Source organism: Bufo bufo, chromosome 1 (genome assembly GCF_905171765.1).
Source record: "Bufo bufo chromosome 1, aBufBuf1.1, whole genome shotgun sequence".
Lineage (NCBI taxonomy): Eukaryota > Metazoa > Chordata > Amphibia > Anura > Bufonidae > Bufo > Bufo bufo.
This window is the reverse complement of record NC_053389.1, coordinates 9,601,040-9,708,848: the sequence shown is the minus strand read 5'-3', so window position 1 is coordinate 9,708,848 and position 107,809 is coordinate 9,601,040. Positions and strand designations below refer to the sequence as shown.

General features: G+C 46.0%; 1 protein-coding gene across 4 annotated transcripts; it reads right to left on the bottom strand.

Moving 5' to 3' along the window:
* Positions 1–7,598: 7,598 nt before the first annotated feature.
* Positions 7,599–68,034, bottom strand: PHLDB3 (pleckstrin homology like domain family B member 3). Of its 4 annotated transcripts, XM_040420212.1 has the most exons (17): positions 67,892–68,034; positions 54,451–54,541; positions 50,238–50,488; positions 46,028–46,159; positions 37,077–37,214; positions 36,173–36,301; positions 35,390–35,545; positions 34,714–34,824; positions 25,520–25,603; positions 24,564–24,626; positions 23,748–23,838; positions 21,811–21,997; positions 21,648–21,726; positions 13,133–13,261; positions 12,579–12,762; positions 11,615–11,700; positions 7,599–9,956 (listed from the first exon to the last, which is right to left on the bottom strand). In XM_040420212.1, exons 3-17 carry the CDS (start codon positions 50,466–50,468, stop codon positions 9,822–9,824), a joined length of 1,935 nt encoding a protein of 644 aa, XP_040276146.1. In that variant the 5' UTR covers positions 50,469–50,488; positions 54,451–54,541; positions 67,892–68,034; the 3' UTR covers positions 7,599–9,821. The 4 variants fall into 4 exon arrangements, with proteins under 4 accessions (XP_040276146.1, XP_040276140.1, XP_040276153.1 ...); XM_040420206.1 differs by lacking the exon at positions 54,451–54,541; XM_040420219.1 differs by lacking the exons at positions 54,451–54,541; positions 67,892–68,034 and adding an exon at positions 54,666–54,788.
* Positions 68,035–107,809: the final 39,775 nt, after the last annotated feature.

The window sequence follows — 107,809 nt, the reverse complement described above, 5'->3', positions numbered from 1 at the left end:
CACTAAGAAGGGGCATTTATACTAGCACATTCTGGGGGACACTATGGGGGAATCTTATACTGGCACATTATGGGGTCACTATGGGGAAGAGGAGAGGAGCACTATGTGAGCATTTACCAGGCGCATTATATAGGGGTGTTTTATACTATGGGGACATTAGCTCAACTGGGGGGCACTGAAGGAATTCTTTGTACTGGCACACAGAACGGGAGCGTTTTTGAACTAGTGCACATTATTATTATTATTATTGAAGGTGGCAGGTGAGTTGTTAAGAAGGTAGGAGGATGATGGAAAAGTAGTAACCTAAGATGTCTTTGGTCAAACTGCAGAGACAAGAGACGGGTGAAAAATCATCATGGCGGTCTGGTCTCAAAGGAGAAGAAGAAGAAAGAGAAGGTCTGCATCAGAGGAGAAGTCACTTGATATAAGAGATAAGAGGTATGTGGTGCTGTATTCTGGATAGCACAGAATATAATATGTCTGCAAATATGTCTTTAGTGCTCGGTACAAATGTGTATAAAATGTATATGGTGTAGGTAAACCTACTGTAAGTGTAGCCTAGGGGTGATTTATATACTGTATGGTGTATGTTGTATATGTGATTATGTGAGTGTAGTGTCTATATAGTCTGTTTATGTATGCATACCTCCCAACCATCCCAGATCTGGCATAACTACTGTCTGGGGGGCACAATGGAGACTAAGCAGGGCTGGGACATGTACAGATAGACATTGGGAGCAGTTAGAGGTCTGGGCGCTGGGGAAAAAACTTCAACATTGATAGTTTAGCTCCTTAGGCTTTTTAAAAGTTTTCTGGTATGTGTGTGTAGTGTATACATGGGGTATTTATGTGTATATGTGCTGCATATATATGGTGTATGTATATGTAAACATGTGTCGTGACGCCGCGTATTTGCCGTTGAGTAGGGAACCTGTTCTTAAAAATTTGAATCCCACCCCTGCCTAAAACTTCACCAAAAGTGAAGCTACGGGGTATTCTCCATTTTTTCTACTGTTCGGGATATCTCCAAGATTACCAATAGACAGCATGTTTGACACCCCAGTCACGGAAAAATATAAGGCCCCTTTCACACGAGCGAGTATTCCGCGCGGATGCGATGCGGGAGGTGAACGCATTGCACCCACACTGAATACTGACCCATTCATTTCTATGGGGCTGTGCACACGAGCGGTGATTTTCATGCATCACTTTTGCGTTGCGTGAAAATCGCAGCATGCTCCTCTTTGTGCGTTTTTCACGTAACGCAGGCCCCATAGAAATGAATGGGGTTGCGTGAAAATCGCAAGCATCCGCAAGCAAGTGCGGATGCGGTGCGATTTTCACGCACGGTTGCTAGGAGACGATCGGGATGGAGACCCGAACCTTATTATTTTCCCTTATAACATGGTTATAAGGGAAAATAATAGCATTCTGAATACAGAATGCTAAGTAAAACAGGGCTGGAGGGGGTTAAAAAAAATAAAAAATCATTTAACTCACCTTAATCCACTTGCTCGCGATGCCGGGCATCTCCGTCTGACTCTTTTACTGTCTAGGACCTGTGGAGAGCATTAACTATAGTTTAAGGACCTGGGATGACGTCACTCCGGTCATCACATGGTACGTCACATGATCTTTTACCATGGTGATTCATCCCTGTAACCCAGAGAGATCACACAAGGAAAGACATAGAACTGAATCCTGAAGCAGCGGAGTTCTATCCTTGCCAGTTGGAAAAGAGTGAGGAAAGTACAGAGGAAGCTATAGAGGAAAGTATAGAGGAAGTTACAGAGGAAATTACAGAGGACGAAGCTGTGATTCAACCTGAACACACTACATGTTCATCAGGAAACACAGAAGAAGAAAACTCTTCACCAGAAAAACCAACAGAGACAGCTGACAGCGACGAAGGCGAGTTCGGGGACGCTTCGGATGCCTTTCCGCTACGCAGGATACAGCCCGGCAGGAACAGGAGACAGCCGAAAGTTCTGACTTACGACACTTTGGGTCCACCCAGGAGTGCTGCCAGGAATGCAGCAGTACAGGTCATAGACTGTTGTTACACCACCGGTTTGCTCTAGCTGGTACATAAGTCCAGACTGTTTTGCTGAGGACTCTAAAAGTTGGTAACCGTATCCATGCCTATAATGCTATGGTTTACTAATGTCTACTTATGTTGAAAATGTTAGATGTTATGTTCTGTGGTTAACAAAAGGAAATTTCTTGCGCTCTTACTGCAGACATTCCAGATAAAATAGCTTCAAGTGATGGAACTAGGTAGAAGGGAGCGTCGGCCGACAGCAACAAAAAGTAGAGAATAATAGGTGGTTATGCTGTACAGTATTGGTACCGTACCCTGGGTATGGACAGGACACAGTGGCGTAGGGATCGCCATAGCAACGGCTATGGGGCCCTACGCCACTGGGGGCCCGTCCGGACCGCAATCTTTTTTTTTTTTTTTAACACACTACACACAGGCAGCCAGGCAGTGGCGTAACTACGGGGGAAGCAGCTGCGCCCCGGCAGCGTGTGTGACAGTTTATTTTCAAGTTAGTTAAATATCGATTCTTGTCTTAATGTTCAGGGCCCCTTCACAGCAGCGGCGGCTGACCAGGCCCCCTCGCTAATGTGATCTAAATCTTACTGTCTCCTAAAGTCTCCTGATGTGTCTGGGATTCGAACCCACAACCTCCAATGTATCAGTGGCAAAGCATTTACCCACACAGCCATAAAGGAAGCATTGCAACTGATTGAAAAAAAGCATTGCAACTGATTGAAAAAATATGAGACTTCTACTGTTATAGCTGGCTAAGTGTACATCTATACACACCCAGCACTGCTATATCTCTATATGACAGCTGTCCCAGCACACTGAGCTCTGCTATATCTCTATATATGAGCAGCTGTCATGTGTATAGATGTACACTTAGCCAGCTATAACAGTAGAAGTCTCATATTTTTTTAGCAGCAAGGCAGCTCTTATGGTCTTGTGGTTACGTGCTTTGCCTCTGATACAGAAGGTCGTGGGTTCGAATCCCAGCAGAAACTTTTCTGAAATACAAGCACTGACTCCATATATGGACATACAGGGCGGGACACAGGAAGAGGCTGCATCGCATCGCATTGCTGACATGGAGGTAAGTAGAAGTGTTTATTATTTTTTTTTAATATCCAACTGTTACTGCCATGGGGGGAGCGGGGGGCACTTGATACTGGCACATGGGGGGAGGGGGATTGGCACCTGATACTGGCACCTGGGGGGGGTTGGCACCTGATACTGGCACATGGGGGGGGAGAGGCACCTGATACTGGCACATGGGGGGGAGGGAGAGAGGCACTTGATACTGGCACTTTTTTTGTGGGGGGGGGAGGATGGCACTATGATACTGGGACATGGGGGGGAGGAGAGAGGCACTTGATACTGACACCTGGGGGGGGAGGGGGGGTTGGCACCTGATACTGGCACATGGGGGGGGGGAGGCACCTGATACTGGCACCTGGGGGGGGAGGGGGGTTGGCACCTGATACTGGCACCTGGGGGGGGGAGAGGCACATGATACTGGCACATGGGGGGGAGAGAGGTTGGCACCTGATACTGGCACATGGGGGGGGGAGGAGAGAGGCACTTGATACTGGCACTTTTTTTGTGGGGGGGGGAGATGGCACTATGATACTGGGACATGGGGGGGAGGAGAGAGGCACTTGATACTGGCATGTGGGGGGGGGTTGGCACTTGATACTGGCACATGGGTGGGTTTGGAACTATGATACTGGCACATGGGGGGAGAGGCACTTGATACTGGCACTTTTTTTGGGGGGGGAGATGGCACTATGATACTGGCACATGGGGGGGGAAGAGAGAGGCACTTGATACTGGCACATGGGGGGTGGGAAGGAGAGAGGCACTTGATACTGGCACATTGGGGGGGAGATGGCACTATGATACTGGGACATGTGGGGGGGGGGAGAGAGGCACTTGATACTGGCACATGATGGGGGGGCATCTATGGGGACACTTACTGGCACATTATTGGGGGGCATTATGGGGGACACTAGGCCGGCAGCCTATCAGAGGCCGGACACTGAGGGGCATCTACTGGGGCACTATATATGGGGCATTTTATACTGGTACATTATGGGGGGCACTAGCAGGAAGGGGGGGCACTATATAGGGGTATTTTATACTGGGACATTATGGGGGCACTATGGGGACATTAGCTCAACTGGGGGCATTACAAGGGGGTATTTTTGCACTGTCACATTATAAGGAGAATTATTACTACTGGGTGGGGGGGGGGCATTATGGTGGGCTTTATTACTCCCCCATGGTATGACCCCCTAGTAGCAGCACCAGCCTCTCCCTGCTCTGCTATCCCTCTGCCCCTTCTCCAAATCCTTATTATGAAATCTTTCTCATTAGGATAAAGCACAACATCAGCTCCACCGAGCCCCCGGCCAAAGTGTGGAAGTGGCGTCCGAGATCCCCAAGGGCCAAGTCAAGTAACTGTAAGTTTTCATATGAAATATGTTTATGTTATACACATATAGCATCCACTGTGCCCCACAATATACAGTATACCGCTACACTGTGCCACACAATATACAGTATACCGCTACACTGTGCCCGACAATATACAGTATACCGCTACACTGTGCCCGACAATATACAGTATACCTCTACACTGTGCCACACAATATACAGTATACCGCTACACTGTGCCCGACAATATACCGCTACACTGTGCCACACAATATACAGTATACCGCTACACTGTGCCACACAATATACAGTATACCTCTACACTGTGCCACACAATATACAGTATACCGCTACACTGTGCCCCACAATATACAGTATACCGCTACACTGTGCCAAAGGAGTGGGGTTTACACAGGAGAAGGGAGGTGCGAAGCGCGCTGGAGGGGCCCTTACAAATATTTGCTGTGGGGCCCAGTCACTTCTAGTTACGCCCCTGACAGGACAGAAGTAATAAGGTGTCCACTAGTTCTCCATCAACTCTTGTCTTCACAATGACTTACACAAACCTGTGTTAAAGGGGTTTCTTAATAGTTGGCTATATGCACCAATATTCCACCAGGCTTCATAGCGCTGTGAACCTGGTGGGAAGCTGTGACATAACTGGGAGTAGATGTCGCAGGGAGGACAGTTCCTCAAGTAATTGTATTACTAGTTAACCTTGGCTCCCAATGGTTGTTGGGAGATGAGTAAGAGAATAGTTCTTATACTAAAGTCTGTGTATGTCAGGGACGACATAACATTTTGTGGGGGAGAGTGTAAGGTATGTCAAAATCAGGTACCCCATAAAAAAATAAACTAATACATATTACATTCCCAGCTTCAGCAATCCAGGAGTATAGCTGCGGTAATAGAAAAGTCAAACTCAGGGCATTTCTATTAAATCACCAGTAGATGGCAGCAGAGTGTTTAAAGCCTGAATGATGAGCACAGTTCATATAACACTGATAAATGCAGGAGAAACTAAAAGACAGACCTTTTGTTCCTGGTGGGACAGAATACGCAGTTGCTCTTCTGCCTACCTGACTGAAGGTGATGCTGTCATTGCAGAACATGTTTCAATAAAAGCACTTACGCTTTCCCCCAGCCCGCTCCCTTCGCACATTGGAATTATTGACCATACTTTCAGCATATGTGCAACACATACAAAAGTAACAGTGTATTAAGCAAGCCTGTCAGTACAGCAGAGAGAGAGAAAGCAAGCAGAGTTATTGAAGAAGCCTGCCAGTTTAATGCTAAAGCCTGCTGGGACCAAGACAAAACGTTTATTCAAGTAAAGCTGCTGTTCAACTACATACAAGGTCTCGACTCAAGTTATTCTTTAATCCCTCAATTATTCCCCCTATTTATTGCTTCGAAGCCAAAGTGTGGGGTCCAGCCGTATCCAGGTAGGAGCACCGTGACACACATAAAGAGACATTTTAGGCTTCAACATACCACTCGCCATTTCCTACACCTTGGATGCGTTATAGGAGGCGCCCGTGGCATAAAGAAAATGGAAAATGCTGAATGGTTGTACTGGGAAGGATCTGACCAGAGGAGGGGAGGGATTTTTGCTGCTGCAGTGATATATAGTAGGTATCTCCCAGTGGAAGTGATAGGACACGGATTGCTTTTACTGGTAGGGAGGGTACAGGTAAGTATCTGGTACTGATCCTAGAGGTTGGTAGGTGACCATGGCTGGTCTCAGGCTGCATGTCTTCCTTTGTCAGATACAGGGGGCTGTGAGCCTGTAGTTCTGCTCTGTGACTAGAAAGATGCAGTGACCCCACTTCGCTGACGCAGGAATTTGGGAACGAGGTTGTGTCACAGCCAGACAGCTGAGAAGCGCTCACAGGAGCTTCTCAGATCCTCCTCCTTGAATTTCTTTGTTTTGGTTTAGTTTCTCATCTCGTTAGTCTATCTCAGCTGTCATGCAGTTGGACTGATTGCTACCCTTTAAGTTCCTCCCCATAATGCAGTAGTGTGCGGCTGATACAACTTCCTGGAGTGTGTGTGCATGCTGTTCCCAGTTCCCAGTCCTCAGTCGTCTGCAAGATAAGTGCTGTTTATGTATTTATGATTTTGTCTTTTCTGGATCCAGGTGACCCTGACTCCCTCCGTGTCAGTGTAGGGAGCCGGTGGTCGTGTCCCTTCACTATTGTAGGGTCTTCAGGTAATAGATAGCCGAGGAACGTGGATATGCGGCCATCCACCTTTGGGGTGTTCGCATAGGCTGAGCAGTGAGGGAGAGCGGCAGGTCTATTGCAGGGGTCTCCCTTTGTTCCTTAGTTGTGGATCCAGAGAGACATTGTTTATATGGTATTGTCTTGTTTCCTGTACACCATCCGTGACATGTTGTCAGACATGTCCATCCCTAAAAGAGGGTTTTTGTGAAGAAGAAAGGCCAACCAAATCCCCATGTGCCTGTGCGGGCAGAGAGGACAACCATTGTACCAGTGTAACGTTACATTTCCCTACCTCGTGAGATTTCCCTATCCTCATCACTTCCGGTCGCACCGGACATGACGTGAGGAGGTGTGCCGCGCCGCGCAGGCGCACAACGACGGGGTAGGGAAATTTCATAGCAGAGTGCGCATGCGTCGGGAGCCTCGCCAGCGGTTAGGGTAGGGAAAAATTACGGGCCAGTGCGCAGGCGCGGTGATTGGGTGGATGTTCTCAGCTGGACACCGGCCGACACTGCGCATGCGCTGGGAGCCTCCCCAGTGCTACGGGCCAGTGCTTTTTCCCTACCCTAACCGCTGGTGAGGCTCCCAGCGCATGCGCAGTGTCGGCCGGTGTCCAGCTGAGAACATCCAATCACCACGCCTGCGCACTGGCCCGTAATTTTTCCCTACCCTAACTGCTGGTGAGGATCCCGATGCATGCGCACTTGGCTATGAAATTTACCTACCCCGTCGTTGTGCGCCTGCGTGGCGCAGCACACTTCCTCGCGTCCGGAAGTGACGAGGGTAGGGAGATCTCATGAGGTAGGTAAATATAACGTTACACCGGCCAAGAAGTGTCTCTCTTCCAACACAGTCCACCCCCCTCCACAAGAATCACTCGGGTTTTCGTCACATAATCCGACATCTTTTATTCAGGAGTACAATAAATAAATGTAATAATGACCCGTAAACCAGAAAAATGTTCCCCAAATATACAAACTTTATACAAGTCTACAATCCTACCCGATGTGTGCCGGAAACTGGTGCGTAAAAAGGGAAAGAACTCCTAAGGAGGGCGTCTGACTGGTCACAAGAGCTGGTGTGGAGGGCATCGTCTATATGACACCGACATGGAGGAGGCCAGTCCTTCACTGCTACATGAGGAATGGAGGTGACCAGAGATCCTGCAATCTCCACCACCCACCTCTAGGAAATTCTACAATTTTTGTAGTAAAGTTGCAGTGTGGCGTAACCAATTTCCATTCATTCCTATGGAAGACGGACACAACAGTCGCGTGCTACTTTCATCTGTCAGACAAAAGGTTTGTGGATTTCTGAGAATTTTTGAAAGTAATATTTTTAATATATCACAAAGAAAAACACAAAAATATATACAACCTTGGCATGCTACTAATTTACATCTGTGTCCCATCATAAGATGTATCACAGAAGAGACCCGTTCTCGCACCAGTGGGACAGAATCAATGGGGTTTTCCGAGATTAGTGGGTGTCCGACACCCAAAACCCCTGCCGAACAGCTGTTTGAGAAAGCACCTGCACTCGAAGTAGTTAACAAAATCTCAGAAAACCCCTTTAAGAGCTCTTCCTCGAAACATAATGTGCCTCTTGCCGTTTTCGAGTGGCAGCCATTTTGTGGCTGCCTTTTGTCCCTAGGTTCACACTGCTCATTAGGCGGCCATATTGTCACCTGGGGCACAAAATGGCCGCTGTCACCGTATACAGGCAACAGGTAGACATGAAATAACACAGGGCAGATTTATCATAGCTGACTAAAAGTAGAACTGGCCATTCGCCATTAGCGACCAGTCACAGAAGAGCTTTTTTTCCTTACAAAACTGATTAAGAATGAAAGCTGAGCTCTGATTGGTTTCTATGGGCAGAAAGGCCAGCTTGTCTTTTAGACAATTAGTAATAAATCATTCAACCTCAAATATCAAAACTGTCTAAAAACCCTGTATTTGTTACCCCTAGAAACCAATCACAGCACAGCTTTCATTTTACCACAGCAGTTTAAGGAATGAAAGCTCAGCTCTGATTGGTTGCTATGGGCAACAAGGCCAGTCCTCCCTCATCTGCCCCACTATGTCACATTTTGGTGTCACACCAAATCAAATGGTGACCAGGTTCAAGCCCACTCACTGGCCCTTCTTGCCGCAGCAACCAATCACAATCTGTGTTTCATTTTTCCAGTGCAGTGTAGAAGAAGAAAGCTGAATTCTGATTGGTTGCTATGGGCAACAAGGCCCCTTGAGGCTTTATGTGAACTGTCCAACTTTATTTATAAATGTCTTCTAGCAGCAAAATTGATTTAAACACATTGCACAATATGGAAATTTCACTGCTTCTTGTTTTGGGGGCCCTTTCTACGTGGGCCCCTGCATGCTACATTATATTATTTATTTCCAACAAAGGCAGGCCTTCTAGAAACACGTACATAAACCCTATAACCGGTGACTGCTTCAATAGTATCCAACCACAATTCAGAACCATTGGGCGCTCAGTCACCACTTAGTTCTGCCATGCTCAAGATATTTTCTCCAAAATCTTCCATTCCTTGTGCCTTCGATTGGTTCTTGGCAACCCTCAAGGAGATCAGACACCGTCGTATTCCACCGTAATGCCAGGGCAGACATTTTTACCTCAGTTTCTTACAAATCTGCATTGTCACAAGTCTTCAAAATGGCCGTCCTATATCTTTTAACCCTTCCTGATCTTTGAAATTAGTCACAGGATTTTCAGAGATCCATAAAATAAAGTAGAACACAGTGGTATTCGCCATGTTTGATCATGAATGTATGTTCACTGGGCGTATACAGTATATAACATATATCATACGTAGATGCCCAGCGGGCCCCGGGAGCCTTTAGTACAATGGACATTACATCCAGAATGGTTCATGGGAAAAAGGAGCAGATGAATAAAGGGATGTATAGACACGACCAGGAGATGCCCTGGAGGACTTCCATAGTCCGGTCATATGTTTCCTAAGAGACATTTCTTTCTCTTCCTTCCGTGGCGTCAGTCATATTTCTCTCACAAGTTCCTTCTTTCTAGAACAAGTCTGAGCTTTATGGTCTTGTCTTCCCCTTCTCCTTTGGTACAAGTCCCAAAAGTTCTCAGTACCGGGAGTTCTCCTCAGCCGCCGTGACCATGACATCCATCCACATCCTCATGGCCTCAGGGGTCGGTGCCACCATACAAAACAGACGCTCGAAGGTCTTCAAACAAAATGTCAGCTTGGGGTGTGGGCTCTGGAAAAGTACAGAAATGAGTTTAGAAAGTCAATAAGATGGCGGATTTTATCAATGGAAATCTGGTCTGACACTTAGGTTTCTGCATGAACCATCTGCTTTAGCTGCTCGTGACTAATCCACATGCAGATACCCGCTGCAGAACATCGCCATGAAGAGCCATGTTCCTCCTTAACGCAGTTAGATGGATTCCCACTGACAACGAATTCCGTACAGTTATTATCCACGCACAAGATATGCTATTTGAATGAGCACTAATGGCAGGGACATATAACCCCGTACTATGGGGACACTCTGGCACTCTATGGTGGGGACACTGTGACTCTTGCTCTATGGTGGGGACATTGTGGCTGTCACTCTATGGTGGGGAAACTGTGGCTGTCACTCTGTGGTGGGGGACATTGTGGCTGTCACTCTATGGTGGGGAAACTGTGGCTGTCACTCTGTGGTGGGGGACATTGTGGCTGTCACTCTGTGGTGGGGGACATTGTGGCTGTCACTCTGTGGTGGGGGACATTGTGGCTGTCACTCTGTGGTGGGGGACACTGTGGCTGTCACTCTGTGGTGGGGGACATTGTGGCTGTCACTCTGTGGTGGGGGACATTGTGGCTGTCACTCTGTGGTGGGGGACATTGTGGCTGTCACTCTCTGGTGGGGAAACTGTGGCTGTCACTCTGTGGTGGGGGACATTGTGGCTGTCCCTCTGTGGTGGGGGACATTGTGGCTGTCACTCTGTGGTGGGGGACATTGTGGCTGTCACTCTGTGGTGGGGGACATTGTGGCTGTCACTCTGTGGTGGGGAAACTGTGGCTGTCACTCTGTGGTGGGGGACATTGTGGCTGTCACTCTGTGGTGGGGGACATTGTGGCTGTCACTCTGTGGTGGGGAAACTGTGGCTGTCACTCGGTGGTGGGGGACATTGTGGCTGTCACTCTGTGGTGGGGACACTGTGGCTGTCACTCTGTGGTGGGGGACATTGTGGCTGTCACTCTGTGGTGGGGGACATTGTGGCTGTCACTCTGTGGTGGGGAAACTGTGGCTGTCACTCGGTGGTGGGGGACATTGTGGCTGTCACTCTGTGGTGGGGACACTGTGGCTGTCACTCTGTGGTGGGGGACATTGTGGCTGTCACTCTGTGGTGGGGGACATTGTGGCTGTCACTCTGTGGTGGGGGACATTGTGGCTGTCACTCTATGGTGGGGACATTGTGGCTGTCACTCTATGGTGGGGACATTGTGGCTGTCACTCTATGGTGGGGACATTGTGGCTGTCACTCTATGGTGGGGACACTGTGGCTGTCACTCTATGGTGGGGACATTGTGGCTGTCACTCTGTGGTGGGGGACATTGTGGCTGTCACTCTATGGTGGGGACACTGTGGCTGTCACTCTATGGTGGGGACACTGTGGCTGTCACTCTATGGTGGGGACACTGTGGCTGTCACTCTATGGTGGGGACACTGTGGCTGTCACTATGGTGGGGACACTGTGGCTGTCACTCTATGGTGGGGACACTGTGGCTGTCACACTATGGTGGGGACACTGTGGCTGTCACTATGGTGGGGACACTGACTCGTCTTACATATGGACACTGAACTCTTCTTATAACGTTACAGTCGGGGACGCATCATTTCATGTACATTACATACAGGTCACTCACCTTGAAAGCGCTGCGTAAGTGATCATAATAAACCTCCTCTATGGCCTGGAAGTAGATGACCCCCTTCAGCTTCTGCTCTTCCTTGTCTGCAGAAACATCCACATGTCATTATATCCACCATACACCCCTGATATGTCCGCTAGGTACACACATATACATAATTATATAGCTTATATCCACAGATACATCCCTTATATACCCACTATGTATACATATACACCTCTTATATATCCACATATACATCCATAATATCTATATTATATATACCCCTTATATATCCACTAGGTACACACATATACATAATCATATAGCTTATATCCACATATCCACTCCTTATATATCCACATATACACCACTTATATATCCACACATACACCCCTATCCACATATACACCCCTTATATATCCACATATCCACCCCTTATATATCCACACATACACCCATTATATATCCACATATACACCCCTTATATATCCCTTATATCTACACATATACACCCCTTATATATCCACATATACACCCCTTATATATCTACACACATACACCCCTTATATATCCACATATACACCCATTATATATATATACTGTATATATATATATATATAGATATACACACATACACTCCTATCCACATATACACCCCTTATATCTACACATATACACCCCCATTATATATCCACCCCTTATATATCCACATATCCACCCCTTATATATCCACATATCCACCCCTTATATTTCCACATATCCACCCCTTATATACTCCTTATATATCCACATATCCACCCCCTATATATCCACATATCCACCCCTTATATATCCACATATCCACCCCTTATATTTCCACATATCCACCCCTTATATACTCCTTATATATCCACATATCCACCCCCTATATATCCACATATCCACCCCTTATATATCCACACATCCGCCCGGTGCACATGGTGGGGCGCCCCTCGCTCACCTGCATAGTACGCCAGCCTCCTCTTCTGCCGGTCAAACACAAACCACCGCTTCTTCCAGGTCTTTATGCGGCCGCCCATCTTCACCAGGTATCCCCTGCAGCACGTGGCGCTGACCCGCACATGCGGGCAGGTCTCCACACTGTGCCCTGATGCCTCCAGGTACGATCTGAGGTCAAGGGGGGCCTGAGAGGAAGGCAGAGATGTGACCTCCTGAAAGGTGGATCTGGAGAGTCCTGCCTGTCATGTCGTCACCGCGGAGCAGGACCCTTCCAGATATTTCTCTTCTGACATTCGGTCTTCCAGTTGCTCCTTAGCAGCCGAGTGCAGTTGCTTTACAGCTAAGGAGCCACTAAAAGCCGTCTGAGGGTCATACATCATATACAGTAACCGACTGCAGATCAACCACAGGCGGAAAACCTCAGAGTTCTGAACGCAGCTTTGGATGTGAATAGAGTATAAATATAAAGCAACTGCAATAATTACAGTAACATTTTCTGTGGACCTACAGAGGAGGAGACTCTCCAAGGCTGAGCCCCAGAGTGTGAGGACTTACCGGCTCGGCTGTGGTCTCCGGTATGGCCGCCTGCACTAAGGGGGGGCCGGGGACGGGAGCTTCCTCCTTCACATGGTTCTCTTCTGCTTCCAGACGTTTCGTCATTTCATTCGCTGCTCTCTTCTCCTCCTGGGATAAAGCAAAGGGACTATGAGCACGATTATAAGGCAGGAGCGTAGCGCCCCCAGCTGCCGGAGTAAAACGATGCCAGGGCCAGGACCTGAATCCAAGCAGCGTGCGGGGACAGGTGTCTGCACCGCGAGGACGGGCCACGCATTGGGAAACAGTGGAGCGTGTGAAATCCTTACCCAAACAATCCCACATCACGTCGCCAGCTCCACCCAATGCAAACAATGGCCCTGAGAGATAATACGCGCCATTGTTCTCCGAAATTCTGACCTCAGCAACATGGTTTCCTTGTCTCAGCGCTGTGTCGACCTAGCGTCATGTCACTGCATGCAGATGGAGCAGAGCTGAGCACGCGCTTTGTTCCTATTGTGTTTACAGACCTTAGAGATTCTTGCGAGCGCAGCAGAGCAGAGTTTGTCATTTCGCACGCTGCACAGTGACGTCACGACGAGTCGCCTCGGTTTTGGCCGTATGCACGAGCAAAGACATATGACAAATTCAGCTCTGCTGCATCTGTATACAAGTGAGACGTACATTTATGGTGATAGTGATTTAATCTGACATTTAATAATACAGAACGTCGTCACTTGTCGGTCGGATCCGGCAACATCGGCCATTACTGCTCATATATATTAACCCCTTCAGGGCTAGGAACGGAAAAACGTGGAGGTGCTGCCATATTTATTGTATACAGCCATATTGTCTATAGCGCCTGCAGAGCTTCTCACCCAGCTTTCTCAGCCCCCTATGACCAATATACCCCCCCCCCATAACTAGGCTGACAACCCCAGCGCTGGCTGCATTCGGTTGTCACGACAGCACGCACGGCAGCCTGATGGCGACAGCATCTGAGGGATTTCAATTTGCAGATTTTTTTTTTTTATCGTTTACGAGAAAAGCTCCTCGAATTTTCTGCTGCTTATCGGCTGTTTGCAAAGGCTCACAGCAAACATGAAAAACTTGTTTGTCAGCTCAGGTCGGGACACGGCTGGCGGGGAGCAGCTCTGAGGCCGAGCGGTACAACATGCAGAATAAGCGCTATATAACTAATATTATAGGAGGCTGATATCACGCACACACATACACAGAGCCCCCACACCACCATACCCGTGTCCTGTGCAGCTTCTCAGCCCGTCCTACGACTCACAGAAGAAGGAGCTGGTGCCCAAGGCTCGCCGCCTCCGAAAAGCAGAAGCACTTGTATGACAGTCATGTGACAGCGAGGTCAGTCAGCTGCACGAAAGCTCAGCCCTGCACACAGCCCAATGAATGGGAACCAGCATCAGGGCTGGCAGAGGGTTCCAACGGGACTGGAAGGGGTTTATTAAAGGGACAGGCTGTCATTATATGTAGTCTGCTCAGCTCCTCCTGCTCTATAACACGCTGCCTGCAGATTACATGGTGACAAGTCCTCTTTATATATAATCTGCTCAGCTCCTCCTGTTCTATAACACACTGCCTGCAGATTACATGGTGACAGGTTCTCTTTATATACAATCTGCTCAGCTCCTCCTGCTCTATAACACACTGCCTGCAGATTACACGGTGACAGGTTCTCTTTATATATAGTCTGCTCAGCTCCTCCTGCTCTATAACACGCTGCCTGCAGATTACACGGTGACAGGTTCTCTTTATATATAATCTGCTCAGCTCCTCCTGCTCTATAACACACTGCCTGCAGATTACATAGTGACAGGTTCTCTGTATATATAATCTGCTCAGTTCCTCCTGCTCTATAACACGCTGCCTGCAGATTACATGGTGACAGGTTCTCTTTATATATAATCTGCTCAGCTCCTCCTGCTCTATAACACGCTTACTCCAGATTACATGGTGACAGGTTCTCATTATATATAATCTGCTCAGCTCCTCCTGCTCTATAACACACTGCCTGCAGATTACATGGTGACATGTTCTCTTTATATATAATCTGCTCAGCTCCTCCTGCTCTGTAATACACTGCCTGCAGATTACATGGTGACAGGTTCTCTTTATATATAATCTGCTCAGCTCCTCCTGCTCTATAACACGCTGCCTGCAGATTACATGGTGACAGGTTCTTTATATATAATCTGCTCAGCTCCTCCTGCTCTATAACACGCTGCCTGCAGATTACACGGTGACAGGTTCTCTTTATATATAATATGCTCTGCTCCTCCTGCTCTATAACACACTGCCTGCAGATTACATGGTGACAGGGTCTCTTTATATATAATCTGCTCAGCTCCTTCTGCTCTATAACACACTGCCTGCAGATTACACGGTGACAGGTTCTCTTTATATATAATCTGCTCAGCTCCTCCTGCTCTATAACACGCTGCCTGCAGATTACATGGTGACAGGTTCTCTTTATATATAATCTGCTCAGCTCCTCCTGCTCTATAACACGCTGCCTGCAGATTACACGGTGACAGGTCCTCTTTATATATAATCTGCTCAGCTCCTCCTGCTCTATAACACGCTGCCTGCAGATTACATGGTGACAGGTCCTCTTTATATATAATCTGCTCAGCTCCTCCTGCTCTATAACACGCTGCCTGCAGATTACATGGTGACAGGTTCTCTTTATATATAATCTGCTCAGCTCCTCCTGCTCTATAACACGCTGCCTGCAGATTACACGGTGACAGGTCCTCTTTATATATAATCTGCTCAGCTCCTCCTGCTCTATAACACACTGCCTGCAGATTACACGGTGACGGGTTCTCTTTATATATAATCTGCTCAGCTCCTCCTGCTCTATAACACACTGCCTGCAGATTACACGGTGACAGGTCCTCTTTATATATAATCTGCTCAGCTCCTCCTGCTCTATAACACGGTGCCTGCACGGTGCCTGCAGATTACACAGGTCCTCTTTATATATAATCTGCTCAGCTCCTCCTGCTCTATAACATGCTGCCTGCAGATTACATGGTGACAGGTTCTCTTTATATATAATCTGCTCAGCTCCTCCTGCTCTATAACACACTGCCTGCAGATTACACGGTGACAGGTTCTCTTTATATATAATCTGCTCAGCTCCTCCTGCTCTATAACACACTGCCTGCAGATTACACGGTGACAGGTTCTCTTTATATATAATCTGCTCTAACAGTAAAGAATCTCCTTCTATGCCGAGGATAGGTCATCAATATTGATTCCTGGATAACCCCTTTAATTGCTTTGCACAGTTTAGTGTCATCTGCAAAATTCATATATTACTGTGCAAGATCATTAATAAATATACTGAAGAGAATAGGGCCCAGTACTGACCCCTGAGGTACCCCACTAGTGACAGTGACCCCTCCAATACTGACCCCTGAGGTACCCAACTAGTGACAGTGACCCCTCCAGTACTGACCCCTGAGGTACCCCACTAGTGACAGTGACCCCTCCAGTACTGACCCCTGAGGTACCCCACTAGTGACAGTGACCCCTCCAATACTGACCCCTGAGGTACCCAACTAGTGACAGTGACCCCTCCAGTACTGACCCCTGAGGTACCCCACTAGTGACAGTGACCCCTCCAGTACTGACCCCTGAGGTACCCCACTAGTGACAGTGACCCCTCCAATACTGACCCCTGAGGTACCCAACTAGTGACAGTGACCCCTCCAGTACTGACCCCTGAGGTACCCCACTAGTGACAGTGACCCCTCCAGTACTGACCCCTGAGGTACCCCACTAGTGACAGTGACCCAATCTGAGTGTGTACCGTTAATAACCACCCTCTGTTTTCTATCACTCAGCCAGTTACTTACCCACTTACAGATGTTTTCTCCCAGTCCGAGCATTCTCATTTTATATACTAACCTTTTATGTGGTACAGTGTCAGATGCTTTGGAGAAGTCCAGATATACGACAATCATTGATTCGCCGCTGTCAAGTCTAGAACTTACCTCCTCATAGAAACTGATTTAATTAATCTGACATGACCGATCCCTCACGAAGCCATGCTGATATGGCGTTATTTGCTTATTTTCAATGAGGTACTCCAATATAGCATCTCATAGAAAACCTTCAAACAGTTTACCCATGACGGATGTTAGATTTACTGGCCTATAGTTTCCGGCCTCTGTTTTTGACCCTTTTTTGAATATTGGCTACTACAATTGCTAAGCGCCAATCCTGTGGAACACTCCCTGTCAGTACAGAGTCCTTAAATATCAGAAATAAGGGTCTGGCTATGACATTACTTAATTCTCTTAGGATACGGTGGTGTGTGCCATCTGGTCCTGGCGATTTGTCTATTTCAATATTTTTAAGATGCTGCTGGACTCCTTCCTGGGAGAGACAGGGTACTTTTAATGAGAAATTTATTACATTAGCTTTAGCCCCATCACCCTCTACGATGACTCCCTAATCACTTTCTACTACTCCCTCATCACCCTCTACGACTCCTCTCTCATCACTCTCTACTACTCCCTCATCACTCTCTACGACTCCATCCTCATCACTCTCTACTACTCCCTCATCACTCTCTACTACTCCCTCATCACCCTCTACGACTCCTCCCTCATCACTCTCTACTACTCCCTCATCACTCTCTACTACTCCCTCATCACCCTTTACGACTCCTCCCTCATCACTCTCTACTACTCCCTCATCACTTTCTACTATTCCCTCATCACCCTCTATGACTCCTCTTCATCACTCTCTACTACTCCCTCATCACTTTCTACTATTCCCTCATCACCCTCTATGACTCCTCTTCATCACTCTCTACTACTCCCTCATCACTCTCTACTACTCCCTCATCACCCTCTATGACTCCTCCCTCATCACTCTCTACTACTCCCTCATCACCCTCTACGACTCCTCCCTCATCACTTTCTACTACTCCCTCATCACCCTCTACGACTCCTCCCTCATCACTCTCTACTACTCCCTCATCACCCTCTACGACTCCTCTCTCATCACTCTCTACTACTCCCTCATCACTCTCTACTACTCCCTCATCACCCTTTACGACTCCTCCCTCATCACTCTCTACTACTCCCTCATCACTTTCTACTATTCCCTCATCACCCTCTATGACTCCTCTTCATCACTCTCTACTACTCCATCATCACTTTCTACTACTCCCTCATCACCCTCTACGACTCCCTCATCACCCTCTACGACTGCTCTCTCATCACTCTCTACTACTCCTCCCTCATCACTCTCTACGACTCCCTCATCACCCTCTACGACTCCTCTCTCATCACTCTCTACTACTCCCTCATCACTCTCTACTACTCCCTCATCACCCTCTACGACTCCTCTCTCATCACTCTCTACGACTCCTCTCTCATCACTCTCTACTACTCCCTCATCACCCTCTACGACTCCTCCCTCATCACTCTCTACTACTCCCTCATCACTCTCTACTACTCCCTCATCACCCTCTACGACTCCTCTCTCATCACTCTCTACGACTCCTCTCTCATCACTCTCTACGACTCCTCTCTCATCACTCTCTACTACTCCCTCATCACCCTCTACGACTCCTCCCTCATCACTCTCTACTACTCCCTCATCACTCTCTACTACTCCCTCATCACCCTCTACGACTCCTCTCTCATCACTCTCTACGACTCCTCTCTCATCACTCTCTACTACTCCCTCATCACCCTCTACGACTCCTCTCTCATCACTCTCTACTACTCCCTCATCACCCTCTACGACTCCTCTTCATCACTCTCTACTACTCCCTCATCACCCTCTACGACTCCTCCCTCATCACTCTCTACTACTCCCTCATCAACCTCTACGACTCCTCTCTCATCACTCTCTACTACTCCCTCATCACCCTCTACGACTCCTCCCTCATCACTTTCTACTACTCCCTCATCACCCTCTACGACTCCTCTCTCATCACTCTCTACTACTCCCTCATCACCCTCTACGATTCCTCTCTCATCACTCTCTACTACTCCCTCATCACCCTCTACGACTCCTCTCTTATCACTCTCTACTACTCCCTCATCACCCTATACGACTCCTCTCTCATCACTCTCTACTACTCCCTCATCACCCTCTACAACTTTTCTCTCATCACTCTCTACTACTCCCTCATCACCCTCTACGACTCCTCTCTCACTCTCTACTACTCCCTCATCACCCTCTACGACTCCTCTCTCATCACTCTCTACTACTCCCTCATCACCCTCTACGACTCCTCTCTCATCACTCTCTACTACTCCCTCATCATCCTCTACGACTCCTCTCTCATCACTCTCTACTACTCCCTCATCACCCTCTACAACTTTTCTCTCATCACTCTCTACTACTCCCTCATCACCCTCTACAACTCCTCCCCATCACTCTCTACTACTCCCTCATCACCCTCTACGACTCCTCCCCCATCACTCTCTACTACTCCCTCATCACTCTCTACTACCCCCTCATCACCCTCTACGACTCCTCCTTCATCACCCTCTACGACTCCTCTCTCATCACTCTCTACGACTCCTCCCTCATCACTCTCTACTACTCCCTCATCACCCTCTACGACTCCTCCCTCATCACTCTCTACTACTCCCTCATCACTCTCTACTACTCCCTCATCACTCTCTACTGCCCCCTCATCACTCTCTACAACTTCTCCCCCATCACTCTCTACTACTCCCTCATCACTCTCTACTACCCCCTCATCACTCTCTACAACTTCTCCCCCATCACTCTCTACTACCCCCTCATCACTCTCTACAACTTCTCCCCCATCACTCTCTACTACCCCCTCATCACTCTCTACAACTTCTCCCCCATCACCCTTTACGACTCCTCCCTCATCACTCTCTACAACTTCTCCCCCATCACCTTCTACAGCTCCTCCCCCATCACCCTCTAGAACTCCTCCCTCACCACTCTTTAATAGGCCATTTTTTACCATTTACAGTTGTAAACATTCAGGGGGTTTGGTCATTAATGGCAAGTATGTATCACTGAGGCTTCTGGTCTCAGTGATGTAAGTCCCGGAAGTATTTTGTGACCAGTGATGCAAAGTCACCGAGTCTGTTGGTTAGAGCTGGATTTTGGGTCCGGGATTTAGGAGTGACTGAAGAGCTTGGGTGGAAAAGTCACTCCCATACTCCATCCCGGGTGTTTCCTGCCTCAACCTTGTGCCAAACTTATTAGAAAAGGCAAACTTCCACTGAGTAGAGTATACATGCTGGTCTGAGAGTAAGACCCACTGAGAAGACCACTGTGCCAAGTGGAAGCACCAGGTTAGCCTAAAGTGGATGAGAAACCTGTGTCACACCTTGTGGATACCTGAACGTAAGGACATTTATTTTTCATGAACTTTTACTTGTTGCTGATGCCAGCCCGTATAATAAGGAAACGGGATCTCTGCCAATCTGTGCCTGCATTGCCTGACTAAAAGACTATCTGAAAGGCTCCCGGTTCACGCAGTATATAATTAAAGACCATTTTAGGGTTAGTTTTACTCTCTCTGTCTCCAGCTTGGCTGCTTTTATCTGTCTTTTACATATTCTATTTTGTCCTTATAGTTTCTCAGTGCTTCCTCACTACCTTCCTGTTTTAGTGATATCAATGTTTTCTTTATGTCATTTATTGCTTTTTTTGTTCCTCCCGGAAGAAACGCTCTTCTGAATGATAATTGTAAGGTTATTACTTTCTGGTCACTATTTCCCAGGTGTCCCCCGACCTGCACATCTGTTGTTCTGTCAGGCCTATTGGTTAATACTAAGTCCAGTATGGCCGTCCCTCTAGTCCGGTCCTGACCAGTTGGGAAAGGTCATTGTCTTTGGTTATTGCCAAGAACCTGTTTCCTTTCTGAGATGTACAGCTCTCAGTTTCCCAGTCTATATCTGCGGAGTTTCCCCATAATAACCTCCTCATTATGATTTGCCGCCTCGTCTATCTCGTTTAGTAGTAGATTTTCTGTGGACTCTGGTATATTAGGTGGTTTATAGTAAACTCCTATTAGTAATTTATTACTGTTTTTGCCTCCATGTATCTCTACCCACAGTGTCCATGTCCCTCACTTATATCTTCTCGGACTGTGGGCTTTAGACAGGACTCTACATAAAGGAGAACCCCTCCCCCTCTCCGGTTTTGACGTTTCTAAACAAGTATAAGCCTCATATACCATGGACTCTTATACCCCCACCCTGGATGTGTCCCCATCCCCCATCCCAATTATTTCCCACTTGCTTTCGCGAAGCTAAAATGCATTTAGTCCTGCCAGTGAAGCTGATTTGCACTGGGGCCTAGAAGGTTCAATGAATACGGATTGTAGCTATATACTGGAGATATAGGAGCACTAGAAAGGGTTCTTTACAGTTAGCGTCACGCTGTGGGATGTCTCACGTGGCTTATCTTGTAGTAAATGGCAGCAAGGGTTACAATTAATCTTAGGATGTGTATAATTGATCTTCCCTGGACCTGTGTTACTCACCCTGGCCTTCAGGAGGCGCTCTTTTTCTGCCATGGCCTCTAGTAGCTGACGTTCCATCTCTGCTATTTTAGGAATGGGTCTGTGGAGAAGAGAATATAGTCAATTATATAACGACACGGATGATGAAGATGAGGAGGGGCGCCACGGGGGTGGGTACAGCTACCTGTATGTCAGCGGAAGCCTGGGCGCACCGTTCTGCAGTCTCCCCCCACAAGATCTCCTTTCTTCACCCATACGATTGCGGTTCCTTGTCATCTGAAGATTCGGGCTGATGGCTAAGGCAATCTTACCGCCAGAACTGCTGGAGGATACGGCGAGGTGCAGAGCCAGGCCGGCGCCCTCCAGACACGCTGCAAGATAACGGCGGACATCTATGAGAGTCATTCAGTTTCACACAGGGGAACACAAACCCTGCATTTCAGATGGCAGTGGGGTAGTTAAAGGGGTTACCCAATATCAAAAACTGCCCCCCCCCCCCCCCAATGTGCCGGACCGCTTACAGGGAATATACTTACCCCGCTCCCCGCACCACCGCTGCTGCTTCTCCCCGTGCACGGATAAAAACATCTGGTGTCGGGGGGGAGCAGCCAATGGCAGGCGGGGGACGAAGACGAGCCTCCCTAGCATTGTGGGTGACCTTAGGGAGGCTCGTCCCCGTCCACGCCTGCCATTGGCTGCTCCCCCCCGACATCAGGGACCAGGAGCGGCGCAGGGAGCCAGGTAAGTAAGTAGATTCAGTGCGAGGGGCCTGGGCATATGGGGGACATTTTTTTGTCTCTGCCTCCTTCCCTATTGTCTGAAAAATGGAGTAAGACATTACAGTATCAGACTACACCAGGTTTGTCTGTAGTCTGTAACCATGGAGACACATGAGGCTGGTCTTAATAATCCCTATAGCTGGCGAAGTAATAAAGAGGCGCCGGCGTATCCAGCGCCAGTCTAAATGTACATTTAGACCATTTTCTACGCCTAAAACGGGCGTAAAAAAACGATGAATGAGATGGGCCTGCCGGCGTGAGCAGGGAACAGAGGGCCTTTGCGCCGCAATCTGCGCCAGAAATACGCCTAATATAGGAGTATTTATTATCCTAAATGACCCCCTTTGGGTTTCAATTCTTGCACATTCACAAAATCTCTTCTTGATGTCGGTAAAATCGGAACAATCTGTATGAAACCCGCACAGGCCTAATACTTCTCACAGTTCAGGGTTTGCTACAATTGTAGCCAACATCTGTGAGCTCTGATACATTATATCTGCACTGATACATTGTAGCAAACAGGAGTGAGCCATTGTCAGGACTGGATACAACTGTAACAAACCCTCAGCTGTAAGAATCATTATGGGCCTGGATTGGTTTTCAACCTCTGGATGTGAACAGGAATGTTGCAGTTCATTAACAGCAAGGGTGCGGAATTGAAACCCTGTGGAGGTAGTTTATTAAGAATGGCATTTTCGGCGCATCTTGTGGCAGCCCGTGTGCCAGAAAACCTAATCCACACCGTGGTTTGAACTGTAGTGAGGGAGGTTAATGGTGTTTTGTGCACTTTTGGTGTTTAATTGGCGTTTTTTTTTTTTGGCGGTAGAAAATCCAGCTCCAGATGAAACGCAAGATGCACGTTTTTTAATGTCTTTTTCGTTAATCAGGTCTCTGACCTTTTTAAAAAAAAACTACTTGGCGAGTTGACACTTTTGGCGTTTTTGCTTTTTTGCATCTCTGTAGGTTAACGAAACGCGATTCACACAGGAAAAAATGTAGCTAAAAAAGGCCATAAAACCACATGCGGTGGGAAAATAAAAACTATTTCTTTAGTAAACAGAACAATTTGTGTTTGTAAGGGCCCAAAATCAGCAGATTTTTAAGAGGCCCCACCTCTTAATGTGGCAAGAGCGGCGGTATAAAATTTGGAAAAGTCACACGTTTTTATGCTAAACCGCTAAGCACTAAAAATGGAAGCTTCTTTTTTGCGCCACATTTATTAGGGATTTGCAGAACTTTTCACACGGATTAAATGTTATTTTACAAGAAATCAGAAACAATAAAGTAAGTTCTAAAAATTATAGTAAATGAGGAGGACAAATGTGAAAATCTCGCCACTTACTGCTGCCGTGGAGCGAAACTGGGCGGTCAGACTGACGGAAAAATGGAGCATTTCCTCTTCTCCTGGGCAGGCTGGAGGTTCTCTGGAGCCCCTAGTGGACAGTTGAAGTAAGTACAAAAATGAACTCTTTCTGGATGGAATTTAAAGGGGATGTCCAGGATTATAATAAAAAAAATCAAATAAAAAACATGGCTGTTTTCTTCCAAAAACAGCAGCACATCTGTCCATTTTTAGAAAACTTCAGCCATGTTTATATAATCGTGGACAATGTTTAGTAATCTGCCCAATTCAAATAGTGCCGATCTGCAAATTAAACAGCAATTCCCCAGCCAGTCCATACAATGACCGAGGGATTTGCTGAATGGATTTCAGTTTGAAAATCAATTTTTTGCCAAATGCAATAAAATAACAGATGAAACCGTCCTTCCATAGGATTCTGAAGATTGCCGGATCGGGTGAAACTGCAAAATGATTCGCTTATCTCTAATAAAAAATATTCCTAAAATGATTACATCACCATTCAGACCATTGGATATAAGATGATTATTGAGCGAAGAGAAGAAATTTACAGAGAAGGACAGAAGTCAGAGAAGTGGAAATGAATCATGTAATACTGCGCTCGGCCAGCAGGGGGCAGCGCTGCGCTGTGATTTTGCTTCCCATAACCAGCAGTAAGAAGAACAATGGCGGATTGTGGAAGAGATTGTTTGTTGTAAATTTCCGTGTCAATCCAACTCAATTATTGGAGGAGGGGGCGTTCACTGCACATCTATACACAAAACAGAAACTGGAGCGTGCTCCTTGGGGCGTACTCACTTTTATTTTGCGCATGGACATGTGAGGTTCATGCTTTGGAGCGAGCTCCGATATGTTAGAGTCCTACTTAAAACAAGAGAGTGGTCTGAAAAGTGCAGAAGTTCAAAGAGAGGTAGAAGGAGGCAAAGGGGACAGAGTGGGGGATGATGGGGAAGAGGGATCGGGGACCATTAGGGGGACAGAGTGGGGGATGATGGGACAGAGGGATCAGGGACCATGAGGGGGCAGAGTGGGGGGTGATAGGGCAGAGGGATCGGGACCATGGGGGGACAGAGTGGGGGGTGATGGGGCAGAGGGATCGGGGACCATGGGGGGACAGAGTGGGGGGTGATGGGGCAGAGGGATCGGGACCATGGGGGGACAGAGTGGGGGGTGATGGGGCAGAGGGATCGGGGACCATGGGGGGACAGAGTGGGGGGTGATGGGGAAGAGGGATCGGGGACCATGAGGGGGACAGAGTGGGGGGTGATGGGGCAGAGGGATCGGGACCATGGGGGGACAGAGTGGGGGGTGATGGGGCAGAGGGATCGGGGACCATGGGGGGACAGAGTGGGGGGTGATGGGGCAGAGGGATCGGGGACCATGAGGGGGACAGAGTGGGGGGTGATGGGACAGAGGGATCAGGGACCATGAGGGGGCAGAGTGGGGGGTGATGGGGCAGAGGGATCGGGACCATGGGGGGACAGAGTGGGGGGTGATGGGGCAGAGGGATCGGGGACCATGAGGGGGACAGAGTGGGGGGTGATGGGGCAGAGGGATCGGGGACCATGAGGGGGCAGAGTGGGGGATGATGGGGCAGAGGGATCGGGGACCATGAGGGGGCAGAGTGGGGGATGATGGGGGAGTGTACATCTGGTATTCGGAGATAATAGGGGATATGAAGGGAATGAGTGAAGGGGGTGAGAGGGTAGGTAAGTTTGGAAAAGACAGATATATAGATGAGGGCTACTACTCACTTTTTTGGGGGAACCCTCCTTCCCGTCCTCTTGGTCGGACGTCTTCCCACTCAATGCAGTAAGAGCCAACAAGCGATCCTTCTCCTGAAAAATAATCAACTCTATGAGGTCACAGATTGAAGGGGTTGTCAGGTTCGGAAAGATCACTATTAGAGTAATAATATGGGGACGGGTACCTTGAACACACATCAGCTACAAAGAGCGTTCCCCACTTTGGATGCCCCCGAATGTCCGTGCAATATACAGAGCACACAGTGATTTCATAAAGAATTGTGTAATACTTAATTAACCTGTGGGACGCTGCAGGACACCTCAACACTTGCCGCCAGGTTCCCCCACAGATTACAGCAGCAGGGCACCCTACGTTCAGCTTCCTTCTGGGGACCCTTCTAGAAGAAGGAGATTGCCGAAGCAGAGATCCCCCTTAAGATACGTCCAGACAGATCTGCCATAATCATTCACACCTGCTCTCCACAGGACACAAGTTTAGCTCTATATTTAGAGGAGGGTGTGAATGATCCCTTTCTACATACATATAATTACATCCGTCCTGTAATGAGGTCCTCAATAGCAGAAGCGCAACCTCGGAGAACGGCTGCTGACAGGGGACTCCATGATCTTTTATTATTGGGGGAGGAATGCATTAAAATAATTACTTATTGACATCCAAACTGATGTGGAAATATCTTCATAATATATCATCGGATACAGAGCTCCAAACCCCCTGCATAGACATAGAATGAAATGCTAAAATTCAGTCTGTCAGCAGCCACCAGTAGGAGGAGCTCAGGAGCTTACAACATACAGATATATACAGCCACCACTAGAGGGAGCTCAGGAGATTACTACATACAGATATATACAGCCACCACTAGAGGGAGCTCAGGAGATTACTACATACAGATATATACAGCCACCACAAGAGGGAGCTCAGGAGATTACTACATACAGATATATACAGCCACCACTAGAGGGAGCTCAGGAGATTACTACATACAGATATATACAGCCACCACTAGAGGGAGCTCAGGAGATTACTACATACAGATATATACAGCCACCACTAGAGGGAGCTCAGGAGATTACTACATACAGATATATACAGCCACCACTAGGGGGAGCTCAGGAGATTACTACATACAGATATATACAGCCACCACTAGATGGAGATCAGGAGATTACTACATACAGATATATACAGCCACCACTAGAGGGAGCTCAGGAGATTACTACATACAGATATATACAGCCACCACTAGAGGGAGCTCAGGAGATTACTACATACAGATATATACAGCCACCACTAGAGGGAGCTCAGGAGATTACTACATACAGATATATACAGCCACCACAAGAGGGAGCTCAGGAGATTACTACATACAGATATATACAGATACCACTAGAGGGAGCTCAGGAGATTACTACATACAGATATATACAGCCACCACTAGAGGAAGCTCAGGAGATTACTACATACAGATATATATATATAGCCACCACTAGAGGGAGCTCAGGAGATTACTACATACAGATATATACAGCCACCACTAGAGGGAGCTCAGGAGATTACTACATACAGATATATACAGCCACCACTAGAGGGAGCTCAGGAGATTACTACATACAGATATATACAGCCACCTCTAGAGGGAGCTCAGGAGATTACTACATACAGATATATACAGCCACCACTAGAGGGAGCTCAGGAGATTACTACATACAGATATATACAGCCACCACTAGAGGGAGCTCAGGAGATTACTACATACAGATATATACAGCCACCTCTAGAGGGAGCTCAGGAGATTACTACATACAGACATATACAACCACCACTAGAGGGAGCTCAGGAGATTACTACATACAGACATATACAACCACCACTAGGGGGAGCGCAGGAGATTACTACATACAGATATATACAGCCACCGCTAGGGGGAGCTCAGGAGATTACTACATACAGATATATACAACCACCACTAGAGGGAGCTCAGAATCTTACAACATACAGATATATACAGCCACCACTAGAGGGAGCTCAGGAGATTACTACATACAGATATATACAACCACCACTAGAGGGAGCTCAGGATCTTACAACATACAGATATATACAGCCACTACTAGAGGGAGCTCAGGACATTACTGTATACAGATATATATAGCCACCACTAGAGGGAGCTCAGGAGATTACTATATACAGATATATACAACCACCACTAGAGGGAGCTCAGGAGATTACTACATACAGATATATACAGCCACCACTAGAGGGAGCTCAGGAGATTACTACATACAGATATATACAGTCACCACTAGAGGGAGCTCATGAGATTATTACATACAGATATATACAGCCACCACTAGAGGGAGCTCAGGAGATTACTACATACAGATATATACAGCTACCACTAGAGGAAGCTCAGGAGATTACTACAGACAGATATATACAGCCACCACTAGAGGGAGCTCATGAGATTATTACATACAGATATATACAGCCACCACTAGAGGGAGCTCAGGAGATTACTACATACAGATATATACAGCCACCACTAGAGGGAGCTCAGGAGATTACTACATACAGATATATACAGCTACCACTAGAGGAAGCTCAGGAGATTACTACATACAGATATATACAGCCACCACTAGAGGGAACTAAGGAGATTACTACATACTGATATATACAGCCACCACTAGAGGGAGCTCAGGAGATTATTACATACAGATATATATAGCCACCACTAGAGGGAGCTCAGGAGATTACTACATACAGATATATACAGCCACCACTAGAGGGAGCCCAGGAGATTAATACATACAGATATATACAGCCACCACTAGAGGGAGCCCAGGAGATTACTACATACAGATATACACAGCCACCACTAGAGGGAGCCCATGAGATTACTACATACAGATATACACAGCCACCACTAGAGGGAGCCCATGAGATTACTACATACAGATATATACAGCTACCACTAGGGGGAGCTCAGGAGATTAATACATACAGATATATACAGCCACCACTAGAGGGAGCTCAGGAGATTACTACATACAGATATATACAGCTACCACTAGAGGAAGCTCAGGAGATTACTACATACAGATATATACAGCCACCACTAGAGGGAACTAAGGAGATTACTACATACTGATATATACAGCCACCACTAGAGGGAGCTCAGGAGATTATTACATACAGATATATATAGCCACCACTAGAGGGAGCTCAGGAGATTACTACATACAGATATATACAGCCACCACTAGAGGGAGCCCAGGAGATTAATACATACAGATATATACAGCCACCACTAGAGGGAGCTCAGGAGATTAATACATACAGATATATACAGCCACCACTAGAGGGAGCCCAGGAGATTACTACATACAGATATACACAGCCACCACTAGAGGGAGCCCATGAGATTACTACATACAGATATATACAGCTACCACTAGGGGGAGCTCAGGAGATTAATACATACAGATATATACAGCCACCACTAGGGGGAGCCTGGAGATTAATACATACAGATATATACAGCCACCACTAGAGGGAGATCAGGAGATTACTACATACAGATATATACAGCCTCCACTAGAGGGAGCTCAGCAGATTACTACATACAGATATATGCAGCCACCACTAGGGGGAGCTCAGGAGATTTCTACATACAGATATAGACAGCCACCACTAGAGGGGGCCCAGGAGATTACTACATACAGATATATACAGCCACCACTAGAGGGAGCTCAGCAGATTACTACATACAGATATATGCAGCCACCACTAGAGGGAGCTCAGGAGATTACTACATACAGATATATACAGCCACCAGTAGAGGGAGCTCAGGAGATTACTACATACAGATATATACAGCCACCACTAGAGGGAGATCAAGAGATTACTATATACAGATATATACAGCCACCACTAGAGAGAGCTCAGGAGATTACTACATACAGATATATACAGCCACCACTAGAGGGAGCTCAGGAGATTACTACATACAGATATATACAGTCACCACTAGAGGGAGCTCAGGAGATTACTACATACAGATATATACAGCCACCACTAGAGGGAGCCCAGGAGATTACTACATACAGATATATACAGCCACCACTAGATGGAGCTCAGGAGATTAATACATACAGATATATACAGCCACCACTAGAGGGAGCCCAGGAGATTACTACATACAGATATACACAGCCACCACTAGAGGGAGCCCATGAGATTACTACATACAGATATATACAGCTACCACTAGGGGGAGCTCAGGAGATTAATACATACAGATATATACAACCACCACTAGGGGGAGCCTGGAGATTAATACATACAGATATATACTGCCACCACTAGAGGGAGATCAGGAGATTACTACATACAGATATATACAGCCACCACTAGAGGGAGCTCAGCAGATTACTACATACAGATATATGCAGCCACCACTAGGGGGAGCTCAGGAGATTACTACATACAGATATACACAGCCACCACTAGAGGGGGCCCAGGAGATTACTACATACAGATATATACAGCCACCAGTAGAGGGAGCTCAGGAGATTACTACTTACAGATATATACAGCTACCACTAGAGGGAGCTCAGGAGGTTACTATATACATATATATACAGCCACCACTAGAGGGAGCTCAGGAGATTACTACATACATATATACACAGCCACCACTAGAGGGAGCTCAGGAGATTACAACATACAGATATATACAGCCACCACTACAGGGAGCTCAGGAGATTACTACATACAGATATACACAGCCACCACTAGAGGGAGCCCAGGAGATTACTACATACATATATATACAGCCACCACTAGGGGGAGCTCTGGAGATTACTACATACAGATATATACAGCCACCAGTAGGGGGAGCTCAGGAGATTAATGCATACAGATATATACAGCCACCACTAGAGGGAGCTCAGGAGAGATTACTACATACAGATATATACAGTCACCATTAGGGGGAGCTCAGGAGATTACTACATACAGATATATACAGCCACCACTAGAGGGAACTCATGAGATTACTGCATACAGATATATACAGCCACCACTAGAGGGAGCTCAGCAGATTACTACATACAGATATATGCAGCCACCACTAGAGGGAGCTCAGGAGATTACTACATACAGATATATACAGCCACCAGTAGAGGGAGCTCAGGAGATTACTACATACAGATATATACAGCCACCACTAGAGGGAGATCAAGAGATTACTATATACAGATATATACAGCCACCACTAGAGAGAGCTCAGGAGATTACTACATACAGATATATACAGCCACCACTAGAGGGAGCTCAGGAGATTACTACATACAGATATATACAGCCACCACTAGAGGGAGCTCAGGAGATTACTACATACAGATATATACAGTCACCACTAGAGAGAGCTCAGGAGATTACTACATACAGATATATAAAGCCACCACTAGAGGGAGCTCAGGAGATTACTACATACAGATATATACAGCCACCACTAGAGGGAGCTCAGGAGATTACTACACACAGATATATACAGCCACCACTAGAGGGACCTCAGGAGATTACTACATACAGATATATACAGCCACCACTAGAGGGCGCTCAGGAGATTACTACATACAGTTATATACAGCCACCACTAGAGGGAGCTCAGGAGATTACTACATACAGATATATACAGCCTGCACTAGAGGGAGCTCAGGAGATTACTACACACAGATATATACAGCCACCACTAGAGGGAGATCAGGAGATTACCACATACAGATATATACAGCCACCACTAGAGGGAGATCAGGAGATTACTACATACAGATATATACAGCCACCACTAGAGAGAACTCAGGAGATTACTACATACAGATATATACAGCCACCACTAGAGGGAGCTCAGGATATTACTACATACAGATATATACAGCCACCACTAGAGGGAGCTCAGGAGATTACTACATACAGATATATACAGCCACCACTAGAGGGAGCTCAGGAGATTACTACATACAGATATATGCAGCCACCACTAGAGGGAGCTCAGGAGATTACTACATACAGATATATACAGCCACCACTAGAGGGAGATTACTACATACAGATATATATGCTGTGAGCTCTTAAACTGCCCCCAATGTTGACTGAAGAGAATTGTAGCATTTTATTATTTGTCAGTGGAGAGGATCTGGAGCTTTGTATCAGAAAATATTATAAAATAAAACCAATAAGTTCTCCTAATATCCAGTAAGTGCTGAGAATCTGTGACTGTCGTTCTCTGTTGTCAGCCATGGGGCTGGAGAGGGGATCTGGGCCGTAGTTCCCTCTTTCTTTAGATACCTGTCCTCTCAGCTATCACTGCTCTGCTCTCCTGGTGTCCTGAATGGTGAATCCTGGTTATCCAGCAGTAGGTCCTCTACCCCATATCTGCTACATCTGGGTGATGCTGATGGACCCTACAGTCCTCCTGGGCAAATCCACCTGGTCACGCAGGACACCCTCTTCTAACGGCGGTGGTCACCCAGCTTTCCCAGGATATATGACAGAAGGAGGCAGAGTTATGTCAGATCCTCTGCTGGAGGACAGGGAAGAATTCTAGAGGAGAAGCTTTAAATTCCTGCAGTTCGTGGCACTGACGCCTCAGAGGAGCTGGCGCTGCCGCTGGGTGTGACGCCAGGCCCTGGATAATTCACTGCTCGTCGGATTAGGGTGAATCCTCTGCGTCCAGGAAGCCCACCTACAAAGAGGCTCCAACAAGACAGGGAAGGGGTTAATACCCGTATTGTTTCTGGGTTTTATAAGATGACGACTCCTCCTGTGATTCTCCTGCCCAGGGGCACAGCTATCGGGGGCAGAGGTAGAAGCCGCTTCCACAAAGACCCTTCTCAGACCTGAGGGGACACCAGTATTGTAAATGGCGCAGGGTAGGTGGGGCCCCGTTACATATTTGACTGGGGGCCACCAACCCTAATGTGTTGTTTATTGTACCGCTGTTCTTACAGGGCAGAGGAGCTTTTGTGCCCCCTCTGATACCAGGAGCCCGGTGTCGGTGGACAGGTGGCAGTATCGGCAGTATGGACAGGCTGATAGCACAGATTAGATACTATAACAATGTATTCCAGCTCACCCACAAGGATAGCCCGGACCAGGGAAACAATTGTAGAAGAAGAAGCAAAAATCCAGCACGCGGGCCATGGATAAATTCCAATTCTTTTATTGTAATCCTTTACAATTCCATAGGCTGACCGGGATATGTTGCGGTCCACGCGTTTCAACAATCTGTCTTAATCATAACCAAGGATTACAATAAAAGAATTGGATTTTATCCGTGGCCCGCGTGCTGGATTTTTGCTTCTTCTTCTACAGATTAGGTAGTTACCACCCTTGTTCATCGGAAAGCTATCTTCCCAATGGCTCCATACACATGCACTCCCTGCTCGGCCAAGCATGCATGTGTTCTCCATACGAAAAGTGGAGGAGTAAGTTGCTGTTAGACTGCTCTCTCCTCTCCAGACTCCTATGTCTCCCTTCTCTACACTCCAAACTTCTCGTTCCTCACCAGACACCTCTGTCTTCTTCAGACCCCCCATCTCCTCCAGACTCCTCTGTCCTCCTCCACACCCTCTATCTCCTCTAAGCTTGTCCTCACCAGACTCCTCTGTCTTCTTCAGACCCCCCATCTCCTCCAGACTCCTGTGTCCCCTTCCATACCCTCTATCTCCTCTAAGCTTGTCCTCACCAGACTCCTCTGTCTTCTTCAGACCCCCCATCTCCTCCAGACTCCTGTGTCCTCCTCCACACCCTCTATCTCCTCTAAGCTTGTCCTCACCAGACTCCTCTGTCTTCTTCAGACCCCCCATCTCCTCCAGACTCCTGTGTCCCCTTCCATACCCTCTATCTCCTCTAAGCTTGTCCTCACCAGACTCCTCTGTCTTCTTCAGACCCCCCATCTCCTCCAGACTCCTCTGTCCTCCTCCACACCCTCTATCTCCTCTAAGCTTGTCCTCACCAGACTCCTATGTCTTCTTCAGACCCCCCATCTCCTCCAGACTCCTGTGTCCCCCTCCATACCCTCTATCTCCTCTAAGCTTGTCCTCACCAGACTCCTATGTCTTCTTCAGACCCCCCATCTCCTCCAGACTCCTCTGTCCTCCTCCACACCCTCTATCTCCTCTAAGCTTGTCCTCACCAGACTCCTATGTCTTCTTCAGACCCCCTATCTCCTCCAGACTCCTGTGTCCCCCTCCATACCCTCTATCTCCTCTAAGCTTGTCCTCACCAGACTCCTATGTCTTCTTCAGACCCCCCATCTCTTCCAGACTCCTCTGTCCTCCTCCACACCCTCTATCTCCTCTAAGCTTGTCCTCACCAGACTCCTCTGTCTTCTTCAGACCCCCCATCTCCTCCAGACTCCTCTGTCCTCCTCCACACCCTCTATCTCCTCTAAGCTTGTCCTCACCAGACTCCTATGTCTTCTTCAGACCCCCCCATCTCCTCCAGACTCCTGTGTCCCCCTCCATACCCTCTATCTCCTCTAAGCTTGTCCTCACCAGACTCCTATGTCTACCTCCAGCTTCCTCTGACACCGCCCTCCTCTAAAACTCTCTTCCCCCTCTAGACTCCTCTGTCCTCCCCAGACTTCTCTGCCCTCCTCTAAAACTCTCTTCCCCTACAGACTCCTCTGCACTCTCGTGACTCCTCTTTCCTCTTCAGACTCCTCTGCCCTCCTCTAAATCTGTCTGCCGCTTCCAAATTTCTTGGGTTGCGGCGCCCTTACGGGTACCCCCCTTGAGGTCTAGGGGGGATGCGTGCGGCCATCTTGGTTCCACACACCCCTGCAAAACCCCTTGGGCTCTCCCTCCAGGGAGAGTGCAGCCTAGTTGTTGAAGCTCCGTGCCAACACCTGGGGTGGCAGCCTAGGTGGAAGCTGGAGCACAGACTTGGCATACCCTTGGCTTGGGCTAGGTTGACATACATCTAATGTGTACGGCTTTACACTGGGGCACCCCACGAGAATCCATGTCTTTGCGCCATCTTGTGGCTGTTGCATTGGTTTAACCCATGGACCTCATTCTGGTGCAAGATGTCAATGTCACGTCCCAAATTCAGATGAACGTCACCCTTGTGTAAGATCTGGACTCCATTCCTGGTGTCATCGTCTTTATACCTTATTCAGAGACTGGAAGACTCGAGTGTTCTCCTCGCTGATTCTCAGCCTCTCCGCCTGCGCTTGCTCCTCTGCGTTCCGCACTTGCTCCTCCAGGCGAAGGACTTTGTCCTGTAAGACAAGAAGTTATGGTTGAGGCCACTTTTCATCTACTCTCATTAAAAGACACCTAGGGCAGTTTTTTTTTTACAGATATGCGCATACAATGTGGCGTGTGATGTGCGCATACAATGTGGCGCCTGATATGCGCATACAATGTGGCGTGTGACGTACGCATACAATGTGGCGTGTAATGTGCGCATACAATGTGGCGCGTGATATGCGCATACAATGTGGCATGTGACGTGCGCATACAATGTGGCGCGTGATATGCGCATACAATGTGGCGCGTGTTGTACGCATACAATGTGGCGCGTGATGTAGGCATACAATGTGGTGGCGTGTGACGTGCGCATACAATGTGGCGCGTGATGTACGCATACAATGTGGAGTGTGACGTACACATATAATGTGGTGGCGTGTGACGTACGCATACAATGCGGTACGTAATGTGCGCATACAATGTGGCGTGAGGGCCGGACATCTACGTCTAGCTATGCACGCCTCTTCGCATCCCCAGATCCACTAGGGTCGATATAATCCATGGCAGGGGGTGAGAGCATCACGGGGTCCTCACCTTCCTCCTGTTCAGCTCGTTCTGCTTCTGGGATAGGCTCTGTGAGATCTGTCTGTACGAGGCTTCCCTCTCCTCTTCTCGGCTGCTCTCCTTCTCCAGCTGCTGGAACTCCAAGTCTTCAAAGGACTTGACTGCGCTCTCCATCATCTCCGTCATCTGTACACAAAGGTGCATCTATAAACCCGCCCTGCAATAACACGCAGGAAAACCAAACATTGCCACCCCGTCCCACACAGATCCTGCACCCGGCTGACGAGCACAAAGCCGGTTTATGGCCGTGAAGCCCACTCCTGTGTAAAGGCCGATGATCGGGCTGATCGTTGCTGCATGTAAACATGTCCAGCGATCAAATCAGCAAAGATCGGTGGATTACCATTTGTGAGCAGCAGAAATCCAACATGCCTGATCTTTCTTTCCTCTAAAATCATCGGAGGAGACTGCCCCATACACAGTATATACAATAGTTGGCCAATCCCACTAAAATCGGCAGGTTTGATTAATATTACTTTTAGGTATATGGGCTCCTTTAATAGAATGTGTTCAATTTCCCTGCACTGCCCCCACAGGTAAAATAAAGTATTACACAGTACTCAAAGAAATCAGTATGATATCCGAGTAATGTCCTCCAGAGACACAGATACTATTTGTAGTCTCTCCACTCTGGCTTATTGATGGGGGTCCAGAATAGGGACAGCCTCCCCTTTAACTGACTGAACCAGGCGCCCCTTTAACACATTGCCTACCCCCACCCCTGGCTCTCTGACATGCGGCCTTTCAGCTCACCTCTTGGATGTTCTTCCTGAGCTGCTCGTGTAAACTCTCGGGCTGGTTCTCCAGCTGTGCTTGACTCTCCGATATCTTCTGCTCCAGTTCTCTCACTTTCTTCTTCTCGTTCTGTAATTGCAGCTTATCCTGTGGGTGTGAGACAGAAATCTAGGCATGATGGCACTACCAAAGTCCATGGACACTGGACCACCCGGGGCATTGGACCTCCAAGGGCACTGGACCACTACCCATTGCACTGGACCACCCAGGGCATTGGACCACCAGGGTCATTAGACTACCTTGGGTACTGGACCACTAGAGGCACTAGACCCAGGACATTGAACCACCTGGGGCATTGGACCACCACCAGGGGCACTAGACCACCCAAAGCACTGGACCATCAAGGGCACTAGACCACCCAAAGCACTGGACCACCAAGGGGACTTGACCAGGTGCACTGGACCACCAGGGGGACTGGACCACCAAGAGAACTGGACCACCAGGGGCACTAGATAACCAGGTACACTAGACCACCCAGGGCACTGGGCCACCATTCTGCAATATTTATAGTGATCCATCTCTATATCATTAGATGGGTTGTACAGTTTTAGGTAGATCTCTGTTTGCTGTCATTGAATGGTAACTTTCTTGTTTAGGCTTAAAACTGATCAAAGCTTAGTCCTACTCACAGCAGATGATTTGTTTCAATGTATTGGTGCAGACAATTTTCTGTTATCTAAACACAAACCAGTAGCTCGGCCAACACCAATACATTATCACAAACCCTTAGGGTGGGTTATCAATCTCTGAATATAAATATGTTTTCTTCTGGTCACAGCAAGCAGAGATCTTGAAAATAGTGGGAAACCAAAGTATAAAACTTGATATAAAGTTGCCATTCTACAGACTATACGATGAGTACCTTCGCTTTCTCCTCCTGCCACCTCCCCTCCGCCTCCCGCAGTTGTTCTTGGAAGAGTCGTATGGTCTCCTGGTCCTTCTCCATCTCCTTCCTCTCCGTCCTCAGCTCCCCCTCCAGCAGAGCCAGCTCCATCTCCACCTGTAGGGACCACAGTAGGTGATATAATGGGGGCAGTATGGGGGGCAATGGTATTATATGGCAGTGTTTTACTGCCGCCATATGACACGATTATTTGAACACTGTATGGTGGAAATAATTTTGTCACTTTACAGGTTTTACAGCCTAAACACTATGTGGTGCCGGTATATGGGCACTATATGGCGGTATTATCTAGTCACCAGACAGTTTTCATTTGGACATACTCTTCCTTATTCAATATATGCATTGTTACCTGGGCGCTGTTTGTCGCTGTTATATGCGTACTATATTACACAACTATTTATATGCTATATGGCAGTATTATATGCGCACTGTATAGTATTTGTATTAGGATTTTTTCTGAAATATTATATTGCTTTCTTAGACAACATCTTGTCCAGGAGCTATTCTAGGCAGCGATATGGACAGCAGGATCGAATGCACAGGTGTCAACAGGATAAAATGCTCAGGTAACAATAGGATAAAATGCACAGGCGACAATAGGATAGAATGCACAGGTAACAATAGGATAAAATGCACAGGTAACAATAGGATAGAATGCACAGGCGACAATAGGATAGAATGCACAGGCGACAATAGGATAGAATGCACAGGCGACAATAGGATAAAATGCACAGGCGACAATAGGATAGAATGCACAGGCAACAATAGGATAGAATGCACAGGCGACAATAGGATAGAATGCACAGGTGACAATAGGATAGAATGTACAGGTGACAATAGTATAGAATGCACAGGTGACAATAGTATAGAATGCACAGGCAACAATAGGATAGAATGTACAGGTGACAATAGGATAGAATGCACAGGCGACAATAGGATAGAATGCACAGGTGACATTAGGATAGAATGTACAGGTGACAATAGTATAGAATGCACAGGTGACAATAGGATAGAATGTACAGGTGACAATAGGATAGAATGCACAGGCGACAATAGGATAGAATGCACAGGCGACAATAGGATAGAATGCACAGGCGACAATAGGATAGAATGCACAGGCAACAATAGGATAGAATGCACAGGCGACAATAGGATAGAATGCACAGGTAACAATAGTATAGAATGCACAGGTGACAATAGTATAGAATGTACAGGCGACAATAGGATAGAATGCACAGGCGACAATAGGATAGAATGCACAGGCGACAATAGGATAGAATGCACAGGCAACAATAGGATAGAATGCACAGGTGACAATAGGATAGAATGCACAGGTGACAATAGTATAGAATGCACAGGTGACAAAAGGATGAAATGCACAGGTGACAATAGGATAGAATGCACAGGTGACAATAGTATAGAATGCACAGGTGACAGTAGTGTAGAATGCACAGGTGACAATACGATAAAATCCACAGGTGACAAAAGTATTACATGCATAGATGACAACAATATAAGATGCATAGGTGACAATAGAATAGAATGTACAGGTGACAATAGGATAGAATGCACAGGTGACAATAGGATAGAATGCACAGGCAACAATAGGATAGAATGCACAGGCGACAATAGGATAGAATGCACAGGTGACAATAGTATAGAATGCACAGATGACAATAGTATAGAATGCACAGGTGACAATAGTATAGAATGCACAGGTGACAATAGTATAGAATGCACAGGTGACAATAGTATAGAATGCACAGGTGACAATAGTATAGAATGCACAGGTGACAATAGTATAGAATGCACAGGTGACAATAGTATAGAATGCACAGGCGACATGAGGATATAATACACAGTGACAAAGGTATTACATGCATAGATGACAAAAATATAAGATGCATAGGTGGCAATAGGATAGAATGCACAGGTGACAATAGGATAGAATGCACAGGTGACAATAGAATAGAATGCACAGGTGACAATAGGATAAAATGCACAGGTGACAAAAGTATAAAATGCACAGGTGGAAATAGTATAGAATGCACAGGTGACAATAGGATAGCATGCGCAGGTGACAAAAGAATTACATGCATAGATAACAAAAATATAAGATGCATCGGTGACAATAGGATAAAATGCACAGGTGGCAATAAGAGAAAATGCACAGGCGACAATAGTATAGAATGCACCGGTGACAATAGGATAAAATGCACAGGTGGCAATAGTATAGAATGCACCGGTGACAATAGGATGAAATGCACAGGTGGCAATAAGAGAAAATGCACAGGCGACAATAGTATAGAATGCACCGGTGACAATAGGATAAAATGCACAGGTGACAAAAGTATAAAATGCACAGGTGGAAATAGTATAGAATGCACAGGCGACAATAGGATAGAATGCACAGGTGACAATAGTATAGAATGTACAGGTGACAATAGTATAGAATGCACAGGTGACAATAGTATAGAATGCACAGGTGACAAAAGGATGAAATGCACAGGCGACAATAGGATAGAATGCACAGGTGACAATAGGATAGAATGTACAGGCGACAATAGGATAGAATGCACAGGTGACAATAGGATAGAATGCACAGGCAACAATAGGATAGAATGCACAGGTGACAATAGTATAGAATGCACAGGCGACAATAGGATAGAATGCACAGGTGACAATAGTATAGAATGCACAGGTGACAATAGTATAGAATGCACAGGTGACAATAGTATAGAATGCACAGGTGACAATAGGATAGAATGCACAGGCGACAATAGTATAGAATGCACAGGTGACAATAGTATAGAATGTACAGGTGACAATAGGATAGAATGTACAGGTGACAATAGGATAGAATGTACAGGTGACAATAGGATAGAATGCACAGGTGACATTAGGATAGAATGCACAGGTGCCATTAGGATAGAATGCACAGGTAACAATAGGATAGAATGCACAGGTGACAATAGTATAGAATGTACAGGTGACAATAGGATAGAATGCACAGGTGACAATAGGATAGAATGCACAGGCAACAATAGGATAGAATGCACAGGCGACAATAGGATAGAATGCACAGGTGACAATAGTATAGAATGCACAGATGACAATAGTATAGAATGCACAGGTGACAATAGTATAGAATGCACAGGTGACAATAGTATAGAATGCACAGGTGACAATAGGATAGAATGCACAGGCGACAATAGTATAGAATGTACAGGTGACAATAGGATAGAATGCACAGGTGACATTAGGATAGAATGCACAGGTGACAATAGGATAGAATGTACAGGTGACAATAGGATAGAATGTACAGGTGACAATAGGATAGAATGCACAGGTGACATTAGGATAGAATGTACAGGTGACAATAGGATAGAATGCACAGGTGACATTAGGATAGAATGTACAGGTGACAATAGTATAGAATGCACAGGTGACAATAGGATAAAATGCACAGGTGACAAAAGTATTACATGCATAGATGACAAAAGTATTACATGCATAGATGACAACAATATAAGATGCATAGGTGACAATAGAATAGAATGTACAGGTGACAATAGTATAGAATGCACAGGTGACAGTAGTGTAGAATGCACAGGCGACAATAGGATAAAATCCACAGGTGACAAAAGTATTACATGCATAGATGACAACAATATAAGATGCATAGGTGACAATAGTATAGAATGCACAGGTGACAATAGTATAGAATGCACAGGTGACAATAGTATAGAATGCACAGGTGACAATAGTATAGAATGCACAGGTGACAATAGTATAGAATGCACAGGTGACAATAGTATAGAATGCACAGGCGACATGAGGATATAATACACAGTGACAAAGGTATTACATGCATAGATGACAAAAATTTAAGATGCATAGGTGGCAATAGGATAGAATGCACAGGTGACAATAGGATAGAATGCACAGGTGACAATAGAATAGAATGCACAAGTGACAATAGGATAAAATGCACATGTGACAAAAGTATAAAATGCACAGGTGGAAATAGTATAGAATGCACAGGTGACAATAGGATAGAATGCGCAGGTGACAAAAGAATTACATGTATAGATGACAAAAATATAAGATGCATCGGTGACAATAGGATAAAATGCACAGGTGGCAATAAGAGAAAATGCACAGGTGACAATAGTATAGAATGCACAGGTGACAATAGGATGAAATGCACAGGTGACAATAGGATGAAATGCACAGGCGACAATAGTATAGAATGCACCGGTGACAATAGGATAAAATGCACAGGTGGCAATAGGATGAAATGCACAGGTGACAATAAGAGAAAATGCACAGGTGACACTAGTATAAAATGCACAGGTGGAAATAGTATAGAATGCACAGGCGACAATAGGATAGAATGCACAGGTGACAATAGTATAGAATGTACAGGTGACAATAGTATAGAATGCACAGGTGACAATAGTATAGAATGCACAGGTGACAAAAGGATGAAATGCACAGGCGACAATAGGATAGAATGCACAGGTGACAATAGGATAGAATGTACAGGCGACAATAGGATAGAATGCACAGGTGACAATAGGATAGAATGCACAGGCAACAATAGGATAGAATGCACAGGTGACAATAGTATAGAATGCACAGGCGACAATAGGATAGAATGCACAGGTGACAATAGTATAGAATGCACAGGTGACAATAGTATAGAATGCACAGGTGACAATAGTATAGAATGCACAGGTGACAATAGGATAGAATGCACAGGCGACAATAGTATAGAATGCACAGGTGACAATAGTATAGAATGTACAGGTGACAATAGGATAGAATGTACAGGTGACAATAGGATAGAATGTACAGGTGACAATAGGATAGAATGCACAGGTGACATTAGGATAGAATGCACAGGTGCCATTAGGATAGAATGCACAGGTAACAATAGGATAGAATGCACAGGTGACAATAGTATAGAATGTACAGGTGACAATAGGATAGAATGCACAGGTGACAATAGGATAGAATGCACAGGCAACAATAGGATAGAATGCACAGGCGACAATAGGATAGAATGCACAGGTGACAATAGTATAGAATGCACAGATGACAATAGTATAGAATGCACAGGTGACAATAGTATAGAATGCACAGGTGACAATAGTATAGAATGCACAGGTGACAATAGGATAGAATGCACAGGCGACAATAGTATAGAATGTACAGGTGACAATAGGATAGAATGCACAGGTGACATTAGGATAGAATGCACAGGTGACAATAGGATAGAATGTACAGGTGACAATAGGATAGAATGTACAGGTGACAATAGGATAGAATGCACAGGTGACATTAGGATAGAATGTACAGGTGACAATAGGATAGAATGCACAGGTGACATTAGGATAGAATGTACAGGTGACAATAGTATAGAATGCACAGGTGACAATAGGATAAAATGCACAGGTGACAAAAGTATTACATGCATAGATGACAAAAGTATTACATGCATAGATGACAACAATATAAGATGCATAGGTGACAATAGAATAGAATGTACAGGTGACAATAGTATAGAATGCACAGGTGACAGTAGTGTAGAATGCACAGGCGACAATAGGATAAAATCCACAGGTGACAAAAGTATTACATGCATAGATGACAACAATATAAGATGCATAGGTGACAATAGTATAGAATGCACAGGTGACAATAGTATAGAATGCACAGGTGACAATAGTATAGAATGCACAGGTGACAATAGTATAGAATGCACAGGTGACAATAGTATAGAATGCACAGGTGACAATAGTATAGAATGCACAGGCGACATGAGGATATAATACACAGTGACAAAGGTATTACATGCATAGATGACAAAAATTTAAGATGCATAGGTGGCAATAGGATAGAATGCACAGGTGACAATAGGATAGAATGCACAGGTGACAATAGAATAGAATGCACAAGTGACAATAGGATAAAATGCACATGTGACAAAAGTATAAAATGCACAGGTGGAAATAGTATAGAATGCACAGGTGACAATAGGATAGAATGCGCAGGTGACAAAAGAATTACATGTATAGATGACAAAAATATAAGATGCATCGGTGACAATAGGATAAAATGCACAGGTGGCAATAAGAGAAAATGCACAGGTGACAATAGTATAGAATGCACAGGTGACAATAGGATGAAATGCACAGGTGACAATAGGATGAAATGCACAGGCGACAATAGTATAGAATGCACCGGTGACAATAGGATAAAATGCACAGGTGGCAATAGGATGAAATGCACAGGTGACAATAAGAGAAAATGCACAGGTGACACATAAAGAATACAGATGCAGCACATATCAGCACGTTCTCCATGATCTATAACACGGCGCTCCATCTCGGCCACACGTTCACAGAGGAGCGGTAGCGCCCCTCCTCAATACTGCCTCTCCTTTTATGATCCACTCCAAACCTGACCGTGTGGCCGTACCCTAAATATCTGACAGTTCCCCTTAAACGCCCTCCAGTCACAAAGTGCTTCCTCCGATAACAAGAGACGCTTGTGATTGCCCAACGTTGCGCCCTCTGTGATTCATACGTCCTGTAGAAATGGACCCCACACACCTCCCCAGGCCTGAAGGTAGGTGCTCGGCTTCTGACGGTTTCCTCCTGTGCGGCACTCTACGTGTCCTATTACACAAAGGGGTCAGTGCATGGAGGTGATGTCCTACACTGTATGTAACGCCCCAGAGTGGCATTACCACTTCTGCACCCTGCTACTGTCTTTATTGGTTAACCTCATGTCATCATCTGTATTCATGTCAGGTCCTAAACACCGTGCACTTCTAATGTTGGTAACTGTTTTTGTTCATGTCATTTACCTAGTTCACCAGAAGGGGGCAGCAAGCATGGCAGAGCTACATTTATAGAGAGTGGAACCCTTCTTTCCATTCTAACCCCCCCCCCCCCCCACCCTCTGTGGTGTGGTCCCACTTGCTGCCGGGAGGGTGGAGTTCTAGTTAGAGTCAGTTCTAGTTTACCCCCTGCCAAGGGAGGGTGTGCAGCAGGTGCATGTCCCTGCTGGACGTGCCTTGCCCAAGCCAGCTAGAGCACCTTCAGCTCTGCTGGATGTGGAGGCCACAGTTTGGAGCCTCTGAAGCCAGGAGGAGTTTTCCCTGGAGTCAGACTACAGAGAGAAGTTGCAGCAGACAGCTAAAGCAAAGTTATTCAGTCAGCCTGTCAACACAGCAGTGCCAGAGAGCAACAGATGTAGCAGAGTTGAGTTTGTTTGCCTGCCAGAGTTAATGCTAAAGCCTGTTGGGAACCAAGACAATTCTGAAACTGTTTATGCAAAGTAAAGCTGTTATTGAACTTCATCACAAGGTCTGGACTCAATTTATTTCATCATCCTCTTCATCATCAACCGCCCTTCCATTGCTATGGGGCCAACGCATGGGGTCCAGTGTATCCAGGTAGGAGCACCGTGACACGTGCACCAACATTAAGGGACATTTAGGCCATTCTTACACCTGGGTACCATCCACTACATCACTAAAAGTGCTCATTGCAACTGGCGTCACGAAACAAGTACTAGTACTCTTAAAGGGCCCTGGGGGGAGGAGCCCGCTGCATGTACACACAGGAATGGCGGTAATATAGTACCGCATCACTAGTCCAATCTGCCATTCCAGGAAAGCCGCGTGACACCCCCTGTGAGTGCTGTAACAGCGGCCATATTGGTTGTCACCCAACGTTCCTAAGATTTGATAAAACTAATAAATGGAAATATTGAGTCAACTTACCTAATTATTATAGACACTTACTGCTCCGTGAACTGAAAGCCTGAGGGGAGACGCTTATACATTTCTCGCTCCCAGGGTAGATGTGGGTGAGTATGTGCTCAGCAGTCACAGGGGAACATTCACAAGACATGGAGAGAGGAGCAAGGAAGTGTCAGTGCAAGTAGGTGGGTGACCAGAAGGCTCCTTAAAGGGGTATTCCCAGGACCTACCATACATGTCTAATAGGAGAAGGTCCCACCTGGAGGAGCAGCTGCTGGTCACCCTATCCTGAGAAGATGCCATAAGTGGTTGGAATACCCCTTTAAGTCCAGAATATCTGACTATGATTGAAAATACAGTAGGATGAGAAGCTTTGGAGTACAAACTGCTGCTCTGCCAGGTGAAACGCTGTGCAGAATAAGTTGTAAATGCTTTACTTTTGAGTTGTCAGTGAATGGAAACATTTACCTTCACAGGCTGTAAAGCCATCCCGCTCACACAGCTGCAGCTTGTTACAATGTATCAGCGCAAATTGCCCAAATATCCGAGGTCTGGCCAAGATTACCGCTGGGGTTTTAACATTTGGATATTAAGAAGAATGTTTCCATTCACTGACAGCATGCTGATTTGTCAAAGGGTGTTGGAATGTTGTAGAACTAGAGATGGAGCTTTATGGACAATCCCTTTAAGGGTGTGAGAGCAGCAGGCGGCCATCTTTGTGCTTCAGGGAGTGGACTTTTCCACAGAGTCTCCCAGCGGGATGACTGTGAGATTCCCACACACCAGTGCCACCCCGTGCCTCCTCTGGTTTCGGTTCCTCCCCCCCTAGGGTACGCGGGCTGGTTATACTGGTTTGTCAGGATGCTGGAGTGACGCAGAAGGACTGGCGGTGAGAAGGACATGACTGATGGATCAGGAATTACACCGACTATTATAACGTATAACGACTCGCCGTCGCTAGATCTGTGCCCGGGAAAGCTGGGTGGCAACCAATATGGCCGTCTGCTTTCCCAGACTCCCAAATTGTAGAGGGAGGCAACGCTGGGAAAGCTGGGTGGCTGGGAGCTGTAATGGTGGTCCGCCCTGAGCACCCCCCGTGTCTGATATTGGGGTGCACGCTGCTGTAGGTTACCTCGATCCTCAGCTCTCGCCTCTGCAGCTGCAGCTCTCGGATCTCCTGCTCCAGCTGGGAGATTCTGTTCATCACCTTCATCTGCTCGGCCTCCAGTCGCCGCTGGACCGGATTTCCGGCTAACTCCTCGCGCTGCGGGGACACAGAGACGACCCAGTTATAAATGTTGGGGTGCTGGCGGCCATATTGGTCGACACTCAGCACAGACAGATTCATTGCTGAAATATTACAGTGACTTCCCGGAATCTGGGTCTCATCACTGTAAACAAGGCGGCACTAAAGGCGACTCGCGCTGCGGTGTTTACAGTAGAAGAGCAGACACTTCTACGGGACCCATCCTCCCCCCCCCCCCCCCCTCCTGCGTCACGATCCGGGAGATTCACACGACAGGCGGATGTTCGCAGAGCCGAGTATGTCATTTAGCGCCACAAGCAGTAGGCGTGCCACATGACAAACTCAGCACTGCTACATGTGTCCGCCGTACTGAATCCGGAGAGATGCCCCGTATAATCAGTCGATGGCCTGATGTGAAAAATAACCAAAAACAGCCCAAAAGGGGGTAAAAAGGTAAAACAAAAATAGAACAATCGGCATCATCTTGGGGAAGTGTAAAGGAAAACACAAAATAAAAAAAATATAAAATAAATAAAGTGAATTAATAAAAAGTATTAACATTTAAAAAAAGACAAAAAGACATAAAAAAAAAACAGATAAATAATAATAAATGACGGCGTTATGAGACACGAGATGACGATGTTATGTAATGTGTGTGGCAGGTTGGCCCGTGTCATGCCCTCTGCCCGCTGTCACCTGCGGCTGCAGATTGTACGTTGTCACCTCAGCTGGTGACTCACACAACGTGACAGACGATGTGGACGTTGTCACCATCAGGGCAGGAGTGAGGATCTGGGCATCACCCTCCAATACCGCCACCATCTAACACATCACCCAGATCCACGGCGGGTATCCTCATACCGACAGTCCGGGTACTAGTCGAGGCCACCCCTTTAAGACTTGCCGGCCAAAATCAGTTCTTGGCCACACATCACTGCACACACTTCTATTCAGAATTCCGGGAAAGCTGGGTGCCCGCCCTGTATGAGCTGTGCTGGTGACGGTGACGGCTATCTCTGCGCCGGGGTGACGTGTCGCCAGTTTTATGCTGACTTGATTGATGCGTTTTGTAACACCTGTAATTATTTTCACAGATTGTGACACCGGGCGCGGTTTTATGGTCGCTGTTTACATTGATCAACAGTACATGTCAGATTATACTGGAGGGGCGGCATGGTACACAGCAGATTATACTGGAGGGGCGGCATGGTACACAGCAGATTATACTGGAGGGGCGGCATGGTACATGTCAGATTATACTGGAGGGGCGGCATGGTACACAGCAGATTATACTGGAGGGGCGGCATGGTACATGTCAGATTATACTGGAGGGGCGGCATGGTACACAGCAGATTATACTGGAGGGGCGGCATGGTACATGTCAGATTATACTGGAGGGGCGGCATGGTACATGTCAGATTATACTGGAGGGGCGGCATGGTACATGTCAGATTATACTGGAGGGGCGGCATGGTACATGTCAGATTATACAGGAGGGGCGGCATGGTACACGTCAGATTATACTGGAGGGGCGGCATGGTACACAGCAGATTATACTGGAGGGGCGGCATGGTACATGTCAGATTATACTGGAGGGGCGGCATGGTACACAGCAGATTATACTGGAGGGGCGGCATGGTACATGTCAGATTATACTGGAGGGGCGGCATGGTACATGTCAGATTATACTGGAGGGGCGGCATGGTACATGTCAGATTATACTGGAGGGGCGGCATGGTACATGTCAGATTATACAGGAGGGGCGGCATGGTACACGTCAGATTATACTGGAGGGGCGGCATGGTACACGTCAGATTATACTGGAGGGGCGGCATGGTACATGTCAGATTATACTGGAGGGGCGGCATGGTACATGTCAGATTATACAGGAGGGGCGGCATGGTACACGTCAGATTATACTGGAGGGGCGGCATGGTACATGGCAGATTATACTGGAGGGGCGGCATGGTACACGTCAGATTATACTGGAGGGGCGGCATGGTACATGTCAGATTATACTGGAGGGGCGGCATGGTACACAGCAGATTATACTGGAGGGGCGGCATGGTACACAGCAGATTATACTGGAGGGGCGGCATGGTACATGTCAGATTATACTGGAGGGGCGGCATGGTACATGTCAGATTATACTGGAGGGGCGGCATGGTACACAGCAGATTATACTGGAGGGGCGGCATGGTACATGTCAGGTTATACTGGAGGGGCGGCATGGTACATGTCAGATTATACTGGAGGGGCGGCATGGTACACAGCAGATTATACTGGAGGGGCGGCATGGTACATGTCAGATTATACTGGAGGGGCGGCATGGTACATGTCAGGTTATACTGGAGGGGCGGCATGGTACACGTCAGATTATACTGGAGGGGCGGCATGGTACATGTCAGATTATACTGGAGGGGCGGCATGGTACATGGCAGGTTATACTGGAGGGGCGGCATGGTACATGTCAGATTATACTGGGGGGGCGGCATGGTTCATGTCAGATTATACTGGAGGGGCGGCATGGTACATGGCAGGTTATACTGGAGGGGCGGCATGGTACATGTCAGATTATACTGGAGGGGCGGCATATGGTACATGTCAGATTATACTGGAGGGGCGGCATATGGTACATGTCAGATTATACTGGAGGGGCGGCATGGTACATGTCAGATTATACTGGAGGGGCGGCATGGTACATGTCAGATTATACTGGAGGGGCGGCATGGTACACGTCAGATTATACTGGAGGGGCGGCATGGTACATGTCAGATTATACTGGAGGGGCGGCATGGTACACAGCAGATTATACTGGAGGGACGGCATGGTACATGTCAGGTTATACTAGAGGGGCGGCATGGTACATGTCAGATTATACTGGAGGGGCGGCATGGTACACGTCAGATTATACTGGAGGGGCGGCATGGTACATGTCAGATTATACTGGAGGGGCGGCATGGTACACGTCAGATTATACTGGAGGGGCGGCATGGTACACAGCAGATTATACTGGAGGGACGGCATGGTACATGTCAGATTATACTGGAGGGGCGGCATGGTACACGTCAGATTATACTGGAGGGGCGGCATGGTACACGTCAGATTATACTGGAGGGGCGGCATGGTACATGTCAGATTATACTGGAGGGGCGGCATGGTACATGTCAGATTATACTGGAGGGACGTCATGGTACACGTCAGATTATACTGAAGGGGCGGCATGGTACACAGCAGATTATACTGGAGGGACGGCATGGTACATGTCAGATTATACTGGAGGGGCGGCACCAAGTAAGTGAGCGCAGCACTGTCCATGCTCAGTAAATACAAAAATTCTAATAAAGTCCAAGAAGCTGAGACAGGGGGAGCTGTTTGATGAGCTTCTCGTCCAGCTTCCTGTGATATGTGGCACACTGTAGCCGCTGGCGATTGTCCTTCCCGACATGGCTCTGTTCACATTATAACCCTTTTTGGGGGCTCTGGTGAGGATTCCACCAAGAATAGCGCAGGATACAACCGTGAAAAATACCAGATCCTGTTAAAGACCCAAGGGGGATGTATGTCAGGTGGTGGCTGTCACCATGAGGACCCCGACAAACAGCTCCCTGTATCTCAGCCCCTTATATTTACATACCGTTTATAGATCACACTGACCCGCCCAGGAGGAGACCTTAAATCGCTGACTTCTTCCTCAGCTGCCCCGGACTTTACATAGGATATATGTGACACCCTACGGTACGACCAGAGCTTTATTACGTGCCGTCAGACACTTATGGACAAAATCCGGGTCTCAGGCCCTTTGGAAGAACCTACCGTAATTTGCTCTACCTTCATCATCCTTTCTTAAAGGGACAATACACAAAATTTTGAAAGTGTCCTTCAAAAATGTATCTCCTTCAGAATCACCAGATTTATGAATTCCTACCATTTAGCTCCTTCTAGTGATTGCAGCACCTCCTTACAACCCTGCATCTCATGGGTGGCTATGAACCTACAAGGTGTGCCTGAGGGGAGCACCTACCTATCCAGCACCGATAGCTCCTCCAGTATATCTACCTCTCTTGGTAGCTGGATGAGATTCTCCAGGCCTCACCTGAGTGTGTGAGCTTTCTGTACTGCTGGTCTCCTCATCATCCGTAGTACTGTCAGTCACCCTTCCTCCCTCCGAGGACATGGAGTCTCCTTCCAGCTCCTCCACGGGGGGCTCCCATCCACAATCCTCCTTCCGTTCAGGGGACATGGACTTGGCTTTGCGACTGGCTGACTCTAGGCAGATTTGAAGCTCTGGCTGCCCCAAGAGTGTCCCAGGACATCCGACAACCATGTGTGACCAAGACGTGAACCCTGTGGAGAGGACAAGTGTCAGATGGAACCTGATGATGTATAGAGACACATGTAGAGCTGAGAACCTCAGGACTGTGGATAGGACCTTCAGGCCCCTGCAAGGTCAAGACCACCCTACGACATTGCCACGGTCATTGCCATCATGCATCTCCAGCTCTCAAAGTGGAATGTAAGACCCGCTCTATAGACGACCTCCATTATCTCAGTACGGACCTCCTCCTCCTCCTCAGGACTTAGGCCAAAAAATGTGGCAACCATTGCATGGGACACTGTATGGAAATAATAGAAGGGGCATCTGAAGGCACCAAGACCCTAACCTCTCATTCCAAGGCACTTAAAGGGGTACTCCACTGTCCAGTATGTAGGGTTAACAGGAATACCCCTTTAAGAGTGTCATGTAGGGCCCCAGAGGTCACATCCCAGACCTTGGAGCCTGACCAGTTCTATATGTGATAGGTGGAGGAGACCCTTTATTTGACCTCCATTGGCAGCGCCCTGCTGGATCCTCTACACCTGTAAGGGAAGCAATCCCCATAGAAAGGGAATGGCTATTTCTGCAGTTCTCTAATCAAAGAATATTTGTTAATATGAGAAATGATCCCTTTAAGGATGGTCACGAGTGCTTTCACCCCCCTTTACGGGTGACTTCCCACGTTCTCCGCCAGTGTACGTTTCTCATGGTATTGACTGCAGCTTTTCACAGAGTCGCCCACAAGGACTCAGCGCCGTCTCCTGGGACTCCTTGGACATTTCATTCTGAAAGTAAGGGTTTGTATAGGAAACACGAGGCGCAGGGGTTAGAGGTCGTGTTGTGCAATGGGCCACAGACGAGCCGCCCTCACCAGCGCTACCTCATTTCTGCTTTCACAGCAGATGGAAGATCCAGGGACTTTCTAGACTTCTAACTGAGGACGTAGAGGATCTGCATGGAAACTCCCAGCGTCTGCGGCCACCGGGGACCAAAATATCTGGAAATCCTACTGGGGAAGCTGGGAAAGTCGGGGACTTCCATAAAAAAGCCCATAAAAGTGATAGATAGATAGATAGATAGATAGATAGATAGATAGATAGATAGATAGATAGATAGATAATAGATAATAGATAATAGATAGATAGATAATAGATAGATAGATAATAGATAATAGATAATAGATAATAGATAGATAGATAATAGATAGATAATAGATGGATAGATAGATAATAGATAGATAGATAATAGATGGATAGATAGATAATAGATAGATAATAGATAGATAGATAATAGATAGATAATAGATAGATAATAGATAGATAGATAGATAGATAATAGATAATAGATAATAGATAGATAGATAAATAGATAATAGATAGATAATAGATAGATAATAGATAGATAATAGATAATAGATAGATAATAGATAGATAGATATGAGATAGATAGATAGATAGATAGATAGATAGATAGATAGATAGATAATAGATAGATAATAGATAATAGATAGATAATAGATAATAGATAGATAATAGATAGATAATAGATAGATAATAGATAGATAATAGATAATAGATAGATAATAGATAGATAATAGATAGATAGATAATAGATAATAGATAGATAGATAATAGATAGATAGATAGATAGATAGATAGATAGATAGATAGATAATAGATAGATAATAGATAGATAGATAATAGATAGATAATAGATAATAGATAGATAGATAATAGATAGATAGATAATAGATAGATAATAGATAGATAGATAATAGATAGATAATAGATAGATAATAGATAATAGATAGATAGATAATAGATAGATAATAGATAGATAGATAGATAATAGATAGATAATAGATAGATAATAGATAGATAATAGATAGATAATAGATAATAGATAATAGATAGATAATAGATAATAGATAGATAGATAATAGATAGATAATAGATAATAGATAGATAGATAATAGATAGATAATAGATAGATAATAGATAGATAATAGATAGATAATAGATAGATAATAGATAGATAATAGATAGATAATAGATAATAGATAATAGATAGATAATAGATAATAGATAGATAGATAATAGATAGATAATAGATAGATAATAGATAGATAATAGATAGATAATAGATAGATAATAGATAATAGATATTAGATAATAGATAGATAATAGATAATAGATAATAGATAATAGATAGATAATAGATAGATAGATAGATAGATTATAGATAATAGATAGATAGATAATAGATAGATAATAGATAGATAATAGATAGATAATAGATAATAGATAGATAATAGATAGAACCAGTAGGGGGCGCTGTCTTGCATGACACACAGCAGACTAGGGTCACTTGCTACATTTCTCTTGTACCTGAGTCTTGCACATTAAATATTTAGTCCCCCCCGCCCCCCACACCTCATTGTGCTCACAGCTGCACATGGAAACCACCTCCCCGCCATCTCCTCTAGGAGTGACAAAGGGACAGAATATGGAGCCGCCTCAGGGGTGGAAAATGTTTTCGGAATGTTGCAAATAACAACCCGCACCATAATAAGGATATGGTCACATGACCAGCCTCGGGCAGATCAGCAGCTGCCTGACACCTTCAAAGCCGCTTATCTCCAGCGTAGCAATTGGACAGGTTAACACCCACTTTGTCGCGTCTATGCGTGGGCACACAGACCGCAGAGGCGGACCATGAGGAGAGGGTCACCAGCTTCTCCCCCTTTGCTCTGCGCTTTGCAAACCCACATGGGGGTCCCACTGTCCACGATCACAGCAAATCCACCAAGCACATGAGGGGCGCAGCAGTCATCACCCTAATCTCCTATAGAGGACCCCTGGGATAATTTGGACCCAATACAACAAGTGTTACTCTGATTTTTGGAGGGACTCATAGGGGACCGCAATGGGGTCTTGTATCACCCTACCATTAACCTCATAAAGATAAGATCAAAAAATAGACATTTCCATCTGACAATCTGCACTGGTACCTGGTGTGTACAGCGCAGAGTCTACCTACTGCCCCCCCCCCCCCCCCCCCCCCAAGCTTGTGAATAGGCTTCTAATGATGCATTAAGAAAACAGTGCGTCTGATCCCCGGATCCCTCCGGAAACACCTCTCTTTGTTAGCGGTTAATGAGAGCCTAATGAAGCATCGCCTCCATTCACAACCAGATTTTAATGCCTCGTTATTATTGTATTAAGCTAAGAAAGGGACGGCCATGGGGGCTTACCTCAGCCCTGCACACTCTGTTAACCTGTGCACTGCCTCTGTTCTCCACTAAATGCATACATCCGATGCAGCAGAGCTGAGGTTGACATTTCCTGGTCCCATATTGATGCCTACTGCCCCCCTCCCCCACACATGCTACTATATGGCGTCCCTAGGTTAGCGCTGAGGCTGTCCACAGCGCTAGGAGCGCTTGTCACAACTGTCATGGGTCGGCTTGTAATAAAACTCTGCTGCGCCCCGGCCTGGGAGTGGGAGCCGTGCTCCTTGGGTGTAACAGCTCTTCATTTTCCAGGTCAGACAATGCTATTACTTAATGTTCTGCCTGCCCCGACATGCGTGTGTGCATAGATACTTACATGCAGATGTAGCAGAGCTAAACCTGTCATTTAACCCTTTGGTGCTGCATTGTTAGTGCATCATGATGATTTGAGCATGACTCCACTCCAATCCTCAGCATTCGGGTGTGAGTGGAGCAGGGGCGCACCACCACTGAGGCCGGGTGAGGCAGCAGGGGCAAGAGGGGGGCAGCGGAAGGGCCATGGGCAAGGAGCGCTTTCATTCTGGCAAAGGGGTTAGGTTAAGAAATTTCAGTTTTCGCCTCAAGCAGCAGAAAGGCTAGGTGCACCCCTGGAGTGGAGTTATCCTCAGTATTATCTATCGCCCTCACAGGGCTCCAGGAAGCTGAGATATGTGGAGCTGTTTGGCACTAGAGCAGGTAGCCGCCCATTTCTTTCTTTAACTGATCAGATCTGCAGGGAATGGAAATCACCGGAGACCACTGGCTCAGCAGTATTAGGAACCCGTCAAACAGCGACCTGTATCTCAGCTTCCTGAGAGACACAGGAGGGTAACACACAGGATGTGAGTGAGGCACCTGACTGTCCTATTTAAAACAACAAGTAGCAAGACACATCAGAGGACAAACATAGCTCTGCTACATCTGTATGTACACACCTAGGGCTACAGGCACCGAGGACACCCGCTCCTCCCCAGAATATTCCCATCATCCCATGAGTTTCGTAAGAACAGGAACAATGATCCCCCGCCTGTACCCAGAGAGATTAGTGAATGCAAAGACACGGAGGATGAGAGTTATCTTCATTAAAGGCAAAGGTATCTGAACAGTCATAATAACCATAGAGTAAAGGATGATAGATAATAGATAGATAGATAGATAGATAGATAGATAGATAGATAGATAGATAGATAGATAGATAGATATGAGATAGATAATAGATAATAGATAGATAATAGATAGATAGATAATAGATAATAGATAGATAATAGATAGATAATAGATAATAGATAGATAATAGATAGATAGATAATAGATAGATAGATAGATATGAGATAGATAATAGATAATAGATAATAGATAGATAATAGATAGATAGATAATAGATAGATAATAGATAGATAGATAATAGATAATAGATAGATAATAGATAGATAATAGATAATAGATAGATAATAGATAGATAGATAATAGATAGATAATAGATAGATAGAGAGATAGATAGATAGATAATAGATAGATAATAGATAGATAATAGATAGATAGATAGATAGATAGATAGATAGATAGATAGATAGATAATAGATAGATAATAGATAATAGATAGATAATAGATAGATAATAGATAGATAATAGATAATAGATAGATAATAGATAGATAGATAGATAGATAATAGATAATAGATAATAGATAGATAGATAATAGATAGATAATAGATAATAGATAATAGATAATAGATAATAGATAGATAGATAATAGATAATAGATAGATAATAGATAATAGATAATAGATAGATAGATAGATAATAGATAATAGATAGATAATAGATGATAGATAGATAATAGATAGATAATAGATAGATAATAGATAGATAGATAGATAATAGATAATAGATAATAGATAATAGATAATAGATAGATAATAGATAGATAATAGATAATAGATAGATAATAGATAGATAATAGATAGATAGATAGATAATAGATAGATAATAGATAGATAATAGATAGATAATAGATAATAGATAGATAATAGATAATAGATAGATAATAGATAGATAATAGATAGATAATAGATAATAGATAGATAATAGATAATAGATAGATAATAGATAATAGATAATAGATAGATAATAGATAGATAATAGATAATAGATAATAGATAGATAATAGATAATAGATAGATAATAGATAATAGATAGATAATAGATAGATAATAGATAGATAATAGATAATAGATAGATAATAGATAATAGATAATAGATAGATAGATAATAGATAATAGATATATAATAGATAATAGATAGATAGATAATAGATAATAGATAGATAATAGATAATAGATAGATAATAGATAGATAGATATGAGATAGATAGATAGATAGATAGATAGATAATAGATAGATAATAGATATCTACAGTCAGGTCCATAAATATTGGGACATGGACACAATTCTAACATTTTTGGCTCTATACACCACCACAATGGATGTGAAATTAAACGGACAAGATGTGCTTTACCTGCAGACTGTCAGCTGTAATCTGAGGGGATTTACATCCAAATCAGGTGAACGGTGCAGGAATTACAGCAGTTTGCATATGTTCCTCCCACTTGTTAAGGGACCAGAAGTAATGGGACAATTGTCTTCTCAGCTGTTCCATGGCCAGGTGTGTGTTATTCCCTCATTATCCCAATTACAATGAGCAGATACAAGGTCCAGAGTTCATTTCCAGTCTGCTATTTGCATTTGGAATCTGTTGCTGTCAACTCTCAAGATGAGATCCAAAGAGCTGTCACTATCAGTGAAGCCATCATTAGGCTGAAAAAACACAACAAACCCATCAGAGAGATAGCAAAAACATTAGGCGCGGCCAAAACAACTGTTTGGAACATTCTTAAAAAGAAGGAACGCACCGGTGAGCTCAGCAACACCAAAAGAGCCGGAAGACCACGGAAAACAACTGTGGAGGATGACCGAAGAATTCTTTCCCTGGTGAAGAAAACGCCCTTCACAACAGTTGGCCAGATCAAGAACACTCTCCAGGAGGTAGGTGTATGTGTGTCAAAGTCAGCAGTCAGGAGAAGACTTCACCAGAGTGAATACAGAGGGTTCACCACAAGATGTAAACCATTGGTGAGCCTCAAAAACAGGAAGGCCAGATTAGAGTTTGCCAAACAACATCTAAAAAAGCCTTCACAGTTCTGGAACAACATCCTATGGACAGATGAGACCAAGACCAACTTGTACCAGAGTGATGGGAAGAGAAGAGTATGGAGAAGGAAAGGAGCTGCTCATGATCCTAAGCATACCACCTCATCAGTGAAGCATGGTGGTGGTAGTGTCATGGCGTGGGCATGTATGGCTGCCAATGGAACTGCTTCTCTTGTATTTATTGATGATGTGACTGCTGACAAAAGCAGCAGGATGGATTCTGAAGTGTTTCGGGCAATATTATCTGCTCATATTCAGCCAAATGCTTCAGAACTCATTGGACGGCGCTTCACAGTGCAGATGGACAATGACCCAAAGCATACTGCAAAAGCAACCAAAGAGATTTCTAAGGGAAAGAAGTGGAATGTTCTGCAATGGCCGAGTCAATCCCCGGACCTGAATCCGATTGAGCATTTCACTTGCTGAAGACAAAACTGAAGGGAAAATGCCCCAAGAACAAGCACGAACTGGAGACAGTTGCAGTAGAGGCCTGGCAGAGCATCACCAGGGATGAGACCAGCGTCTGGTGATGTCTATGCGTTCCAGACTTCAGGCTGTAATTGACTGCAAAGGATTTGCAACCAAGAATTAAAAAGTGAGAGTTTGATTTATGATTATTATTATGTCCCATTACTTTTGGTCCCTTAACAAGTGGGAGGCACATATGTAACTGCTGTAATTCCTGCACCGTTCACCTGATTTGGATGTAAATCCCCTCAGATTACAGCTGACAGTCTGCAGGTAAAGCACATCTTGTCAGTTACATCTCACATCCATTGTGGTGGTGTATAGAGCCAAAAATGTTAGAATTGTGTCCATGTCCCAATATTTATGGACCTGACTGTATATATTGGATAGATAGATAGTACTATAGATAGTTGGCCCCGGGGCCCCTGCCGCTTCCCCTTTGTCACATACACAGGTCAGGGGTGAGGGTCCTCGGTGTCCCTGACACTGACCTGACGCGTGTTTGCTTTACCTGTTTGCACGGCGCGCTCTTAGCTACGGCATCACGCCACAGGTGTTAACCCTATAGATGCCAATAGTGATGAGCACGGGTGTGCACCAATTGCACGAGACGTGAGTTATGGGCCCCTGACCAGCTGAAATCAATGGGCCCCAGGGTAATGCAGGGATAGCAGCCCTCAGTCTGGGTAATGGTGGGCTCCTGTGTGGGGGAGGGGGGTGATTTCCTCGGAAGTCCCGTACAAGCCTGTAACGTGGAGAGGCGACTGTATAGCGGAACTTCCTGCACAGGGAGCTACATGGGTTCACAGGGTAGTCATCCAGACAGGGAGTAAGAAAAAAAAAAAAAAAGAGCTAGGGCAGATTTTTCAAGGCCAACCGCCATCTTTCTTCCGCGGATTTGCACGCAATGGGGCCACAATCCGCAGTTTGAAATGGAATCCATGTGGCGTGACCCGAACCTGCAGGGGAACAATTCTGCCCTGTAGATTCCTCTGGGCTGTGGGTGGATTCCCTGCAGATTTTGGCGACACTTTTGTCCGTTCACACGGGGCGGATTCGCTATGGATTCTCTCTCCGGAATAATGAGATGGTACGGGCACCACGTGGTGATGGACTGCGCCCACATTATTCACACTGCTATTAATAATCTGACAGGCACACAGGGTGCCGCCCTCTGGTGACAGTAATAATGTCCCGTAAATGTGTACGGGAACATCATATTATATACACGAGTCCTCGCCAAACCCATCGTCAACCTGCAGCAATCTGAGGAATGTATGGCCTCCTCCCCAGAGAAGATGCAGAAGACTGCAATACCAGACACAACCTGCGCACAGGGTGGCGCTGTTATCAAAAGCCATGGAGTAGGGAAAAGACAACCCTCGAGGAAACCGTCATGGCAGCCATTCTGGAAATCACCCAACTTTTCCCCAAAACAGACGCCAACAGCTGGTGGAAGAAGGTATTACAGGCGGTTCTTTACAAATCAATAGGGATCTTTCCCAGTCCCTAAAGTTTGGCGATCTCGAAATTTTGGCACTCATGGCTCATCATCGGGGGTTGGGGCCCTCTGGGTCATAGGTTTATGGGCCCCTTGCTCTTCTGTTGCAGGTCTGCTGCACCTGTATGAGGGGCTGTGGACCCCCAGTTGTCCCACTGGGCACTACCCAGATGCCAGAATGGACAGTCCTGCTTGTTTACAGGCGGGCAGCACTGACCCCCCCTGACCCCCCCCCCCCCCCCCCCCCCCCAGGTTATCTGTATGGGGCAGAATGCTGCACTACATCCCCCTCCTCCTGCGCTGACCAAATACTGCAGGTTTCTGTAAATATTATTCATGGAAGGCTTCCCAGAAAGGGCAGCGACAGCACGACAGGGCAGCCTGGCAGTCAGGGCACCGCACCGACCAGGGAGACCTGTGTAACTGCCCCGGGGGCACATGTGCCACCCTGGGTATTACTGAATGCAGGTGTCAGGTCCTCTAGTGCATCCCTATAGACCGGCCCCACACCTAACACAGCTGCCAGGCAAAGGATACTGAAAGAAGCTGGGTCCACAGCGGCACAGAGCATTTCAGGAGAGGGGGTGCACTGCTTTTGAGAGGATGGTCCTGCCTCCAGGTTATTACTTAGTGATGCAGGAGATGTGTGGGATGATGTGAGGAGGGGACACGTGAGAGGCTACGGACTGTACATTAGGCAGAGGCAGGTTCGCAGCAGCACAGAGGATTTCAGGAGAGGGTGCACTGATCTTATGGGGATGGTCCTGCCTCCAGGTTATCACTTAGGGATGCAGGAGATGTGTGGGATGATGTGAGGAGGGGACACGTGAGAGGCTACAGACTGTACATTAGGCAGGGGCAGGTTTGCAGCAGCACAGAGGATTTCAGGAGAGGGGGTGCACTGTTCTTATGGGGATGGTCCTGCCTCCAGGTTATTACTTAGGGATGCAGGAGATGTGTGGGATGACGTGAGGAGGGGACACGTGAGAGGCTACAGACTGTACATTAGGCAGGGGCAGGTTTGCAGCAGCACAGAGGATTTCAGGAGAGGGTGCACTGATCTTATGGGGATGGTCCTGCCTCCAAGTTATTACTTAGTGATGCAGGAGATGTGTGGGATGACGTGAGGAGGGGACACGTGAGAGGCTACAGACTGTACATTAGGCAGAGGCAGGTTTGCAGCAGCACAGAGGATTTCAGGAGAGGGTGCACTGATCTTATGGGGATGGTCCTGCCTCCAGGTTATTGCTTAGGGATGCAGGAGATGTGTGGGATGATGTGAGGAGGGGACACGTGAGAGGCTACAGACTGTACATTAGGCAGAGGCAGGTTTGCAGCAGCACAGAGGATTTCAGGAGAGGGTGCACTGATCTTATGGGGATGGTCCTGCCTCCAGGTTATTACTTAGTGATGCAGGAGATGTGTGGGATGACGTGAGGAGGGGACACGTGAGAGGCTACAGACTGTACATTAGGCAGAGGCAGGTTTGCAGCAGCACAGAGGATTTCAGGAGATGGTGCACTGATCTTATGGGGATGGTGCTGCCTCCAGGTTATTACTTAGGGATGCAGGAGATGTGTGGGATGATGTGAGGAGGGGACACGTGAGAGGCTACGGACTGTGCATTAGGCAGAGGCAGGTTTGCAGCAGCACAGAGGATTTCAGGAGAGGGTGCACTGATCTTATGGGGATGGTCCTGCCTTCAGGTTATTGCTTAGGGATGCAGGAGATGTGTGGGATGATGTGAGGAGGGTACACGTGAGAGGCTACGGACTGTGCATTAGGCAGAGGCAGGTTTGCAGCAGCACAGAGGATTTCAGGAGATGGTGCACTGTCCTTATGGGGATGGTCCTGCCTCCAGGTTATTGCTTAGGGATGCAGGAGATGTGTGGGATGATGTGAGGAGGGGACACGTGAGAGGCTACAGACTGTACATTAGGCAGGGGCAGGTTCGCAGCAGCACAGAGGATTTCAGGAGAGGGTGCACTGATCTTACGGGGATGTACAGACTGTAGATTAGGCAGAGGCATGGTGAGTGGTGAAGGTGAGAAGCGGTAAGTCATGGACTGAGAGGAGCACAGCGGCGCAGAGTATTTCAGGAGATGAATGTGATGATGCTAGTGAGGACACGGCTGCATGTGACAGGAGGAGAGCCATGAGGGGAAGAGTTAGAGGGAAGAGAAGGCTCCCCAGCAGCACAGAGTATTTAAGGAGAGCACCATTCCTGTGATACTGTGAGGAGAGAGGCAGTGTCGTGATGTGACCGGGTGCAAGGACACAAGTGAGAGGTCACAGACTGAGAGAGCAGCACAGAGTGTTTCAGGAGAGTCACTTTCGTCCATGCTAATTGCCCTGTACAGAGCACAAAGTCACCACAAACCACACAGCGCAGAACGCCATCGGAGCGCAGAAGAGACGCAAAAGACGTCATCACGTACTCTCATCATGAACTGCGGATGTTCAGCATCCAGTCCACACAATCCACAAGCTAAATACGTCAGCAGCTCAGATCTCCCCTGTTCGTTACAATGTATCAGCGCCGCAGATCTGTATCATTATTACCTCACAGAGGATTGCATTGACTGGATACAACTGTAGCAAACTTTCAGCTGTGAGAAGTCTTAGGACCGTACAGGTTTTCAGCTTACTGACCGCAAGCAGAGATCTTAAAGATGGTGACAAAGAAAGCTGAATTATACAATAAAGACTCTGAGCTTACATAAAGCAGTCTGTATAAACCCAGCTGCTAGGGGTCCAGACTGTGCTTTGTGTGCTTGCTGTCAGTGAATGGAAATGTTGCTTTCCTCTAAAGGCTGAAAAACAACACAGACCTAGAACTGATCGTTTTCTACAATTGCAACCTAAACCCATCGTCCTGGGGTGCTGACGTCAGAGCTCAGGATTTTCTAGATGGATGCAGATGTAAAGTAACATTGGGGGTCATTTACAAAGACCGGCATTTGACTCCCCCTTGTGCTGCCAGGGGATGAGGCGCGTGCCCGTCATAAATTAACCTTAAGGAGTAGATAGGTTACGTAAACAACAGTGTTTCCATTCACTGACAGCAAGCACAGATTTCTGCTGATCCCCATGTTATAGCGGAGGTCATACATGTAGCTGTCTACGTACCGCTCTAGAACCGCTGGCACGTCACCCACTCCCCCCCACCCCGGTGTATCTTGAAATGACTTCCTGATTCCGCAGCTTATCTCATTTTTAGTTCCTAATCTCATTGTCCAATTTACACTCTGCAATCACATGCAGAGCTCCTGCCATTACTTCCCTGACCTCTCACAGCCCCAGGGACAGATAGCACTGTTCATCCTGAGCCTCCCGGTTCATTAACAGAATGCCAGCACAACAGTGCAGACTGACACGCGGGCGGCCGTCCCTGCTGTGCAGACTGGCAGGCACCTTTGGTCCCTGGGGTGTGTCATCACAGCATTTCTCATATCCAGGTGAATTCTGCCCTCTGCTTTATCTCAGACATAAAAGCTACAGAGTTACTCAGAAATTAAAGGGGAACTCCATCCCAAAAATGAAGATATAACGGACAGGGGTCTCTTCACTGTCCCAGCTGCTTGGGCACAAGGTCCTGACAGTCTAATCAGACAGCATGGTGTGAACATGGACCAGGCCATACAAGAGCAGCCATGTCACTGGCATCCTCAGCCCATGCTGTATTAAAGGGGTATCCCAGCACCCCTCCAGTAGCTATATCAGAACCTGATGATAATTTAAGGCTCCTTGAGGGTGCAGATGTAGTAATATTCCTGAAGTCAAAATGCCAGAAACTTGCCATTATATGTCGATGGCGGCCATTGCACAAGGCACCCGGCACAGCAACGCGGTGGAGGGGACCGGAAGCCATGACACCGGTGCGGACAGTCTAATGTGTATGAGGGCAACAGAAAGACTGCAGAGAAGTGGATGCTGGAGCCCCTGGGTAGTGGAGGCCCCTAGGAAAGTGCCTTGTTTGCCCTCCCTTGATTCAAAATGAGTGGAGGGAGAATGCCGCCATTGTCCGACCAACCAGGGCACCAGATATACAGGACAAGGAGATGACTCCACTAGATTGCCGATGTTGTCAGTTGTCAGGGGGTCACCATGATTAGAAGTGACGGTTGCACTTCTGCGATAAGAGCTCATGTGCCAGGAAGCATGTTTATATCATGAGAAGACGCGTCTCCAAACTGGTTCTGCGTGTATCATGACAGGACAGGGGCGGACGATTCCTGCCAGGGAATGGAACAGCGTCGCTCAGGGCGTCCTCATTTCCATCATTTTTTTGCATAGAGACCATGATGTCTGTCACCTCTGCTGTTATCCTGGAGGACACTGACAAGTCCCTTAAAGGGGCACTCCAGATAAAACTCACTGACTAGCGCAGGGCCTGCAAGGAACATCAATGAGAGAGAAAATCCCTGTGTCATGCTCCGCCCCCATCAGGCCAAGTACTGGCCCTATTAAACTGAAAGAAAAAATCTTTCTTTGTTGCCTATAGCAACCAATCACAGCGCAGCTTTCATTTTTCAAGAGCAGAGTGGGAAGTGAAAGCTGCGCTGTGATTGGTTGCTATGGGCAATGGAGACAGTGTCATAAATCCCTTCATCTTGAAGCATTCCTTAAAGGGACTGTCCATGCAGGAATCTCCTGTCCATATGTCCTATTTGTGCATATGGATATCATAGAGAGGGGGGTGTCCTACATGAACTATGATTTCCGCTCTGGAGGACTCTGTGTGACCATGGCTTCATGTAATAACTACATTTGCGGTACACTCTCAGCCATGTTTTAGGCCCAATCAAGTTTCTGTCACTGACAACAAGCAGAGATCTAGACTAGGGCGAGGAACCGGAAGACATTTTGGAGAGATATAGGAAACTGTCTAAAACAGAAACTGCCTCTGTTGCCCATAGCAACCAATCACAGCACAGCTTTCATTTCAAATTCTGCTCTGGGAAAATGAAAGCAGGGCTGTGATTGGTTGCTATAGGCAGCAGAAACAGTTGCATAAAACGCTTTGGGGGAGATTTATCAAAACTGGTGTAAAGTAGAACTATCCCCATAGCAACCAATCAGATTCCACCTTTCATTTTACAAAGCTCCTTTGGAAAATGAAAGGTGGAATCTGATTGGTTGCTATGGGCAACTAAGCCAGTTTTCCTTTACACCAGTTTGATAAATCTCCCCCTCATCCTGAAACGCTCCCTTAAAGGGGAGTTATTCTCAGTCCATGTGCCCATATGGACGTCATAGAGAGGGAGTGTCCTACATCTGGACTCCCCGGTTTTAAGCAGAGTTGCTGTGATGCGTGACTTCTGCTGTGTGACCATGGCTTCATGTAATAACTACAGTTGTATCACACTCTCAGCCATGTTTCAAGCCTAATCAAGTTCCTGTCACAGACAACAAGCAGAGATTTTGACTACGCAAGGAACTGGAAGACATTTTGGGGAGATATAGAAAGCTGTCAAACCAATCACAGCGCAGCTTTCATTTAAAATTCTGCTTTTGAAATATGCAAGCTGTGCTGATTGGTTGCTATGGGCAGCAAAGGCAGTTTTCGGTTGCTATGTGAATGAGGCCAAGGGCAGGCTGCCATTCCCTGTAGTGTGATACCCCCAGGTGTAACGTGAGGTGCCCGCCATTGTGCCACATGTCATAGGTGCCAGACAAAAGCAAAGGGGGGGGGGGGGTTTCCTGCCAAACTTTACAAGTCTGTGACTGAAAACGAAGCAGCAGGGCCGTATAGTGTCGCCATCCACCTCCTCTCTTCCCCCGAAAACCCTCCAGATGGTTCAACGCAAAAAAAAATAAAGTAAAATAAAATAAAAAGTGACTTTTATGGGAATGTTTTATGTCCTGGTAACGGCCGACAGCGAGGCCTCGTCACTTTGCCTTTTTTCACACAATTTCACAGTTGGACATTCATGTGTCTTGAGCTGAAAGCGTCCATTGTGATTTACTGCGGGGAGCGACTCCTTCATAAAAAGAGGGGAAACAACCCAGTAAAACCGGAACAAAAGAGGCCGAGGAGTCCTGGCGAGTAACCGGCGGAAGGAACCAAGAAAAACGTGCAGGCTCAGAGGTCAGGAATCTGCATCCAAGATGGCGGCATTCAAGATGGCAGCATAGCGACCACTAGTCTACCAGTAGAAATCAGTGGATAAAACCCTCGCAGTCGTCTTCCTCCGTCAGTGGCTCTATCTGTAACTGGGAAAGCTGGGTGACCGAGAATATAACAAGAATCGTACTTTGTTAGGGAGGGGAACGGCACGTTTTATTTCTAGTCTGTCACCATAGAGACGCATCGATCTGCACGGGAGCTGTGCACACAATACGATAGTAGATTTTTAATCCCGCCGAGTGGCGAAGCAGATTTGTTTTTTTGTTTTTTTCATCTTAAATTCATTTGTGCCGTAAAATGGTTGTAAAAGTATTCACACCCTTTAAGGAGGACTGCAGTAATTAGATAGGTCGGGGCAGACTGGGTTACAATGGCCTCCACTGTTTCAGGTTCAACGCCGACCGTCTGTGCATGGCGAGGAGCGGTGACATGTGACAACACCTGTGACCTGCTGTGTCCATAGGTGTCAGAGAGGCGGCATATGTTCCTGATAACAATTAAAGGTCACAACAGGTAACCGTATACAATGGGAGAAGGACGACCCCAAACATGTCCTCAGGGTGCTGCTTGGTCCACCATGCTTTACACTGCAGCTCCGGCTTGTCTGATTTCTAAAATCATTGTAGATGACCTGCAGATAAATGTTGGCTGACAAAGGGAAGTTTACCAGGTGGGGGGGGGGGGGTTCTGCTTTAAATCTCTCCGAACGCCCCCTTACATGGCAGACATTGTAGGTTCTCATTTCCGTTCCTAGACCGAGGAGTTAAGTCCCCGGGATAATGAATGCCAGACCCGCCGGAACATGGGTTCAAAGGTAAACAGCAGTGCGGCCATTACACAGGCAGAGCCGTCAGATGAATACCGCCATTCAGTACTTCACCTTGATTAAAGTCAATATGGCCGCCCCTGCCTCCCAGACATTTCACATTGGAATTTACCAGTAAACATATGAAAGATGCTTCTCATCAGCAGCAACAATACTGATTATAGCGGTGCAATTACAACCGCAACTCCGTGACCAGAAGGACACATCTGCACACATTGTGAGAAGAGGACTCCTTTTAGGAACAGTTTTAGGGAGTAGCAAACAGGCAATTTCCCAGAGCCCGCATTTCCTTAGGGACCCCCTTAAAAAATGAAAATCCCAGGAGCAAACTAAAATCGTCCAGCAGTGTATGGAGGTATTATGTGGGAACTCTATGGCAGTATTGTGTGAAGTGGTATTAGCGCTGCACAATGCTGGCAAAAGAAAATATCAATATTATACGGGCACTATATAGCGGCATTATGTCTGTTGTATATAGCAGCATTAATCTGGCACAATATGGTGATATTATGTGGGCTGTATATAGCAGTATTAATTTGATGCTATATGGCGTTATGGTGGCATTATGTGGGCTCTATATAGCAGTATTACCTTGATGCTCTGTGGCATTATGGTACTATGATGTGGGTTCTATACTGTAGTATTATCTTAGCACTCTATGGAGGTATTGTGGTATTATGTGGGCTGTATATAGCAATATTATCTTAGTGCTACATAGCAGTATGGTGGAATTATGCGGGCTGTATATAGCAGTATTCATTTGATGCTATATGGCGGTATGGTGGTGTTATGTGGGCTCTATATAGCAGTATTACCTTGCTGCTCTATGGCATTATGTGGGTTCTTTACTGTAGTATTATCTTAGCACTATATGGAGGTATTATGTGTTCTCCGTAAAGCAATATTATCTTAGTGCTACATGGAAGTGTGGTGGTATTATGTGGGCTGTATGTAGCAGCATTAACTTGATGCTATATGATGGTATTATGTGGGATCTATAGAGCAGTATTACCTTGATGCTCTGTGGCATTATGGTGATATATGTGGGTTCTATACTGTAGTATTATCTTAGCACTATATGGAGATACTGTGATAATATGTCAGCTCTGTATAGCAATATTATCTTGGCAGTATGGTGGAATTATGTGGGTTGTATATAGCAGTATTGTCGCCATATTACAGTATGGTGGTATTTTGGAGGCTGAAATTATGATAAAATCTGTAGAAATTCCTGGCAACGGGGGGCTACATTGCTCATGGCCCCCAATTCTTCTGCACCGCACCTGTGTGTCCACGGGGCAGGGGGCATTAGCACTCGATTCCCTGCTCTTGTATTGCTGCTGACATAGACCAGTGACCGGGGAAAGCTGGGTGACCGCTATCGTGGGAGCTGTAATGTTATCCGTACTGGTTGCACTCTACGTAATGCTGCCCGGACGGGAACTGAACACAACGAGACGACAGAGAGAATCTGCAGCCCCCCAACGACTGCAACCAAAGAACATTCCGCAGACTGATAAAGGGAGGGAATCCTCACCGAGGGCATCCGGGGATAGATGGACGGATACTGTAGATGCCACTTCTATGTTATTACCCATCATTTACATGGCGCCCTCATATTCTGCGGCGTCGTACAGAGCAGTCTCTCAGCTCTGTCCCTGTTCACACTGGAGCTTGCAGTTATTTTGCACACGTCCGGTGCTGCAGTTTTTTTTTTTTACAATTTTTTGCGGATTCGCCGTCGCCATCGTAATAACAATGAATCTTATATAAAAACCGATCGCCCCGCCAGGTATGGTGGCGCTGGTGGCAGGAGGTGCCGTCACTGCGTGTCTACATCTCTCACCTGGGGTCCTGAGGCTTCTCCAACTCTTGTGACACTACAACCCTCAGCCATGCCCCTGGTGAGAGTTCTAGTTGGAGGTCACTCAACATTCTCCAAACCTGCAGATCACGTTCTTCTTCTAATAAACTTTTCCTTCCTGTGACTTTCCGTGAACTTCACACTCGTCTCTCGACCTCTTACCTTACACGGTGGGGTCCCCAGAAGAAGGCGGCGTCCCGCAGTCCCCGGTCAGAGCGGTGCACTCGTAACAATGTAGCAGCGCGTAGAGGAGTCCCGGCAGAGCTGGCTGGTGTGCTGCCCGGGCACACTGTGACACAACTAATGATTCACTATGCTCACAGCGAGGACACACCCCTCTCCTGGCCTAATCCTCCCCCTCCTCTGTTTACCCCCCTCACCCCCGCCCCCTTCCACTCTCACAATAGACGTTACAGTTTCACCCTTTTTGTTACATTTACATTAGAAACTAATTAGTATCTGTCTGGAGGATGAGATGACTACGGGGCGGGCCGAGCGGTGCAGTAATCACGGAGTCCATGGGGGGACGCCACCGCGCAGATTTACTGATCCTGTCTACTAGGCTACATGCACACGACCGTATGTGTTTTGTGGTCCGCAAATTGCGGATACGCCAAAAAAAAATGGCTGTATATATCTGTATGTAGTAATCTCCTGTGCTCCCCCTAGTGGTGGCTGTATATATCTGTATATAGTAATCTCCTGAGCTCCCTCTAGTGGTGGCTGTATATATCTGTATGTAGCAATCTCCTGAGCTCCCTCTAGTGGTGGCTGTATATATCTGTATGTAGTAATCTCCTGAGCTCCCTCTAGTGGTGGCTGTATATATCTGTATGTAGTAATCTCCTGAGCTCCCTCTAGAGGTGGATGTATATATCTGTATGTAGTAATCTCCTGAGCTCCCCCTAGTGGTGGCTGTATATATCTGTATGTAGTAATCTCTTGAGCTCCCTCTAGTGGTGGCTGTATATATCTGTATGGAGTAATCTCCTGAGCTCCCTCTAGTGGTGGCTGTATATATCTGTATGTAGTAATCTCCTGAGCTCCCTCTAGAGGTGGATGTATATATCTGTATGTAGTAATCTCCTGAGCTCCCCCTAGTGGTGGCTGTATATATCTGTATGTAGTAATCTCTTGAGCTCCCTCTAGAGGTGGATGTATATATCTGTATGTAGTAATCTCCTGAGCTCCCCCTAGTGGTGGCTGTATATATCTGTATATAGTAATCTCCTGAGCTCCCTCTAGTGGTGGCTGTATATAGCTGTATGTAGTATTCTCCTGAGCTCCCTCTAGTGGTGGCTGTATATATCTGTATATAGTAATCTCTTGAGCTCCCTCTAGTGGTGGCTGTATATATCTGTATGGAGTAATCTCCTGTGCTCCCCCTAGTGGTGGCTGTATATATCTGTATATAGTAATCTCTTGAGCTCCCTCTAGTGGTGGCTGTATATATCTGTATGCAGTAATCTCCTGAGCTCCATCTAGTGGTGGCTGTATATATCTGTATATAGTAATCTCCTGAGCTCCCTCTAGTGGTGGCTATATATATCTGTATGCAGTAATCTCCTGAGCTCCCTCTAGTGGTTGCTGTATATATCTGTATGTAGCAATCTCCTCAGCTCCCTCTAGAGGTGGATGTATATATCTGTATGTAGTAATCTCCTGAGCTCCCTCTGGTGGTGGCTGTATATATCTGTATGTAGTAATCTCATGAGCTCCCTCTGGTGGTGGCTGTATATATCTGTATGTAGTAATCTCATGAGCTCCCTCTGGTGGTGGCTGTATATATCTGTATGTAGTAATCTCATGAGCTCCCTCTAGTGGTGGCTGTATATATCTGTATGTAGAAGTCTCCTGAGCTCCCTCTAGTGGTGGCTGTATATATCTGTATGTTGTAATCTCCTGAGCCTCCCCTAGTTGTGGTTGTATATATCTGCATGTAGTAATCTCCTGAGCTCCCCCTAGTGGTGTCTGTATATATCTGTATGTAGTAATCTCCTAAGCTCCCTCTGGTGGTGGCTGTATATATCTGTATGTAGTAATCTCATGAGCTCCCTCTGGTGGTGGCTGTATATATCTGTATGTAGTAATTTCATGAGCTCCCTCTAGTGGTGGCTGTATATATCTGTATGTAGTAATCTCCTGAGCTCCGTCTAGTGGTGGCTGTATATATCTGTATGTAGTATTCTTCTGAGCCTCCCCTAGTGGTGGTTGTATATATTTGTATGTAGTAATCTCCAGAGCTCCCTTTAATTGTGGCTGTATATATCTGTATGTATTAATCTCCTGAGCCTCCCCTAGTTGTGGTTGTATATATCTGTATGTAGTAATCTCCTGAGCTCCCTCTAGTGCTGGCTGTATATATCTGTATGTAGTGTTCTCCTGAGCTCCCTCTAGTGGTGGCTGTATATATCTGTATGTAATAATCTCCTGAGCTCCCTCTAGTGGTGGCTGTATATATCTGTATGTAGTAAGCTCCTGAGCTCCCTCTAGTTGTGGCTGTATATGTCTGTATGTAGTAATCTCCTGAGCTCCCTCTAGTGGTGGCTGTAAATATCTGTATGTAGTAATCTCCTGAGCTCCCTCTACTGGTGGTTGTATATGTCTGTATGTAGTAATCTCTTGAGCTCCCTCTAGTGGTGGCTGTATATATCTTCATGCAGTACCCTCCTGAACTCCCCCTGGTGGTGGCTGTATATATATGTATGTATGTATGCATTAATCTCCTGAGCTCCCTCTAGTGGTGGCTGTATATATCTGTATGTAGTAATCTCCTGAGCTCCCTCTAGTGGTAACTATATATATATATCTGTATGTAGTAATCTCCTGAGCTCCCTCTAGTGGTGGCTGTATGTAGTAATCTCCTGAGCTCCCTCTAGTGGTAACTATATATATATATCTGTATGCAGTAATCTCCTGAGCTCCCTCTAGTGGTGGCTGTATGTAGTAATCTCCTGAGCTCCCTCTAGTGGTGGCTGTATATATCTGTATGTAGTAATCTCCTGAGCTCCTTCTAATGGTGGCTGTATATATCTGTATGTAGTAACCTCCTGAGCTCCCTCTGGTGGAGGCTGTATATATCTGTATGTAGTAATCTTCTGAGCTCTCTCTAGTGGTGACTGTACATATCTGTATGTAGTAATTTCCTGAGCTTCCTCTAGTGGTGGCTGTATATATCTGTATGTAGTAATCTCCTGAGCTCCCTCTAGTGGTGGCTGTATATATCTGTATGTAGTAATCTCCTGAGCTCCCTCTAGTGGTGGCTGTATATATCTGTATGCAGTAATCTCCTTAGCTTCCTCTAGTGGTGGCTGTATATATCTGTATGCAGTAATCTCCTGAGCTCCCTCTAGTGGTGGCTGTATATATCTGTATGTAGTAATCTCCTGAGCTCCCTCTAGTGGTGGCTGTATATATCTGTATGCAGTAATCTCCTGAGCTCACTCTAGTGGTGGCTGTATATATCTGTATGCAGTAATCTCCTGAGCTCCCTCTAGTGGTGGCTGTATATATCTGTATGTAGTAATCTCCTGAGCTCCCTCTAGTGGTGGCTGTATATATCTGTATGCAGTAATCTCCTGAGCTCACTCTAGTGGTGGCTGTATATATCTGTATGCAGTAATCTCCTGAGCTCACTCTAGTGGTGGCTGTATATATCTGTATGTATTAATCTCCTGAGCTCCCTCTAGTGGTGGCTGTATATATCTGTATGTAGTAATCTCCTGAGCTCCCTCTAGTGGTGGCTGTATATATCTGTATGCAGTAATCTCCTGAGCTCACTCTAGTGGTGGCTGTATATATCTGTATGTAGTAATCTCCTGAGCTCCCTCTAGTGGTGGCTGTATAACCTGTATGTAGTGAGCTCCCTCTAGTGGTGGCTGTATATATCTGTATGTAGTAATCTCCTGAGCTCCCTCTAGTGGTGGCTGTATATATCTGTATGTAGAAATCTCCTGAGCTCCCTCTAGTGGTGGCTGTATATATCTGTATGCAGTAATCTCCTTAGCTTCCTCTAGTGGTGGCTGTATATATCTGTATGCAGTAATCTCCTGAGCTTCCCCTAGTGGTGTCTGTATGTATCTATATGTATGTATATAACCTAAAATTGACATATCACTGCACACCCCATATGGCTGTGCTTCCTCTATAACCTGTTCTCTGGAGCTTTTTTCAGATGGGGTCAAACAGATGGCCTGCAGATTAGGGTCATTCCTGCTGTGCCCTTCTCCCATACCATGTAGACTGTAAGCCTCATGGGCAGGGCCCTCTCTCCTTCTGTACCAGTTTGTAACTCGTCTTGTTCATGATTAGTGCAACTGTCTGTATTATGTATGTGCACCGCTTATCATATGTACAGCGCTATGGAATGAATGGCGCTATATAAATAATAATAATAATAATAATAAATAATAAATAAAGTGGCTCCGCAGATTCCAGCTGTAGGTGTCATTGGTCATCATTGCCCGTACAATAAGCTTGATAAGTCACTACATGGAGCACGTTTCAGATATGTGCCGCTGATCTCTGCCGGCTCATGCTCTGTGTCTGTGTCACCCCCCACATACCCTGCCCTGCCGCTTATCTCTACCAGCAAGCATAAAAATAGCAGCACAGCTTCTCGCCGCCACAGTGATCTGCACGTACACAGGTAAACGCAGGCATGACGCGGCGCCCCCTGCTGCTCAAACCCTGGTAGAAATGTCTGTATCTAGACCAGGATTCTTTTGCATAGACATCACATTTGCATACAGAGTTCTGGGGCCTAGCTATAGGGGTGCGGAGGTAGCAGTCATGCCCGGCCCTGGAGCCAGGAGGGGGCCACATAACAAGCGGGCCCCTGGTAGATGGGGGTAGATAGGCTGCTGCAGATTTTACACCAGCGCCTTGTTGTTTCTATTATCAACATTACATTAGGCAATTGCTAATATAACAATTAATATATAAAGAAGCTGCTACTATGCATAGTCCTGCGAGCGTTAGCACATACATGACAGGCCCTATAGGTCGGCCACATGTCAGCCATTAGTCAGCGCCTTGTCCCCCGGGGCCAGGAGCACGATTACAGTGTCTGCAGAGTCTTTCATGACCTCTACAGTCACAAATACAACCAGACAACACCTCATCTGTCAGCGGTGGTAGAAGCCACACAGCCACTAGCATCCTCAGCCATCCCGACACCTAGATGACTCCACCGTTACCTGATTCCTCCGTCCACCTCATCACCATTACCTGCTACTCCATTCATAAGGGGTTAAGAACCCCTGTTCTGCTGCATACGGTATACATTTACAACACGGCACAACCCTTTAAAACCGCTCATACCCCAATAGATATAAATGCACAGTCAGTAAACCAAGCATGCATGTGTATAACTGACCACTGCCTGTGCAGCTGTAAAGCCGTCATCTACAAACCCCTGTGAACATTCAGGTTATAATGGGAATGCAGATGGGATTCTCCTCCAGGTGAACATCGTACATGACATCTGATGTTCATGAGAAAGTCATAAGACTCCTGTGTATTTACCGCATCAGGTGCCATTTACCTGCCGATAACAGAAAACACCGCAACATCAAGTGCTCCCTATGTCATAGTCAGAGAGTACGTGTCCGTAATAGGGACATTCAACCTAGATGTGGAAATTATCCAGACATATACCTGTACATTGGGGCGGTATTATAGTAGTTATATTATTGTACATAGGAGCAGTATTATAGTAGTTATATTCTTGTACATAGGAGCAGTATTACAGTAGTTATATTCTTGTACATAGGAGCAGTATTATAGTAGTTATATTCTTGTACATAGGAGGCAGTATTATTATAGTTATATTATTGTACATAGGAGCAGTATTATAGTAGTTATATTCTTGTACATAGGAGGCAGTATTATAGTAGTTATATTCTTGTACATAGGAGCAGTATTATAGTAGTTATATTCCTGTACATAGGAGGCAGTATTATAGTAGTTATAGTCTTGTACATAGGAGCAGTATTATAGTAGTTATATTCTTGTACATAGGAGCAGTATTATAGTAGTTATATTCTTGTACATAGGAGGCAGTATTATAGTAGTTATATTCTTGTACATAGGAGCAGTATTATAGTAGTTATATTCTTGTACATAGGAGCAGTATTATAGTAGATATATTCTTGTACATAGGAGCAGTATTATAGTAGTTATATTCTTGTACATAGGAGCAGTATTATAGTAGTTATATTCTTGTACATAGGAGCAGTATTATAGTAGTTATATTCTTGTACATAGGAGCAGTATTATAGTAGTTATATTCTTGTACATAGGAGCAGTATTATAGTAGTTATATTCTTGTACATAGGAGCAGTATTATAGCAGTTATATTCTTGTACATAGGAGCAATATTATAGTAGTTATATTCCTGTACATAGGAGGCAGTATTATAGTAGTTATATTCCTGTACATAGGAGCAGTATTATAGTAGTTATATTCTTGTATATGAGAGGCAGTATTATAGTAGTTATATTCTTGTACATAGGAGGCAGTATTATAGTAGTTATATTCTTATACATAGGAGGCAGTATTATAGTAGTTATATTCTTGTACATAGGAGCAGTATTATAGTAGTTATATTCTTGTACATAGGAGCAGTATTATAGTAGTTATATTCTTGTACATAGGAGCAGTATTATAGTAGTTATATTCTTGTACATAGGAGCAGTATTATAGTAGTTATATTCTTGTACATAGGAGCAGTATTATAGTAGTTATATTCCTGTACATAGGAGGCAGTATTATAGTAGTTATATTCTTGTACATAGGAGCAGTATTATAGTAGTTTTATTCTTGTACATAGGAGCAGTATTATAGTAGTTATATTCTTGTACATAGGAGCAGTATTATAGTAGTTATATTCTTGTACATAGGAGCAGTATTATAGTAGTTATATTCTTGTACATAGGAGCAGTATTATAGTAGTTATATTCTTGTACATAGGAGCAGTATTATAGTAGTTATATTCTTGAACATAGGAGCAGTATTATAGCAGTTATATTCTTGTACATAGGAGCAATATTATAGTAGTTATATTCTTGTACATAGGAGCAGTATTATAGTAGTTATATTATTGTACATAGGAGCAGTATTATAGCAGTTATATTCTAGTACATAGGAGCAGTATTATAGTAGTTATATTCTTGTACATAGGAGGCAGTATTATAGTAGTTATATTCTTTATCAAATTTCTTTTTATTTGAGAAAAATACACAGTCATGTAGAGAGTCATGCATCTTGTGTCCAGACGCAGCTGGATAAGTGAATATTCAGCAAACACATTATATTCAAAATGATTGCATACACGACTTCAGATAATGGAGTGAAATATGCAAACAAATACCTGACGAGGGGGGGGGCTATAACAAGACAAAGGAAGGTGGGTTGGGGGAGAGAGGGGAGGGGAAGAGTTGGATGTCAATCAAAATCTTAAGTCAAGACATATCTAAGCCTAGAATTTGCGGTATAGCTTCCAGGGAGACCATAGTTTTACAAAAACTGCTCTCGATTGATTTTCCCAGTGGGCTAGTTCTTCAAACCGATATAGTTGGTCAATTTTTTCCGTCCACATCAAGAACGAGGGAGCTGATTCATTTTTCCACAATAGAGGGATCAGCAGTCGAGCTGCTGTAATAAGCATGGTTTGTAGGTTATACTTTGAGGGGGTAAGCGTGCCATTTGGACACCAGAGCAGCAGGAGTTTTGCGTCTAAGGTAATCTGGCTATTACATATCCTGTTTATAGCTGCTTCTACTTCAACCCAAAACGGTTTTATTTTCTCGCAGCTCCACCAAATATGAGATAAAGAACCAATATCTCCTCCACACCTCCAGCAACCGTTTGGGATAGCGGGATTGAGCTTGTGAAGGAATTCCGGTGTCTTATACCATCTTGTAAGTAATTTATAAGAGTTTGCCTGTATTCTAATACAACGGTTGAAACCATGTGAGTGTGTGAGGATGAAGGCTTTTTCAGGTTCTGAAAGGGACAGGGACAGCTCCTTCTCCCAGGCTGCAAGGAACCACAGATCTGGAGGTGCGGAGGAGAGTAGCTCTCTGTAGAAAGTGGAGAGAGGTTTCTTGGGGCGAAGGGCGTTAGAGATTTTCCCCTCCAACCAAGAGGGATCTACCGTAGGCCTGGGAAAAGATTCCAAAAGCGCCAAATCTTTCTTAAAAGCCATAAGCGCTAGGAAGGAGGCTCCCTGAACCCTAGGGATTTCATATATTTTACTCCAATTTAAGGCACCTGATGCAGTTATGATGTCTTTCAGTTTAAAGTTAGATAGTAAAGCCCAAATTCCTGTTACATCAGAGGTGGTAGGGTGAACGTGTGCCTGCAGCAGCTTTAAGGGGAGACTCAAGCTTGGGAACCTAAGGGTTGAGGACCCATACAGTTTAGTCCATTCCAGTAACAGACCCTTCCATAAGGGCGAGGTAAACTTATTATTAGCAGTACATTTGCGTAAGCCCCATAGAACTAACTTGTCCCTATATGAAAGCAAATCACACTCCAGTCGGGAGACAAGGCCGAGAGGGCGCCAGGAGATGAGGCTCAAAGCTCTGTTTAGCATTGATGCTTTGTAATAGAGGTATATGTCGGGTAGGCCGAAGCCTCCCAACCTTCTCTCCCGAGTGAGAGTGGCATAAGCCAACCTGGGGGACTTACCAGACCAAACAAAGGTTGAGATGACCCTGCGGACCTCCACAAAGAAGGAATGGGGTAGCCAGATAGGAAGTGTTTGGAAGAGATAGAGCAGTCTCGGAACAATAAAAGCTTTAATGAAGTTTTTCCGCCCAATCCAAGAGATAAACGGAAGTTTTAGAGAATGTAAGTGTGCTCTAATGGATTTCAGTAAGGGGACATAATTTAACTCGAAAAGATCTTCTGGTTTTGCTGAGATATGGGTACCTAGAAAAGGGATTGACTTAGTGGCCCACGAAAAAGCAGCGGAACCTTTAAGCGTGTCTACAGTAGCGGGTGGGCAAGAAATATTCAGGGCCTGTGACTTAGTATAGTTGATCTTAAAATTTGAGACCACTCCATATTCTTCAAAAAGGGCTTGAAGTCTGGGGAAGGAGGTTAGAGGGTTGGACGTTATGACCAAAAGGTCGTCTGCAAAAGCGGCCGTTAGATGGGTATGCGACCCCAAGGTGATCCCCTTAATGTCCGGATCTTGCCTGATCCTGGCCAGCAGGGTCTCCATGACAATAACAAAGAGGGCAGGTGAGAGTGGGCACCCCTGCCTTGTCCCATTAGTAATGGGAAAAGCTGGAGAGAGTGTCCCATTAATCCGTATTCTGGCAGAGGGGAGCGAATAAAGTGAGAAAACGGATTGGATGAACTGGTCCGGAAGGCCGAACTTCGACAGTGCCCGAGACATGAATTGCCAGCTGATCCTGTCAAAGGCCTTTTCTGCATCTGTACTGAGAAGAGCTAAAGGTATTGAGTGCTGACGAGCATGCGTGATCAATTGTATGACACGGACTGTATTCTCACTCCCCTGCCTGCCAGAGACGAACCCCACCTGCTCCTCGTTGATAATGCCAGGGAGAACCGACTGAATCCGTTGAGCCAAAATTTTGGCCCACCACTTCACATCCGTATTTAGAAGCGAGATAGGACGGTAACTCCCGCAATTTAGGGGGTCCTTATTTTCCTTATGGATTACCGTGATATGGGCTGAAAGCGATTGGGGAGGGAGGGAGCCCCCTTGGAGTAAATAGTTACATAAGGTATTAAAATGGGGAATTAGGGTCTGCTTAAAGGTTTTGTAATAAGAGATGGTAAAACCATCAGGGCCTGGGCTTTTCCCTGAGGGTATGGAGGAGAGAACCCTACCAATTTCATCGTCTGTGATAGGAGATAAGAGCTGGGCTGACTGAGCGGGGGTAATAGTAGGTAACTGGAGGGAGGACAGAAACTTCTCAGTTGCCTCACCTAATTGAGCTGGTGACATATTATCTGGTGTTTTAAGGTTGTATAGGTCCCTATAGAAGGCACAGAAGGTCTTTGCTATGTCTGGAGTTCCTTTATGAAGGACGCCTTTGTCATTTTTAACTGCAGCAATAAAGGAGTCCGTGTTTTGTTTCTTCACTAAAGCGGACATTAATCTATTCCCTTTGTCCCCGTGCGCATAGGAGCGGAACTTGGCTCTAAGTAAAAGCTTAGCTGACGTGACATTTAGCAGGTTCTTGAGCTTAGTACGGGCTTCTGAGAGCTCCAAGGCACAGCTAAGGGCCTGGGAGGCTTTGTGCGTTAGCTCTAGAGCCTGAATCTGGGAGAGAAGTGTCGCCACAGCCTGATCCCGTTGTTTTTTAATATGGGCACCTAAGGCTATTAGTTCTCCTCTCAGAACCGCTTTATGGGTTTCCCAAATAATGGACGGGGAGGGAGCATCAGGGCCTGAGGTATTAGATGTGAAGAAATCCGTTATAATAGAAGATAATTTCGCAGCATGGGAGGGGTCAGAGATGATGGTCTCATTAATGCGCCAATTCCATTCCCTCTTTGGGAGGTCCAGCAGGGACACACTCAAAAATACCGGAGCGTGGTCAGACAGGGTGATGTTCCCTATATGAGAATTGATAACTCTATTAGCACAGGATTTAGATAAAAATAGGTAGTCTAATCTGTGATAGGACAATTTAGCAGCTGAATAGAAGGAAAAGTCCCTACCAGTAGGATTTGTGGTGCGCCAGATATCTAGAACCCCTAACCTCTGTAGGGCTATCTTAAGGCGCCGCAACCGGGCATGTGTAATGGCAGACTTCCCATTAGAAGAATCTAATGCAGGATCGAGGGTAGCATTAAAATCACCTCCTAAAATAACCATTCCCTCCTTAAAGGAGGAAAGTAGGCCAAGGGTCTGAACGAGCCAAGCAACCTGCCCTCTGTTGGGAGCATATACAGTTGCCAGGGTAACAGGAGTGTCAGCGATAGTGCCCTTAACAAACAGGTAACGACCCTCAGGGTCTGCAGAGACGGCAGAATGCTTAAAGGGGAGCTGTTTGTGGATCGCTATGCTGACACCCCTGCTAGCCGAACTATACGTGCTGTGGAACCACTGAGGAAATCTTTTGGGGGGCAATTTAGGAATCTTACCCTCTTTGAAATGGGTTTCTTGGAAGAATGCTATAGACACTTTATCCCTCTGTAACAGGGCCAGGATTTGGGACCGTTTGCATGGCTCGTTCATTCCCCGGGCGTTAAATGAAGAAATCACAATAGACGACATTCTGAAATAGAAAGCAGACAGTCAGCAATTCATAATGCAAAACATGACATCTGATGGTGAGGGGGGGGGGAGACACATGAGGGGAGGAGGGGAGACAAACAGGTAAGGTACATAGCAATAGTGCAAATACATTTTGCAAAAAGAGCTCTACTGAGCACCTGACTACACGACCCTTACTCATCACGGCTACCAGCCGGGGTCTGTCAGGTGGGGGGTCCCGCAGAGCTATAGAGGGCCATTGACTGGCCATCTAACAAGGAAAAGGGGGTGACCCAAAGGTGATACCGGGTTAACCCCTGCAAACTAGAAATGAACAGGCAATAGAGAAGGTCCATAACTTTAAGTGAACCAGAAGAAATTCTGGAACTCATTAAGCATCAGCCGCATGCTGAAACAATATTTTCCACAACAGGTGGACATGGCTGGCCTAAATTCAGGTCAACATCTCTCAGGGAACAGAGAAGCTCCAGGGCAAGTCACCATAAGGCACTAAGTCCCAGGTATTTCAAATGGAGCAGGAACAGAACAGAGATCCCTTCAAGATCTTCATGCTCAGGTAGGAGGGTGATCAGACTTCTCAGCCCTGGCCTTGGGCGACCTTTTATTATAAACAGGGCGCCATTCTGCTGCCTGGGGTGGCGGGAGAGGAGGATCTGCCATGTCGGCCGGCATCCATGAAGGGATCTCGATCGGGCTCAGCCCCAGTTGGGCCCAGCTAGCATGAAGATCCCTCGGCGATCGGATGGTGATCTGACGCCCGTTCTTGAGGATTGCGATCCCGAACGGGTATAGCCACCGGAACGGGGTAGCTGCTGCTCTGAGGGCATCCAAGAGCGGCTTAAGGATGCGCCGCTTAGCTAAAGTAGAAGGGGCCAGGTCCTGGAAGAACATGACCGGCGTACCTTCATACTGCAGATGATCCGTTTCTCTCCCAGCTCTCATGAGTGCTGCAGTATCGACGAAACTCAGGAGGCCGCAGATGACGTCGCGTGGGGGATCGGTGTTCTTAGGTTTGGGCCTAAGCGCTCTGTGTATTCGTTCAATAACGATCCGATCCGCTCTCTCAGGCCCCAGCAGGTCGGAAAATAGCTCATGTGCCACTTTCTCTAGCGCTTCGCTGGCAAAGGATTCTGGGAGCCCGCGAATCCTTAGATTCCTCCTGCGGCTCCGGTTCTCCTGGTCCTCGACCCTCAGGAGCGCCTCATTCAGCAGGTCAGTGTGGGAGTTGAGTGCTTTGTATGTTCTCTCCTCTCTCCGGAGAGCCGCCTCCTGCGCGCCCTCCAGATCCGACACCCGGTGACCCATGCTCCGGAGGTCCTCTTTAATCTCAGACAGGTCCCTCTTAATAGGGGCTAATGCCGCATTCATCACTTCCAAAAGTGCCGCTTTAGTGAATGAGCCCCTCTGCTTCCTCGATTTGTTAGTCGAGGCATCTGAGACACTGCCGCCATCTGTGTCTTCCTCCATGTCAGATGCCTGGGCTGGAGCGGGCGCCATCTTGGGGGTCTCAGCCGACCTCAGCTTCGGTTGCTTATTAACAAATTTATCCATGTCAGGCTGTCTGGATCTCACAGGAGTCGAATCCACCTGATCTTTAAATCGATCCCTGCCCGTTTTGCCCATCCTAGCGGTGCTGTGAGCTTATTTTAGGGGTTAATTCGCCGGTAAGGTTGAGGAGCTCAGCAACTTGCAGCCATCCAGCTACACAGCCAGGCTCCGCCCCCCATAGTAGTTATATTCTTGTACATAGGAGCAGTATTATAGTAGTTATATTCTTGTACATAGGAGCAGTATTATAGTAGTTATATTCTTGTACATAAGAGCAGTATTATAGTAGTTATATTCCTGTACATAGGAGCAGTATTATAGTAGTTATATTCTTGTATATGAGAGGCAGTATTATAGTAGTTATATTCTTGTACATAGGAGCAGTATTATAGCAGTTATATTCTTGTACATAGGAGCAGTATTATAGTAGTTATATACTTGTACATAGGAGCAGTATTATAGTAGTTATATTCTTGTACATAGGAGGCAGTATTATAGTAGTTATAATCTTGTACATAGGAGGCAGTATTATAGTAGTTATATTCCTGTACATAGGAGCAGTATTATAGTAGTTATATTCTTGTACACAGGAGGCAGTATTATAGTAGTTATATTCTTGTACATAGGAGGCAATTTTTATTGTGAAAACAAACAAAAAAAAATACAATTAAAATACATTCTTACAAAAACAAAAAATAACAGGCATTGTACACACAATGACTACTCAACTAGAATGACTATAGAATCATATTAAACTTAGAAAGTCCACATTTGCTGGGGAGGAAAAAGAAGAGAAAAAAAAAACCACACAAAATAACATCATATTTTCTGTTTTAAACCAAAGACACATTTCTCCATAATTTCCTATTATTCGGGTTACTCCTTATCTCTAATGACTTAACCCACTGGAGCTCAGACATTATTTGGCTTACGGCTGTGGTGTGGTGGAATGGCTCATTGTGTATAGACACGCGGGTTCTCATGTGCCAGTGGTAGTATTTTATGACAGATATGATCAGGTACATTGTCCCCCTGTCTACATTCCTATTTCTGGATGGAACAGCATAGATTATATCAGCATAAGTCAGGGACTGCAGTAATGGGATGTTTAGCTTTTGTGACACCTCTTCCCATATTCTCCTCCCACCCCTGCAGTCAGATATTAAGTGCTCCATCGTCTCCTCCTGCTGACAACCGAGAGGACAGTTCCTATCTGAAACACTTAAAAATTTCAGGTTACCCCTAACAAATAGCTTTCCGTGTAATGACAACCAAGCTATGTCAAATAATTTGGCGGGGAGTCGTTTCCCATTGAGGAGCTTCAGACTTTCTTGTAAAGTGCTAGTCACACAATCCCTCAAGACAAGTGGAGAACAAAAGAAAGCCCTACAGACCCTCACGTATAGATCTTTCCTTGGCTTACCCTCAATGTAGGACTTCTCTATCTTCCACCTTCTCACACACTTCAGCCCATAGTCCAGGTACTGGGGGAGGTAGTCACTCGTCCATCGACCCCTCTTGAGACTGCCGCCTCGCACCCAAGACTCTGCAAAAGGCATTATCCAGTCCCTGATACTATTCACCCACAGGAAGCTGTTCTCTGAGTCCAGGCAACCAAAATTAACTTTTAGAAACATGGAGTCAAAGAACACCCTTGGATTCAGCATATCCAACCCACCCTCTCTCCTCTGTAGGTAGGTGATCCCTCTTTTTATCAGGTTCAACCTGTTCCCCCACAACAGTTGGAAGAACAGGCTAAAGAGCCTAGCGGAGAAAGATTCCGGCAAAGGAAAAACGACAGAGACATACAAGAAGACAGGGACCAGGTAAGTCTTCAACATTTTAACCCTTTCTCTATAGGTCAGCCTCCAGTTCTTCCATCGCTGAACCTTTGCATTTCCGGCTTCCAACTTCTCTTCCCAATTTAGTTTGGCGTTATCATTCCTCCCAAATTTGACCCCTAGGATTTTAATATAGGTGGAGGCTCTCACAAATTGTGGCAGATCAAAGTCTGGATCACTGTCTGATATCCAGAGAGCTTGACTCTTCTCAAGGTTGACCAGAGACCCTGAGGCCTCCGAGTAACTTCTGATGGCCGCAGACAACATCTCCACCTCACGAGGCTTAGATATCACTACAGTCACATCATCCGCATAGGCAACAACACTCAGGGGCAGGCAATGGGGGACTGGCACCCCCTGAAAACCACACTCCTGCAGTGACCTCAAGAATGGGTCTAAGGCAAATACATACAGCAGTGGACTCAGTGGGCAACCCTGTCTCACCCCTGCCTCAACCCTGAAGGTATCACCCTGCCAACCATTGACCAGAGGAAAGCTCTCAGCCCCGCAATACAGAGTCTTCAGCCAATCGATGAAATGCCCCGGAATACCGTACTTTGACAAAGTGGCCCATAGATACTCATGATCTACTCTGTCAAAGGCTTTAGCCTGGTCAAGACTCACAACATATCTCCCACCCCTCAGGGCTTTACATCTCTCAAACATCTCCCTTATCGAGATGACTGCTCCAGAGATGTTCCGCCCTTCTACTGTGCCAAACTGACAGCCTGCCAACAGTGCTGAGGACAGACAAACTAATCTAGAAAACAGAATTTTTGCCAGAATCTTTCTGTCGACATTCAAGAGGGCAATCGGCCTCCAGTTCTTGATGTCACTCGGCTCTTTACCTTTGGACAGCAGAATCAGCGAGGACACTCTCATGGATGGAGGCATCAGGTGACTTTCTAGACAATTTGTATATACATCCACGAGGATTGGGGCCAAGAGGTCTCTGAATGTCCTATAGAATTCTGCTGTTATCCCATCTGGACCTGGTGCCTTCTTCAGATGTAACTTATCAATTGCCTCTTTAACCTCCGCCACCGTCAAATCTGCTGTCAAAGGAGAAAAGTCCAAATCATTAGTATCAGGGAGCGGAGTTGCCTCCAAGAATTGGGTCATCTTGTCTCTATCCAAAACCTTCCTCTGAAACAAGTCAGCATAGTAAGATCTCACCACCCCCAGGATACCCTCCCGAGATTCTTGCAAAACACCCTGGGGGTCAGTGAGACCGGTGACAGATTTATTTGCCACTCGCTCCCGGCAATTCTCAAAGGGATCAGGAGACCCTAAGGTCCCATAATCCCGTTCAAGAACCAGGGAGGTATACCTGCTGTACTGATACTGCCTTATCTCAGATTTCAGCCGGTCTATCCTTTGTTGGTCATCCCCTCCCGCCGAATATAGTGACTCCAATTCTTTCCGCAGCTTGAGATACTGGCCATACTTACTCTTCCCCTTTATAACTGACAGTCTCTTTAAGAGGGATCTGATCTCATCCTTGACATCCTCCCACCAGTCGGCCATATTGTCATAAAAGTCCACTCTCTCTAGCTGACTCTGTATAAGAGAGTGAACATGACTCTGAACCGAAGGGTCTTCTAATAGACTGGAATTAAGTCTCCATAACCCTCTACCTGTCCCAGAACACTTTGTGACACCTAAACAGAAATATAAGGCCAGATGGTCTGAATAAGGGACGATCTTCTCATCTTTTTCACCAATGGTCTCTGTGGGACTCACCAGAGCTAAATCTATCCGACTTCTTCTTTCACCACAAAAATAAGTAAATTTTGGTTTCCGACCACCCTGCACAAACACATCTGACAACCCGGCCTGTTGAATAATTCTGTTTAGGACCTTGGAGTCTCTGGTAAGAGGCCTATTAGAGGTCCTGTCACAAGATGTCCTGGTGGCATTGAAATCTCCAGCCATGATGACAGGGATAGATGTGAAGAGATATGGCTTCACTTCATTATAAAGGTTAACCCTTTCAGTCACTGTCTGCGAACCATAGATATTTATAAGACGGAGCCTCCTACCCCGAATAGTAACTTCCAGAATTAGGCACCTTCCCATCAATACCTCTGTCAACCTATGTATAGTTACATCATTGGTGTTAAAGAGGATAGAGACCGGCCTTTCCGCATTTAAAACATTTTCTAGGCTGACCCGCATAGAAGCATACCCCTTTCTCCCGGCCAATAAAGAATGAGTTGGGCAGATGTTGGGTGATGTTGTTAACCTGCCGTAACTTTACCAGGACCTTCCACCCCCCAGTCCATATGCCATCCTCGTCCCTAGTCTTGGTCAGATCTGACATTAGGTCACAGTGTCTTTTTAGCCATACAACAATATCCTGGTGTGGTACCGACTCGTTCCAGAATATTATGGTGACGTTTGCTGTGTCTGGTCTAGAGATGGGGATGAGGCTGAACTTATTCCAGCCATCAGCATCTCTCACCCGGGCGAAATGAGCCCAGAAGCGGTCCAGGTCAGACATGAGTTTAAAGCTGACGTCATACCCCTGCCTGTCAGGAAGGTTTATCACTGCCAGGATGTTAGATGGCAGGAAACCCATTTGGTGGCACAGAAGTTCACGGACCACAAACCTCCTGTCAGGCAACTCCTCCTTGGCCCCTCTATGTCTGAACCTGACCACGTTCCTCCTCTTAAAAGCCTGACCTGTATAGTTCACATTAGACCTGAAGGATGGTGACCCACGGCTCCAGGCATTACCAGAGGAGACACCACCAGTTCCACCCTCCTGCTGTACTTGGGGGCGCTGTGGTGGCTGCTGACCGCCTGCACTATGGGGGTCTGACACTTCTGGTGTAACTAAAGGGGGGAAGTGCTGTGCATCAGACTGTACAGCCCCCTCCCCACCATCATCCATAATACTCTGCGGGTCACAAGCCTCTGAAGGCTGATCTAATGGTGGACCCGACTCTAGAGATGACCCCAAATCCCACACACACTGTGAAGCGCTCCCCTCTGCAGAAACATCATCAGAAACATCACATACGGTCTTATCAATGCAGTCACTAGCAGTATGATCCTGCTCTACAGAGCCCCGACAGTCCTGCTGAGCCATGACCTGTGAGCTCTCTGCCGCACTGCTGCCTTCAGGCAAGAGCCCACAGTCCTGCTGCTCTCTACTGCCCCCCAGGGCTTGTGGTGACTGCACTGCTACTGCAGAGTTACCTTCAGGCGAGAGCCCACAGTCCTGCTGCTCTCTACTGCCCCCCAGGGCTTGTGGTGACTGCACTGCTACTGCAGAGTCACCTTCAGGCGAGAGTCCACAGTCCTGCTGCTCTCTACTGCCCCCCAGGGCTTGTGGTGACTGCACTGCTACTGCAGAGTTACCTTCTGGCTTGAGTCCATAGTCCTGCTTCACAATACAAACCGCTGGGACTTGTGGTACCTTTTGAGGAGTCTCTGCAGGTCTTTGCTGTTGCTGGACACTTTCTCCCACTTCTCTGTACAAATTCCCTTTCTCAAAAGGGAAGCTGGCTGGTCTGAGGACTGGTCTTGCACAGGCCTGCTGGGTGTCATCTGGACAGGTTGGAGACTTGGGTATAGATGGAGATTGTTCTGGCGCAGGTCTTCCCCCATGTCCCTCAAGTCTTTGCTGGTTCCTGAAGGTTTCAGCGACTGGTCCCATCTGCTCCAGTACAGCCTCCATGTCCTGCACAGTCTCAGCGAGCTGCACAGCGAGGGAGCTCAGCTTCTTGTCGTGGACAGCCTGATTGTTGGGGTTTGCTGCCTTTAGCTTATAGACACAATCTATCTGTTTCTGCAGCTGTAGTTTTGTTCTTTTTAATGTTTCTAGTCTCTTGACTAGAGCTGGGATCCGCTCGGCCAGACATAGTTCAGGTGCACGCTGAGTATTGGGGGGTTGCGCCGGCAGTGTACTCACAGAATGGCTCCTTGGTCCTTGCACTGGACTTGGTGCAGCCGTGGTCACTGCTGCGAGGTCACTATCTCCAGATTGGGGACTGGGCCCCTGGTTCTTCCCAGTGACTGCACTTGTGGCCCCATTAAGCCTTCCTTCAGTATTCCCTCTGGTCTCATCTGTCGTGTTGGCGACTTTTGCGCTGTTCCCACTCCCGTAACGTGTGCGGTCAGACCGCATGAGGACAGGCTGCTGCAGATTCTCCTGCATGGTCTGCTTCTCCAGGGATGTTCTCCTCTGTCTGCCTGCGGGTGGGGTGGATTGCACACCTGCAGCCATGGTCTTACTCAGCGATGTCTCCTTCTTTACTTCCAACATTTTCTTTTCATCTTTGCTTCCTGCTGCACTGGGACTGGCAACACTTGGAACATTCCTTCCTTCCAAAGAAACTTTTGGATAATTATCCATGGTGTGAGAGGTCTGGGAATTATTTCCCAGAATAGGCCTTGGAGCCTGGGCCTTGCTTGGGGAGCATCCCCACCCAGAGTGGCCCCGCCCTGGGCTTTCTCCAGACATCCAAAGCCTCAGGAGAGCTACTGACACACGTCCTCACAGCTAGGAGGCAGTATTATAGTAGTTATATTCTTGTACATAGGAGCAGTATTATAGTAGTTATATTCTTGTACATAGGAGCAGTATTATAGTAGTTATATTCTTGTACATAGAAGCAGTATTATAGTAGTTATATTCTTGTACATAGGGGCAGTATTATAGTAGTTATATTCTTGTACATAGAAGCAGTATTATAGTAGTTATATTCTTGTACATAGGAGGCAGTATTATAGTAGTTATATTCTTGTACATAGGAGGCAGTATTATAGTAGTTATATTCTTGTACATAGGAGGCAGTATTATAGTAGTTATATTCTTGTACATAGGAGCAGTATTATAGTAGTTATATTCTTGTACATAGGAGCAGTATTATAGTAGTTATATTCTTGTACATAGGAGGCAGTATTATAGTAGTTATATTCTTGTACATAGGAGCAGTATTATAGTAGTTATATTCTTATACATAGGAGCAGTATTATAGTAGTTATATTCTTGTACATAGGAGCAGTATTATAGTAGTTATATTCTAGTACATAGGAGGCAGTATTATAGTAGTTATATTCTTGTACATAGGAGGCAGTATTATAGTAGTTATATTCTTGTACATAGGAGCAGTATTATAGTAGATATATTCTTGTACATAGGAGGCAGTATTATAGTAGTTATATTCCTGTACATAGGAGGCAGTATTATAGTAGTTATATTCTTGTACATAGGAGGCAGTATTATAGTAGTTATATTCTTATACATAGGAGCAGTATTATAGTAGTTATATTCTTGTACATAGGAGCAGTATTATAGTAGTTATATTCTTATACATAGGAGCAGTATTATAGTAGTTATATTCTTGTACACAGGAGCAGTATTATAGCAGTTATGTTCTTGTACATAGGAGCAGTATTATAGTAGTTATATTCTTGAACATTGGAGCAGTATTATAGTAGTTATATTCTTGTACATAGGAGGCAGTATTATAGTAGTTATATTCTTGTACATAGGAGCAGTATTATAGTAGTTATATTCTTGTACATAGGAGCAGTATTATAGTAGTTATATTCTTGTACATAGGAGCAGTATTATAGTAGTTATATTCTTGTACATAGGAGCAGTATTATAGTAGTTATATTCTTGTACATAGGAGGCAGTATTATAGCAGTTATATTCTTGTACATAGGAGCAGTATTATAGTAGTTATATTCTTGTACATAGGAGCAGTATTATAGTAGTTATATTCTTGTACATATGAGGCAGTATTATAGTAGTTATATTCTTGTACATAGGAGCAGTATTATAGTAGTTATATTCTTGTACATAGGAGCAGTATTATAGCAGTTATATTCTTGTACATAGGAGCAGTATTATAGTAGTTATATTCTTGTACATAGGAGGCAGTATTATACTAGTTATATTCTTGTACATAGGAGCAGTATTATACTAGTTATATTCTTGCACAAAGGAGCAGTATTATAGTAGTTATATTCTTATACATAGGAGCAGTATTATAGTAGTTATATTCTTGTACATTGGGGCAGTATTATAGTAGTTATATTCTTGTACATAGGAGCAGTATTATAGTAGTTATATTCTTGTATATAGGAGCAGTATTATAGTAGTTATATTCTTGTACATTGGGGCAGTATTATAGTAGTTATATTCTTGTACATAGGAGCAGTATTATAGTAGTTATATTCTTGTACATAGGAGCAGTATTATAGTAGTTATATTCTTGTTCATATGAGCAGTATTATAGTAGTTATATTCTTGTACATAGGAGGCAGTATTATAGTAGTTATATTCTTGTACATAGGAGGCAGTATTATAGTAGTTATATTCTTGTACATTGGGGCAGTATTATAGTAGTTATATACTTGTACATAGGAGGCAGTATTATAGTAGTTATATTCTTGTACATAGGAGCAGTATTATAGTAGTTATATTCTTGTACATTGGGGCAGTATTATAGTAGTTATATTCTTGTATATAGGAGCAGTATTATAGTAGTTATATTCTTGTACATTGGGGCAGTATTATAGTAGTTATATTCTTGTACATAGGAGGCAGTATTATAGTAGTTATATTCTTGTACATAGGAGCAGTATTATAGTAGTTATATTCTTGTACATAGGAGCAGTATTATAGTAGTTATATTCTTGTACATAGGAGCAGTATTATAGTAGTTATATTCTTGTACATAGGAGCAGTATTATAGTAGTTATATTCTTGTACATAGGAGCAGTATTATAGTAGTTATATTCTTGTACATAGGAGCAGTATTATAGTAGTTATATTCTTGTACATAGGAACAGTATTATAGTAGTTATATTCTTGTACATAGGAGCAGTATTATAGTAGTTATATTCTTGTACATAGGAGCAGTATTATAGTAGTTATATTCTTGTACATAGGAGGCAGTATTATAGCAGTTATATTCTTGTACATAGGAGCAGTATTATAGTAGTTATATTCTTGTACATAGGAGCAGTATTATAGTAGTTATATTCTTGTACATAGGGGCAGTATTATAGTAGTTATATTCTTGTACATAGGAGCAGTATTATAGTAGTTATATTCTTGTACATAGGAGGCAGTATTATAGTAGTTATATTCTTGTACATAGGAGCAGTATTATAGTAGTTATATTCTTGTACATAGGAGCAGTATTATAGTAGTTATATTCTTGTACATAGGAGGCAGTATTATAGCAGTTATATTCTTGTACATAGGAGCAGTATTATAGTAGTTATATTCTTGTACATAGGAGCAGTATTATAGTAGTTATATTCTTGTACATAGGAGCAGTATTATAGTAGTTATATTCTTGTACATAGGGGCAGTATTATAGTAGTTATATTCTTGTACATAGGAGCAGTATTATAGTAGTTATATTCTTGTACATAGGAGGCAGTATTATAGTAGTTATATTCTTGTACATAGGATCAGTATTATAGTAGTTATATTCTTGTACATAGGAGCAGTATTATAGTAGTTATATTCTTGTACATAGGAGGCAGTATTATAGTAGTTATATTCTTGTATATAGGAGCAGTATTATAGTAGTTATATTCTTGTACATAGGAGCAGTATTATAGTAGTTATATTCTTGTACATAGGAGGCAGTATTATAGTAGTTATATTCTTGTACATAGGAGCAGTATTATAGTAGTTATATACTTGTACATAGGAGCAGTATTATAGTAGTTATATTCTTGTACATAGGAGCAGTATTATAGTAGTTATATTCTTGTACATAGGAGCAGTATTATAGTAGTTATATTCTTGTACATAGGAGCAGTATTATAGTAGTTATATTTTTGTACATAGGAGCAGTATTATAGTAGTTATATTCTTGTACATAGGAGCAGTATTATAATAGTTATATTCTTGTGTATAGGGGGCAGTATTACAATCATTACATTTTTAAAAGGTGGATAACACAACCTAACACCCCGTAGACCTATGTGGTGCTGTAGATGATTCCATCTTCATCGTTAGGCTGGGCAGATCCTCACATATTATCTCAGTGAGCAGTGTCAGGACATATACTGTAGGATATATTGCGGCGGTTCCAGCGCTTATCTGCTGTAATAAGAGGTGACCTCGGTGAGTGCCTTCTAAAAGCCATGTGACCATCCGGGTTATGCAAATCACATGTAATCACCTCATTAATATTCAGTGGTTCTCATTGTAGATGTTCCTTATACATTCTGTCCCCTTAGACTATAGATGTCCTCGGGCTCCCTGTCACTGACTAGAAGAACTGTTCTTGTATTAGTATTTACTGTCTCTGCTTACAGTGACCCTGCTGCTGCCTCTATACCGCCATGACCAGCTTTACCCGCTTCTAGATTGTAAGCCTCGCGGACAGGGTTACCGGGTTTTGCAGCAGTTCCTCAGTAACAGTTCCAGTCTGCGTAATTCCTTTATATGAAAACCCCCCAGCAACAGCGTGCCATAATAATGCCAAGCCTGTAACAGTGCCCGTAACGGAGCCACCCAGGAAGAGTTCCTCAATAGCAAGGCCTCCTGGAGACAGTGCCCCATAAGGAACCTACCCAGCAACAGTGCCCCATGATAGAGCCAATCCACACCAGTTTCTCCATATCAACGCTACCTGGTAAAAGTGCCCATAACGGAGCCACCCTGCAGCAGTTCCTCCACAGCAAGGCCGCTATTACATTTAATTCCAAGCATGGAGGAAATAATGGCAGGTTCTCCTGTTACCTGGTCTCTTGAAGCGACCATGTTGTCCTAGACCTTGTTTTCCACCTGTTGCCTCCTTAGGCCGTGTTGTTCACACCAGAGATCTGTCTCTGTCTGAGACCTTTGACAATTTGTCAGCGCCTCCGGGGCGGCCTCCTCTGTCGCCTTCTGCTCTGTGATCAGGGAGGACGGGCCGTTATTGACACCTAGGTCCCATCCTGTGATTCATGACCTCGGCAAGAAATTGCCAAAAACCTTCCTGTTGTTTGAGCTCAGCCAGAGGTCATCTCCTCGTATGACAGAAAGCCTCATTAGATCCACCACAGACCATGGGCCATTGTAAGGAAACTTTCCTAGATGATGTAGGGGGCACCAAGCGCTCCTAGTAATTGTTCTTACCATCCAGTCTGAAAATGTGAAGGTTGCAAGCAGTTATGTTGCGCCATTTTGTAGGAGCCATCAGATGTCAATCTAGAAGATCCCTCAAGTTTATCTCGGAATGGTCCTTGGTCCTTCTGAGGACTTTCTCCAGCCCAATAGGGGAGTCCATCATCGGTGATTTTCTAGCATACCCTGCTCCTCCGATTTACAATGGGGGGGGGAAGCAGAGAAGGTCTTCTGTCCAACGTCTCCTGGTGCAACCTGCCAGTCATAGCAGCTGCTGTATGTCCTGGCAATGGAGGTGGTGGTAGAGCTGTCATGATGGCAGCACACTGGGGCAAATTTAAGACAAGTGAACATACTCACCCGTTCATTTTGGGGAATGGTGTTAGGTACCCGCGAGGCTACGTCATGGTGTTTGGAGGCCTCTGGACAAAACTCACATCTGGGGGATGAGGGTGGGGGGGGGGGGGCATCTATTTCCAAGAAGGAGAAGAAAGATGAGTTCTCATGTTATAAGACAAGGAAATGTGCCCACATAATACAGCCATACATAATGCTGCCTTACAGTGCTAACATAATAAAGCCATACAGTGCTACTATAATGCTGCCTTACAGTGCCAATATAATAGCGCCATACAGTGCTAACATAATACAGCCATACAGTGCTAACATAATACAGCCTTACAGTGCTAACATAATACAGCCATACAGTGCTAACATAATACAGCCATACAGTGCTAACATAATACAGCCATACACTGCTAACATAATACAGCCATACAGTGCTAACATAGTGCTGCCTTACAGTGCCAATATGATAGCGATATAGTGTGTCAATATGCCAATATGATAGTGCCATACAGTGCCAATGTGATAGTGCCATACAGTGCCAATATGATAGCGCCATACAGTGCCAATATGCCAATATGATAGTGCCATACAGTGCCAGTGTGATAGTGCCATACAGTGCCAATGTGATAGCGCCATACAGTGCCAATGTGATAGCGCCATACAGTGCCCACTAAATACAGCCCGACTCCCCTCTGCCTCATTCTTTGTTTCCACAGGGGATGAGCCACCATCAGCGAGATGTCTGACTGCGGTTTACTGGACCTTCCCCAGAAGCACGTGCATGCTCGGCCATGTGTATGGACAGGAGAATAGTGGAGAGCGGACACTAGAGACCCCTCACTGTTCTGACCCCCCCCCCCCCCCCCCCCCATGTGTAGTGGCAGGTCAGGGTGAGCGGGTCTTGTTTTGCAGCTCCTGATGTCACTTGCAGACTATCCTCCAGAGAGGCGATGGTGTCACCTCCATTTAGGTGCTAATTATCCCAACACTCAGACCAGTCGTAAATCACTGATACTGGAGGATCCGCCTAATGTGGGGGAGGGGTGATTCATCCTGTCCATACAGTGCGGTGTCCTGTAATTAGTCAGCCGGGGCCCCCGGGAGTCCACCCTACAGACAGATAATGGGTTGGGTGTAGGGGGCTCAGTCACACGACGGACTGCTGGTAATAGGGGCGCTCTTACTGTGTGTACTGAGGCTTAGCAATGATGATGAGACAGGTCGCCTTATAGTCTGGGGGTATCATCGTGTCAGGGTTGGGAGAAGTCATCATGGCGGCCCGGGTATTAGAGAAGAGAAAGGGGAAAGTCAACAATTCCAGAACAGAGAAGACATCACCTGCGGGTTCCCTCCTTTCTGTGGCTCAGCTGCATTGTGTATGGGCCCCCCCCTTTATACCGCACTATACCGCCCGCTGACCTACGGTAATTACTTCTAAAGGGGCGGCAGCATCATGAGAATCCCTGTCCATATTCTCTATAAGGGCCTATGGAATCTAAGGGGCCCCGCATCTCTATAAGATGGCATGGAGAGCTGCTCTGTAAGAGGGGCCACGGCGCAGGCTCTCCATGCGTCACCTGGATGCCCAATAATCTGCAGGTAACACCACACGAGACAAGCCATTCAAGGGTTAAAGGTGGAGATTTGGGCATAGTCTAGGGGCAGGCAATCATTTCTTGACCAATTAGTAGATGTGCTGTAGTCAAAAGTATAAGGTGCCTTTAACTGATAGGTATGGGCAGCTTACGCTGTGACTGGAGCAGAGGGCAATGATAGAAAGCAGCATTTCTACCGGCTCAGCCCCAGGTGGCGGTATTATCATGCGACCCTGTAATTATTATTCTCCATAGCGCCTATAACTCATAGCTGACTGGAAAGCGTGGCTTACACCTCTCTACATTACCCCGCCGTCAGTGGAATGATATACCGCCTCGCGGTCCATTGTACTAGTGCCCTTGTGGCAAACTGGGCAACCACCGAACCACCACCTCCTGAGGGCGAGGGCCGCAGGAGAGAATCTGCCCAGTACTATTTACAATGTGGGAATTATACTGCAGCATTAACGTGGGCTATTTAGGATGCGGCACGTTTTTGTATACTATATGGCGGTATTATGAGAAGAAAAGGTTTAAAATCGCAGTCGGGGACCCACTTTGCTTGTTTTGTTACGTATATATATCCAGCCGCCAAACATAACAATTCATGAACGCCGTGGGCCATTTTCAGAACGGTGCAAACAACAAAGTTGCACCAAATGGAAACAAAAACATACCGCCCAATATCCTGCTCCCCTAAGAAAAACCCCCTTATATGAAAAGAGGTATCTCCCAGGGAGAGACAACCATCTCTCTATCGCCACCTTGTGGGGGTGGCTTCCTATGAGTCAAAGTCCAACTATTATAACAATCCTTGGGACATTACAAGGGATATAGTCGGGGACAGCTGCTCCAGGGAGCCACGTCCACAAGGTGGCGCTAGAGAGAAGCTTTCCCTGGGAGATACCTCTTTGCATATTATTTCCCCATGGAGCATGGCCTATAAGTCTCCATACCCCGCCGGTCTCCCTGGGGTGAGCCAGCACCCCCTCCTATGCCGATCTTTGTAAGTTCTGTTTGGGGGGGAGACGTGACATCTAATGCTTTCTCTGTAAATGACGTTCACCTTCGACCTTGTCGTCCCTCCATGGCTGACATCTGGCGCCACATGTATGCGGGCCCCCCATGCCATCTCACATACACACAGGCTGCATATGGTTTACAGGAGACGCGCGCAGATCTGCCCCGTGAGGGGCCCCTGAGAGCTGAACCCCGAACATGAAAGGCTGGAGAAGTGTTTCTGAACCAGAACAGCAGCTCCAGGACATGGCGGTAACTGGAAGCAGATGTCTGCCGGCAGCGGCTAATGACTCCCATCTGGAGCCTCCCGCTTATTACCACTTATGTATAAACACCAGAGCTTCCTGTCCGGTCTGACCACGAGTACCGCGCTGCATTAAGTAACTCAGGAGGTCCTCAATAAACGTCTCCTGTTTACCCAAAATGAAACCTGGTTCTTGTCTCATTTATCCAGGGATTTCTACTGCATTTCCTGTCATTCCTATCAATCACCAGCAGAATAGTGAGTGCAGCTCTGGAGTATAATACAGGATGTAACTCAGGATCAGTACAGGATAAGTAATGTATGTACACAGTGACTCCACCAGCAGAATAGTGAGTGCAGCTCTGGAGTATAATACAGGATGTAACTCAGGATCAGTACAGGATAAGTAATGTATGTACACAGTGACTGCACCAGCAGAAGAGTGAGTGCAGCTCTGGAGTATAATACAGGATGTAACTCAGGATCAGGACAGGATAAGTAATGTATGTACACAGTGACTGCACCAGCAGAATAGTGAGTGCAGCTCTGGAGTATAATACAGGATGTAACTCAGGATCAGTACAGGATAAGTAATGTATGTACACAGTGACTGCACCAGCAGAATAGTGAGTGCAGCTCTGGAGTATAATACAGGATGTAACTCAGGATCAGTACAGGATAAGTAATGTATGTACACAGTGACTGCACCAGCAGAATAGTGAGTGCAGCTCTGGAGTATAATACAGGATGTAACTCAGGATCAGTATAGGATAAGTAATGTATGTACACAGTGACTGCACCAGCAGAATAGTGAGTGCAGCTCTGGAGTATAATACAGGATGTAACTCAGGATCAGTACAGGATAAATAATGTATGTACACAGTGACTGCACCAGCAGAATAGTGAGTGCAGCTCTGGAGTATAATACAGGATGTAACTCAGGATCAGTACTGGATAAGTAATGTATGTACACAGTGACTGCACCAGCAGAATAGTGAGTGCAGCTCTGGAGTGTAATACAGGATGTAACTCAGGATCAGTACAGGATAAGTAATGTATGTACACAGTGACTGCACCAGCAGAATAGTGAGTGCAGCTCTGGGGTATAATACAGGATGTAACTCAGGATCAGTACAGGATAAGTAATGTATGTACACAGTGACTGCACCAGCAGAATAGTGAGTGCAGCTCTGGAGTATAATACAGGATGTAACTCAGGATCAGTACAGGATAAGTAATGTATGTACACAGTGACTGCACCAGCAGAATAGTGAGTGCAGCTCTGGAGTATAATACAGGATGTAACTCAGGATCAGTACAGGATAAGTAATGTATGTACACAGTGACTGCACCAGCAGAATAGTGAGTGCAGCTCTGGAGTATAATACAGGATGTAACTCAGGATCAGTACAGGATAAGTAATGTATGTACACAGTGACTGCACCAGCAGAATAGTGAGTGCAGCTCTGGAGTATAATACAGGATGTAACTCAGGATCAGTACAGGATAAGTAATGTATGTACACAGTGACTGCACCAGCAGAATAATGAGTGCAGCTCTGGAGTATAATACAGGATGTAACTCAGGATCAGTACAGGATAAGTAATGTATGTACACAGTGACTGCACCAGCAGAATAGTGAGTGCAGCTCTGGGGTATAATACAGGATGTAACTCAGGATCAGTACAGGATAAGTAATGTATGTACACAGTGACTGCACCAGCAGAATAGTGAGTGCAGCTCTGGAGTATAATACAGGATGTAACTCAGGATCAGTACAGGATAAGTAATGTATGTACACAGTGACTGCACCAGCAGAATAGTGAGTGCAGCTCTGGAGTATAATACAGGATGTAACTCAGGATCAGTACAGGATAAGTAATGTATGTACACAGTGACTGCAGCAGCAGAATAGTGAGCGCAGCTCTGGAGTATAATACAGGATGTAACTCAGGATCAGTACAGGATAAGTAATGTAATGTATGTACACAGTGACTGCACCAGCAGAATAGTGAGTGCAGCTCTGGAGTATAATACAGGATGTAACTCAGGATCAGTACAGGATAAGTAATGTATGTACACAGGGACTGCACCAGCAGAATAGTGAGCGCAGCTCTGGAGTATAATACAGGATGTAACTCAAGATCAGTACAGGATAAGTAATGTATGTACACAGTGACTGCACCAGCAGAATAGTGAGCGCAGCTCTGGAGTATAATACAGGATGTAACTCAGGATCAGTACAGGATAAGTAATGTATGTACACAGTGACTGCACCAGCAGAATAGTGAGTGCAGCTCTGGAGTATAATACAGGATGTAACTCAGGATCAGTACAGGAGAAGTAATGTATGTACACAGTGACTGCACCAGCAGAATAGTGAGTGCAGCTCTGGAGTATAATGCAGGATGTAACTCAGGATCAGTACAGGATAAGTAATGTATGTACACAGTGACTGCACCAGCAGAATAGTGAGTGCAGCTCTGGAGTATAATACAGGATAAGTAATGTATGTACACAGTGACTGCACCAGCAGAATAGTGAGTGCAGCTCTGGAGTATAATACAGGATGTAACTCAGGATCAGTACAGGATAAGTAATGTATGTACACAGTGACTGCACCAGCAGAATAGTGAGTGCAGCTCTGGAGTATAATACAGGATGTAACTCAGGATCAGTACAGGATAAGTAATGTATGTACACAGTGACTGCAGCAGCAGAATAGTGAGCGCAGCTCTGGAGTATAATACAGGATGTAACTCAGGATCAGTACAGGATAAGTAATGTAATGTATGTACACAGTGACTGCACCAGCAGAATAGTGAGTGCAGCTCTGGAGTATAATACAGGATGTAACTCAGGATCAGTACAGGATAAGTAATGTATGTACACAGGGACTGCACCAGCAGAATAGTGAGCGCAGCTCTGGAGTATAATACAGGATGTAACTCAAGATCAGTACAGGATAAGTAATGTATGTACACAGTGACTACACCAGCAGAATAGTGAGCGCAGCTCTGGAGTATAATACAGGATGTAACTCAGGATCAGTACAGGATAAGTAATGTATGTACACAGTGACTGCACCAGAAGAATAGTGAGTGCAGCTCTGGAGTATAATACAGGATGTAACTCAGGATCAGTACAGGATAAGTAATGTATGTACACAGTGACTGCACCAGCAGAATAGTGAGTGCAGCTCTGGAGTATAATGCAGGATGTAACTCAGGATCAGTACAGGATAAGTAATGTATGTACACAGTGACTGCACCAGCAGAATAGTGAGTGCAGCTCTGGAGTATAATACAGGATAAGTAATGTATGTACACAGTGACTGCACCAGCAGAATAGTGAGTGCAGCTCTGGAGTATAATACAGGATATAACTTATTGATTTTCCTAGTCTACGACGTAAAAGTCATAGTTTTATTAAAGCCACGGAGGCTCCTATTGCTATCTCTTCCTTTACTGTTCCACCAATAGCAGCAAAGAAAATTTACATAATGAACATGGTAACCATAGTAACACAATGTCCCTCCCCAGACAGCCCCTATAATAGGCAGCTCTTCCTCTGGGTCTTCCTCTTTCTTTGAACCTGGCACCGTAACTGGACATCAACTGGAACCGTCAACTAGAACCGGAAACTGGAAGCGAAACGACACAGCTCCCACCGAACCATTCAATCGAAGCCAACGTGGCTAACACTTTAGCAGGAAATTAGAAGGACGCAGATCCTGGAAGTCAGTGAACTCTCACCCTGAAATAAAATAAAGAATATGGCCAGAGTGAATATCATTCTGGAACAATCAAGTCAGACAGTCGATAACCGGAAATGAACCGTAATGCCATCTAATAAACTTCAATAGAAAAGACAAATGCCATAAATACAATAAATATATAAACAAATATAGAAATAAATAAACATCATAAACATAACCTCCTCCGAACAATACATCAATAAATATACAAATAATTAATCATTAATAAATAATTTACAGTTGGGCGGGCCATCGATCAGGGTGGGCAATACTCGCCTCCGTGTCTTTAATAAAACTATGACTTTACGTCGTAGACTAGGAAAATCAATAAGTTTTACAGCAAGACACGGAGGCTCCTATTGCTAGTTCAAAGCTGAGAAATCACAGAAGCAAACAAATGAGGAGGAGGACGAAAATAATACTCCCTGAACGTCGTGACACTAGACCAGTCTGCCAGACGTAAGATGTCTTCCATACGCGCACCAGAAATCGCCAAAGCGGTGGCAGATGCACCTCTCGTCGAATGCGCCGTAAATATAGCAGTATCGATACCCGCAAGGGACATAACCCACTTCATCCAACGAGCCAAAGTCGGACTGGAGACCGGTCCGAAAGGATGGCGAATAGAAAGGAAAAACTGCGGGACCAAGGGAGAGCGGTAAGCCCTTGTTCGGGATTCGTATTCTCGCAAGCAAGCCACCGGACAAAGAGCCGGAGAGGACGGGAAACTGGGATATGAAACCTCTCTAATGTGTGTTTTGGTACGTCTAGAAATATTGAAGGATACACCCTCCGGAGTGAAGGATCTAGCGTCATGATCCAGAACTCGAACATCCGCCACCCGTTTACAGGAAATAAGGCAGAAAAGTACAAGTAACTTGGCAGATAGTTGTCTCAAGGAGAGGTCCGGATTGCTGGGCCAAGCCGACAAAAATGACAAAACCAACGAAACATCCCAAGTGGTCACAAATCGAGGACGAGGAGGACGAGCAAGACGCGAGCCGCGAAGTAAGCGGGAAACCAAAGGGTGCTGGCCCGCAGGTCTACCGTCGAAGCCCTGATGAGTAGAGGAGATCGCAGACCGAAAGAGGTTGATCGTTCTATAAGCTTTACCAGCCTCAAACAAGGAGGTAAGAAATTGTAACAAATGACTCACAGGTGCCGAAATGGGATCAAGGTTCCGTTCAAGGCACCAACTAGACCAAGATCCCCAAGCTGCCCGGTAAGATTTTCTAGTGCCGGGAGCCCATGCATTGTCCAGGAGGCGTCTAGTTGCCTCCGAAATGCCCTTGACTTCTCCAGGTATCCTGAGACTCGGCACGCCAGCAACGGTAGGGATCCTTCCAGCAGAAGCGGGTGGCTCAACCCTCTGGGATCGCGAAGAAGATCTACGTGGTCTGGGAGAAGAAAAGGTATGTCTACAAGAAGCTCCAGTAGAGCTGGAAACCAACTCTGAGTCCCCCAGAAGGGAATCACCACCATCAGTTCGGCCCTCTGGCGACGCACCTGAAGCAGCATCCTCGGAATCATCGCAAAAGGAGGAAAAGCATATAGAAGGGAGCTCGACCAATCCTGCAGGAATGCGTCCACTGCCTCTGCTCCCGGATCCGGGCGCCAGCTGAAGAATCGAGGAAGCTGTGCGTTGAGTCGTGAAGCAAACAGGTCCACCGAGAAGGGACCCCAGACGTCCGATATCGCGGAAAATATGTTCGGGGCCAGCTGCCAATCGCTGCCGTCCGTAAAGCAACGGGAGCTCCGGTCCGCCCGAGTATTGTGGAGGCCGGGTAGGTATTCCGCTTGGACCACAATGTCCCTGGAAAGGCAATATGACCAAAACTCCTTCGCAAGCCGAGCCAGAGTTGCTGACTGGGTACCACCCAAACGGTTGACGTAACGAACCGCAGACACGTTGTCCATACGTAGGAGGACGCAGGCATGAGCCATCCCATTGGTGAAACTCCGAATGGCAAATGATCCGGCCAGCAGTTCCAGCGCGTTGATGTGAAGGCGTGTTTCGTCCGTCGTCCAGCGGCCGCCCGTGGAGACCCCGTTGCAGTGGGCACCCCAGCCCTGCAGACTCGCATCCGATTCTATCGTAAACTCTAAACATGGAATGGCAACGCCGAAGATCGCCTTGCCATTCCATGCCTCTAAGTTGTCGATCCACCACTGAAGTTCCTCCCTGGCTTCTGAGTCCAAGGTAACTAAATCTGCAAACGCCGCACCTGTGCGGAGGTGTGCAATCTTCAGCCGTTGCAGGGCTCGATAATGCAGTGGAGCAGGAAACACCGCCTGGATGGAAGAGGCGAGCAGGCCAATGATGCGGGCCAGATGCCGTAGGGTCAACTGAGGGGTAGACAGGGCGTGTCGCAGTTCTTTCCGAATTGATCGCAGTTTGGATGTCGGGAGACTGAGGGATTCGGACACTGAATCCACCGTGAAGCCCAGAAATTCCATCCTCTGCAGAGGGGTCAGGCAAGATTTCTCCAAATTGAGGAGAAAACCGAGGCGTGACAGCAGATCTGACGTCCAGCCTAGATGTATCAGCAAGGTTGATTTGGAATGGTGCATGATAAGAATGTCGTCCAGATAGACGATCAGACGTACACCCCGACTGCGAAGCCACGACATGGCCGGACGCATCAGCTTGGTGAAGCACCAAGGAGCCGACGACAGGCCGAAAGGGAGGCAGGTGAACCGCCAAATCTCTTCTCCCCACTGAAAACATAGAAGGTCCCTGGATTGGGGGGCAATCGGTACCGTCAGGTAAGCATCCTTCAGGTCCAGTTTCACCATCCAATCCCCCGGCATAAGCAAGTCTCTGAGGAGGTGAATCCCCTCCATCTTGAAGTGGCGATAGCGCACTATGGAATTCAGAGAGCGTAGGTTGATAACCGGGCGCATCTGACCCCCTTTCTTCTGGACCAGAAAGATATTGCTGAGGACCCTCCTGTGAGAAGGAGGCGCCCTTTCTATCGCACACTTGTGGGAGAGTGATAGTAGCTCCAGGTCTACCTGGGAGCAATCTGGTCTTGAATGAAGAAACAGGGGGGGAGGAGGTAGGAGGTAAGGCGAGTCTATGAGCTCGATGTGAAAGCCCATGACTGTGGATAGAATCCATGGGTCGGAAGTGATGACTGACCAGGCACGGGAAAAATGACGGAGTCTGCCTCCGATACAATGATCCGAAAAATCCCCCACAGGGGGAAAACTTACCAAAAGGTCTCCTGGAGTTGGGGTTTCCACGGAAGGACCTGGAGCGCCAGTTGCCGCCTCTGGCCGGGAAGAAGGATGAGGAGCCTCTATGATCCTGGAAAGGAGGTCTCTGGTGATAGGAGCCTCTGCCCATGCCTCGGGCTTGGAAATTGGCCGGACAGACGGCCCCTGGTACTGCCGGCCCTGCTGGAGACCCGTCCCTGAAATACTCTGCGCATTGAGGACTGGGCCTTATCTAATGCCGTAAATGCGCCTACAAATCGGCCAAGATCCTTAATAAAGGAGTCGCCGAACAGCAGTCCTTGTGCCTCCTTACCCGCCTCCGTAAGGGCAAGGTTAGCTAGTTTGGGGTCTAATTTAAAAAGAATGGCCTTACGCCGTTCAATACATAAGGATGTGTTGGCGTTGCCCGTGACACAAATCGCTCTTTGAGCCCAGCCACGAAGCTCTTCGGGATCTATACGCGAGCCATCCGCTCTGGCAGTTTCAGCCAATTCTAGTAGTTTAGTAAGGGGCCCAAATACATCCAGGAGTTTGTCCTGGCAGCTCCTCAAGGCGGAGTCTAACCCTCTACGGGGGTTCCAGCCTGATTTCGCCAAAAATTGGGTCATTTTAGGGTCGACCACAGGGGTATCACAGACCTTATTAGGGACCACGGGTCTAGGGCACTCGGCACGTAGTTTGTTACGCGCTTCTTTACTTAGCGGGTGGCGAACCCGAGATTCCAAATATTTAGCCACATGATCGGACGGAAGCCATTCCGCTGACCGGGGGTGGTGGAGAGTGTCAGGATCGAACATAAGTTCGCCCACAGGGTCTACCAAAGCAGACGTCAGATCAACCGCTGAAGGGACTGAGCTTACTAGGGAAGTAGAGGGGACGGGGCCCCTGGTAGTGGGAGTTGGATCCGGGGTCTCCTCATCAGAGGGATAATCATGATCCTCAAACGCCTCTAAATCTGAGCCCAGATCAGAATCTGAATCGGTACCTGGTTGTGCTCTGGCACATTTCCACGTACGCGCCTTTTCTGCCTGGCGCGGTAAGGCTCTCTTGCGTGAATGTTGCACGCTCTCATGGGTGGCAGTACGCACACCAGTTCTATTATCCTGTGAAACAGGAGCTATAATGGCATCAGATGGCGTATTTATAACATGGGTAGTCTGCAAGGCCTCTCTAGGAGGGTGTGCAGCAAGGGCCTGAGAAATGGTTGCAGCCAGTATAGTGGACATGGAGTCCATAGCAGTCATTATGGCACTGGAGACCGACTGCTGTAGGGTTAATGTATGAGGGTCATCCCTCTCTACCTCCATATCATCTGCAGGCAGTGGGCAGGCCTGGGAGGAGGGTAAATCGGCTGCTGACATAGTGGTATGAATATCGATTCAGCCAGGGATAAGAAAATAATAGGGCCAAATTAGGGAGCTAACTACCTGTACCTAGAGCGACGTCGCAAGGGTTAATCACCCAGGCGCGATGCGGTAGGAGCGGGAGCAGGAGCAGGGCAATGCGACCGTACCTGAGCGCAGGAAGGCGGAACTGAAATGCAGGCCGAGATCCCGCGATAGGCGCGAACCAAGATGGCCGCCGGGATCTCGCGAGACTATGCGCAAGCCCGGGAAAGTGGAGAAAGAAGATCCGGCCGTCAGGGAAAGCAGACCTGAGCTAAAGACGCCAGGAAAGAAGCGCCAAACGCCGGTAAAAAGGGGGAATATGTAGCGAATAACAATATGAGCTGAAGGCGGGGGGGGGGGGGACCCCCCCGAAAAGGGTACCACACAGTAAAATAACACCCCCAGGGGATAACAAGGGGAAGAAAAACAGCAAAAACAGGAGATACACAGTAGTAGAATGCAGGTGTTTTAGCAAAAAGCAAATATGGGATAAAACCGATAGATAAACATATATATATTCTAAATCAAAGGCAATAAATGATCTGAAATAATAGAGATCCTAAGGTAAAAATTGCAGCACTTATCTGGTGGCAGCAGCAAAGAAAGAGGAAGACCCAGAGGAGGAGCTGCCTGTTATAGGGGCTGTCTGGGGAGGGACATTGTGTTACTATGGTTACCATGTTCATTATGTAAATTTTCTTTGCTGCTATTGGTGGAACAGTAAAGGAAGAGATAGCAATAGGAGCCTCCGTGGCTTGCTGTAAAACTCAGGATCAGTACAGGATAAGTAATGTAATGTATGTAAGTAGTGAGTCACTCTTTTAAGTGATATACAGTATACCAGCTGTACTATATGAATATGTAGAGGACACACCCTTTCAGGCTACGTTTTGTTCTGATGTTAATGACCCACATGAAATCTGTCATTAATCGGCCTGAAATATGTTTCAAGTTAAAAATATCCCCAATGTCTATGTGCAGAACATGAGCTCGTGTCCTCTTCAGGTCGCCCCGTCCGTTCCACCGCCACTAATGGGCAGCAGATGTATGAAGTGTTTGATCAGCCGCCGTATATTTCAGGCTCTTTCTTGTGTGCGCGGTGATGCTCTGCGGTGATGCTCTGCGGTGATGCTCTGCGGTGATGCTCTTCGCTGATGGAGGTCACAGCTGTAAAGCTTTAAATGGGAATTATTATTATATCCGAGCCGCTCAGGCCACAGCGAGGGCTCCCACTCCATGGACTCCATGATTGTTGTAGTATGCTTCAGTGATGGAGGCCCGAGTCAGTGTGTCCAGACACCTCACCTTACACTGCGCTGGAATGGATCTGAGCTGTAATACCAGACACGGACAGGGGTGGCGCTGTCTAAGACAACAGGACCCTTATATAATGCCCTATGCACATGGCACCTGCACAGATGTGCATACTGCAGCGATGTGGACTCTCCGTGTCATGCTGCCTCTCTATGGCGGCATATTGAGGACATATACATCGCCTGATAGAGCCTGGCATAGTGCAGGGTTTAATGGAGGTGGTTTCGAATAGTGTAGAGGTTAATGTTAAGGTTTTGGATAGTGCAGGGGTTAATGGAGATGGTTTAGGATACTGCAGGGGTTAATGGAGGTGGTTTCGGATACTGCAGGGGTTAATGGAGGTGGTTTTGGATAGTGTAGGGGTTAATGGAGGTGGTTTCGGATACTGCAGGGGTTAATAGAGGTGGTTTCGGATACTGCAGGGGTTAATGGAGGTGGTTTTGGATAGTGTAGAGGATAATGCAGGTGGTTTCGGATAGTGTAGGGGTTAATAGAGGGGGTTTCCGATAGTCCAGGGGTTTAAGGAGGTGGTTTCGGATAGTGTAGAGGATATGGCAGGCGATTTCGGATAGTGTACTGTAGAGGATAATGCAGGTGATTTCCGACAGTGTATGGGTTAATAGAGGTGGTTTCGGATAGTGCAGGGGTTAATGAAGGTGGTTTTGGATAGTGCAGGGGTTAATGGAGGTGGTTTCGGATAGTGCAGGGGTTAATGAAAGTGGTTTTGGATTGTGCAGGGGTTAATGGAGGTGGTTTCGGATAGTGTAGGGGTTAATAGAGGTGGTTTTGGATAGTGTAGAGGATAATGCAGGTGATTTCCGATAGTGTAGGGGTTAAAGGAGGTGGTTTTGGATAGTGTTGAGGATAATGGAGGTGGTTTCCGATAGTGTAGGGTTTAATAGAGGTGTTTTTGGATAGTGTAGGGGATAATGGAGGTGGTTTCAGATAGTGTAGGGGTTAATAGAGGTGGTTTTGGATAGTGTAGGGGTTAATAGAGGTGGTTTCAGATAGTGAAGGGGATAATGGAGGTGGTTTCGGATAGTGTAGGGGTTAATAGAGGTGGTTTCAGATAGTGTAGGGGTTAATAGAGGTGGTTTCGGATAGTGTAGGGGATAAAGGAGGTGGTTTTGGATAGTGTAGGGGTTAATAGAGGTGGTTTCGGATAGTGTAGAGGTTAATAGAGGTGGTTTCGGATAGTGTAGGGGAAAATGCAGGTGGTTTCGGATAGTGTAGGGGATAAAGGAGGTGGTTTCGGATAGTGTAGGGGTTAATGGAGGTGGTTTCAGATAGTGTAGGGGTTAATAGAGGTGGTTTCTGATAGTGTAGAGGTTAATAGAGGTGGTTTCGGATAGTGTAGGGGAAAATGCAGGTGGTTTCGGATAGTGTAGGGGATAAAGGAGGTGGTTTCGGATAGTGTAGGGGTTAATGGAGGTGGTTTCGGATAGTGTAGGGGAAAATGCAGGTGGTTTCGGATAGTCCAGGGGTTTAAGGAGGTGGTTTCGGATAGTGTAGAGGATAATGCAGGTGATTTCGGATAGTGTAGGGTGTAATAGAGGTGGTTTCCGATAGTCCAGGGGTTAATGGAGGTGGTTTCCGATAGTCCAGGGGTTAATGGAGGTGGTTTCCGATAGTGTAGGGGTTAATAGAGGTGGTTTCAGATAGTGTAGGGGTTAATAGAGGTGGTTTCGGATAGTGTAGAGGATAATAGAAGTGGTCTCCGATAGTCCAGGGGTTAATGGAGGTGGTTTCGGATAGTGTAGGGGTTAATAGAAGTGGTTTCCGATAGTGTAGGGGTTAATAGAGGTGGTTTCGGATAGTGTAGGGGATAATGCAGGTGGTTTCGGATGGTGTAGGGGTTAATGGAGGTGGTTTCAGATAGTGCAGGGGTTATTGGAGGTGGTTTCGGATAATGGAGGTGGTTTCGGATAGTGTAGGGGTTAATAAAGGTGGTTTCAGATAGTGCAGGAGTTAATGGAGGTGGTTTCAGACAGTGCAGGGGTTAATGGAGGTGGTTTCGGACAGTGTAGGGGTTAATGGAAGTGGTTTCGGACAGTGCAGGGGTTAATGGAGGTGGTTTCGGATAGTGTAGGGGTAAATAGAGGTGGTTTCGGATAGCGTAGAGGATAATGCAGGTGGTTTCAGATAGTGTAGGGGTTAATAGAGGTGGTTTCCGATAGTCCAGGGGTTAATGGAGGTGGTTTCCGATAGTGTAGGGGTTAATAGAGGTGGTTTCAGATAGTGTAGGGGTTAATAGAGGTGGTTTTGGAAAGTCTAGACGATAATGGAGGTGGTTTCGGACAGTGCAGGGGTTAATGGAGGTGATTTCCGATAGTCCAGGGGTTAATGGAGGTGGTTTCCGGTAGTGTAGGGGTTAATAGAGGTGGTTTCAGATAGTGTAGAGGATAATGGAGGTGGTTTCAGATAGTGTAGGGGTTAATAGAGGTGGTTTCCGATAGTCCAGGGGTTAATGGAGGTGGTTTCCGATAGTCCAGGGGTTAATGGAGGTGGTTTCCGATAGTGTAGGGGTTAATAGAGGTGGTTTCAGATAGTGTAGGGGTTAATGGAGGTGGTTTCGGATAGTGCAGGGGTTAATGGAGGTGGTTTCGGATATTGTAGAGGATAATGTAGTGTAGGGGATAATGGAGGTGGTTTTGGATAGTGTAGGGGTTAATAGAGGTGGTTTCGGATAGTGTAGAGGATAATGGAGGTGGTTTCAGATAGTGTAGAGGTTAATGGAGGTGGTTTCGGATAGTGTAGGGGTTAATAGAGGTGGTTTCAGATAGTGTAGGGGTTAATAGAGGTGGTTTCGGATAGTGTAGGGGATAAAGGAGGTGGTTTTGGATAGTGTAGGGGTTAATGGAGGTGGTTTCGGATAGTGTAGAGGTTAATAGAGGTGGTTTCGGATAGTGTAGTGGAAAATGCAGGTGGTTTCGGATAGTGTAGGGGATAAAGGAGGTGGTTTCGGATAGTGTAGGGGTTAATGGAGGTGGTTTCGGATAGTGTAGGGGAAAATGCAGGTGGTTTCGGATAGTCCAGGGGTTTAAGGAGGTGGTTTCGGATAGTGTAGAGGATAATGCAGGTGATTTCGGATAGTGTAGGGTGTAATAGAGGTGGTTTCCGATAGTCCAGGGGTTAATGGAGGTGGTTTCCGATAGTCCAGGGGTTAATGGAGGTGGTTTCCGATAGTGTAGGGGTTAATAGAGGTGGTTTCAGATAGTGTAGGGGTTAATAGAGGTGGTTTCGGATAGTGTAGAGGATAATAGAAGTGGTCTCCGATAGTCCAGGGGTTAATGGAGGTGGTTTCGGATAGTGTAGGGGTTAATAGAAGTGGTTTCCGATAGTGTAGGGGTTAATAGAGGTGGTTTCGGATAGTGTAGGGGATAATGCAGGTGGTTTCGGATGGTGTAGGGGTTAATGGAGGTGGTTTCAGATAGTGCAGGGGTTATTGG

Coding starts and splice junctions, on each gene's coding strand:
- PHLDB3 (XM_040420212.1), bottom strand. CDS start 50,468: ATGGTTGTCGGATGTCCTGGGACACTCTTGGGGCAGCCAGAGCTTCAA. Junction 37,215..46,027: donor GGCGAGAGCTGAGGATCGAG/GTAACCTACAGC, acceptor TGGTCCCTACAG/GTGGAGATGGAGCTGGCTCT. Junction 13,262..21,647: donor AGCGCCTCCTGAAGGCCAGG/GTGAGTAACACA, acceptor GCTTTATCCCAG/GAGGAGAAGAGAGCAGCGAA.